The sequence below is a fragment of the Scomber scombrus genome, chromosome 11, assembly GCF_963691925.1.
Source record: "Scomber scombrus chromosome 11, fScoSco1.1, whole genome shotgun sequence".
Taxonomy (NCBI): Eukaryota; Metazoa; Chordata; class Actinopteri; order Scombriformes; family Scombridae; genus Scomber; species Scomber scombrus.
In genome coordinates this window covers 3,978,697-4,122,875 of record NC_084980.1, presented here as the reverse complement: position 1 = coordinate 4,122,875, position 144,179 = coordinate 3,978,697, and the positions used below count along the sequence as shown (strand labels likewise).

At 42.0% G+C, this 144,179-nt stretch overlaps 3 protein-coding genes across 3 annotated transcripts; 2 read left to right on the top strand and 1 right to left on the bottom strand.

The window, feature by feature from the left end:
• Window positions 1-5,632: 5,632 nt before the first annotated feature.
• On the bottom strand, window positions 5,633-24,998 carry ca8 (carbonic anhydrase VIII). The gene is made up of 9 exons (XM_062428537.1): window positions 24,702-24,998; window positions 19,063-19,254; window positions 18,511-18,635; window positions 16,605-16,700; window positions 15,422-15,484; window positions 15,236-15,284; window positions 14,974-15,086; window positions 11,207-11,400; window positions 5,633-6,031 (listed from the first exon to the last, which is right to left on the bottom strand). Exons 1-8 carry the CDS (start codon window positions 24,772-24,774, stop codon window positions 11,266-11,268), a joined length of 846 nt encoding a protein of 281 aa, XP_062284521.1. The 5' UTR covers window positions 24,775-24,998; the 3' UTR covers window positions 5,633-6,031; window positions 11,207-11,265.
• Window positions 24,999-29,661: 4,663 nt separating this feature from the next.
• On the top strand, window positions 29,662-60,156 carry rab2a (RAB2A, member RAS oncogene family). Its single transcript, XM_062428536.1, has 8 exons — window positions 29,662-29,834; window positions 42,355-42,426; window positions 44,205-44,272; window positions 47,618-47,700; window positions 48,867-48,959; window positions 50,580-50,691; window positions 55,848-55,916; window positions 58,978-60,156. Exons 1-8 carry the CDS (start codon window positions 29,789-29,791, stop codon window positions 59,071-59,073), a joined length of 639 nt encoding a protein of 212 aa, XP_062284520.1. The 5' UTR covers window positions 29,662-29,788; the 3' UTR covers window positions 59,074-60,156.
• A 5,531-nt stretch (window positions 60,157-65,687) lies between these two features.
• Window positions 65,688-139,206, top strand: chd7 (chromodomain helicase DNA binding protein 7). Its single transcript, XM_062428440.1, has 41 exons — window positions 65,688-65,946; window positions 86,493-88,103; window positions 88,625-88,947; window positions 95,650-96,131; window positions 104,023-104,167; window positions 105,084-105,215; window positions 106,778-106,843; window positions 108,001-108,056; window positions 109,109-109,223; window positions 109,518-109,601; window positions 109,707-109,844; window positions 111,911-112,032; window positions 112,720-112,963; window positions 114,775-114,951; window positions 115,271-115,414; window positions 115,563-115,661; window positions 116,025-116,214; window positions 116,316-116,532; window positions 116,901-117,096; window positions 117,304-117,471; window positions 117,683-117,865; window positions 117,977-118,087; window positions 119,332-119,543; window positions 121,755-121,954; window positions 122,372-122,531; window positions 124,904-124,996; window positions 127,911-128,014; window positions 129,934-130,063; window positions 130,395-130,510; window positions 131,186-131,606; window positions 131,740-131,948; window positions 132,112-133,146; window positions 133,380-133,546; window positions 133,639-133,893; window positions 134,111-134,281; window positions 134,399-134,626; window positions 134,738-134,953; window positions 135,047-135,184; window positions 135,300-135,404; window positions 135,578-135,758; window positions 135,910-139,206. Exons 2-41 carry the CDS (start codon window positions 86,615-86,617, stop codon window positions 136,926-136,928), a joined length of 10,041 nt encoding a protein of 3,346 aa, XP_062284424.1. The 5' UTR covers window positions 65,688-65,946; window positions 86,493-86,614; the 3' UTR covers window positions 136,929-139,206.
• Window positions 139,207-144,179: the final 4,973 nt, after the last annotated feature.

The following is a 144,179-nucleotide window of genomic DNA, read 5'->3' as shown; positions in this document are numbered from 1 at the left end:
TAACCTTAACCTAACCTTAATTTACCCCATACCCTTAACCTTAACCTCAAAAATGACATTTTGCCTCATTAGGACCAGGCTTTGGCCCCCATGAGGACCACTGGTCCCGACAATGTCTGTTTTCATACCAGAAAAGGTCTTAAAGCGGTAACAATAACACACATACGCACACAAACACACACGCACAAAAGGTCAATTGAAGGGGTCAGACAGATGGTCAAGTTAACAAACAGCAGGGGAATTCAAACCATAATGTGTGAACACCACACAATTATATTTTGTCCAATTATATTTCTATCAGAGTCCTAATCCCACCTAACTAGCCTATTTTAAACCTGATCCTGATTCAGATCTTCACCTTTAACCCCAGAACTGCAGGTTATTATTTTAATTCTATACCAGGATCTACCCAAATGTTGTCACTTAGGAGAATGGCTCTCATATTTAAACCTTTGTGAGGTCATTATGTCCCTATAGTTATAGTTTTTGACTTCTTTTCCTGCCTCCTCCCTGAACTGTTGTGCATCTGTCCATTAATCTATCAGTCAATTATTATCGAAACACACACAGACACACAACACACACAGCCAAACACACACACACATAAAATGTATGGTGGTTTACCTAATGGCACACTTTTATTTATTTATTTTTGCAACTCACTGTAATTTTCTTGTAATATTCCTAAAAACACTTTAGATTTTGTAGTGGCCTTAATTTAATCTCTCATTGTATTCCTATAGTATTTTCACTCCTGTCTAATAACACACGTGCAAATATTTGAATGTGAAATATCATTCTTGACCTTGGAAATGGGATTATGACAGAATTTTCACTCAAGGTCCACTTACTTCTAGCTTTTTTGTGGCGCTTCCAACTGCATTGATTGGCCTTCATCAGAGAGGCACTTTGTTTAATTGAAATGTTGGTCCAGTACAGTTACAGTAAGAGCTCCATACATATTGTTTTGTCTTATGTATGCATTATTTTTATGCATTAATGTATTCACGTAAAGGCAGATTACGTCATTATGTTGTTAGTGTAATGGATGCAAACTGGTGAAGCAATATATGCTAGCTCGTGATGGAAAGAGCACCAGTATGGAGGAAACATAACAATATCAATCTTAGGCAGTCCTTTATTCTAGTTTGACTCTACAATCATATTTTCTAGCATAAAAAAACCCCAACAGGATGAGTCATTTACATCCATCTATGTTCATTCAGAATACATCAGAATCACAATCAACCATGCTACAATACTAACAGCAAGAAAACAGGGACACAGCCAGGACTGTAGCAACACTGAGGTGGGGTCATGAGTCCACACATTTTATATCATGTTATCTCCCTCTCCCCTGTGCATCACTATCAGGCTTTAACTCATTTCTTTCACGTCATCACAGCTCCCCCTGCTGGTCACTAGAGGAACTGCCTCTGGATGCAAGAAGAAAAGATGTTTCTACGGACTTATTAAGTATTACAAATGTGACAATAAACTAAAACCGCAGTTCCAAGACAACACTGTACACATGTTACATCAGAATTGGCTTGATTTAGTTGAACTGGCTCCCAAAATACTCAGCTGATAGCAGGTTTTTTGTTGCATGTACTGTGCATTTATTGGATAGTATGATAGTGAAGATATGGACAGAAAACATGAGGACACACAGAAGGATATGACCTGGAACAAAGACACCTCTGAGCTCATACAGACCTAACAAATACCATAATATTAGTGGCAGGGGTGTCATACTTTATACTTATTGGACATCAACACAAATCCCATGTTCAGGTTCATTCATGGTTAAGATGTTTAAAAGTCTACATGAAATTATGGTGGCATACAACCATAAAGTTTAGTTTTATAATGTTATATTTCTAGAAATATATGAATTTGTTGCAGTGGTGTTTGTGATGCCTCTTTCTAACACCAGAGGGCAGCATAGTTACATATAGATCTTTTTATCCAATAGTCAAAATTTTGGAAGTGTTTAGTCACAGAGAACAGAATGGAAGTTGAAGGAAATCATTACTATAAAGTCACACACTTAGTTGAGTTGAAGAGGAAGAGGAACTGCTAATTATTGTTAGTTAAGGTTTAAGGGAAATTCCCCTCAACGTCTTCAGTAAGGTGAACACAGGATGAAACAGGGCATGAGGTGAACGTATGTTACAAACTCATACTAACCCACAAAGTATTTCATTTCTTTAACCAATGATTTGTCAAAAGTTTTTTTTTGTCGTTGAAGTATGACATTTCTTTACACCAATCAGATCAAACTTAAATGTGTCATTACTGACTTTGAGAAAAAGTGTCATTATTTTAAACCAATGACACAGTATCTTGGAATATCATGAGTTTCGGGCGTTTAGGAGGGAAATGTGCTGGAATTGTTTTACAGTTGAAAAGAGGACTATGGTAGATCAGGGTTAGATGGGATCAAGTGAGAGAAGACCTTGAAAACAACACGGTTTATGAGAGATTTAGTTTACTTTTTATTTGAATCCAAAGTAAACTAACTTTGGATACAATGGTAAGATAGTTTGACAGCTTGACAGATATATGGATACTTAACAATAACAAAGCTGCACCTTGTGGTTGATCCTGGTGGGTTTTGGATTCACACAAGTGTGGATACTGTCTCATGCTACATTAAGATGTGCACAATAGTGTAAAGCTGTGTCTTAAGCCCTGAGACTACTCCTATATCATTTTTTTTAGAAGCTGGACAGTAAAACAGAGCAGATATCTGATACCTCCTGTCAGTAAACCCTCCAACACTTTGTCCCAATAGATTAAACAGAGTAAACATCATCCTATGTCAAACCAAACAAACACACCTTGTTAAATCTACCAGAATCTGGCTTAAAGCATTTGAACAAGTCTGTGGTTTGGTTGATTTACATTACAGGCACAGCTGACTGAACTTGTATTGTAAACAGCTAATCCACTGTATTTACTCAAAGGATGAGGCTGGTGTTCTATATTCCTCTTTTTTTGTCAAGTAATCCCATCTAAAGACAAAAATCAACAATGTGATGTGACTTCTTCATACCCCGAGTGTGGCTCCCAGTTACTGACGATGTATTGGAAATTGTGCTTTTGTCGGGACTATTTTCAGTGGCGGATGAATCCACATTTAGTGATTTAGTGAGTATTTCTGGCAGCAGCATGGTGTGTATGGGATTGAATCAACATAGACAACAGTGTGTGTTCACGGTAATAAAGAAAGATGCAACAGTGTGACTCATTGATGTGTTTTTAATAGTTTTTACACAGTGATGAGGCTCTATGGCCCAGAGGAGTAAGATCCATCACACTCTTTGTTGGTTTTGGTTCTTTTCATGGGATTTGTGGATAATGAGTATAAAATATTGAATCGATTTACCCTTTAAAAACAATATAGTGATTAGTGTTCATTAGTGTCAGGCTACTGTTTCTCCTGGTTCAGTGTATAAAAAAAAAATCACCAGCTGAGTGTTTTAGTAAGTCAGTGTTTTAGTTTATTGTTGCTTTATAGTAACAGTCATCAGTCCTCACAGTTTATTTCAGATCAGTTTGTCAGACACAGTACCTTCAAAAGACTACACACACACACACACACACACACACACACACACACACACACACACACACACACACACACACACACACACACACACACACACAAACACACACACACACACACACACACACACGCACACACTCCTCGCCTTCTAAAACAATATAAGAGAGTGATGATGAGAGTTTTATACTGATGTTAATGGGTTCTTTGAAGGATAACAACAATACCAATCATTCTGTATTAAAGTAAACACCATCATCACATTCGACTTTTAAGTGTTCAGAATGAAAGTGTTCAGATTATGAGAGGACAATAAACTTGAATAGAGTCAGATTCATTATGATGATTATAGTGCGGCAGACTCTAATGATCATAATAGATGACTGACTCTCATCTGATTTTCATTAGCACTCTGGTGGAAGATCTGGGGGGGGGCTGGTGGGTCCAGAGGGAGACTATAATGATAAATCACAGCTTTTAAACTCTTTCCATTTAATTCTATACAGTTTGTGACAGTTTGTAGCTGTAATAAGATGTATTTAATTCAGTTTCATTGCCTTTTTTGCCTTCTGTTTATTTGTTCTTTAATAATTATGAACCTCATGCATACTTTGAGTGAAGCTAATGTCGGCAGAATGGGAAGAACAAGTCATCCTCTCTTCATTTTGACCTAAATCCTACAGTTACTATCTTTGCAGTCACATTAGATACATGGAAAATATTCCTAAATTAATAGTTTCATCATTTGCCATATTTTTAGTGTTTGTTAACAGCAACTGAAGCCAAATACAAACAAATAAGCCAATAGCTGCTTTTTTAACTAAGTGACTCCAGTGGTTTTGTTAATTTTCGAGAGTTTGCTGTCAGAAATTTCCTTCTGACATGGAAATACATTTCAGAGGCTGACATGAAAGCTTTTCCCCCTTCAGCAACTTATAATCATGGTCTGCATGATTTGACTTTAATGCAGCATAATATCTGGGTTGGTGAACAAGAAAAACATCAAAGCTGGACTTTTTTGGATAATAGCCTCGTTCGGGTTCAGCCTTGTGTTACAGTGACTGAAGAGGGCTGATTTTTTTTTTCTTTTTTCTTACAGCAGCACATATATAAAAGACGGTAGACATAAGTCAGTTTCCATCTTAATGTAATGCAAATATTACCCACATTTTCAGGAGATTGGCAAAAGAAATGTGAATTAGAGTGCATTTCCATCCACTAAAAAAAGGTTGTTGGTGGTAATTTTCCAGTTGCAGAAGCAGAGGGCTCAATGTGATGACATCATTAAAGGAGCATCAGTCAAACATTACTGTTTGAGAAAGTTTACAGTCTACTCATAGATCTGATTTTTTTAACTTCTCAGAAGAGGCTTGAGAAATGTTTAAACCATATGCTTCATCTATATCACTTGCATATTCACTTACTTTTGCTCCATTTCTACACTTGATTTGAACAAATTGAAAATGAGCCTGAAAACCAGGTTGATGGAAACACACTTATATTCACTTAGACAGCCCCAAGCAGGGAGAGATCAAAGTGACTTGTGAGGACTTCATTAACCAGAATTCATGTAATGTGAGTTTGGCAAACTGAGTCCACTCTAACACAATCACAAAGATTGTGTGTGATTTAGGCTGACATTACACATTATGCACTTTAATAGCATATAAACCCAATTTAAAACTACTTACCACACATCTCCCATTATATCTGTTGTAGCCTGAACGTTTTAGAATGTTCTGTTGTAATAAACTTACTAGTACACTTGCTGTATATGAATTTGGTTTTAGTCTCAGATGAGTTTCTTCTTTCATGTTGACTTGATTTTCAGTTTAAATTCATTCATGTCAAAATAATAAATTACAAGTATAGTTTGTAAACTGTGTGTTGAACTCGTCCAGCAGGTCGACTGCAGTACATTCACTCTATAACATTTAATGAACAACGTGTGCGTGTGAGTGTGTGTGTGTGTGTGTGTGTGTGTGTGTGTGTGTGTGTGTGTGTGTGTGTGTGTGTGTGTGTGTGTTGTGTGTGTGTGTGTGTGTGTGTGTGTATGTATGTGTGCGTACAGATACATCTGTGGTTCATATTTCCTCTTGTTTTGACAGCAAAAATGGGGCCTTTTTTAAAGTCTACTATCATCTGATCATACAAACACACACACACACAAACATTCACACACACAGCAGATTGGCACAGCAATACTAGAGAAATACCAACAGAACACACACAAACACTACAGAGCACTACACACACACACACACACACAAACAGTAAGAACGAGAGGGAGAACGAAAGTTGAAGCAGAAAAAGGAAGAACAGCACACCTGCACATATCACACATTCAAACACACACTGAATCAATAGTTTCTTTGTCCACCTTCAGTCTGCAGCTGATCTATAACCACATCAACTCTCTTTCTCTTTCCAACATTCTTCTTCTCACCTCTACTTTCTTCTCTCCTGTAAAGAAAGAAAAAAACAAGGATTGGATTAAAAGGAAGGAAAAAAAGATAAACCTGATGTTCTCCACAGAAGAGTAAAACTTTTGGAGACAGCAAAGCTGGGGGAAATGTTGAAAAGAGAGGAATTTTTATTGCTCCTCTGTTCCTGGTAGTTGAATTACAGTGTTGGGGTGTAATGCTTGGGGGGACGCTGTATTAAAGTTCTAGTTTTACAAGCTGCCAGTTACGTCAGTAACAACAACAAGTAACAAGGCTTCTCAGATGAAATACATACTAAACTAAAGTTTCTATGAAAAAAGGTGTTCAGACTCCTCTGTGACAGCTAATCATATCTGCATCTGCTGCATCATTTCATATATCATCAATCATACGACTGTGTGAGCAGGACTGGTGGGTCGGTCAAATCATCAGACCACTGAGGCTTGATGCAAAGAATTTCTATCACATTTTAATGTTTATATGAAACTGGATGCGAGTATAAAATGATTTATTTTCTCTAGGTATAATATATCAGCCTGCTCCTATAAATTGAAACTATATTTGAATTTTTCCAGAACACTGGGTGGTCAAGTTCAAACATACATACACAGTAGTTACAGCCTACATGTACAGACAAGATGCTGCTTGTATTGCACTTGTGTAGCAGTAGATGTATTGCATATGTATAATAAAAAATAAATTAGAATATTACATTTCATAGTACAGGATTTTCTATTATGCCCTAATTGCAGTGTTCTTTAGTTAAGGCATCATAGTCAATCCTGTACAATGAATAATATTCTTAATTGTTTTTATTATAAATATAAATTATTACAATTAGCCATTCTCTTCTTCTACAGATTTATCATTGTACTCATACAGTATAATGTTGTCAGACACATGATGGACACTTAAGAAAAAAGTGTCAAAATTGATGCAGCAGAACCAGAAATACTGTCTTTTTATGACATGCATTCTTCTTTTTGGTCAAAACCCAGTACCTACATTACCCACAATGCAATTTGACCATTGACAGTTCGGTCAGGGATTCAGCATGTTATGCAGAGATGAAAGTAGGCCACATAGGTTTGGTAACTGTAGTCTTCAACCTTAACCGACTAAAAAGGAATTCAGGTTTATCATGACTTGGGTCTTATTTTGATAGTTTTGGCCATCATTCCTACCAGTGTTAATAAGTTATGAGGCAACATCACTAAAAAGAAGCCTAACGAAGACTTGCGAGGTGAGGTGATCAGACAAACATAAACAAACCTCCAGGTGACCCAACATTATTGAAAAAAAAAAAATGAAGACAAACAGTAAAATAACTGCTCCAACTGTCCTTAGGCCTTTTTAACTGAAGACATTTTTGCATGTTACAATAGGAAAAACATAGGTTTAAATAATCAAATGAATGATGGCTGAATTCCATGTAGCTGCTTCAGTTTCAGGGTCCTGCTGTTTTGTTCGGCTGTCACACTGTGATGACTTACTGGGACACTTGAATACTGTGATAGCTGTGATTTTCCTGCTAAGATAAGTCAACATGGCTTTGTGGTTCAACTTTGACCTTTTGACCTGGAAATCAGATCAGAGTTGAATAGCATAGACGAAATCTAAGTACATTTACTCATGTATTGTACTCACAAAAATGTAACATTCTTCTGCAATACTTAAACATTTTCATTTGATGCCACCTTATACTTTTTAATCCACTACATTTATTAAAAGATTTTACATAGACAAAAATACAGTGTGATCATAAAATGTATAAAAACTACTAAACAGAATAAACATAGTTAAAGTTATATTTACCTCAAACAACTACAATAGTAAAATGCTGCTTACACATTAATGTACCAGCAATAATTATCTGATCATATGATGGAGTATACAATTCAAATGACAACAACAGGTGTTTTTCTGTATTGAGTACTTTTACTTTTGATGCTTTAATGCTGCTTCAATGCACAGTTAAGTAGTTGTAATGTAATATACCAATACTAATACAAACTAAATATATTTATTACGGTTTTTAAAAACAATTAGGAACCAAATTATAACGAGTTTGTACTGCCCTTTTAGTCAAATTAGCTAAAAACTGCTCATTAACCTGCAAATTACATCATACATTTTCAGGAATTTGTCATCAAATTAAAGGACCTGTAGAATAAAACATTACTGAACTCTCTGAGAGGATGTGCTACCTTAACTGTTTGTCTAGGTGTAGCTAAATTTGAGATGAATTAAAGGGTCTTTATTTCCATAACAATATTTGCTCTTTTCAGCTGTTTATTTCCATGCTGGTCATTCATGCAGGTCACAGCACATTCATGCAGGTAGGCAGGAGGCACTGCCTTAGATTCTGTGTATTCTGTGGAAAGAATACTACATGTATTGTATTTGGTAGAGTCAACCAGCTCTTTACATGGAATGAAACTCTACTTTTTCTTAATTACCTTAAGCCACTTTATAGGTACTCTTTTACAATGTTGAGTCTTTTTGTGAGCTCTGTAACCACTCCACATTGAAAAACATATAAAAAGTGTGGGCAGCGTGTGAAAAAATCGAAAGAGCAGGAATATTTTTGACTTTTACCTCAACTTAAATGTCGGTATTACACTTTTAAATGCTAGTTTTCTGACCTCTACCTCCTCCGCTCCCCTCTACCTCTCACCTACATCCTCTCTCCTTCACAGGTCTTGTCTCAGGTGGGTTTGTGCTGGTGGGACTAGATCAGTATCCATTTACACTATAAACAATAGTCCTCTGTTCTATCCCTCCCTTTTCCCCCAATGCCCTCCCTCTGTCTCCTCCACTTTCATCCCTCTGGCATTCTCACCTCCCTTCCACCACAGTACCCCTCTATCTCCTTCCTCTCAACACACCTCTCCCCTCACTCTGTTTTGCCTCTTCAGTCCAGTCCTTCTTTCTTTGCCCCCTTGAATAGGAATTAAGCTGACATCTTCACATCTTCACCGGCAAGAAGAACTCTAAGGGTTGCATTGTAAAATAACTCCTGTTCTGCACCTCCTTCAGACGGTAAACACTATTTGGGAGTTCACAGTTTGGTGTTTGGTGTTTTGGTACTGCCAAAAAAAACATAGCTGCATTCATTGAAATGAAACTGAATCATTTCAAACGACTGCATTAGTCATAATGTGATCACAACTGCTAAAAGACTGCGACTGAGTGGAAACACCCACTTGCAGGATTTTTCCTCTATGGTTGACATCGTAAAGTTTGTAATGGGGTTACCAGTCTTCTTTACATTCCGCTTGTTTTATCGTGATCTCCTCTCTTTGGCTCTAGAGGGAGCTTTATCTAATATGATAGAGAAAAAATCTTTAAAAAATACTTTAATTTTCTTTTTCTATCTTTTTTTTTAAGACCACGATCACATAGCTTGTTAGCATGTTAGGCTAATAGAGGTGATTTTTCAACGATACACTTTTGCTGCTCAAAACTAGCTTCTTGTTGGAGTTGAAAGTTCAGCCCCTTCTCAACAGTTACAAGACACCGAAGTATCTCAGGTATATTTCACTTGCTGACCCTTCCATACATGAAAAGCAGAACACTGGCTGAGCTGCTCTGAATACAACAGTCGTCATGGTAACTAATACCAATATATTGACTATATAAAAGCTAAGGAGAACCAATACCAGCAGTGCACCTGGCCAGAGGTTCAAACTAGTAAAGATCAGGGCTCAGTATCATTGGGCAAAGGGAAAGGGGACTGTAGTGGAGACAGTCACAGGTCTGATACTTCCATAGCAAAAGCACCTGTTTCTTTGTCCCCCAACACTCACATACTATGTTGCCAAGCCTGCATAAAACTGTTGGACCTTTTACAGAAAGCACATTGGCTTGGACGTTGAAAGATGTTTGAAAGATGCTCTTGAGTTCTGTGAAATGTAGGATCCAGTGTTTTTGGAACAACCCATACTTGTGGAACTGAAACTTTAACTAAACACCCAACTGAAAATGGTTTTGCTGATGCACAGAAGGAGGACTGTGGATTTTCTCCCCCATCACTTCCATTGTACTGTAAGTGCATTATGAAGGATCTTCTAATGGTCAGTATGAACAGGAGGAATGATTACAGCAAGAAAAACTGCTTTCAATGTTCATCTGGGCTCCAGATTGTTTTAAGACCTTTAAGTCATTTAACTTCTCACCTTGCTACAGTGATGCACAGGAACATGTGACATCACTGTTGGATGACTGCACTCATGAGTGGTGCTCATTGTGGTCAGAGGGGTAACAGACTTGAAACTGTCAACTAGTCAAGGGCGGGAAAATACGGCTTTTCAGCGTGGCGTTACTATTTAAAGTCAGAACGTCTGTCTCTCGCATCTGTCTCTCTCCAAACATTCTGGAAAAACAATACTAAAATGTCGGAGTACTCCTTAAAGACAGAAGATCTAAAACTGAATGTGGAAATGATTTGGTGAAGTCAGCTGCTGCATCTCACGCCAAAAAATGACGTATACATTTCCACACCAGGGTCAGATTAGATCATTTTCCCTTTAACTTCTCCTGTTCCTGACATTGTCTTGTGAACAAAGGCTAGCTGATAATGATGTGACTCAGTCTAGTTTTAATACCACTAAAATTCAGTATTTCTTGCCTCATGATCCAAAAGTTCCACCCTGCCTCCCTACTGCCATCCTGCTGAACTAAATCCAGGATCCCTCCATACTCCACATACTGTATATAGGCTAGACCCAGATTAGTAACTGAACTGGGTTAGTTCTTCCAGGGTTTGAACCATTATACTGTGGTTTCAGAGGACCTGAATACCTCAGGGACAGCATGCCTACATCCATTAAAAGTCTGTCCCTTGGGATGAAATGTGCTGAACTAACTAAAAATATAGTGTTTGATGAAAGTGGAGCAAGTGCTGGTCAGTGGTGCCATTATCTGCTTGTAGTGATACATCTGTAGAGAATTATCACCCGACTCTGCAGTTTCTCTCATCTCTACTGAGCATTGTTGGCTTCTTTCAGCCAACTGTTTCTGTTTTAAGGCCCATAAATGTACTGCTTTGGTTCAGTCTATTAACTCTCATCAACCTGGTTTCCAGCAGCAGAAGGTGGCTAATGAAGTTTGATGCTTCATTGATCCCTTAACTCACAGTTAATGTACTTTATATTAAAACAGGACAGAACAGAGCTCACTAACACCCTCTTACCTTCAACACTTGTATCTGTAAGTCCATCGTTTTTCCGAGTCGGCGGTGGAAAGTGAGAGTCACTGGAAGGCGGCACAGACCGTCCGGTCACTGAGCGGCTGGGTGGGACGGAAATTGTCCCCCAACAACCCATCGTTTCCTTCTAGCAGCTCTGCACCTTTGATATGAGAACGCAGCCTCCGAAACTCCTCAATCTGCAGTGACAGAAAGAGAAAGCTGAATATTTCAAGTGGTCTGAAATGTGTACAGAGCTTTATACAGTCTGGTCCCTATATGAAAAACAACATACATACAGCTTTTTCTCTTTGACTTTCTGAACACCACATGATCATTCAAGTACATTATACGACTGCAAATATTTGCACTACACTCATGTTTTCCTCAGGATGTTTGGCCCTAAGGTAATAAAGCTTTTACAGCTGAGTTTTCATATGGGGATGCTGAGAGAAACTTGGCTGGGACCCATGTGGAATCCCTAATGACAGAGGAAGAGCCCTTACTATATCATGTGAGAACAAGGTTTGAACAAATGTAGTGCAGTATTTTTTGTCTTGCTTAGATCAGAACTGTGAAGCTAAAGATCCAAAAAACTGACTTCCTGTTCATACAGGCGGCCAATGCAGATATGATCACTACCGGTGATACACACGAATAGCAGCTGGCGACATCGACCAAAACAAACACGACAAGAGTCCTGATGTTGCCATGCAGTGGGCTTACAGAAGGAGGATTTATAGCCCATTGTTAAAGTGCAAGATTAGTCGGCATAGCAACAGTTGTATGACACATACACACACACATACATGGATGTAAATATGCACTGTGCATACACACTCTTGGTCCATTATCAGTCAGTAATAGCTGAATGTTTGATGTGTGTATTTTAGGATAGCAGGACCTGCTGTTTTAAAGCATTTCTGCTGTTGTCCATCTTCACTCTGCGGTGGGAACATGGTCATTGCCAGTCTATGATGTTTAATGTATTGCAGTTATTTCTTCTTCATAACCCACCTTTTACGTCTGTTTTATTTTGAAGTGTAATTTAATATGTTGATTCTTGATGTGTTGATGAGGAAGGAAACCACCGCTGACATTCTCACTTGTATATTTTAAAGGTTTTATTACAAAAGAGAAAAGTGTCAAACGTCCAATCTTGAGAGAGCTCCTGGTGTCGATCTGAATCTCTCTCTCTTCTTCAGCTGACAAACAAACACCTCCTAAATAACTGGTCAGTCAGAAAAATACAGCCCCTGACCTGACTTTTCACCTTTAACCTAAGCACAGCATCTGTTTCAAATCCATCAGGACACCAAGAGATGGCCCCAGATTTCACATACCAAAGGACAAAGACAGGTTAGATACCACAATTTCAATACTTTTACTCTTTTACTCCTAACATCTCTGGGTTTACCCACTTTATTCTATAGTGACTTTATTTCATTCTTTCCTTTTATGTATTTTTAATATTTTTTAAATCTTTTATTAGCTATTTGTTGTATTTTATTAATTAATTTTTTTTTTTTTTTTTTTACATTTTGAACCTGCCTCTGGAGTTTGGTGTTTCAGATTCTTAAGAGTTATGATAGCGTTTCCTTTCCATTTATAATGAACTTATTTTTAATGATTGTTTTTCTTTGTTTGTTTGCTAAGATATATTTTACTGCACATAAATAATTTTCAGATTAAAAAGTGATTCAAGCAAAAAGGTTGGGAACCACTGCTGACTCCAAACTGTTGTAGTTATCAGTTTCTCCCCCATTCCATGACTCAAACCATAACCTTTCCCTAAAACTATAATCAAACCCTGATCACTGTGTTGTCACATCATAAAACATACTTATTTTCCAACTGTAACCTATAAAAGGCACAGACAAAAAAGGTATTTTTTTTCTTTGGTCTAAGGACTAAGACAAAGATACCATGTGAGGTGAAACAACAGGTGCCATGCCAGCTTTGTGAAAAAATTGGAAGTCATTTATTGTAGTTTGACCCTTTAATTTATCTAGTCTCATTGCACAAATACAAAAAAGCAAATTGATCAAAAGTGATCTATCTATCTATCTATCTATCTATCTATCTATCTATCTATCTATCTATCTATCTATCTATCTATCTATCTATCTATCTATCTATCTATCTATCTATCTATCTATCTATCTATCTATCTATCTATCTATCTATCTATAGTCGGTAGTCGGTATTGCATGCTTGGCCATTTTAAAACAGTTATAACAGAGAGTTTTCTATACTAAGGCCAAGCAGAGCACCCAGCTGTGTTTATAAAAATGATTTAACTGCTGTTTTAGTCATCCAGATTAGTACAGGAATGGCCTGAGGCAGGAGGACATTCAGGAGTCAGTCTCTCTGTTAGCATTTCAAAGGGCCAACGGGCCAGAGGGCAGCTCCGATGAAAGACTGAAACAAATGTCAGGGGTTTGCCATCATTGTCCTTTCCAACTATCTGCTCGAAGAGAGCCACGAGTCAGGCAAAGGCTGAACTAAAGTTTAGATCTATTAAAGGCATGATGACAGGCTCATTGATTGGCAGTGGGTGTAAAGGCTTCCTGGGCTGAGGTCAATGCATGTGTGGTATGAAACGTATTGATTATGTATGATGTAGAGAAAGAGAGAGTCGAGTTGAAACAGGGACAGTAGAGGTGTTGACAGTGGATACTTCAATCTGGACACATGGATTGCGATAGACCTGTACTCAGTAGACTTTCCAAGGGGTGTCCCAGAGTTTGACTGATATGATTGCCATGATCCACGAGAAGAAATGGCCAGATGTGGTGGATTCATAGAGACATACTTGTATGAACTGCAGTGTTCAGAAGAGGAAATAAAAGGAGGATGTGCTGAGCAGGAAAGACTGAAGACAACACTGATGTTACCTTTGTCTTGGTCATAAGCACTGGTATAACTCTGGGCTCAAAAGGTGGATTCTTTATTGCCTCCAGCAAAAAACAAAGATTCCAAAGTGGAAAAGTAAAATTCCTGTTGCTTTTATAACCTCAACCAGGGGCAGGGCACTTGATTTTCTAATACTAACTTCATACGAGTTTTAAAAGCCATGGAAAAATATCAGCTATTTACAAAAAGAACTACTCTCCAGAGACTGAAAACATGATCGCTGTTATTACTCTTTGGAGCTGTTCCTGAACAAACTAATCTCTTCATAATGAATGCTTCCCAGTGCAGCTGTGTGGCTCATTGACATGTTTTTGATCATTTTTTGGACAACAATGAAAGTCTGCAGCACAGAGGAGTATGACATATCAGGCTTTTTGCATGCACACACAATACTTGCTAGAAGGGTTGATTCATGGTTGGTTTAGCCCTGCACATGAAATTTGCTGACAATAAAAAAATAATAGAAAACCGCAGGCCTTGGGAAGTCTAATGAGTACAGAAAACCCTCTTTCACTTGAGGACTAAGGCTGTTAAATGAGTTCTGTATCTGACCCTGACCTCTGACCTCCCTGGAAAATAGGGGAGCATCAGAGATTGCACCTTGTTTAGCACCAGATAAATTGACAATAATTATAAAAGTCTTTATTCTCTGTGTGTCACTATGAGCAACATCTTTCACATTACAGTCACTTTTATCAACTGATAGTATAAATACATTGCTTTAAATATCGCAAGGCAGGAATGGAAGAAGAATGGGATCACAAGTGTCCATTTTTCTGTTAAAGAGCAGGTTGGTTAAATATTCTTAACATAGAACGAGGAGCCTGAACTGCAGCATGTTTTAATTGATTTGTTACCTGTAGCTGTGAGATGGTGAGAGGGTAGCGGTAGAGGATCCAGGTCACCTTCTCACTGCAAGGTGGTGTGGTAAGGGATCCTTCATACACCCAGTAGTCTCTCAACAATGGATCTGAGTGGCAGATTTAACATTTAATATAATTTCTACTATTCTACAGTTGGCTTTCTCTTACTGAAGAAGTTTATAGTTTATATATAAACCAATTCAAAGGGGTTAACATACAATATAAAGCTATATTTATCAGATTCCATGCAGCTCACCTGGTAACAGAGTGTTGGGGTTGAAGCAGGGGATTATCTTGCTCTTCCCCTGATGGAAATACAACAGAAAATACAATAATTGTCATCATGTGTTCAGATTGTTATTCACGTTACATCTAACATTTATTCATCTGATACAACAGAATATCATCTAATCTGCTCTGATCTTCTCAGTTTTGGCCTCACCTTGTACTGCAGGTCCTGCAGAACTTCAGTGATGGCCTTCAGACCCAGATGCTCCTTACCAATCTGATAAAAACACAACAAAGCATTTCAGGTTTTTGTAAGCGATCAGCTGGTGGTCTGAAGACTAATATCTTCAAAAGACGACGTTGTCGGCGATTGTCTCAAAAATGTCAACAAAGTTTTAGGTAGAATTTAGTTTCTATCTACCGTATCCTTGCAGGATGTAAACAGGAAGTAGAAACTAAAGGAGCTGTCAAAAACAGGACGTACGAGGTTGACGGTGTTGAGATCGTGGCCTTTAGGAGGGGTGTGTTTTCCTCAGCTGGCACAACATTCTCTCTTATTGGTTTCATTAAAATGAGATGGTTCCCAAAGGTTTTTAGACTTTTTTTCACATTTAAACCCTGGATCATTTCCCCGGTTGATGAAGTCACGAAGCAGGGGAATTTCACAAGAATGTAGCAATTTCCAGCTTAGGTCATTTCCAGCTTGTGTTATACTTTTAATAAAATGATGATTCAAGCTAATCTGAAGCGAAAGCCTGTTTGCTCCTTAAGGAAAAAACAGAATAGGTACAATCCAAGGAAGGAAAAACACTAGACGGCCAATGACAGAATCAAAAGGTCAATATTTTGAAAAAAGGGCCATGAAGGGGAAAACATACTCATACTTTCGATATGATTCAAAAAACTTTTACAGTGGATGTTTACCACATCGGTAGAGAAATTCATGTTTCAAATTGTGTATGAGTTGATACATTTCTCTTCTAAACTTTTCACATGGTTTCACATAAATACGTGTTTGAGAGCTAAGAGGTGAAATTCAATGCGCAATACTGCACAAAAAAGCAAGAATTAGAGAAAAGCTCTAAAAAAAATCTTTCAATTATATAACATCATTTTGTGACCCTTAAAAAAGCTTAAAAACTAGCTCCACCTCGACCAGCTACAACAGTGATATTTGGCTTATGCATCGTTAGGTTAGGTTAGGTTAGGTTAGGTTAGGGTTAGGTTAGGGTATGGGTTAGGTCATATCTTTATATTGTGATATTTATTGTGTACTTTCCAATCTGAGTTCATCTTCCACCACTGTTGTAAGGCCACCCAGCCTGAGAACCGTAGTGGAAGTAAATCTTCACCCTCATGAAGCCTTTGAGCTACTTTGTCCTGACATGGATATTTACCTGCACAAAAAGAGCAATGGTGAGGACTCCATTCTTCTTCCCCAGAGCGTCCTCCAGAGTGTTAAACAGTGTGCTGTTCCAGTGAATCAGATGGAGCTGCACAGAGACACAACAAAACACAACCTGTATTTGAGAGGCGATTGTTGTGAACAGGTGTGAGGAACAGTACTAAGTGACAGTGTGAGAAGTAATCAGCTGGTAGTGACTGAGGGCTCATCTGAACAGAGGGGAAAACTGATTTGTAGCTCTTTTAGCATTACACCAACATAAAGCTCCCTCACCCTTTGTTTCAGCTATTATATAAAATGACCAAACCCCTAAGAGTGTTTCAATTTAGGGTATATTTTTTGAAAGAGGTCGATGGTTTTATTTCTTCTTTTCTTAAGCTTTATAATCTTGCTTTGAAGTGAGGAACTACATGGTAGACATGTTAGGCTAAATTAAACCACTTACTAAACTGAAGAACCTGACACATTGACCCATGAATTACGTAATGAAAAATGAAGCAAACAAAACAGGCATCAGATATCATCAGTGTATTCAGTGTGGTGGTATGGCAGTTGTGGCATTTCCAAAGTTTCGGTTTTGACCTTAAACTCTAACTAAATGCCAGATGTTAGTAGCAGAGCATGCAGTCTGGGAGACTAAACCTGAGTTCAAAACTTTGACCTTTACAGGAATAGTTTTGAGAAATGCAATTGTTCCCTTTTCGTCTGAGAAAGAGAGTTAGATGAGAAGATCGATACCACTTTCATGAAAGCCGAATGGCTATGTAAGCAATTAACCTAGCTAAGCATAAGGACTGGAGGCAGGGGGGGCCACTTTCAAAATTCACCAACCAACACCTTTAAAGCTCACCAATTAATGACAATCTCTTTTGTTTAATTTGGACATAAACAGAAATGTGAATACAACAATTACATATTTTTAGGGTGTGATGTAGATGGAACTATTTATTGGCAAACAGCAGCTTGGTGCAGTGTCCTCACAGTGATGGTGCCAGGTTTAGTTGTTCTTTAAGAAACTGTTCCAGCACCCAAATTCATTGCATCATGTTAATCAGTGATCTTAAGAGTTGTTAGGGGGAATAATTATGAAGTTTGGACAGAGCCAGGCTAACTGTTTCCCTGTGCTTCTAGTCTTTATGCTAAGCTAAGCTAATCGCTTCCCATCTTCAATGCAGTACTTAAATCATAAATGAAAGTGGTATTGATCTTCTCATCTAACTATAATGTATACAATTTATACAAGAATTTTTTTTATATTATACATGCATATATATATATATATATATATATATATATATATATATATATATATATATATATATATACTTTTTTAAACCAAATATCATCTATTCATCTTCTTTCCAAACTGTTTTGGCTACTCTGTCAGGCCATCTGTGTAAAGTTTAGAGATACAGATGGACACAACCCAATCTAAAGGCTCCTTAGAGACATTTTACAACATTTGTCCAGCTCTGCCCACACCAGATGTCAAAAGTGTTACTTGTCAGAAATGAAAACATTTTGTGTTCAAGGACTGTGGTGTTATCTGAAGGATACATGTCAGTGCCACAACTAGTCTGGTTATATTAACACAGTCTTTCTTTCGTTTTTTTGGAGGTTGTTGATCTGGCTCCACGGTCATGGCCTTGTGTGCCCTGTGTGTGTATGTGTGTGTGTGTGTGTGTGTGTGTGTGTGTGTGGTGGGGGGGTGTTGGCTCACCCGATCTTTTTCCTCTCTCTTCATGAAAATAAACTTTTAAATCTGTTAACTTTAATGATTTTCTCTTTCAATTACATTATTTATGTTGCTTGGCTGTAGGTTAATGTGAATGTGCTTTTATTTTAACGTTCTGTGCTGTTTTGGGAACCCCATACTGTGTGTGTGTGTGTGTATGTACCTCCATTGGGAAAGCCTTGAAGTTGACAGTGTGCTCTGATCCTCTCTGGTTCTCTTTGCCCCAGTGGAATCGAACCTCATGAAGCTCATACTCATGATCACTAGGCAACGGACCACCAGTAACCACTGGAAACAGCACCGAAAAACACCCAACATTGTGGGTAAGCACACACAGGAAGTACAGGACAGATCAAAGCAGACATTGTTGAAAGTGAAACACAGGCTTTATTTAAAGTAGGTTATGGTTGACACATTGCATAGTAACAGTATATGCATACACACTGACATATCATTAGAGACTCACCAGAGAGCAATAACTAAAGCGTGTGGTCAAAAGACTAGAAAAGCACATCCCCAAAATCTGCTCTCTCAACTCTTCATTAAAAAAGTAGTTGTAGTACTTTGTATGTGTGTGTGTGTGTTTCTTGACATGGGACTACTTTGGGGGACTAGAGACCAGTTAACATGGGACGACTTATCCAATTGGTGACAAAAGCTGTGTGTGTGTGTGCGTGTGTGTGTGTGTGTATGTGTAATGTCTCTTGACAGTCACCTGACTTGGACTTGAGAATGATGCGAACAGTGTGTCCATCATTGATGACCTCACAGTCTCGACACACCACGTAGTTTGGGGATAGGCCAACATCCAGGAGGGTCGGGTCATACTGGGCCTCCCTGGAGTTCAAGTTGATGGGAGACTGGTACTCGCCGTTGGCTGCTGGGAAATGGAGTCCCCACTCTACACCTATAACGGTACAGGCAAACATACACATAAAAAAAAAGCCTTTGTTAAAAATGTTTCTACTGTCATCTCCAAAAAATGCTCTCTGGGTTCTGAGATTGCTCCATATGGAGAAAGAAGAGAGGGAGAACCAGCCATGGAGATTTTATTACATTTACAGATAGACTGGTATAATCTACCAAGTTTTTTTGGTTTCTTTTAAAGATTCATTTTAAATATGATAATTAATTAAATATAAAAACTTAACTGATAACACAGACAAAGAGGTGATAAAAGAAATCTCTCAGGGAGCATTAGAGATATTTGTTGTTGTTATGATGATGAAACACAGCAACACCTCCTGATGGACTGTAACAGAGCTCAGGAGGTCTTGTTGATACTGCAAATGCTTTGGACTGGTTTTTAATTGAAACTATAACTCTTATCATGTTTGGTCTACTGCAGGAAAAGCTGCTTATCAAAAAATAAAATAGCTGTTCCAATTGATCATCAGTATAGTGTGTGTTAAACTAAGGTAAACCAGATGTGCCATGCTCATCAAAAAGACTGTGATTGACAGCGCCATGTTCATTAATCATGCTTGCTGATGTCAGAAAGAGGAACACTTTGGATAGGGGGTCACAACCTTCCTTGACCCGTGCTCAATCTTTGTTCTGAGAGACCTTCATGCTGTCAAGGAGGCACTTTCACACCGACCTGAATAGTCACTGAACTCTCTGCATCTCACTGTATGTATATGTGCATTACTTCATTGTGGAGCTCTACATTCTACATGCTGAGATGTTAAATATAATGTGTTTAAGCTTTTCCCACATGCAATATGTAACCACGATCAAACCCTTATCACAGTCCTAAGCAAAATATGTTCCTTAACCCATTACCAAAATCATCATTCTATAATTATTTACATTATTTTAACTGGAAAACATTCACATTATAAGCTGGAAACAATACACAGTTACATTTTCCCTTTTGTAATGATACAATACATGTACATGGTTTTGTGTCATTGCGAAAATACATTACTGTAATAAACAGCGGCTTATCCATTAACCTGCCGCTCAAACTTAGCTAGCATTTAGCTAAATAAGGCTAACCCAGTCCCAGAGAAGGAACATGCAGCAATACATGCAAAAGGTAGCCTGTGGAGTTTTTGCTAGCTCCTGTGGCGCTATGGACCAAGAGATGCAGTAATGTGCAAATACAGGCAGAAGAATAGAGTTTTGCAAGCTAGTAAACATAGCCTAGATGTAAATAATGCAAGAAAAAAAATCTTTAAGAAAAAAATTGCTTTGCTAATGTTTTAATAGAAAAGAAATGCCTTCATCAGGGTATGTTAGGTTTCAATTAGTTGCACTCAATAACAAGAAAACTCCACAGGGCTCCTTTAAAGAGGTGTTCAGAAGTACTAATGCATACATACAAAAAACAGGAAAAAAGATTGAATAGTTTAAAAGGGTATGGTGTTAGAAAACAGTGAGGTTAGCAGACCTCTGTAGGCCCTCATCTCTGCTGGAGGCTAACTCCAGGATACATTAGCTGCTACTAGCGTAGCATACCCCAATCTCTGACCATTCTTTCAGCAGTTAAGTTGCATTGTGGATAATGTAGGTGCCAGGATTTGATCAGGAAGAATGCATGTAATAAAAAAAATACAACGACTCTTGTTCTGTTGCATCAGTTTTTACACTTTTTTTCCATTTGCAAAGCTGCTAACTCACTTAGCCTTAGCTGGACTTCTGAGATGTTGTATAAGGCCACTGGGCCTACCTGTTGCTCTTCTAACTGTAGTTTACTGCTCTTTAAATCGCTATGTCTCATTATTAATTTCTACATGTGTTAAATACACATATACAAGTGTTTGTCCAGCTACTGCAAATGCCCATTCCTGCTCAAGTTCTTGCTCTCTTCAAATGTAGCGGACATTTACTTTTGCATTTACTGTCTGTGCAGTTTACATGAACTGGATATAGATTGAGTAAACTGTAATTGAATTTTATTGACACTATATGAAATCTATGGTCACACTGATAATCAGCGTAACTTTGAAAAAGTAGTTTGATATGTGCACCGTACTTCTCTTTCTGCCTTCTGCAGAGGTGGAGAGGACATCAAGAAACTACCTATCTGAGTTATTATGTCTCAATCTATTTAAGTGGCTTCCTTTTTAACCAGTCAGTTTGGTTTTGTGTTTTGTTTGCAGGTATCACTCACTACACTCAATCATACGCTGCTAAGCTGAGGTACAATATTATATTAGTTTGTCTTAACTTTACAATAAATGTCATTTTAGAAACTTTATTTATGTGCGATTCCCTTTTTTGTCACTGACTCTGGGCCAGTTCTTTACAAATGACAACCATAAAGATTGTGAGAGCTCTATAAAAGTGGACCTTGAGTGCATGATGTTTGTCTTTTCAGTCACTTGGTGCATAACCCTTCTTTTCCTCCTTTTCCCTGCTATTTTCATCATCCTCCCTAGGAACAAATGACACAGAATACTATCGAGGCCAGTTCCTCTGTGTATGTGTAGAACACTTTCCAGAGCCTCCGAGCACCCTTTGCTTTCCTTTCTCTACCCCTCCGCTCATCCCCTCTCTTCTTCCTCTATCTAGTGTGTGAACAGGATTTCTTGCTGGGACTGTGACAATGAGAGTACTGCTGCAAGTAGGGGGTAAAGAGCCAATGTGAAAGAGAGATGAGAAGGAAGTTTCAGTGCATAGAAATACATTTAAGTGGGTTGTGGTTACAGAAAGAGGGTCAGCCTGTTAGCCTATGTAGGACAGATGACAAGGAAAATTGTGCACACTGACTTTGATTAACAGAGTAACACTGTTAAACAGCCAGTTTACCACCAAATGAAGTTTTCTTGCTGTGTCAGAGAATGAAGACCAAGTGAAACACTGTCGAGAAAGTGACACTAAGTGATACCACAGGTACACTCTGGCCTAGATTCAGTTCAGCTTTATGCTGACCACATCTCTCACAATGAGGACATTGTAAGATGTGTGGTCCCTGTGTGTTTTTTTTAAAGGAGGAAATGAAAACATTTGGTGAGTATCATATTCTGGAGAGCCTAGTAGACTGCTACAGAGCCTAGCTTTCTGCCTCAACTACAGCTGAGGCAGACACTTCACACTGACTGACTATTCACTCTGTAGCAAAGTGGTGGGGGGGACCAGTCACATTCTCTCTTTCCTCAGCAACTAAAGCCTTGACAACAGTTTAGTAAAAGCACAGAGAGTTTCACTGAAGATACAATAATGCAGCTAAAGAAACTGTGCAGAATTCTGTGTGTGCTTGTCGGGCCGAAGCTGGTTTCAATTGTGACAACCTGCAGACTAATTGTATTCAAACAGCTATGTTGTTATTCGAACAACATGCTAAGCTAAGTTAACTGCTTGTAGCTTCATATTTACCATACAGACATGAGAGTGGTATTGATCTTATATTCTCTGGACAAAAAAAAAAAGGTGAATTTCCAAAAATGTCAAACTATTCCTTTAATGTATTTTTATGCAATGTGTTGTATTTTTAACGCGGATTACTTTTGACACGCTTCGTTTAAAGTTGAAACATGATACTGGTTTTTATATTCTTTAGGAAATGAAAACCTAATGCAGTCCAAAACAGTCATATTTTAGAAGTCTGTAGTCTGTCTCGCAAGTCCAATAACCAACTTGGTTCTCTGGAAGAATAATCAATGTTTTCATAAAATATTGACCATTCCTCCTCAGTCATTCATTTACTTTGGCTATCTGCTTTTATTAACAGTTTGGAAACATCTTACAGTTAGTGTGTATTAGTGCTCGTCCAGGGAGCGAGTGTCATTGTTTTGGTTTGGTTGGGTGGGTTTAGAGAGTAGCTCAGCTTTGGTGAGGGTGTGTCCTGTTAAAATGCTTTAGTTGTATTTAATAATTCATATCTTTTTCACTGTGTAGAGTTTTTATCAAGAGACTATTGCCTCAGGCTTGTTATTATTTCATAAATAGTCTATAAGGTCTTTTGGAGGAATCATAAAATATTCTTGCTTCAATTAAAGCTTTCAGTTTTTTTTGTTGTTTCTCACATTGTAAATCCTCTAAATTGTCCATTTTAATAAAGACCTTATAAACATCCTATGTCACAAGTGTCCTGAAGAGACTTTAAACTAACATGCACAATATTTCTTTGTGCCAGCAGTAACTTAAATATTAAAAAGTTTCAATATTCTGTTTGTGTCTATTCAAGCATGCTTCTGTGCTTCAGACGCAAAGTTTCCACAGGACACTGGTGGCATATGCAAGCCATACGTTAGTGTCTAGGTTATGTGTGTAAAGTGTGACATATCAGTCAGTATACTTACAGTAAGAATTTCACAGATTAATATCACAGTGCATCCCACGGTGCTCAGTAAAGGCAGCAACAAAAGGAAGAGAGAGAGTGAGATAACACAAACCAGCTGAGCTCATCACATCATAACTGCATCAAATACTGTGACTATAACAATGAGTTTGACACTCTTAAACAACCCGAAAAGTTGGTGTTAGTATTGAATATTAGGCCGTGCAAAGTACGCTGCAAAAAAATGAGATTCTCCGTCCCTCAGTGGAAAAGTTGTATTGGAGTAGCTCCAGGTAAGTCTGTCCACAGTTGCTGTAAAGTGTCACATTTCACTCTGATCTTGTTCAGTCCGAACATGGCCTAACTGACCTGACACTGAACAAATATGTTTATGATAGTTAAAGGGGTAGTCCACCCATTTTTTTTTTTTATAAACATGAAAACTGTGAAACTGTGAAAACAAGTATATGATGTAGTGATGTCTCATCTTGGTCTTGAGACTTCAAATCTTGACAGAAAGCTCACAGTACAACTTGGGAGTGTGGAGTTTGAAAGACAGAGGCGTTTCCCAAACACAGCCACTATGGGAATTGTAGGATCCAACTTTTTTTTTTTTTTTTGTCTCTAAAAAAGGGGCTAAAAGTCAGAAAAACCCATTTTCTTGATTATTGTTCCCCAATTTTATTTAATCCAATACAAACTGCAGTAATGAATTGCTGGAATACCCCTTTAATTCCATCTCATATCAACGTGTTTCAAAGATCTTGAATGTAAAATCCTTCAATCTTCTTCAAACTGCCCTTTTAAAATAATATATGAACTATTGAGGGGTAGACAAATATTTGTTTAAGAAGACAGATTCAGAATCAGCTGTTCATTGTCTTGTAACGGACATCTTTCAGATGTGCAAACATTAAACCAGGATCTAGAGAGCATATGACCACAGTGCAAAAATTCCACCTAAATATGAACAGGTGGACACAATAAGTAAAGATTTCAAAGTGCTTCAAGTTTTGGATTCAGACCTCTTTAAAACACATCTGGAACATCTGCTTTTTAAACCAGCTATAAGCATCATATACTACATTTCTCAGCATCCCTTCACATGCCGATGAAGACCATCCTACCTTCCTCATAGCCCCAGTCCAGCTCATCTTTCCCCGGGATATAATTCGACTCCTCGTTCACGTTGTCAGCCATGGTGTTTGACAGTCTGCTCACTGCTAGTGGAAACCAGTCTGTCCTCCCAGTACACTCCCAGTCACACTGGTTTTATCCAAATCTTATAGTCTCTGCAGTCCCACTGGATGGATGCCCAGCTCACCCTGTCACCGTCTTCTTTATGTCTTTTCTTTACTTTCTTCTTTTCTTTTCTAACTCTCCTTCTCCCTCTTTCTTTTCTTTCCCTCCTTTCTCCTCTCTTGCTCTCTTCTTCCACGATCCACTGACTGATCTGTGTGAATCTCTCGGCCTCTCTCTATTTTTCTTTACACTTTTTGCTCCTCCTCTTTCTCTCTCTCTCTCTCTCTCTCTACTTTGCTGTTATCTCACCCCCCCCTCTCCCTCTCTCTCTTCCTCTTTGTCTTCCTTTCTTTCTCGCTCTCTTTCTCTGCAGGTGTGTTAACTCACCCGATCTTTCTCCTCTCTCTTCATGAAAATAAACTTTTAAATCTGTTAACTTTAATGAGTTTCTCTTTCAATCACATTATTTATGTTGCTTGGCTGTAGGTTAACGTGCATGTGCTTTTATTTTAACCTTCTGTGCTGTTTTGGGAACCCCATACTTGTATTGTGTGTGTGTGTGTGTGTGTGTGTGTGTGTGTGTGTGTGTGTGTATGTTGCTGTTGGAATGCTGGCAGGAAGGTCATGCTGGTGTTTCTGTTGGAGACCGCACACCCACCCTTGGGTGAAGGAAACGGCGGTGGTTGAGAAAACAGGCAGAACACTGCAGGATGGAGAGAGTGAAAAGCCAAATTGTTCTAAAAACCTTGATGACTTCAAGATGGACAGAGAGGCTAAGTCTGACACACGGGATTCTGAAACTATTCACTACGCCCACAATTTTTTGCACATTTTCTCTTGAAATCACTCCCTGAAGTTTTTAACTGAACTTTAAATGTAGGCACTGACTATTCTATGAAACTTCATCTGTGATTAATGAAAAGATGGCTAGACTAGAGTAGTATGTTGTAAAGTGTGTTTGTTGCCAGAGATGTCAACAGCAAGAAACAAAGTGTACAAAAAGTCAACAGGGACAAATATCTCATAGTCTCACATTTTTCTCCCTTTCTTAACTTCTGTCTTTCTTAATCCATATCCTCCAGGCTGCTGATGTTAATTGCCCTACATTCCCTATCAGGAAACTGTCCTCTGAGTCATCTGAATGCAGGCGAGCTCCCTTGTTTCCACACTGTGGATCTAAAAGCAGGACGTGTACTGTACTCTCTCCGCCTGTGATCCACATCTAAACTTACACGTGCCGCACGGAGAGCAGAAACAGGCCTTCAGCATCGACGACGCTAAAGGCGACAATGGTAATTTAGCTGAGATGGTTTATTTGAATCATTTATGCACACATATAAATTGGATATTTTATATTACAATAGCAAAACAAATGAGATAGATGTAATATGTAATATAATGATTTGACACCGCAAATGTAGTTACGTGCCTGTGGTTTCATCTGAGAGGTATTCAATGCACAGTTGATGGAATTCATTTGCCTTTAACATGATTACACACACTACATCCCTGCTGCTGCTGCACTGAGCACGCTTTATTTATAGTAGCATCATTTTATTTATATATCAGGTAGAGACAAGCTGAGAAAACCAGTTAAAAGTGATGATGTGGGACTTTCACACTGTTTTAAAAAAAATAATTTAAGCTGTGAATTATGAGAATGAGTGATTCACAGTGTGCGCTCTATAAAAAGTTACAAAAAAGAGATGGGATGAGAATCCCTTACTGTATTGTTTTATTCATTAGGATATTTTTCTGTTATGTTGTATTAACAGTGAAACAATATTTTACTACTTCCAGTTGCTTATAATAATATTTTCAGTGATTATTACTAAAGATTTGTAAAAAAAATTTAAGCATTATACTTTGTTAAATCAACAAAATAATAAGATATAATTTGATCTGAGATTGTGTTTAATTATTAGAGAACTTTTCAAGCAATAAGCACAAAGTGAAACATTTAGGACAATTGAAAGAGGTAAATAATGAAACATATACATACATACATACATACATACATACATACATACATACATACATACATACATACATACATACATACATACATACATACATACATACATACATACACCAATGATACCATACTACAACCAACCAACCAACCACCCACCCACCCACCCACACACACACACACACACACACACACACACACACACACACACACACACACACACACACACACACACACACACACACACACACACACACACACACACACACACACACACACACACACACACACACACACAAATCTATCACTTCCAGAAAATGGCACTTTGCTCCTCTCTGCAGGAAATAGTGATTCATTGCAGCTCAATAACAGCAGCAACCACAAACTCTTCATAATAACGTCAACAACAGCAGGTCTGACTCAGTTCATATTTTTACCATCAGTAACACTGAGCTGGGAATCTAAGATTCCAAGAGTCAGATTCCAAGAGTCAGACTAATGATGTCTTTTTAGACTGTATTAGTGCCTAGAGTCTTCTTCTTTTTTTTTTTTTTTTTAGAAATACTTACTTATACATTTCTCCATGTGCAAAAAAAGATTTAGTCATATTTTGACTTGTTGGATCTACAGGAATCATTTATGTTGTAATGTTAACTTTATTAAAAATATAATTCAAGTTTTAAGAAAGACTGTTTGAAAATGTATTATCAAAACCAAAATGATGGACATTTGTGTATATCAAACAAAAGTTTGGACTTGGTTCATATGATGTATCTCATTTATATATTTGTATCTTTTGTTCCCAGCTGAGAGATTTGTTTTCTTCATATTGCTACTGCAGTTATATTCAGGAGAAAAAGTGACTGTGTGAGCTGTGTGATTTAGATCACATGGTAAGTTCTTACTTTTTTGTACTTTATACATATGATGATTTCATTTTGATGTGTTTAAGTTTGCTTTCATTGTTTAAAAAGCCTGAAAAAGAAGGAAAGATGGAATATTTCATTAGTATTTAATCTGATTTCTCCAGTACTATATAGTAAATATTTGTATCTCTGTTTGATGAATTTTGTTGTGTACAATGATGGTCTGGAGATGTAATTGTGACTGATTTTGAAATTGTTTTTTTCTATGTCTGGTCTTTCTCTGTTTGGAAACATGTATGCATCACTCTGGATCTGACCTGTATGTGTTTGTGATGTCTTATGGGTCATATAATTATATACATGACACAGTAATATAAAATGTCACTCATACATACAGAGCAAAGACACCACTAATCCAAGTTTATACATAAATAAACTACAATTCATGCATTTAAAAATAGATATGGAAGGGCACTCAGCTGACTATTATCACTAACTTGGCTGTATCAAAGCTATGGTTATATATTTTTAACTGTGTCACAGGAGCTTTGACATTTCTGTTCAGGTATGCACAGTGTGTGCGTAACACTCTTCCCTAATGTCACATTTTGGCTCCAAGCCTGAGAGAATGGAAGTCAGTTGTTGCTGTTAGTCAGGCTTTACACCATTCAAGAAAGCATTGTCGTCATTAGTGAAGCTGTTTCGATGCGGGATCAATAAACGTAATGGATGGAAGGTGTCCAGTTTGTCCTCTCTTGTAACCATGGCAACATGCCAGAGAGGATGAAAGACCCTCCTGTTGATGGAAATATCAGCAAGAGAAGCCTGTACATGTTTCAACCACCAACTCTGATGGAATCATACCATATGTTAAGCCTTTAGTTATTTTGAGTATGTGTCTAATCAATCTGTGTACCATCTGCTTTGTCCATATGTTTGGATTGTATTTTACTATATAATGAAATGAAAAAAGAATGAAAATGACGTGTGTGTGTTCGGTGTGTGTGTGTGTGTGTGTGTGTGTGTGTGTGTGTGTGTGTGTGTGTGTGTGTGTGTGTGTGTGTGTGTGTGTGTGTGTAGATTGCAGTGGGCAGGTTAAGCTGAAGAAGGACTTTAAAGGTTTTCTTTGACAGCAGTCTCATGGTGAGTCATTTACATATTGTGCTGTAAATACTACATAGCAACACATTGTAAAGCAAAGCACCTGGCAGCAGTTCTAATACTGTAAGTGCAATCTCCAGCAGGTTGTTCTCCCACTCAGCTCTGATTTTATGTATTTATTTTTTATTGCTGGATTCTGTGCTTGATATGAGATTGTGTAGTATGTGTTTAACATGGAGGAAATACATGGTTTAAATATGAATAAAGTGGCACTTTTATGCAAGGTGTACTTAATGATGCAGAATATCAGCTAACAGTGAAAAAAGCACTGCGGTTCTCCTAATGTGTGCACCTATGAGTTTATTATCTCATGTACTTCACAACGCACATCACCATGACCATATGATTCATGATATTCATGAGGTGTTCTCTGTGTATATGTGTGTATGTGTGTGTAAGTTGCTAATGCCAGAGCTGATAATAAATGCAGGGAAGAGTCTGGTAAACACCCTGTATAGATGATGAATCCTTAAAATCCAACAGAAAAGGGATATTTAATCATAAAAAAATATGACTTTTGCCATTTCAGTTCTGTCAATAGACTATATTATATGGCTCTGCCCATCAGATTTGAATTGTGTGTAATAGACATTGCAGCCTCTAGGAGCTGCCAGAGTGACTTTGGCGTTGTAACAATTTTATGATTTGTCTTATATTTTCTGTCTACTGCACTACAGGAGTGATGCTGGATTCAAATGTGTGCTTAGCTGTATGTCTTATTTAGGAAAAAGAACACACTTTAACTCAATAAAGAGCTGAGTGATAAACACTTCTTTAATTTCCGAGGAGACCGTGAAGACATCACGCTGCAGCGTGGCGAGGGCGGGTCGTGTGACGTAGAGCCGGGGCTCTGGCTGTTTATTGTTCCTTCCTCAGCGGCGACAGAGAAAAACAGGCTAACAAGCTGTCAGCTACCTTTTTTCCTGCACGGTTTACTGTCGGTTAAACGAAAGGTGTCGACACAGCAGGGGCCATGGCGTACGCGTACCTCTTCAAATACATCATCATCGGAGACACGGGTAAGCTGTAGCAAGAACCAGCGAGAGCTGCCAGTTAGCATTAAGCTAGCGCTCTATTTCCGCAGTGTTGGACAGTCTCAATGACGTGGTCAAAGCAGAGACGCGAGGGGTGGGATGACAGCTCCAAATCTACACTGTTTAACATACTGGTATAATATTTTAAACATTAGACAGTTCCACAAAATGTCACGTCACATTCAGTACGTACAGTACCTCAGCTTGGCAGATATATGTTAGGCCTTTTGTCCGTTTGCGTCGAGGGTGGGGGGTGTTAGCCACCGCTAGCTAGCTTAGCAGTAGCCTTGTAATGAAAAAAATAAAGCAAACAGTTGTCACGGCTGTAAATTAGCAGTGTATTACATTAGGTTACATGAAACAGACACTCAAAACACCTATTTCCTTTTGTTGTGGGCGCACTATCAAATAAGACAGTTTTCATTAACTTACCTGCTTCTTGTCAGAGAAGGCCAAAACGTCGAGCTACAGCCTTCAATATTCCCCTGAAATGGCGTAACGTTAGACCAGCTGATATTACTGACCACTTTTCTGTTGAACGGATTGGACTCGTTGGCTTTCCTGGCCTGTAATTAATTTGTTTTACATTTTAGAAGATTGTGAGGTTTTCCATCACGTAGCTCACTGTGTGAAAAAAAAAAACAACCCAGTGGAGCAATAGTTCATGTTGTCATCTGTTTACTGTGAGCTGGCTGTCTTGATGAAGGGCCTGCACAGTTAGCTTGCAGGGTGGCAGCAGGTGCATTTGCAATTCTTCATTACTACAATGATGTTACGTTAGCGTTAGTAAAACAGACAAGGTTAAACAAAAAAAACAGTCATCTGAGGTTGGGTTAAATGTGATTATTACAAACCGGGAGCCAAACCGAAGACTTGGCCCAAATATACACAGTCAGGGCCCAAAACAAGTGTTTCCAGTTTAAAAGCACCAATTAATAATCATTAAAGACTATTTTCGTGTAGTTATTTGTTTACATTGTTATTAGGACTGAAGCAAAAATCACATAATATACTGGAAGTTATAAGCATACTGAGAAAGATTCAATATATCCATATTGGTAAATTAATTTTAGATGATCATTGTGCTGACTACATGTTTACTACAACTTCATTACGAAACAGGTTCATGTTTAGACTGTTGTTTATCTCTACTAACGAGTTCTGGAAAGAGCTGCAGCCAAGGTCCTGGCTCGATTACATGCCCCTACTCCAGAAATACTCCTGAAGAGACGCATCTAAAGCAGGCTTGATTTTTTCTAATTATGTCGAACATCGTCCGCACTTTACTTTGAAGGGGTACAAGGCACCCCCAGCAAAGTGAGAGAGTACAAATAGTCATCAACAACTCCAAAACTAAACGTTTTCTTAATCAAATTTGATCATTTTCAGAACTAGTTTGTATTGAAGTATTTGTTGTGTATGAGTACATGTTAACATATATGTATACTCAGGGGAGAAGTAGGGATTGCAGGGCCTAAATGTAATAAATCACTGATGTGTTGAATTGTATTAGAGCGTACAGGTGTGCACATTAGTCTGGGCACCTCGGATAGATACACACTGTGACATTTCCTTTGCACAGGATGTTCAGGGTGGTCAGAGTGTGTGTGTGTGTGTGATCAGTTGCATTTCTCCTAAATGTCACTGCAGGTTGCCAGAAAATCTGAAGCTCTTCCAGGAGTAACAGTAGTAGCACAGACTCCCTTTTAAACAGCACAAACATTATGTTGTAATTTTTCTGAAGTTGGAATGCAGTTGACAAAAACATGTTTACCTTTGACATCCTAAGTCCTGTTATCGGTGTTGGAAGTCATAAGAAAGGAAGAAGAGAAGGATGGAAAGACAGAAATTTGTTGTCAGCTTTGACTCATTATATATTTCAGTAAAAAACATGGTTTTAGTTGTAGTTTTGTTTACTTCAACTAAACCCACACTCTTTGGCTTAGTATTGGACCAAGAGACACATCAGCACACACTTGAGATATACTAGAAGAATAAACCTTTGGAAAGAAGCACACACAAGATGAAGACATTTTTTCATAGCAATAACAGAATCTTTCCAGTTTTGTTCCAGATCAGATCATCTGTCCTCCTTACATGAGCGGTACACAGTCCATGTCTCAACAAATCAGATTTCAATTTTTAAAAAAGAAACTATGGGGTCTTTCCCAACTCCCAATTCCTTAATATGTTAATAATAAAGCCACGAGGTCAGCAGCTGCTTTAAATAGATGAGCTTCAGAACTGCAGGCCTGCAAATATGCGAAGGAGTCGTCGGTTTTGTTTGAGGATGTTTGCTAACGCCGGATCATGTGATTTCTGTCAACAATGAGATCAACTGGCTGAAAATGCACATGTATAGCACACAAAACACACAAATGATATCATGCAGGAAATGAGCCTTTAGAGTGTATGTATGTGCATTATTTTGTGTTCTGATTGTAGATAATGAGTATTGGTTTTGACGATGGGCTGTTTTAGTGATATTACCTAACTGTTTACTAAGAGCATTATTAGCCTGAACAAGCAGTCAGTCAGGTTCTGTTATTGGACTAATACTATTATTTGATAAGTTATTCCAAATACCTCCTCAGACTGACGCACCAGATGGTTTTTTACACAGAATTAACTGAGAAGTCATCCATGGAAACTGTTTGGGAAAAGGCAGGCGCTTTCTAAATATACTTGACAGATGATTGGATGAACCATTTGTCAATCATCATCTATCGCCGTCTTCCCTTGCGAGGCAGCTGGATTCACACGATCATGTGAGAATCCTCATAGAACTACCACTGGTTTGGACACAAGAGCATCACTTGAAGCCTGAAGTGAAGGATTCATACGTGAAGTCTTTATGTCATGATCTCACGAATCCAGCCGACCCGCAAAGGTAAACTATACATCCCGACAACAGTAAGATAGAAAGAGGCACATCATTTGTAAGAGTTTGGAACCACATTGACGGCAACAAAATAAGCTGTTGAGGTTATTTACGCCGGAGTAACTTAACTATTTGCTAGTATATTGTTAACAATTTTCGAACATTTTTAACTTATAGTAAAGCAATTCTAATAGTACACGTAGTTAACACTTTACTAAAACTGAATAGTTTCAGCGTCATCCGGCTGTAAATATTATCATTGATAAAAAGAATAAAATTTATATGGAAAGCTCCTTTTTTTCAGGAAAAGTACAAATGACAAAATAAAAAGACTTAGTCATAGTTGTCAACAAAATTGTCTTTTATCACCTTGTCTTCAGAGGTGTGACTGAAGTTTTTTTTTTATCAGATTATTCTTTCTTTAACAGATTTCATTCTTACTGATTATTATAATGAGGTAGCCATCATTTTGCCACGTTGCATTATAATGTAATCAGGTCTTTATCTTTAGACTAATGCAGATTCACTGCTTGTTACTTTGGACCAGATGTTATCTGTCCTTTATTATCCGAGGCTGGTCATGGACTACAGTAGTTTGACATGTTTCAGTTGGGTGTGTCTGTTTGTACCCTGGTAACGGCCACGGTGAGTCATGATACACCAAAGCAAATAAACGTATATACTATATCCCCCATTTACAAGACCAGCAGCTTTGTCCAGTAATGCTCTGGTCTCCACACTGCTCCAGCTGTACGGCAGCAGTAAAGCCTCATCATCCTCCTGGCCACAGTTTAACTCTTACCTGTGTCAAACCACCTGTGACACACACACACACCACGTTTCCGTGTGATATGCTGTACAGATAGCCTTTATGATTTTTGGTCAGTTTAGGACCAGGTAGCTGGAAGTGCAGCGATAAAATGCCATCATTTGACTCATCCAGTCAGCGTAGACCTGTGATAATCATGGCAAACGGTGGTCAGGTTATTTAGCTGAACTTTTTAAAGGTTTGATGTGCAGGCGACATTTGAGACAGTAAGAACTTGTGGACTAACACATCTCTCTTCATATGTATTCACATGTATCTAGCATTCTTTTTATTCTAAGCGGTTATCGCTGACTTTCCTGAACCGTTTCTTTTGCCACATAATATTACACTTTAAAACATAAAGTCAGGCAAATATTTTAGGAGGTCCTTACACTGAACTGGAGACATAGACTGAAATTCCTTCTCATATAATTGTTTTTCTGGTCATTTGATAACAGAACTTGAATATTAAACGTATTATTTTAAAACAGCAGGAACCTAAAGTAATGCTTTGTTTTCCGCAGTGTTGCCAACATTCAGTCTGAATGTGTCACTTGTGCATTGTGATGTCATTATGTAATCATTTTTGTTCCTGGGTGTAAATGTTATTTCCCAATGACTTAAAAAGCATAGAAAATTACTGTTATTCCCTTCAAACTTTGTATTTGTGACCTGGACAATGATATTTTTGATACCTAAAAAAAAAAAAAGTACCAATTTCTAATGGGAAAACAGACAGTTTGCACATTTTCCGTTTATGGTCAGAAAGTCAGAAAAAACAACATATGAATCAAAATGAATATGTATTCATACTAAAGTCATACAAAAGTGACCACAAAAGATTTAGAAGTGAGTAGTTTTTGAGACATTTGACACATGAGACATTTATACTGTTAGGGTTTGGTTTCACTTTGATGAATCAGCCCTCAAATATAGTTTCACATCATCGTATCCAATGATTCATGTTGTTTTTCTGACTTTATGTGAATGGAAATGTGCAAATTAGCTGGTTTTCACTTTGCAAATAAGTACATTTGAAAATATATCACTGTCCTGGTCTTAGAAGAAACGTTTGAAGAGAATAATAGCCGTTTCCATACTTTTTAGGAAAATAAACAAGTAGGAAGTAACACTTTCTTCCCAGGAACAAAAAAAAAGTTACATTTTTTACATAGTAGATTCAGGATTCGGCCCTCTAATCAGTTTTGGTGGAGCAGTTTGACATGAGGACAGACTTTGTAATATGTTATTGTTAATAGGGGGGGAAAAAGTTATGAATTCTGTTTAAGGTTGGATTTTCTCTCTAGCCGATGGCCTCCAGCCAGCCCGTCATCCACAGATCTGGTTGGCAGAGAAAAACAGATTGACTCTGAAAAGAAAATTATAGTCTCTGTACATGTTTAAATCTCCAAAAATAGACAGTGTGCTATGGAACACAGCCTGTAGGTCTGCACTTGTTCCACTGACTTTTTAACCACTTTATGAAAAGAGTTTTAACCCCGTTTTCTGAATTTTGAGGTGCAGTGTGGATCACTGGTAGCTCTGGTAGACACACAGTCAACTATATGAGGGAATCAGAGTTCATTGGAACATTTTACAAGAAATGTAAAAGTTAATATAGTGTCAAACTTAAACTTCATTAAACTGAATATTCAACATGGGTAAATCCCCAATTTGGTCACTTTATAAAGATGATCCTGGGTCAGTTGTACAGTATAGGTTATATATCTGCCCTTATTAAACTTTACAATAGGGGCCCTCAGGAGCCTCTAGTCCAGTGCTTATGTGATCATTGCACATTTTCACATTCAGTTTAATATCTTGCTAGCATGTGCTTACATAGTGCTCAAATAGTCAGTGCTTTTTAAGAAGGCAAACAATCCATTTTGTCTGTATAATAACTTGAAAAACAAACTGAAATTGACATCTTGTTATCATCGTGTTTAGTCATGATAGTGGCGGGTCAGTCAGTGAATACACCACTTTGATCCAGACTGAAATATCTTAGCAACTATTAGATGGATTTCTATGAAATCTTGTATTCATGGTTCTCCGAAGTCGATAACAATCAGCAATCGTTTGACAATTAAGCCGATCTGAATATTTCTTGGTTTGGGTTGTAGTCAGCACATATCCAGATAACGTATATTCGGGCCAAGACTTCCTCTTTTGTGCGCCGGTCATTGATGACAGCCTGATTAGCATCTTCAGGCACAAGAATGTTGCCGGTGTTTTGAGACGACATCTATGAGTGAATCGCTTCACAATCGTCCAGTTTAAAGCCAACAGTTAACAGTTTGAAACCAAACAAACTATCTCTTTTACTCCCCATCCAGACTCACTCCCCATCTTCCACAGCCTCACGATTCCATTGGATTACGTCTAACCAAGTCTCACTCAAGAAGAAGTGTCCCATGACTTTGCCCCTGTTGGTACTCCAACATAAACTCTTCCCAGCACTACCCTCTCCGTTGCTTACTCACTTTTTCCACCGCTGTCTTCCTTCAACAACTCAACTCGCAAGATTTCAGAGCCAGACTTTTTCTTGAGCAAGACTTGGTTAGACACAATAACAAACAGATCGGATTAGGGCCGGGTATCGTTTAAAAAATTACGACAGCACCAATCCAAGTACCCTTAAAGTGATACTGATACCAACTGAGTACTTCATCATGTGAATAGAAGCATTAAATTACACAAAATGCCAGCACTCCTCCACATCTAGATGATTAGATTTTTACACAAATGCATCTTCAGATCATCAAGACTTTCATTCAATCACCTGTCTCATTAAATCAAAGAAGGCTTGCATTGATTGGCTGGGAGCAAGTCCATACACATAGTCATATTTTCCAGCTCTGGGTGCAAAAAGGATTGATTGCAGGTATTGTTTGACGGGAGACGTTGCAATACTACTTGGTATCGATTTATTTAGGTGGATACCTTAAAGGTATCGAGAACCGATACCCAGCCCTAGATTTGGATAAAGTGACAAGATGTAGTGGAGGTACATTGACGGTGCACAATTAAGTCGGGCGGGTGTTTGCGGTCTGTCCAAATGGTGTTGCCATACCTAGCTGTCCAAGATGGTGGACACGCCTGCGCCTATGCCACTCACAACCCCGGATGACTCAGATCCTGTACTGACAGACGGAATCTAGTTCTCACGCTGGGTTTGTTCCGTAGCTGCTTACAGATTTTAGATGATTGAAATCAAGTCAATTTTCCACTATTTAATTCATTACAGCATTTCTTCCTCTCTTATGGAGGATGTAGCTGCATTATCCAGTGTGTTAATCATTAGTCTGAGTAATTTGTGGTTAGCTGAGCTCTCTATACTCCAGCATGTGGTGTGGTGTGTTCAGCCCTGCTGTCACATGAACTAACTTACACAGATCAACTCTCCTGACTGCCTCACATACAAGGCGGTATTCTGACTGCTGCGATTTAAACTGTGATTTTAGGGTCAACACAGTGATACTGCGCCTTTCAACAAGGCCACTTTAATTTGTACAGTGTTACTAATGGCTTCTCCTGCCTGTACCGTATTTTGATTTGGCTCATGTACAACAGGGTTTGGTGATACCATGACAACGATAATTATCTCAAGATCATTTTCCTTAAGGGAAATACAACAAATATTAGATATAATTAAACTGAGAGGGAGAGAGAAAAGCTATTACAGGAGCTATGCTTGGTGGGCTTGTACAGGCTACTGGGTGCTGGCTAACTATAGCAGCTAGTGATTGGTTTTCCATGGTGCAGAGTCACTATCACAGCAAATCAACTACATTTATTACATATACTATAAGGGTTAAGGAGGCAGAGGAATAGTTTAAACCCACAATTAACTCTTTGGTTTCTTAACCTTTCACTCACGAGCAAAAACCTGCCTTTAAACTGAAAAGAAATAATAATTTGACATTTATTGTGGTAATTATCAATATGGGCTTGACATTTTAATGGTGATAACCCTTTTTGCTGTATCGTCCAGTCCTAACAGACACTACCGTCCAAGACTGACTGTCTGCTGGAGATGGTTGTTGGATGTAAGACTATTACCATAAGGTTTATAGTGGTTCTTTGTATTTCACTGACATTCCCAGTGACCAGAGAAAAATTACAGTGCTCAAGGGGACCTCCGTAGTACTTACTCAGATTTCCCAGCAGGGATTGCAGTGCAATCTGCCGACCTTGCTAAGCTTCAGGTTACGGCTGTAAGCGAGCAGAGCAGCATCTCATTGACCTGCTGAACACTCAGACAGTTCAGCAGCACGAACCACGTTGTTGATGAACTTAAAGGATGTAAAAACCATCAGTAACACCTGGCTAAATGAGCTTGTTAACGATGCCGTATTCATTTCATTCAAAAGATAAAAGACAATGTACCTGGGGTAGAGTCACCAGCAGGTCAACATTAAACATTTGGCTGAGTCTTGACCATATATCTGCAAAATGAATATGACTATTAGCATCAGCTGTTGTTTGTATTCAGTTCAGCTAATTAGCAAATGGTAGCATGATAACAATCCAAACTAAACATTGTGAGCATACTAGCACGTTGACATAAAGCATAGTTGTGCCTAATTGCAACCTCAAAGTTTCTTTATTGTGAAAATGAAAAAATAAATATTTCAGCTAATCTTGTGTCCTATGTATAGCTGTAACTCAATGATCCCCTTAAGACATGTGTTAAGATGTATAAAATACTCTGCTTGGAACAGCTTTCTAGTGTCAAACTGCACATCCATCATTCTGCACAGGCAAGTTCAAACAGCCAAATGTAGGACCAAGAAGAAAAACACATTTTTGAGTGGAGGGGGACTTAAAAGTAGCAGACATATGAAAAAGGCACCATGCATGAGAAATTGAGAAAAGGCTCAGTCATGATCCAGCTACCCTTGAGAAAACTGGCACTTTCACTGGGTTAAACTAAAGGAATTGTTGCTGTGACAACAGCTACAGCCAACATTCAAGAACAGAAACAGTCACATTAACCACGTTTCCTCTTATGAAGAACAACATTCTGCTTTATGTTTGGATAGTCTCTTATTGCCAGAGCTTTCTCCTTATGTTTGTTCTATGCCTGTGCATAGTATTGCTCTCAGATCATCAAGGGCATGTTAAAACTCAACTTAGCTGTTCATAAATACAAAATGATGTTGAAAAACACTCACAACATGAGGCAATATTATTCCCCGTGATAACGATATATGTCAACAAAGACGATTATGAGATACACAATATATCACAATAAAGGCGATTGTGCAATGGACGATATATCACAATAAAGGCGATTCTGTGATACACGATATATCACAATAAAGATGATTCTGTGATACACAATATATTGCAATACAAGTGATTCTGCAATACACAATCCACAAAGAAATAATCAACAATATATCACAATATCTTTAACTAAAGAAGAAAGACAAAGAAATATTTCAGAGAGCAGGAAGTAGTCAGATAATGTACAATGTTTATTGACCGTATATTAGTTTATGTAAATTCATCTTAAATATACTGTATTTTTCACACTTCTGCTATGATTCTAATTGCTTTTCATTGGCAGGCGGGTATAATGATCTGTCACATCCCTTTGTATCTGTGGGCTGCTTTTAAAACACATGCTGCTCTCACACTGCTGGAAGCTATAAGCAGCCCAGCTGTTAGGCCAGGTCAGCCCACCTCCTCCAGTTTGTCTTTGGCGTCCAGCCGGGTGGACGGCAGGATCGGAGACCCAGCCTTTGTGTGAGAAGAGTAGAAGGTCAAATGCTGCTTCAGTTGGTTCTCATAAAATGTAACCGGTTTAAGCTTGAACAACGGACTGGACTGGCAAAACCAGAAACTAACCCAACCCTAATTATAACCATGATTGTAGCATCTCTTCCCACTAACACTCATATTCTCTACCACAGACGCCATGCTGATACCTCTTGACTAGATAGATAGATACTTTACCAGCACACGTAAGACAATAAAGGGTACTATACAAAAAATAATAATATAATGCAGTACATTACATAAAAATACACACTAAGACATCTGTTAAGGTTTGTACTTGGACAGATCAGTACAGCCAGAACGGAAACGGCTAATCACCTAAAGTCAACAAACAGCAATGAATTGTCGCTTACCATTGCCTAACCTCTACTTATTTTAAGCTATTACTTAATATTCCAACTGATAAAGGAACAAAAGAGGTTTTAAAACGATTAATAAAACTTCAACCTCTGAGCTCCTTATCTTTATGCCTGATGGTAACAGCTCATACAGAAAATGTGCTGGATCACAGATTATATACTCTTTGCCTGTTTGAGTGCACACTGGTTAAAGAGAGACTGGAGATTGAAATGATCTTTCTGCCCAGTGATTTTCATCGCAGTCTGAACCAGACCTGACAACTTTGATTTTGATGAGACAGGAAGGTTTTCCCAACGCTTTATCCGATGACACTCTCTAGAAGCAACTGATACAATAAATACATCGTTTTCTGACTCCGAACAGCTTTAGTCTACCTAAGAAATACTAGACTATACTAGAAATAGGAAGTTGCGTTACGTGAGAACGGTCTGTTAATTGTATCAACTAATTCATCTCATTTGAAAAACACAGTAAGCTAAATAATTCATATGGATGGTAGCTAGAAAGAACCAGTGTGTTTAGAAGCAGGTGTCTGCTGACTGACGGAGGTGACAATTGCATGATTGTTACACCTCTATATAGCTGCCCTCCCTGTGATCCCTCCATCCCTTATTATTATCATCATCATCATCATCATCATCATCATCATCATCATCATCATCATCATCATCATCACACCATCTCTGTCTAGCAACACCACTGCCTGGCAATGGTAACCCTTGGAAACCACATCCCTCCCCTCTGTCACCCTCCTTGAATCTTTGTCAATTTCTGGACATGTCATTAGCATCCTCCTCTCCTTCTCCCCTCCTCCTCTCTTTTTCTCTTGTTGACACTAAGAGGGCTGTTTTCTCTCTCTCTCTCTCTCTTTCTCACACACACACTCACACTTAAATACGCTCACTAACCTCAAACCTCTGATTGCTCATCCTACCATGAACCTAAGTCTGAAAAATAATCATCACATTACAGCTCTCTTAAATCTACATGACACTCTTGGCCTTTCTTAAAAGCTGCACATTCAAAATTGAAGAACCTTTTTTTCTATTAGATTGGTGTCAAAATGATTCATTTCAGTTTTTCACACACAAAAATGCATCTCGTCTCAACCGGACCTTGTAACATTCTTCCTCAAGCTGTCTCACAGGACCGTCAGTGATAGGCTGGATTCATCACTAGTGGATGTTTTTTTTTTTTTTCATCTAGTTAAAGCAGCCTTTCTTCCTTTTCGGTGAAATGAATGCTTGAGTTATTTTTTATGTAATGTAATACCCACATAGCAGGAGATGGATGACAAAATTTACTATAGCTAATGTGTTATAATCCCCCCCAACTGCAACTCAGCAAGGAAACACTGTCCAGGGAAGCAATAAAAGCACATTTTATACATAAAAACAGTAACAGCCATTGGATTTTTTTTAACAAGTCAGACTGTTAAAGCTTCATATTGGTTGTAACTGATCTGTTAAATGCATAACAATGGCTTCCATTTGTTCCACTGGAATCATATTGAAGGACTCTTTTTTTTTTTAATTTGTATTGGTAGCCGGAGGTTTTACAATACAATTATGTACAGTTATACATCACAGCACTAACAGTTGACTAAGGCAAAGAAAAAGGAAAAAAAGAATACATTTAAAGATAAATAAATAAATTTAAAAAAAAAACCTACACAGACCAGAAGTAGATAGCACCCACACAGCATTCATCATCAACCGGGCATCCATTACCAAGAACAGAGTCTCTTTATCCACTTGGATTGCAAATAAAAAGGAGAAATAAAACAATAAATAAAGGAAATAAAAACAATGGATGATATAAAATATATCCCTCCCTGTGTTGTATTGCGAAACATTAGAAACTCTGTTAAAGTACATGCAGGCGTACTATAGAGATCTGAGCACATCTTTTAGCTGCGCAGCCAATTTCTAAAAGCTTAATTCAGATGTCAGTAATCTTATTATATTCACTGAGCTGCTACTGGAAATGTTTTGGTTTTTTCCAGCTGCTCTGGATATAATTTGCACTGCACACACATCGCCTAAGGCTCACCGCTAAGGTTGAAACCAGTCTGGTGTCTTTCCAATGCTTCAAAGTTTTAGTTTATTAGCACGAGAAGAGAAAATAACAAGTCACAGCTGTTGGATCTGCTGATCTGTTGATTTCACGATGTTATGAAAAGCTTTGAAATGTATTTTTTTGATATCATGATTCAATCTGCGAGCGTCTTCGTCCGACTGAATAATTTATTTATCCGCCGCACTGTTATTTTGGTTTTTTTGGGCTTAAAGAAACCGACTCAGAGCTGCTCATTGATAGTAAAAGAAACGAATGTTCACACATATACAGTAGCCAGCTGGTTGGTTAGCTCATTAGAAGTGTGCACGCTCCCTGCTGTGGTTTTGCACTGGGTGATGACTCCAATATTCCCATATTCCATTTAAATGATTTCTATTTACACAACTCAATTATTTCTTGCACACTTGCAGCTTCCAGCCGCGTGTGGGAGTTCAGAGCGAGCAAACATGATCAATGTAATTTTCAGTACGTGACAACTTTGAGAATGAGTGTGGAATATGTTCACGTGTATCTGTATGTGTCACTATCGCTGAAGCAACCCAGTTATATTTAGAGCCTCTTTTAATGTTGTGTTTTTTTGTTTTTTACAGGTGTGGGCAAGTCATGTCTATTACTACAGTTCACAGACAAGAGGTTTCAGCCGGTTCACGACCTCACCATCGGTAAGAGAGTCTGCACTGCACCTGCCTCCAGCACTACAGCAACACCATTACTAGAAAATACACTCATTTCAAATCGTATAAAAGATTCATCATTGTAGATACAGAGGCCCGCAGGTTGAAAGCAATAAATGTTAATGTTTATCAGCATTGCAAATCAGTGCAGCTGGAGCTAATTAAAAGTAATTAGCTGTCCAGTCTATAATATACTGATATGTGAACCTTAATCGCAGCTTAAAGATAATGTTCAATCGGATGAGCAGTTCAAAATCCCCACAGTCAAGTTGACACTTAGATCAAATCACATTTAACTGAGGCTACATACTCAAAGAGCCAACTCTCCTACAGCTTTCAAATAGCATGTGGATCTATGTACAGTGGATGGATGAGCTGTTACCACATCAGTTACATACCCATCACTATAACCCCTAAACCAGGCATGTCCAAACTATTCCATAAAGGGCCGTGTGCCTGCAGGTCTTTGTTCCAACCAATCAAGAGCACACATGATTCAACCAATCAGCTGTCTGAAGACTGAGATCAGTTGATTCAGTGAGTCAAACCTGGTGTGCTCCTGCTTGGTTGGAATGAAAACTTGCAGCCACATGAACCTTTATGGAACAGTTTGGACACCTCTGCCCTAAAGTAATGAGATAACTTGTTAGTACCTGTGAGCTGGATAGTCATCGAGCAGTTAACCCCAGTTTACCACCATCATACTGTGGAGCTGAATGAATAGATGTAATAGGATTACAGTACATACAAGATGTTTATCAGTCAGTCTACTGCTTTTGTCACACTGAAATATCTCTACATCTATTGGTTTGTGGCAGCCATGTGATCATAGGGTATAGGTCAGGTGATAAATGAAAAATTTAGTGTTTGATTGCCATGAATTTTCATACTGACAGTCCTGCTTTTCGGAGGATGAATCCTTATGATTTTGTTTGGTTTTTCTGTATCTAGCACCACCATGAGGTTAATGTTTATAGTTCAGAGTGTCTAATAAATAGTCATAAAGTTTGCCAGATATTCAGAGTGGTTCTTTCAATTTTCCTCAATCGCCAGTGAAATATCTCAACCTCTACTTGATGGTTGGGCACCGAATTCAGTATAGATATTCATGCTTCCCAGACAATGTATTCTAATAACTTGATACAAAACGTGGTTAACACATTCAAGTAGCAGCATCAGTAGTCCAACGCTTTGATTCATGACCAAATACTGACATTCCCATCCGTCTCAACTTTGTGTTAGTGCTGCTTGGCATATGTAAGCATGCTAATATGCTTACCCAAGATTGCAACCATGATACCTGGTTATCAGCGTGCTCGTGTTGTCATTGTGAGTAAATCAGGTCATTTAGGCTCCAATTTACTGCATTTAAAAGTGACATGTAGTTTTTGCAATTATGGACTTCCCTCTTTAATTTCCCCGGCTGTTCCAAACATCATGTGGTAAAGAGTTTATTCACACAGACATAATAAGCGAGGGCCTCCAGTTAATGCTTTTCATGTGAGATCAGCCAGTATATATATATAATCAGCATATTTCAAAACACATGCGCACACCAGTTCCCTCCAGTGCACTTTGGCCAAATACACTTCAGCTACTTTCCACTTTCAACCAGATGATTACACGCAACTGTACAAATCTACTCAGCTGGGACATACATGACAGAACTTTGCTAGATGAGTAATTGGTTAATTCCATATTAATCCTGCACTGACTCAGTTGGGATTCTTTAACTCATTATTTTGTGTGTGTGTGTGTGTGTGTAGGTGTGGAGTTCGGAGCGAGGATGATCACTATAGATGGCAAACAGATCAAACTGCAGATCTGGGATACGGTAATATATCTATTGTATACATTTCAACATATTCATGCCTATGTGAAAAAGACATGATAAAAATATACCGCCTTAAGGGCCTTAAATATGTCTTAAAAAAAAAAGACTGAACCAATGAACCAGTGTTGCCAACTTAGTGACTTTTTCTCTAGATTTGAAGAAAGTCAAAGCTCCAGGAACACTTGTAGTATAGGACAACTTCAAGCAGACAACACATTACAAGCAGAATTTTTTAAAAGCAAAAAAACAATTCAAAAAAGTAAAACAAAATACCAACATGGTGCATTCAGATATGCACCAGGATTTTGGTATATGGTCATGTGACTTCAGGCCAATCATTGTCCCATACAGGCAAGGAGGCAGGGGTAGTATCCAATAAAAGACATGGCACCATCCAGTCTCTCACCGCAAGCAATGATGCATCATCCTTTCTCTAGATTTTGCAGCTTTTAAGACCCCTTTAGTGACCCTTTGTTTTCCAAAAGAAGCACACTGTGAAAAATCTTGAAACTTGTTGGGCAGACCTTAACTTAACTCTCCTTTGAGGCAGTTGCCAAAATGTCTCAATGAATAAGCATTAATGTCTCTGGACTGTTCGTGGTGCAGAAAATCCGTACATTCAGTCTGCCAATCATCAAGCAGGCAGAGATGTGAATAAAGTATGAATGTGCATACCTAACAACCAATCACTCATCCACAGTGTTCGACCAGGGAACTCCTCCTCCTTTGTTTTATTCTAAATTATTTAACTTGACTATTTTTAAGTTTTAGTTGTTTGTCAAAATTCAGTGTACAAGAGTGAGTTTATTCTCTACTGGTGATACTTATTCCACAGTTTAGCTTATGGATATTTAAGGTAGATTTAGATGTCTATTGATTCAACAATAGCAGCAGAACAAATTATAGCTATTGTAATGTTATAAAACAATGAATATGCAAGTTACATCTAGTGTGTTTTCCACTGAAAATAGTTGGCAACACTGAAGTGACCAGAAAGTGTCTCAACAGGCAGATGTGATGAAAGCAGCTGCAATTCTTCATAACTCCGAATTCTTCAGACATATTGCACCTTTTCTGGTTTCCTGTTATTATCACACATTCGCAATGTTGTATATCTATACCAGTGATCTCCTACCCCGCTCCTGAAGAGCTACTGACCTGCACGTTTTATGTATCCCCCCACTCTAACACACCTGATTCTCATAATTAACTCATTATCAAGCAGCTGAAGCTTGTGAAAGGGCTTGATAACGAGTTCATTATTAGCATCAGATGTGTCAGAGAGGGGAGATAACTAAAACATTCAGGGCAGTAGCTCTCCAGGTGCAGGGTTGGAGAGCGTTCATCTATGCTCAACGTGGTCAAAGTTCAAAGGAAGCTGACCAATCAGAAACAGAGTGGTCTCCTCAGGAAGGGGACCTTTAAAGAGACGGGAGTTAAAACGACCTGTTTCAGACAGAAGCTGAACTTAGGTGCTGTATAAAGGCCAATTATAAAGTAAACCATGTAAAGATATTCCAATAGAGCCCCACTTTAAAAAATAGATGTGTATAATACAACCTGCCTTAGTGCCTCTCTTCCTGTCTCCCTCAGCATAGAAAACACACCAATCCTTTAATACCTGACTCACAATGTAGGCATTTCAGATGACTTGTAATATAAAGATTTGAGCTTGACAATAAAACATGTCATCACACGCTCTGCTGAACAGCAGATCTGGAGTAAGTCTAAGAGTTAAGAGTTGGATTCTAAAAACATTACACTCAGAGCCGTGTCTTACCACCTAAATGGTTCACTTATTTTGCCAACATTATTATGTCCTGGTTTAAAAAAAAAAAAAAAAAAAAAAAAGCTTTCCTGGAGAGTTAAAGCTTTAGACAGATCCCTCAAAGAAAACCAACAACATGGAAATGTTTAAAAAAGATTAAATGTTTCAGCTGTGAGGATTAGTCTGGGTGCCCCTGTACATGCAGTTAAACAAGTTGACCAGCAGGTGGAGCCAGAGCTCTATTATAAGTGCTGGATGAGGAGAAGCCCAGAAGAGTGATGTCAGTCCTGCCTCTCATTACTCAGACTGCTGTAGGCTTTCTCTCCGGCCAGCCACTAAATTACCAGGTGTTATATAACCCCTGGGTAGATGGTCAAAATGAAAACCAGTACGGCTATCGTCGCTTACTGGACTCGCATAATACAAAACCAGCAGCAAATGTCTGGAGAAACCAGTCAGATCATTTGTGTAGGCTGCACATGCCGCACATGCTCAATGAATAAGTGTGTGTTTGTGCACACAGGGATGTAGGCCAGATGGCAGACAGACACAGTGTTCCCTCTCTTTCACCCTTATTTATCATTTATTCACTAATAGCATTACCGGCTGCTCGACTGCTCACTGACTGAATGACTGACTGACTGACTGAATGACTGACTGAATGACTGACTGTTTGAGTGACCAGCTTACTTGCATGCTGACTAGTTCTCTGACTCAGTGACTGACTGCTTCATTGACCAGAGGACTAGGTGACAAACTGGCTGCCTGCTCCTCTGACTTGACTTGCTGTATGATTCACCGACCGACTGACTTGACTGACTGGCTGTCTGGTTTTTCAGATGAGGTCAGAGCAGTGCAGGGCTGCAGCTGCTAGGATAGAGCACCGTTTTGTTTTCTTCTCCGACCCCGGACGAAACACAGACAACATTGTTACTGTACATGGGACAGAGACAGAGGATGAATAGACGTGGCGGGGAGAGGGGGAGGAGGAGGGGGTGGTGAAAGGAGTGATGGAAAGAGGGGAGGCCCGGAGAACGAATAAAAAAAAAAAAGATGAGAGATGCGAGGAAGGAGAAGGTGAGACAATAAGGGGAGGGAACACAACAAGGTGACCCGGTACGCTCCGAATTGACGTAAACGCGGCAGGTTTGATCTATCAGAGCTAATGTGACCTTCCATATTGTTCATAAATAGAGAAACAAGGAGGTTAGACACACGAGAGGAGAGAAAGAAAGGGATTGTGACAGATGGAGAAAGAAAGAGAGGACTCCATTGTATCCAATTACAGGCGCTGCTCTGTCCTGTCCTCTCCCCAGCTCACTGAAAACCTGGAGCTGGACTCTGCTAGAGAATCAGGACCAGAAGAAGAGAGATATACGATATAGATGTAGAGAATCTAGTCCACATGAACTGAGAGATAACCAAGACTGATGCATGGATCGGTGTGAAAAATGAGGCTGCAGTAGGAAATGCAAAGAATCAGCATTTGTGTGTGTGTATATGTGTGTGAGTGTGTGGTCATTTCAATTATTCAGAATTCAATTTCTCTTTATTAATATATGTATGTGTTTCTCCAGGCTGGTCAGGAGTCATTCCGGTCCATCACCAGGTCTTACTACAGAGGAGCAGCAGGAGCACTGCTAGTCTATGACATCACAAGGTAACACAGCCAATCAGAATGACCCCTATAAGGATGCGTTAAAGACTTGGATTGTAAAGCAATTCGGATATAGCAGCAGTACAGAAATGTTCATATTCGAGGGGGTCAAAGATGAGAAATCTAGAAATGTGAGTGTTAAAATCATATTAGAGGCTCTGAAAAGCATCTGCACCAGTGGTTTATGCCTCACACTCTTGCTTAGCATTATGTCCAGTCAGCACCACGCTCTAAAGGAAAAAATATTGACATTTAATGGCCAGATCGACAGGAAATGTGTTATTGATGACCACGGTCCCCAGAGGTTCATTCTTTAATGATTATTATGACCCTCTGACCTTTAGTCCAGCATCACCTTTAGGTCAAATTCCCCCCTCGACCAGCGTCCTCTTGGTTTAAAAACCGATGACGACGTTCTCCAGAGGAAGAATCCCAGGGTTCATTACAACATGGCTTTGGGCATTATGCCTCGAGCTAGAACAAGAGGCCAGTGCTAATTTTAATGTGCGTTTAGCATCAATTGAGACTCTGCTGATTGGAATATATATTAAATCTTATGAAAATCCACATGTAGGTGTTGTGGTGTGATGGTGGTGTAGGAGTTAAAAGCTGCAACGTCCCCATTTAGAATCTGGCCACCGACCTTTTGTTGCATGTCATCTCTTCTTGTGCGTTTCCGCTCTCATTTCCTGTCATCTCCACAGAATAAAGTTGACTCTCTAATAGTGACAGAATAAAATGACAGAAGGTCTACTTAAAGTTAAGAAAATTGAACTGAACTGCATTTGCAGATACGTGATAAGTGAAGGCCTACAAACATAATCACATCCACATTTGTCCATATTAAAACCATTCAAAACAGTTGTCTTTGAGGAATGTACATTTAATAATTACACAAGCTGAAGCACATTTCTCTGTTTTTATTTACCCATAGCTCATTCCAATAAAAACAGCTGCCTGGTCACTCAGAATTGTCAAATTGTTTAAACCGTTATAAACATTGTGAGAGGAAGTGCTAAGGACATCATGTCCTATTTTATAAGTGAAAGTAAAGTGAAATCATTGTGTTTACTGTAAAGCTCTTTGATGGAAAATGTTACAACTGCTTTATCTCTGAACTTCCTTGTTTTTCATCAGTGTGGTTTTGTTTGTTTGCTTGTTTTAAACAGAAGGGACACCTTCAACCACTTGACGACCTGGTTAGAGGACGCTCGCCAACATTCCAACTCCAATATGGTCATCATGCTCATTGGCAACAAGAGGTAAAGTCCTTTTTGCTGCTAGGTACATGACACAATCATGGTTGGACCACACTAGTTCAAGTTAGATTTGTATTTAAAGGAGCAGTGTTTGACTTTTAACAACATCTAGCAGAACGGACTTGGTGGAAATGGAATGTAGGCCTGTCACAATAATTACGTTATTGACTTATCATACAATAACATAATTATCGACATCATCATGTCTATATATGGACTTATCATATGATACATGAATATGACATTGATCATTTTTTGACCTCAGTATTGTCACACTTCACATTAGCAGCTAAGAGGCTATTCATGTCACATTGGCTAAACCAGTAGTGTCCTCCATTCCTCACTGTGTACGTCCTGAGTGGAGACTGTAGAAGAGTTAAAGGTAAATAACTCTGTCCCCAAACATAATGACAGCGCCCACTCTCCAATCCCACCCCCGCCCCCCTTGGATTATTATGCTATTACATTATCATTATATCGGTGGTGTAAAATGATCTTCAAATGACGATAATATCGTTTATTGTGATTATTTCTGAGACAATATATCGTCCAACAAAAGTAGTTATCATGAAAGGAATAATGGAATTTAGTATTAATAAGTATGTTTTAATCAGGGTATAATTGCCTGAAGATAAGAATCATAGTGTTTTTGTTACCTTAGAATGAGCCCTTTTTATCTACATAGAGTCCTCTTTCTCAGAAGCTGCCATGTTTCACCACCATGTTTCTACAGTAGCCCAAAGTGGCCAAACCAAACACTGGCTCTAGAGAGGACCTTTTTCCATTTTTCACCCTCGTAGGTTCTCTTACACGCTAGGAGGCGGAGGAGAGGTGTTATCAGTCTGCAACCGCTAGATGACATTAAATCCTATACACTGCTCCTTTAAATGAGGAACTGACTGGTGCAGCAAACATCCGCTGATTATTCACACTTTCTCTGTACCTGAAGGTTACATAACATAACGTTGTGTAAGATAAGGTTATGTCAAAGGACGGAATTGCAGACAGACAAACCACAAACTAATTCTGCATTACTAAATACATTCTCCTGTTGAATTTAAATGAGGAAGTTAACATCGTGCAACAAACCTCAGCTGCTTGTTGACAAAACGGATGGCTGTACCTGAAGTTACGTAACAGTGTTTCATAAGAAAAACGATACAAGTTATGTCAAAACTAGTGCTGCTATACAATGATATATTAAAACTGTCAGGGTGGTTAATAACTCCTGTATTACAGTTCAGGTGAAACTGATTAAAAAAAAATGAGAAACATAAGCATTAAATGAGATTGGTAGCCAGCTAGCAGCAGGTGGCATAGCTCAATAAAAAGGGGATTTTCAGTCAAAACTACAAAGTCATCTTTATCAGCTGCTGTCAGTGATATTTTATCAGGGACTTGAGCTCAGATCCTGTTTTAATATTTTCGGGGGAAAAAAACCTGACAAATTATAGAAGAATTTCAGAGGTCCTGACTTGAGCTTAAAATGAGCTAAAATATCAGTTTCCTGCTGCATACAGTGGACTGAGTTGTATCATCTTTCTCCTATTGGCTGACAGGCTATTTCCTCAATTAAAATCTGTTATGTCATTGTGTGTGTGTGTGTGTGTGTGTTTTTTTTAGTGACCTGGAGTCACGGAGAGAGGTAAAGAAAGAAGAAGGTGAAGCCTTTGCCAGAGAACACGGCCTCATATTCATGGAGACCTCAGCCAAGACTGCCTCTAATGTAGAGGAGGTAATCAGACACACACACACACACACACACACACACACACACACACACACACACACACACACACACACACACACATAGTTAGATACACTAACACACACAAGAATGTACACTACATATAGGCTGCATACAGTAGATAAGATAATAATCATGATTTACTTGTGCTCTGTGCAGGTCAGCTCTGCTCTCCCCCACATATAAATCTTGTCTTGTTAGAAAAGGCCACAGCATGATTTCACACATATTGTCTGCAGTTTCACAGATATCAGTGCTGCCTGTTGATTTCTGCAGCTGAAGTTAGTCCTCTGTTTGTTTGGAACCCAACATGCCCGTCACTGAAGACTGTAATAAATCTTTGTCATCATGTATGTCAGGATGTGTTGAAGCCTTCTGGAGACTGTTTTCAGGGTGTGTGTCACAGCAGCTGTAACTAGTAAAAGAAGGGCAGAGCAATTTCAAACTTTGTGTGCTTTACATTAAAATGCACATTGCAACAAGAAAGTAAGGTACAAGGCTAATGCATTAGCATTAGCCAGGACCTGAACCTTTTAACTACCAAACAAGTATTGAAAATGATCCGCTTTTAGTTATGTAATAATTTCATTAAATCACTCAGTCATGCTTCCTGTAAATATCCTTGCATAAAGGTTGAAATGCTGTTTGAAAGCCTCACACATCCTGCTATGAATATCATTATTTAGAAAAATATGAATTGCTTTTATTGTGTTAAAAATGTCATGTTGATGAACTGACAAGTTTTAAAATACATGTAGTCCAAAATAACAGCAGAGTTACAGAATGTCTAATTGTAAATTTGAAACATCTCCAATTGTTAAAGCCCCCAAATTTACACAAAAACAACACAGAAGACAAGAGCTTTGTGTCCTCAATGGTAGCTACCCTACCTTCCTCATCACCACGACAACAGTGCACACTAACATCAGCTAGTTGACAACAGTGGTGTTAATTAAAATCAGAAAAGTGAGTCTTGATCAATCGGCCAGTGCACATTAAATAATGAATCAAGCCTGTTGGTTATTTTATTTACAGCAGATCTAAAGGAGGGGTTTGTGACTTCCTGTGTACCTGTAGCACTCTGGATCTGACCGTGTTTGAGCCGCGCACATTAGCAACACGTCACCGCCCCTCATAGAGACACACCCCTGCTGCTGTTGTGTGTGTGTGTGTGTGTGTGTGTGTGTGTGTGTGTGTGTGTGTGTGTGTGTGTGTGTGTGTGTGTGTGTGTGTGTGTGTGTGTGTGTGTGTGTGTGTGTGTGTGTGTGTGTGTGTGTGTGTGTGTGTGTGTGTGTGTGTGTGTGTGTGTGTGTGTGTGTGTGTGTGTGTGTGTGTGTAATGAATGCATGGCGTTGTCCTCAGGGACCCCTTTCTCACTTATCCAATCACATAAATAATCCCATCCTACACAGCGCAGCATGCCAGCCCTGGGCACCACAGAGAGAGAGAGAGAGAGAGAGAGAGAGAGAAAATATGTGTGTGTGTGTGTGTGTGTGTGTGTGTGTGTGTGTTTACATTGATTTTTTTTTTTCTACCGTCTCTCTCCTGGCCTATATCATGCAAACACACACACCCACACTGCCGTCGAGTAGAGCCCTCTCCAGGGTTAAGATGAGGGGGGAGGGGTGTGTGTGTGTGTGTGTGTGTGTGTGGTATGATTAATTTGTCTCATTAGTGTCCTCTGAATCCTCCTGATACCTCTCTCCTCCCTTCCCTTCATCTCTCCTCGCTCCATCCCTCCTCATCCCTCGACGTCCATCATTTGCTCTTTACCCCACCACCACTCCCCTCCTCCTCCTTCCCTCTCTCCATCCTCCTTCACCACCTCCTCCCCCCTCTTCCTCTCCGGCGTGTCCCCTACACATCTTCCTCTCTCCCTCCCCCTCCTCCCATCTTCTCCATCATCTCTCTCTCTCTCTGTCTTCAGCAGTATATCAACCAGTTATAGTTCATACATATTCATAACCCTCCACCCTGCCTCCCCCTCAGCGACACCCGGCAGCCAATCAGTGCGCAGGGTTTGTCGTCAGGGTCTGTGGGTGGACACCGGGGCTGAAGGGATGGTCCTTAGAGAGAGGGAGAGATTCCTGTAAGCATCTTCTCATCTTCTTTCCCCACATCCTTCCTTCCTCGAGCAGTTTTGCCTCTACAATTTCTGCTTGTTTTTTTTAAGCCCTTTTCTCTCATGTCTTATCTTTTCATTAACTCATCTTTTTTTTCCTTTTTTCCCCCTCAAATCCTATCTCTACCCTTTTTTCCTCCTCAGTTTTCCGTCTCCTCCTTTTTCATTTCCTCCCCATTTTTCAACATCAACATCAATCCATGAGCTTCTATAATATTTCCATCAGCTGAACTCAAAGCAAAGGAAGGGTAGAGACAGAGAGAGACGTGAAAGAGTGGAAAGAGGACAGGAGCGAACAGGACCCAGTGCGCCGGGGAGCACCCTTGGGCTCCTCCATTCTATTTCTGACAGGGTGTCAAGATAGCAGTTCAGGACATATTTTCAGTTCTTTAAAGACTACTTATGAAACACCCTTTTTTTTTTTTTTTTTTTTTTTTAGGTCTGGAAAAGTTGTGTGTGGCAGCAGTTTGATTGTTCCTTCATAGATTGTGTGTTTGTGTGTGTGTGTGTGAGTGATCTGAGTTGATGTCAGATCCTTCTGCTTGTTTTCTAGTTTAGACCCCGGAGACACAAACACTAAGAGACTGTCCCTGGAGACAACAGAGCATCGACGCCAAAGTCATAAGCACGTCTCTCAGGGAGCTTAATTCCACTTTATTCTAACATCTTTGATCCTTTCTCTCTGTGTGTTTATGTGTGTGTGTTTGTGTGTGTGTGTATATGTCGCTCAGATCTTCCTAATATCGTAGCTGTTGACTAGAAAGAGCCAAAGTTTTCTGAAGAAGGGTTTCTGCATCTTCTAACGAGAGGACTTCAATCACGCCACCTAAACATCAGCTTTGAAAGGGGCTCAGATAGTGTTCACTTAAGGCTTATGTTCCTCAAAATAGTCTGCATGTTTAGTTTTTTGCTTTAGCTCTATGAGTCCTAACAAGAAAAACATTCCTCGATGTGTTTCCTGTTCTGTTGAAACAAAACGGATGCAGAATAAAATAGACCAATGTGACATCAATGAGGGAGAGAGAGGCAGTTTTTATTGCATCAGACGGGTATAGGAATGAGCAGTTTTTTTGAGAATCAGCATTTTTTTTTAGACTGAGTTTGAACTTGCAGCCACACAATAAGTGAAAGGTTGATTTCCAAGAAGAAGAAATGTTTTTCTCAGTTTCCGGCATGTGAAAAATAACACACACTTCGCTGTATATTCCTACATGAGGAAATAGGTTTAGTTATTGCTCCACATTTCATGCAATACATTTATTTGCATTCTTTTCAAGAGTAAGATGAGAAATTCAGTGTCATGTCTGTGTTAGCCTTAGCTTAGCCTAAAGACAGGAGAAAGGAGGAAATGGCTAACCAGTTTGTGGTTTAATGGGAACTATTTCCTCATGAATAACGGTTTATTCATCCACCCAGTACTTGTGTGTAATGTCTTATTTTATAAGTGGTTTCTGGAACCTTTTTTTGTTGGTTTTTTTTATGTGTTTGGCCTGAGCATGTGACAACTAGCTTCACACAGTCACCTTCTCCAGTCATTTCAGAACAAAAAAAATCTCCCTCTAAAACCACAACTTGTCATTTTTTGCAAGACACGTTCATTTGTCATCTTCAGATGGGCTGATATGTTTAAGGCAGGGTTTTTTTTCCACTTTAAACAAAGGCCTACTAGCTATTTCATCCTGCTTCCACTCGCTAATCTAAGCAAAACTAACAGCGTTAGTTAAAGGCTGTTCATCTCCGTTTTTTTAAGAATTAAATCCTGCAAGCATGTTTTGAACTATTCTGTCAAAAGCTTTTATAATTTTCAAGCTTTAAACATGTTAGCTTGTTAGCATACAAAATCGTATCCAATGAGCACAGCTAAGCAGGCCTGTGTGTTGCATGTGCATATGCCAACTAGCTTCACACAGTCCCCTTATCCAGTCATTTCAGAACAAAAAACCTTCCTCTAAACCACAACTTGTCATTTTTTTACAAGACACAATGTTAATTTGTCATCTTTAGATGCAATGATAGGCATGTTGTTTTTTTTCTTTTCACTTTATCTGCTTTAGACAGAACCTGACTAGCTATTTCCTCCTGCTTCCAGTCTTAAAGCTAAGCTAGCTAAACTAGCAGCGCTCTGTTTTCTGCTTAGTCACTGCACATTCATGATTTTCATACTGTTCTTCTCTTTTTTTTTTCTCCAGAATTAGCGAGTGCGAGAGTGTGTCCAAAAATGTTGAACTATTCCATTAAAAGCTTTTATAATTTTGCCGTTTTAAACATGTTAGCTTTGTTTTTGTTTTTTTTTGTGTGTTTTTTGCACATTTACTAAACATCCCAGATACTTCACATTACTACCAAACAGCTTCTATCTACTTCAGAACACAATAAAATGAAATAACTTGACATTGCTTGAAGGTCAGTAATCCATCACAGTGAACAACACGCTCATTTTTATTTATATTTTTTTTTTCACGGTGCGTTCAAGTGCTGGTGGGAAGCTTGGCCGTCACGTACTTGACAGTAGAGGTCTGTCAGGTATGGCTGACAAATTCATACACACACTTTCACACATGCGCTCGCACGTTTCATGACGTAGATGTTGGGTTGTTGTCTGTCTGCAGGGTGTGTTTATTCATTGACATAACCGGCGAAGGTGAAGCTGAGCGGCGGCCAACTTTCACATGAGGAATGTCTGAGTTTCTCATCAGCATTTGACACACCCTGCACGGAAAATTTAACATATCACTTCACATTTCCAGACGCACTCAAGCGATTTTCAACATTTCTTAAAGATTATTTCCAGAGCATATTGACATGAATGGTAACCAAGAGGTGTCTTGCAGGCAGGAAAATGCATATTGTAGCTCATTAACAAGAGTTTTAGACTGAAAAGTCATATTTTAAAGAGAATATTTAGCAGTCAAAGCCTGGGTGTGTCCTTTCCTAACAAATGAAACTTGTTAAATGCATATATTTGTCTCTCTTAATAACCAGAGTCCTCTTCTCTTTTCCTCTCCTCTTGTCTCTATATAAGGCTTTCATCAACACAGCCAAGGAGATCTACGAGAAGATCCAGGAGGGAGTGTTTGATATCAACAATGAGGTGAGACACACTGTTCCCTCTCTATATCCTTCCTTCCCGACCCTTTCTCTCTCTTCTTTGTTTTTTTGTTTTTTCCTCTCTTCCAGTCTTTGTTCTCCTCTTCTCCTCTCTTTCCTCCTCCTCGGTGTGGTTTTCCAGCAGCGTGTGGGGTTTGCCATGCTGCCTCCTCTCCTCCTAAAAGAGAGAGGGGGGAAGTGAGAGGGGGGGGGGAAAAACCCTCTTCTCTTGCTTCCTTTCACTCCAGCCAAGCAAAACTCGCCCGCGTTCCTCCTTTCTCCTGCTCTATTTTCCACTCACTCTCTCTTCACTCCTCGGCTCTCTCTCTCTTTCTCTCGGCAACTTGCCAGCTCATAAATTCCTCACATCCCACAAGGTCTCAGTCATTCGGCAAGAAAACAAACACTCATCCAGCCAGCCAGTCAGTCAGTCTGTAAGCTGGCCTATGCAGCCAGTCGGTAAGTTTGTTATCCAGTCAAGCAGATGGTTATCTTTTTAGCGGAGCAGCTATCCAGGCAGGAATGTCCACACAGCCAGCCTGTCAGCATGTATGAGTGGAGCTCAGTCCACATTAAAGCAGCTAAATCTGAAAAAGGCTGTCAACATGTGAAAATGACCCAGCTCCATGCTAGTATGTTAAGATTTTTTTTTGTGCAAGTCTTAGCTGGTAAAATCAGCACTGTGCTCCCTGCTTGTCTCTCATACTGAACACATGATATAGCCGTTCTCATTCCCGTTGTTCCTGTTTTCTGCTGCAGACAGAACATAGGGATTTGATTGCAGGTCTTGACTATGACCTGTTTTATTAACCAGGCAAACAGTGATTCACACACCGCTGCGGCGACACCATCAAATCACTATTTGATGATCGTAATGTTGTTTAACAGTGTAATTTATTTCACAACCGCAGCATTGTGTGATCGGCTATATTGACTTTTAAAGCGATTGCCACACAGAGGAGGTCAGAGGAGGCAGAACGTTAACTTCTTAACTTAACAGTGATTTTTTTTCTATCAGTTTTGGCAGATTTAATACATGATAATCAGACTAATTTATCATGTTTCACTTCATTCATCAGCCTGACCTTGTGTTCATGTTGAAAAAATTCATGCTTGTTTCATTTTCCCCTAAACAATCAGTAGCAAGTGGCCTATCTATCATACACACATCATTATCAATCAGCACAGAAGCTGGTGTAGTTGTTGTTAGGAAGAGTTAACGAAAGAAAAAAGTGTTGATTTAAAAAAAAATTGAATTTACTATGTGCAGCTTCATCAGTCTCATCCTCACCAGCTATGAATTGCGATTCCAAAGCCCTGATTGGCTGACTGTTTCACAAGCCGGTCAGAGAGCACAACACCTGTTTGAATCACTTATCAAATCTGCCATGTGAGCTGCATTTTTGGAGGTCTGAAACTAACGTGAGTTTCGGTGTCTCTTTATTAGACACACATGTGCAATCTAATTCAATCCAATACAACAGCTCTGCTTTAAATTCTACATTTATGAAGTTTATACATTTTCAGTTTTTGTTAACATTGTCAAGAAGGTGATAATTCTACTTTATGTTTATAACACCAGTCAATATAATGCACCTCAGTACGCCACCACCACTTAGTATGACCTCAGTAATAATAAACATAAAGTACAATTATCACTTTTTTTTTTATATGGTTACAAAAACTGAAAATGTATAAACTTCATAAATGTAGAATTTAAAGCAGAGCTCTATTGGATTGGATTAGATTGCACAGTTGTAACTTATAAAGAGGGTGGTGAGTGTGTTTGCATGCTCTAAGTCATGCGGATGATTACCTTTTTTATTAATAAAACGGTTAGAGCTGTCCACACAGCCAGCTTATTAAGCATAAACACACTGTGTCCCTGTAGAGTCGTGCCATGCACTGCACATACTGTCTGCACGCAGCCCAGAAAATGAGGCCTGTACACATGGAACATATGCACTAACAAACATGTGTGAACACGTCGCTGCAACAGCCAATATAGTATATAAACAGAACCGTGTGTGTGTGTGTGTGTGTGTGTGTATATGTATGTGGTCCTCTCAGGCAGCCAGGCAGCCAACCAGCAGCTACAAGCATTAGTCAGACAGGACTGGAGTTCCACAGCCACTGAGTGTTTTTGTTATTAGTAACAGTAAGACGGAGTGAAGGCAGCCGGCCGGCCAAACCACATCAGCTGACTGGCTGAGAGAGAGCGAGAGAAAGAGAGAGAGAGAGAGAGGGAAGCCCCACCAGAAATGTTGGCAGCCACTATGAGAACACACTCACACACACACACACACACACACATGGCCTTAGCTCAATAAATGTGATTTAAAGGCATACAGTGTTTCCCAGAGGCACTACTGCTACTGAGTGTAGGAGGGGGAGTTACACTGAGATAAATATATACAGAAGGAGGGAGAGAGAGAGAGAGGGAGAGAGAGCAAGGCTGAGTGCTCCAGCCACACAGAGAAAGAGAGAAAGAGAGAGAGAAAGAGGGGGAGAGAGATGATGAAATACAGAGAGGGAAAGTGAGCACTACAGTTCACAGAGAGAGAGATGAAAGAGCTGTGTCTCTCTACCACCCACCTGCCTGCCTCTCTCCCTCTCTCTCTCTCTCTCTCTCTCTCTCTATTCCTCTCTTTCTCTCTCTGTTCCTCTCCTTGTCTTTTTTTATACGTGCCTTTCTTTTTCTGCTTGCATCCTTGAGTGCTGCTGGTGTTTCGTTTGCCTTTGTGCGGCGCAGCAGCACCTGTTGCTCCCTCTGATGTGATCTAATAGGAGCCCCTGCAGGCGCCGTGCGCTGTTAATCTGGCCATGAAAGCAATGACACACTCATTCTGCAGAGCTTTTTAATGTAGACACTAATTATAATCGCTTTTGTTTGTTTGCAATATCTGTCAATCTTTTCATCATGATAGATGCTCTGAATTGTACTGTTGATTTATTTGGAAGTTCAAATCAAACAAAAATAAATGATCACTTTTTTACTAACTACACAAAGATCTTCTATTATTTTGTGCAGTTTTTTTCTAAATGTTTTCTCTTTTTCTATGCAGGCTAATGGTATTAAGATTGGACCCCAGCACCCTACCACCAACTCCACACTGTCCGGTAGCCAGGGAGGCCAACAGGCTGGAGGGGGCTGCTGCTGAAGCCCCGGAACACACCTCCTCTTCTTCTTCCTCCTACTCCTCCATCCCCCCGACCCACCTCTCTTCTTCTTCTCCTCCTCCGCCTCCTCTCCGCCCTGTCTCCGACACCCTCCCTTGCGTTTCTACAGAACTGTCCAGGCCCAGTAACAGTTTGTTAACCCCTCTCTCTCTCTCTCTCTCTCTCTCTCTCTCTCTCTCTCTCTCTCTCTCTCTCTCTCTCTCTCTCTCTCTCTCTCTCTCTCTCTCTTTCTTTTCATTCTTTCATCCATCCCTCCTTCTATTGTGTCTTTCTCTCCTCAGCTCTGTCTCTCAACCATGCATACATAAGGGTCTGGGGGACTCCAATCCCCATAATTTCCCCCACAGTCTTACGAGGACAGCGTCCGCTTCACCTACACGTTTACCCGCCAAATTAAGAGTTTTCAACTTCAGTTTTTTTTCAGTTTTTTTTTCGGTAAGATAAATTGATTTTAATCGTTTTATTTAAATAAATAAAAAATCACATCCCTCTTAATTCATGAGGAGGTTGTTGGGATATTACAGTATCTCAGAATCATTCAAATAAAATGTCTGGTTAAAGGTGAAGCTGACTTCCAGATAAAGAGAAGACTGTGGGTGGAGAATAAACACGCTCTTAACAACTGACTGTATGGAATAAAGTGTGTGTTGTGTCTATACACACATCTGTACATGTTTGTAGAGAAAACGACGCAGCACATTGATAGCGCGACATGTTTCTACATGTTCAGTCTTTTTTTTTTTCATGCTGTGCCTGCGTGTATAGGGACGATATAGGTATTCCAGTATGTCAGTCTTTAAGGTGTAGGAGGCATTCTGTACCGTCATGTTCATAAAAAAAACAAAAAACACACAACTTTGTGCAAATTATTTTGTGCTTCCTTCCCCTTTTTTTTCTTTTTGTCATGTTTTTTTTTTTGTTCTCTTTGTCTTTGTGTCCTTTTTTTTTTTGTTTTTGACTTACAGATGATTTGTATTTAATGAACACTACAAAACTGGTTGTGGCTTATTAAAAAAAAAAAATGTTTTAAATTGTCCTGGGAGAGAATAAAAGACCAAACTGTTGAGTGTGCAAGTCCTTTCAGAAGCAGGAAAAAGTGAAAAGAAACGTTAAGGGATGTCGAGAGCAAGCGGTCGCCATTATGAAGTTAAGTTAAAAAAAAAAAAAAAAAAAGGCATTTAGATTGGAACTTGGGACTTTTTTTTGTTGTTAACTGTATTTATCGGGCGCATTTCTGTGTATATATGGCTCTTTAGGTTTCTGTAGCTTTTTAATGGCTGTGTAAGGTGAGACTTGGCATGTCGCGGCCTCCGTATATTCCTTCACCAGGGCTTGAAATGAAAAGATGAAAAGACTCAGTTGTATGGTTTTATTTTTTTGGAAACCTGAAAGCAGCTTCCTTTTTTTTTTTTTTTTTTTGAATTTTTTTGTTTAAACAACTCCTCATTTAAACCCAAAGGCACCGATCTGCCCTGCTACATCAGGCTCTGTGGTGCCCTTTCTTTTAAATGACAAGTATGAATGATAACAGGCTGTTAACAGGACCGTGTAGAGGCATTCAGAGTCCCTGGTGGAGAACAGACTCCAACTGAAAATGTCAAAGCATCTCCCTTCTTTTTAAGCAGGCTATCATTTCCACCATGCATTAGCTGGCAGATATATAATGTATACTGTTATAGAGCTTCATCAATGACTGCTGCAATGTTTTGTTTATTTTTTTTTTGTTCATTTGCTTCGATATCCCCAATGTAACGGGCACCGTTTTACTGTTATCATATTTTACTACTTCAGTTACTTATCATTCACCCCCCTCCTCCCACCTCCTCCTCCCTTCTTCTTCTCCTTCTTTCTCAAACTGTGTGGTAACATTAGCTCTGTATTTTTAATGCCAAAATATTGTGTTTACCTGTTTTGTCAATACACAAAATTAACTGGGGGGGATATAAAAAAAAAAAAGAATTAAAAAAAAACCTTAAACCCCCCCTTGCGATGTGACCTGAGATCAGCTGTCTGCCTTAACTCCACCCCCCCCCTCCTCCCCCCTTTACACACAGAGATTTGGACAGCTGCTAAAAAAAAATCAAACGGACCCTTTATCTGCAAAAATAGGCATTTTACCACTATAAGTAGCTAGATGATGATACATGACACACATTGTATAGATGCACACTTAAAGAGAGTCATGGTAGGAATCGGGAGGGGAGGGGGGGGGGGGGGTGAGATGATTCATAAACCCAACATCATGTTAGAACTGATTTTCTTCCCATCATCCCCTCCATGCACACACACACCCAGCCTCTGTACAGTATATGCATGCATATGTAGATGATGCATACATATATTTAGTGTCCATCTAACCCAGCTGTGTTTCTCTCCAGGCTAACTGTATAACTGTAGGGAGGATTTTTTCTTTTCTTTTTTTTGGGTTGCACAGCAGCGCAAGTGAATATGTTCTCAGCAGTGTATCTTTCTTTTTTTTTCTTTTTTTAAAAAAAAAAAATTCCTAGATATATTCTGACAGTTATTAATCTTATTCTGATGACAATTATTCTTTGTAAAGCAACATGTAGTGTGTGTGTGTGTGTGGACCCCCAGAGGGGTTTACAGGGGGAGGATCAAGCCAATACCTGACGCATCTTATCTATCTATCTATCTATCTATCTATGGATTGATCTATCTTATCTATGTGGCCCTTCTCCTTTCTCTCTCTCTCTTTCGCTTCCTTCTCTCTCGCTCTTCTCCCTTTGCCTCCTCCTCCTCCTCCCCCTCCCTCGACGTTATTTGCTGTGTTTGTTCTTTGGAAAAAATAAAACTTAAAAAAAAGAAAAAATGAAAATGCTATCACAATAAACTATAATAAAACATTCTAAACTCTAAACATGTCATTTTGATGGTTATGTGGAGATGGAAAAAAAATACAGTGTTTGAAAAAAAAAAACAACAACACCTGCAGTCTTTTTTTCTGTCCTTTTTTTCCCTGTTGTTTTATTCCGCTTTAGACCTGGCTGGTGACTTTTTCAGCGTATGAGTGGATCAATCATAATGGGTCCACATGCTGCTTAAGTGTACCTGATTTATCCGTTAAAATGAGCAGGGAGGGACCGGTGGTGCTCGACCTTCAGCAGTCATGGAGATGGTATTCACTGATGAAGGTCAGCCTCACAGAGAGCATGCTTAATGAATGAAACATTGAACTGGTGTGTAGTTGGGGGAGGTTTGCATGTTCACTGTATGTGCATAATCTTTTTTAGCGATGCTCTGTGTGGATTTCCTACGTTTGCAGGGATACCTGGTGTTTTTTGAGGAGATCTGTGTATGTAATAGTGTGAGCATGGAGGCTACCATCAGTCAGTATGAAGCACTGTGGCCTCTTGAATATAGGATTAATTTGCTCCCGCTTTTTAATAAGGCGCCCTTGTCAAATTCAGAGCCTTATTAATAGTTAAATCATTTCCCAATGATTTATAGATCAGTAATGAGCCATCAATATGAATAACTGGTAGTGGAAAAGCTACTTAATGCTCCTCCACTATGTCACCTCCAATGGACAGGTGAACCATTTTCAACAGATGTGCTAGCACCTCTGCAAGGCTGTACACAAATTCCATGTTCACCACCTTCCTATATTGTTTGAGGCATGCTAACACTTGCTATTTAACACTAAACGGAGCAACTGAAGAAATGAATGTTTTGACCTGATTATGGCCCCTAAATGAGAAGTTGAGGGATCGTCACAGTCATTACAATTAATCCTGAGGGGGAACATGAATGTAGTAGTTCATGGTACTTTACCCAAAGCCACAAGTTTGAGGAAAAGACCATTCATTACTTACGAGCAAAATATTAAAACTTCTGGGTTAAAATGCCCCGTAGTGGTTTGGGCCAGTAACACCCAGGGGCATCTTCCCCCACCCTTATATTTTTCAGTGTAGTCTGATTTTTGTTGAAGTGTAAAAATGAAAAAAAGAAAAAAAAAGATAGTATGTTCAAAAGTTAGTGTAGACACCTAAAATCTAAATTAGAAGAAGGGGCTTACCCCTCCACCATGTTAACACTATGTATCATAGAGTATATGTCAGATTATATAGAGGATTGTAATAAGAGAGGAAATAAGACAATATCAGTATGTCTCCACACTGATGACAGCTGTTATCAGACGCATTACTGTACAGTATGTTATCAGGTTGCTCATCCATACGCATGTCTGTACGTCCCATTCTTGAGAACCTCGACATCTCAGAAACGGCTCGGGTAAATTTCTTCAACTGCAAAAAAAAAAACGTCCACTCAGACTCGAGGATGAAGTGATTAGATTTTGGTGATCAAGGGTCAAGGTCACATTGATCTCCCATCCATCCACTTCTCAAAAAAAAAAACGCGTGGAGGGAATTTCATTACATCTGCCGCAAAACGTCCACTCGGACTCAAAGATGATTGCTGATTAAACTCGCTCAAATGTTGCGCTCGAAGGTCGAGGTCACCGTGACCGAACACGACATGTCTGTGGCCATAAACTCCAAAAATTCATACGATTCATACAAATGTCTAACGGGATAAAAAATGGTTAAAAAGGTCAAAGGTCAGCTTGACTGTGATATCATAATGTTCTGGAAAAAAACACTTTTCTGGCTATTAGTCAACACCATAAAGATCTTCTGTGCTGCAGGGTTGAAGATGTGTGTGAAGCATCCATGTTTGTAGTTTTTTTTGCAGGAACATCCACATTTGAAGCATTCTCTACTGTCATGGTCACAACTTTGTGTTCATTGGTCAAACTCATACTCATGTGAACTCATACAATGGAAATACACCTGATACCTTTCTTCTCTACAAATATGATGTAAGTCTTGACAGATGCGCATGTAAACAGCAGCTCGATTGGCTGGCGGAAGCATACAAATGCGAGTTGTTATTTCTAGTTTCAGCTGCATAATCAACACTACAAAAACACATCTTTGACTCCAGTTCATGGTGATGGATTACCGACCGCAGCAAGTTTCAAGTCTCTGCTTGTCGATTTCCAAAACATACAGAAATCAGCCAAAAAGCAGGAGGTGTGCGAATGCTATGGAGATATAAGAATCTGTAGTACGGTTTGGAAATTTAAAATGAGCATAATATGTAGCAGAATGTAGAAAGAATGTGTTTAAATATCACGTTGGGAAGTGAATTACGAGCGTGTTGTGTTCATTGCAGAAAGAAGGAGGAAGTCAAAGAGCAGACAAAGGGATCGGAGGATTAGGAGACAGAAAGTATATTTCTATGAGGGAGAGATAGTGTGTGTGTGTGTGTGTATCTTTAAAGGCCTCCCTCCTGAGGGCCAGATTGTTATGATAAGCAAATTACTGCTCGTGTCAGGGACATCCGCATTCTGCCATTCTCTCATATTCCTTCAATATGCATGTTTTCATCTGCGCCTCGGGGCAATTTCATCATCTTTAGTCTGTCCATTCGGATAAATAAAACCTCACCATAAGTGGATTGAAACAGTGTTACTATACTGATGATATCCTGCTTTATGGTACTCTTTTAATCTCATTTGGTATTGTGTCAGCATTAAATTTCTATGGGAGTTGTAATGTGTTTCTGCTACTCGAGACCTCCTGGTTATTATTATAGAGTGTATTATGGAATGATTTGAGAGCTAATATAAAATCAATTCCTGACTAAGTAATTAAGAAATAAATCAAGAGACTATAACTACTATAACATTTTCCATCCATCCATCCAGTTGAGCATTCACCAGATCTTAAACTCATGTCAGTCATATTCAGCATTTCCTCTTTTTCTTCAGTTTTCCTCCAGTTGTTAAAACTCTTTAACCCAGAGCTCACACAATCCCTGAAGATGTTCTGTAGGGTCTGTAGAACAATATTAAAGGTATGATAGTGATGTTTTATCATTCATTTTGCTCTTTCATCCATAAACATAAACTTTTAAGGCAAGAAATATCACAATCTAGAGTTTTAGAGACAAACTCTTACCCACTGGATGATTGTATTAGGAGGGAAATCAGAAATATCACAAAACCTTTCTGTTCCATCCTCAAAATTATAAATTAAAGCATAACGACAAAAACATCTGGTTAAAACAACACCCACATTTGCTTATGTATTTATTCATGTATTTGATTTTAAAAATACAATACGTATATATAAAATAAATAAAAGGGCAATTTTATAACTTTTTTGTCATAATAATTTTGTAGATACATGTCACCTAATCATTTTCTCCAGCTAACAACAGAGTTCACTTGATAAATGTTTTAATTGACTTGAAAACAGACTCCTGGCATCAGTTTTATAACACCCCCTGTTAAAACTATTGCATTAGTTACCGTTCTAACAGATTAGGTCTCCTGCTTCAACCACCATGCTTTACTCAATTTCACATCCATCCATATTTTTTTTTCTCCATGCCTCAATGAAGAACCCTAGCAGAGCGCGTCACACGGGCACGGCGGGGTCAGTGACCGCGCACGCCGCCTGTTTATCTGTATGAGAGGTCCTCGGGAGCGCGCCCCCCCTGGCCGAGGAAGGTGAGCGAGTGTCTGGAGGGGAGGACTCGGGAGCGCGACCAGCCGAGGGATCGATCGGATTAAACTCGATTTGAGTGAAATTAACACAAAGGAGCGAAGAGCAACGCACACTAGTCGGCGAGGTCGCGGATGCGAGACACGCCGGAGAAATATTTCATGAAAAACATAAAACTTGAACTTTTTTTCTCCTCTGTTTATTTATATTTTGAAGGAAAAAGGACCACGGTGGATTTTTTTTTTCAAGCCAGCGGAGATACTAGCCCTACTAACGAGGAGTTGATCTGAGAAAAAAGCCCGAAGTGACCGAGCTTGTTGGGTAAGCTAACAAATGCCCTTTTGAATGAGTGCTTTTTAAAATGTTGTCGATAGCACACGACGGCTTCATTGTAATGACTGCTCCTGAATTAAAACCATCTACATTATTTCTAAATAGTAAGTTTTCCGGACTTTTTCCAACGCCATCGGACCCTTTAATCCGCCGTGCGAGTTTTGGTGTTTTCATTTCATTCAGGGGCTAACTCACTGGAAGGGTTTTTATCCAGGACGGATGCTTTATTTCGCTTCTGTTTTTATTCTTTTCAATTCATCAAGAAAGTCATTGAAGGTCCGTGTAGCTGCCATGCCGACATGCTAACAATAGCAAGTTTAGCTTTGCCACCCGCTGCATCGCTCACACACACATATAACGTTACACACACACACATATACACACACACACACACATACACACAACAGTCCCATTAGTAAGTTGAAAAGTGGAAAGAAACATTTTCAGCAGCACACGGTGAGGCTCTCTGTTTTCCGAGTCTGTTTACTTGACTACTTGTTGATTTTTCTAATAATATGAAACATTGAGTTGATTCAGTGTTTAAGTGTGAGTGTTAGCCCTGTTAGCTAATTGTGTTGGAGCCTGTCGGAGACACGAGGTGGCCCGAGCCGAGAGGTGAGTCACCGGCCGACTGAATGAGAGGAGCACTGGGGAGATTCCCAGCGGAGAATACTTGGCACATATCGGCAAAAAACACATCATTTTGTTTTATTTCTTGCTTTTTCTACGTAACACTGTGAGCGTGAGTTGTATTTCTACTGAATAGTAGTGTTTTGCCGTAAGGGGACAGTGTGAAGTGTCCGTAGTAGTAGTTGTATTGGACGGAGCCGCGGAGCGCAGGAGGAGGAGGAGGGGGGATGTATGAGGCCAGGCGGTCATTACTCCATTCAGCCGTGTTTCTACTACACTTTACATGGCCAAAACAATTTAAAATGTAGGAAAAAACACTTTGTCGCAGTGTACGTGTTTGGAGTAGAGAGTACACTGTCTTGACGAGAATTAAACACCGAAACGAGCGAGTCGTCCGTCTGTCCGGAGCGACGTGCGAAAACACCGCTGAGAGGCTAATTAGCCGTGCTAGCCGCTGGAGGTTAGCCCAGTGCTAGGACACACAGGTTCAGCTAGCCTGTTAGCCTGCTCTCATCCTCATTGTGTGTACGGACGAAGACCACTTATTACCCCCCCTCGCTCTCTCGCTTTCCCGAGCCCCGAGCTAGCTACTACCCTGCTCGGGGCGGTTATCAGATACCTTCTCGGGCAAAGGAAATTAACTTCTCACTATTTTACCCCGAGGTTAAATAAAAAAACAAAACAAACATGCCAACTCTCGTCCGGGCTTTTCCGCGTTGTATCTTTTGTTCACGGAGCTTGTTTGTGGCGTTGCTTTTGTATCCGGCGACCGAAGTTTGGTAACCGCTAACAGTTCCAGCTACACTTGTTACTCGGTGTGGACGGAGCCCAGAAACACCTGCCGGTGCCGTTTCCTCGCTGGTTTCGGCAACACATCTCAACAGTGTATTTTTTATACAGTCGCGTTTATTGAACAGCTGTACTTTTACTGTGTGTATTTCTTGCACTATCCTGCCCTCTTTCCCCATTATGTGTTCTGTAATCGGTCAACTTGCATAATGGTCACCCTGCCGCTCTCACGCAACTTTGGAAACGTTAAAATCTCTGAAAAAAAAACCCCACACACAATAAAAACTTAAGAGTGTATCTTCCACACTACTAATTCTCACACGGTGATATTATTCACAAAGTGTGACACATGCAGTGTAAATGTGCTGGTTTGTTATTTGTCGTCCTCCTGCCTGCCTGCCATGGAGCCAGGAGCTGCTACCCCCACCACCTTGTGTCTGTGAGCCAAGATGGCAGCTAGTCATGTTTAGCGGGCCACAGAGGGAAAGATAAGAGGCCCCGACCACACGCACACAACAGATGTTCAACGCTGTTTGGTCTCTCTCCCGTTTGTCGCTCTGTCTTTTCTTGTGGGTAAAGTTGAGGCACTGACTTGGTTTGTTAAGGCGGCAGCTGGTCTGGAAGAAGCTGAAACTTGGACACAAAGTTAACCTCATCCTAGATTTGCATGTTATGAGACTGCTCTAATCAATTTTTGAGTTTCAGCCACATTTAAATCGCTTCATTAAGGCCGATTAATGGTAGTTTTATTCCTTTTTACTTAGAGTGGGAGTGTTTTCTTAAAGTTGTGTGTGTGTGTGACCTTGGAGGTGTTTGTCTTAACTTTCGTCGGTAGGCCTTGAGCTTAAGAAAACACCCTGACACACAGGCATTTTTCACATCAGAGGACATGTCTTAAAAATCTGTATATTAAAGAAGTTTCTGGAACAATTGCTCAATGTTAAATTGTTGCTTGGGTTGTCAGCCCCATTTAACTTCCTAAAGAATCTGCTCCCTCAACTTGAGAAATCAGTGTTTATTCTGTATGCTCCATACTGAAAAATGTAGTTTCTAGCCTTGCTGGCAGTGTGAGTGACTGGGCTTCTCACCCAGTTAGGGAAACCCCTGCCACCTTACACTGTAAGTGAAGATACAGGGGGACACCACATGCAGCAGAGCGACACACACCCTCCAAAATCCCACATTAAGATTAGCCACTTAATTGAGATTTCACACACAGATGCAATTACATTTCCAGAGTAATATCCATGCGCTGATGCTTGTTCTCCACACCATTATCTCAGCACATTTAAACTCACATTTCTAATTAGCATCACGATTTAACCACGCTACTGTACGCCACAGCTCTCTCATTCAGTCATTCCAGCTTTTAGATGACTGTGTGTCCACCTGTCATGTTTTTGAATAAGAGGTTTCCTGTTATTTTGACCTATGAATCATTAGCACGATCGGCTTTTGGTTATCTAAACCTTTCACTCAAGATGGGCCGCCTTCTTATTGACCTTTTTTAAAGCAACTCTCGCTGTCTTCAGGGTGATTTAGGACGGCTCGGAGCCAGAGGTCTAAACTTCTGAAGTGCAGGAAAGAGGGTCAGATTAGGAGTAGCCAAAGGCACAATAGGTGTGTCTTATTAGCAGTACCCCTACCGGCATGCAGAGAGCACTCTAACTTGTGCCTGACAACACTGATGTTGTTGTCCTCTGTTAGAGAAAATGGCCATTAAAGTCTTTGTCCATCCCATCTCATTTCACTCTCCTCATGAGTTACCCATTAAAGTCCCCCTCCGTCCCACATATTCGACCACTCTATATATCCCGACTTATGATTTCAGAAGGTAGTTTTTTTTACCACTTAACCACTCCATTTATATGAGCCATCAAGTCCAGTCTGCTCTAGTTTTGTGTCAAGTCTTTGATTTCTTAAGTAGAGAGTACAATTGTTTTCTCTCTGTGTCCCTTCATTTCAGTACTTTCTCACACTATTCTGATTGGCCACTCTGACTTGTAGCTGTGGCGCTAATCCTGTCTCATCCTCAGTCTCTGACCCTCACACACACACGTGCCAAGACCAAGATGTGAGTCCTGTTGCACCCACAAAAAACCCAACTGAAAATCAGATAACGGTGACCGTTTCTCTTATTAAATTAGCAGTTTTGACAGCAGCGTGTTTATGTTAACAGACTTATCTGAATGAAAGCTGTGGGTTGTGATTGTGACAGATTTATATTCTCCGTAGGCTGAGAGGAAGTTTATATCAAGCATCATGCACACATTTTCACTTTCTACGTGACATATCAGGCTGCATAGGGTTTTTTTTTTTTTTAAACTTAAAGCATTAGCACCCTGTAACAAACTTAATGAATTTAGGTGCTAAAGTCGGCTTAGATTTAAATTTATTTGCCACATCCAACAGAAATATTGCACTTCCTCCTTTTGCGGTCAGCATTTTTTGCAGTGTAACTCTTCTTGGTGTGAAGTAAAGCTAATAGGCTCGATGTGTTAAACACAATGGTCAAATGTGGTTTCCCCCCTTAGTGGCCCCTAGAATATTTCTGCGAAGTTCGTGAAAAATCTGTTAAGGTGTGAGAACTGCGCTAACCTTAAATCACCGCCAAAAATGACTGTTGACAGTATTCGGAATAACTAGAAGAATAAAAATGAAACCTCATTACCTCTAAAGTAATCATATTTTCCAAGATATTCACCCAGCAGGTATAGAAAGCAGATAGTGAAATCCTGCTGTTCATATATGGTGTCCTCAAAACTCATTGCAATCTCAGTGTTAGCCACCCCCCCCCTTTCTCCCTCTCTGCTTTTACACTTCCAGCGAATCGTTTCAATCAGAAACCCGTGCTCAAAGCGAAAGCTCCGTTAGCAGCAGCTACTCCTTAGGGGACTTCTTTTGCAAATTTCTCTCCCTGCTTACTGAAAAACATACAAATCCAACAATTTGATTCATATTTTTCAGTGTTTACGTTCAGTTTCAGGTGACAAAACAAGCTTCCGGTATAGAATCCGTTATTGATTTCAGCCTTTAAGTAATTAAAGTTGCAGATACATTCAGTATAAGCCTCAGGGTTCTATCATTAAAACTGCAGGTTACAATAAGATGTAAGGGTTTTATTTGACTGGCTGCAGGTGCCACGACTGGAATATTTACTTAATTGCTTCAAGTTTTTTGGTGATGCAGCTTTCTGATTCATAGTTATATATTCATGAGGTCACTGCAGGCTGTCCCAACTCGATGAGAAGTATCCACAAACATTCCCGGAGAGGAACTCCTTTTGGAGGTGGATGATGCTGACTATTGAGCAATGGTGACCCTTTTTTTTAAATAGAGAGCTGGTAACAGGAAACAAGCAGAAAGAAAGAGACTGAGAGGAGGGAAAGGGGTATGATGTGTAACAAAAGTCCCAAGCCAGAGTTTGAAGCAGGGATGTTAGCAGTTAACGTGTCAGCAGCTTGTAACCTTTCGGCTCTCGGTGCTCCAGGGGTGGCCATTTTGTGTCTCTTATCATCACTCGCATCGTGGCCGGCGAGCCCTGTATTTTTTGTTTTTGTTTTTTAAGCCGAGATGAGAAAGTGGTGCTGTTGTTTGTCTCAATCTCTTTCATCTCGCCATCTATCGCTCCACCTCCACCACCTCCTCCTTCTCCTCCCCCCACTATCTCCACACCCACCCACTCCCCTCTCCCTCTCTCTCTCAGCCTGCCTGCCTGCGCATGAGCTCCCTCCTCTTCATTCTCACCCTTTCCATCTCTCTCTCTCTTTTGCTCTCCATCTTTGCCCGCCCGTGTGTGTTTCCTCCACCCTCTCCTCCCTCCTCCTCCCCGTCCCTATCATTTCCAGCCAAAAGGTTAGCGGGGGTCTTTAGCACCGTGGTGACATTCAGAACTGAGTGTCATCACTGTCTCTCGCACCCTCTCTCTCTCTCTCTCCCATCCCTCCCTCTCACCTGTCTCTCCCTCTACCTCTCCCCCTCTCCTCCTCCTCCCCATCCTCCTCCTGCAGGGAAGGCCTTCTGGACCAAGTGCTCTGCCTAGAAGAGAGGCTGGCGTTAACACAGCTCTCAAGTGTTAGTGTGTGGGCTGTATTGGTTGTGTGTGTTTGTGTGTGTGTGATAGAGGAGACGGCCTGTCAAGTACATCTCTGACCCAATATGCGCGCACGCCTTTTTAATCTATCCTTGACCCCTCTCGGTGTTGACTGTCCCGGTGTCACATCCTGTTTTTCCTTCCTTCAGCTTTCACACACCATCTCAAACACTGACCGGAAGCAAATAATCAAAAGCAACACAAAAAAAGGACTCCTCTGGAAAAAATGTGCACGTTTTTATGTCCTCTGCCTCCTTTTTATATCCCGGCGTCAACACATCGCATCCTTTCCATCCTCTAACCCCTCTCCCTCTCCCCCCTTCGTTCTCTATCACCACTTCTCTCCTCCGAGCGATTCACACGGCTGATGAAAGGTTAAGTGCTGCCCGCTCGTTGCATCAACGTCCAGTTATGAAGATGGAGATGGATACAAGGTCAGAGAGGGGAGAGATGGATTTTTTTTTTTTTAAAGAAAAAGGAATAATGTGAAGCACACGCCAGAGAGAGAAGATGAACGTATTTTCTTTTAGAAACGTTATCTTTTTAAATGAAGCCACTGCTTGTTTTGTACAGTATTGCTAGCTAATGTCGGCCATTAATTATAGAGCTCACATGACCCAAAAATGCACGCATCCTGATAAAAAAGTAACACTCAGTTGTAGTTGTTAAAAAAAGGTGTTTAATAGAGCTCGAGTTGGTTTCTAACTCCCTATTGAAGCAATTTTGATCCTGTGGAGTGCATCGACTCTTGAAAAGAGGTGTGTGTGTGTTGTGTAGGGGTGTGTGAATCCCAGGGGAGAAGTTCCCCCCACAGCTCTATTGGAAGGACTCTAGAAGTTAATTGGTTGTTAGCAGGCAGGCAGGCGGGACAGAAAAGGGGAACCAGCCAGTCTCCGGGGACGCGGTCCAGACCTTCCCCGTCCCATTGGTCTAAAAGGGCATGTCAATATCAGTGATTGATTAGAGGAGGTGTGAAGGAGGGAGGGGGTAGCACGCTTGAGAGCCCATTGCATGTGTGTGTCTTCCTGTTGCATTCAAAAAAAAAAAGCAGTGCTTCAGTGTTTTCAGCTTCAAGGGAAATTCACGATGAAAGGCGGCGTTTCTTTGCAACCTGTTCACATTCGTTATAAAAATGAAAACCTCCACCGAGAATCAGTACTGCCTTGTGATGTTTGTCTTACTCACAAGTGTTTCCCAAATCTCACTTTAACTTTTCTCTACAAGGAGTGACAAATGTGTCAACAGCCCAAAAAAACCACTGGTGGTTTGACAAGAAGCCCCGACTCCCAGGTACTGACAAATCCTGTAGTTTCAAAGGCTCCCCACTTTTATTTTGAAAGTTAACCAAGTTAGCTGGGTTTTCCCCATAAGCACCGTGGCAACTCATTTGCATCACAGAGCGAACCATTTCTCCCCCCTCCTTCATTTTTTGGTTAATACCCTCGCACTCATCTTGAATTAGAAAATGTAATTTAATAAAACAGCAGTGTTGGAATATTAACACATAAAGACAATGATGGAATCCAGAGGGGATGGTGGTAGTGGTGGGGGGGAGACCATGACTGAACGGGTTGGAGGAAGTAGAATGTGTAGTCCAGTCGCAATGCTCCGTCAGCCACACCGCCATGGGTTAAACCCTGATTCGCTGTCGGCATACGTCATATGACCCCCCCCCCCCCCCCCCCCCCCCTCCCTTACTGACCCGAGCTGAATGTGGGTCACACATCGCAACCGTCTCATAAATGAGTCAATGGTAGGTTTAAAGTATCTCCTGTACTAATAGAGTTTAAGTATATATTTAGGTCGGATCACAAACCTATAATCTGTCCCCACCGCTGCAAAACCGTCTGTGCTCAGTTAGATGATAAAAAAAATCCAGCTGTAAAAATGAATACAGAAGGAATTTTAGCTGCTGATAAAATCCACAAAAAAAACAGTCAAGTGCACCTTTTTAAGAGAGTCAAGTGCAGCCAGAATTGGAGCTGCATCACTGTCTCAAGTATACATGTGAGACACAGGCTTTATAGGATTAACAATGATTCCATTGACCTCATCACCTCTGAAGACCTTCATCAGAATGTGAGTCAGTGTCTCTCACATACCACTCATCAGCCCATTGCAGCTAAGTAACAAGAGGCAGTTTCTCTCTCTCTTTCACACACACACACACACACACACACACACACACACACACACACACACACACACACACACACACACACACACACACACACACACACACACACACACACACACATACACACACATACACATTTATTGTTCAATTTAGAGAGGTTGAATTCCATCCTTTATCTTATGTGTCACTTTGTTTAAACTTTACATACTGTTCATATTCTGATGTATAATTAGTCTCTACACCAATTCACATTCATAAATTCCCCATCAGTCATTAATAAATGTCTGATTTATCTTGTGGAAAAATCACTATTTTATAGTACAAGTGAACATTTTATAGAATATGATGAATGCAACATTGAATTTGTTTAATAAACACAGGTCAAATTTGTACATTTGCATGTATAAAATGTGTATCAGCTGCACAAAAATTCAATTTTTGTGAACTATCACTGTCACATTAGGAAAAGTCTGGTTTAAAAGAAACATGTTAGTGTTTTTACAGCTCTCAAATGTAAAAAAAGGGTCACATTTGACCCTGAACAGTATGCAAGGGTTACATATTGGGGAGAATCTTGAGTCAGTTTGTGATGTTGACTGAAGTTAAACTAGGTTCTTAGGATGCTGTAGAGTTTAAGTCAGATATGTTTAAATGTGTGCATTTTTTAATATCTACTACAGCAGTGTTTGTCAAACTCATGACAGAGTACATCATCCTGTCAGATCAGCACCATCCAGACATTACTCACCTCATCATCACCATGTGTGCTGTCAACGCAGTCATTTTATGGACATAAATAATCCGTTCATTGGCAAAACAACCGACAGATAATCAGTTAATGAAAAACAATGTTAGTTGCAGCCAAACTTCACAACAGACAACTAAAACACACTCCTACTGTCTCGTCCACACACTCAATATTCACTGCTATTCCTCAAAGCAACTACACTACTTAAATAACACATTTTATTTTGAATTGGGATTTTGCATTGGAAAGCATCTTCAACACATTTTAAGAGAAACCTCCCCAGTGGTTAAGCCCGGAAGGGGAGGGGGGGGGGTCAACTCAGGCCTGGTGGACCACCGGCCTCGCAATACACTGGTGGACATCCTGTCCGTCTGATACCCAGCTGCGGACAACATCAGCTGTTTTTCTTGGTGGCTAAGCTAAAATTATAAAGTGGACTATCTGACTGGTTTTTACTGTGTAAATATAGAAGCCAGAGTGAAGACAATTCACATAATAAATGATAGTGTAAAGATGGTTTTTTCCTCTTTCTGTATTGTATTTGTTTGTTTTCTATCCCTTCATTCTCATATATACACACCTGCCTCCCTCACCTCTTTTAAAACACATATACAAGAGTGATTTTCACTGATCGGACAGTCAGTTTCAAAGACCGTATAACAGGTTCTTTAGCTCAGTGAGCACATGCACACACACACACACTGTTCACTAGCAGGTTCCTTGGCCTACTTCTCTCTCTCGCTCTCTCTCACTCGCGCTCTCTCTCTCCCTCTCTCTCTCTCTCTCTCTCTCCCCCCCTCTCCTGCTGTCCTGTGCCTGTCTCTCAGCCTGTGTGTCCTCTGGGATCAGACTGAGAGCCGGCCAGTGGTTTTTCCTACCACATGGTAAAGGCAGGGAACAGATTGGATAAACACAGCCCTTTCCTGCTGACCCCCCCCTCCCCCTCCCCTCCTTCCCACCACCCCCTCCCCCAAACACACACACACACACACTCCCCGACATGCACGCCGCACACACACACACACACTGTCCATTAACGAAGCAGCCGTGCGTAAAATAACCAGATTTTCTCTAGCTTCACTGCTTCTCTCTTTCTTCTCTCGCTCTCTTGATCTCCCCTCCCTCCCTCCCTCTCTCTCCTCCTCCTCTTCTCCCCCCCCTTCTCCTCCACCCTCCTCTCCTCTCTCTTCCTTCCTTCCGGGCCTCAAATCCCAGCCCCAAACACACGGCCCCGCATCCCCTCACTTGAGCGTAATTACACACACAGCTAGCCAGCTCCTGCACGCTGTCCTCCATTTGGGAACAAAGGTATAAATTATAGCGACTTAGATCCCAGTGGTAACTGGGGGTGGTGGTGGGTGGGTTTCTGCACACGTGTTTCTCCAGAGGAAAAAGGGGGAGATCACTCACTTGTTCAGGTGTCTGGTTAGGTTTGCGTCTGCCGAACTCACCGTGCAGTTTGTTTCTTTCGCTCTTTTTTTATTTATCTTTTCTCTTTTTTTTTGTTTGTCTGTGTGCGTCTGTCTGTCTGCGTCTCAGAGGAAACATGGTGTTGTTGACATGGCAGAGATTTCCTGTAGTAGAACCTGGAGGCTACAGACAGTTTAGCTGCCAAACTGTCGAAAGCACACAGGCCTGTACGTAGACTGTTTGTTTTTTTGCACGTAGCGCCGGTACTACAGAGGTCCTTTAATACAGGACATGAGACAGTAGCACAAGTATAAAAAGTCTCTCCACAAGTTGTGCTGTGTAATTTCTTAGACCAGGTATGCGACTGGAAAAGGACATCTAAAGCTTTGAATAAAACCACGTGCAAGCAGTTGACAGGACCCAAGCACAACGTACAGTGACAGAGAAGATGAGTGGGCGAGGACTTGAGAACAGCGAGGTGACACTGAGGACACTTTGTCATGAGCATTCTCACATTCTGAAGGAACAAACAGGAGCATTTAAACCCGTTTAAACTTACGTGTAGTCTATTGAACTGTTTTGGATACAAATCTGAAAGAAATCACCCATCAATCTGCTTTTTCCAGGTGTGATTTTGGTGAATTGGTTAAAAAATTGGATGAATTAGAAAGTACAAACTGCAGTAAGACACAGAATATCACTGACTCACCATTTGACACATTTGAGCAGCAGTTGAAACTTGTGGTGTAATATTTAAAAAATGTCTGCTGGTTAGTCTAAAGTTTTACATAACTTTAGATTGAGGCATTTCAAAATTGACCACAGGCTGCAGTGAGGCAAACTTTTGTCACACATCAGTGAATGTGTTCAAAACATAGCTCTTTATGATCTACAGTGAATTTTAAAATCCCCTCTTCATTAATCATGATCCAACTTTATACAACCAATTGAACATAACCGTAGAACATGTGGAAGAAGTTTCTTTCAAATCTGTACTACTAATTATGAGATATAAACTTTTCGCATTTGCAGCACCACCTAGAGGCAGAATATAACAGGGCTGTGCAGTAAAGCTCGGACCTAGCATCCCAACACCTGCACCAAGTTTAGTTACAGTAGCTTCAGCCAATTTTGATTTCTGAGCGTTCATGTAAAATTGAAGTTAAACACAAAGGTTTAAATGTATAATGTAAGTACGCCTTAATTTCATTTGGCAATGTTTGTTTTTGTTTTTTTTCCTTTTGGTTGAGCACTTGAAAATACTGCTTCATTTTTCTCGTCATCTAACATGCTGAGGAAACGGTGTACAGACGTGGAAAAGGAATTATGGGATTGTTCCTTAGGAATTGAGGGAATCGGTGTTGGATGTATGGATTCTACACAGCTGGATACATGACTTTTATTCTCACGGTAGACTACAACATCTCACTTCACACTAACAGTTTCTCTCACACACACGGAAAACTGTGTAACACCATACCTCTGTGGTAAATTCATGCATCGCAAACTTTTCTTTTTTTTCCCTATAGTGTGTGCAGCATTTATCACACTACTGTATAGCTCCTGCACAGACCGCACTGAATTGAGCCTCTCTCTTTCTTCCTTTCCCACACACTATCTTTGTGTACACGGAGCGATTCAGAGCCGTGTTGCTAATTGCGACGAGTCAAATTACCAAGGACAAATAAAACTTCCACATTATCTAAACATTACAGAACGTTTAGAGTGGGGAAAAAAAGCCACGAAACGCTTCCAGAAACTGATATTTAGCGACCAGAGTTTACAGAATTGACCACGGCATGTTCTCAGACCTTAGAAATGATATTTGACACAATCTTTATAAATGTTTACAGCAGGGTAAGGAGCTGTTTGCTGCTGTGTGGTAACTCCAGCGCCTGCAGGTTTTCACTCCAACCAAAGTTTATACTGGCTGACGTCACCAACTTAACACACCTTGAGTCAGACTTGGAGGAACGTATCAGTTACATCACCTGATGGAGGGGTTGGCTGCACAGAAAATTTAGAGCAGTCCGGGTCTCAGGCATTCTTCATAATGTTAAAGAAGGAAGCTGATATATCAGAACTTAAGTGTTGATTTCAGCATTTCTTGACTTTTTGTTAAATGAAGGACTGTCTGAGTCGTACTAACTTGGCAGCGACAGTCCGTGGTTCGGGTCTGGCTCGAGCCGACGGCCTCGATAATTGCTCTTTCGACAGAGCCGCACAGGCGGTCAGTGTGAAATTCTCGAGCCCCGGCCACTGATTGCTAGTTCACTTATCAAACCGTTAGAGCCGGCGGTTTTCAGGTGAGATGGAACTCGCAGAGCTGTTAATTATGTCGTTGGGACTCGCAGGCTCACGCGCCCGCCTCCAGCTGTGACCCAACCAAAGCCTTTTTATATTTCTCCTCACTTTGTTAAAGCCGTGTAATAAAACTGTCAGCCAGTTAGAGGTCGAAGTCCTCATACTTTGTTTGCTTTCTTTGGAATTACCAGTAGTAGTTAGCAGGCTCCATTTATGACCTGATGTCAACATACTGCACAGCATGGCTGCATAATTACTGTCTATACATTTAGTTTAAATCAACTCAAAAGATAAATATATTGGGTTATTTTTCATTCTCAAGAATAAAACCGTCATCTTGTAGCATCTGTCCAGCATTCAGTGTTTTTTGACCTTTTGTTTTGATTCAGGCAAACTTTTGACATTTTCATCTAAACACCTTCAACTCGATCCAGCTCTGATATCGCGGCACGTTTTCAAACACTTAAGAGGCGAACATATAATTTCAGATGTCTGACACATGGGACTTTCCCGCCTCACCACACAGCCTCTTTCTATCTTTCTATATTATATGTCATTATTTCAGGTAGACAGGCAAGCCACATATTACAATCGTGTGTGTGAATGCATTCGTTTGTAGGAGTGTAATTGTATAATGTCTCATCACAGGAATTTACACCTATGTCAGTTTGTCATTTCATGACAACAGTACGAATGACTCAGCATTGTTTGATCCACTTAATGATGGATTGACTTGTGAAGAAGTAGCATTGGTTCACCACTAATGATGGAGAGTAGGAATATCTTTATCATAGGTGTGATGGAGGATTGAGGTGGGGTTTTTTTTTCTTCTGTGTGTCATGTCTCTTTCCACTGACCCTGTTGTTTGTGTGCTGGATTTTCACAGATTGCCACCTCTGAAATCACTGATAGACATCAGTGTGGTCTTGTGAAGCCACATAAGTGAACGCAGCTTCTCAGTTGTGTTACTATCTCTTTCTTTCTTTGTCACCCGATAGTTGAGTGAACGCGTAGAGGACTGAACGATGCTCTGCTGCTGATAACACACACACACAAGCCTGTGTTAAGGATCTGTTATTGAAGCCCATGGTGGAGATGAAAGAGGGATGCCAATTGGTGGTAGTGTTGTGGTTGTAGGGCTGCAGCCAGGTCTGTGGCGGTGGAGGAGTTTCCACTGCTGTGATTCAAATTGGCTCAACCGTGTGGTGTGTGGTCTTACTGCCAGCTTTTTAAGAAAATCAAGATATGTTAGTGTGATTATGAATCAGGCGAATGGAGCAGCAGGTACCTAAAGAACACAAATAACAATTTAAATCATATTGTGACAGGAGACAATGCTGGCCTACAGCAGAGTGCCTTTAAACGTGGGATTTTATGAATGGAGTCTGGTTGGACACGCCTTTTTATATTGTATGATTGATGGAATACTACTTCACCTCGCAGATTAAATGGCAGTGTGCTCTAGCTGTGTGACCTGGGAAAGTTTAAACGTATAACTTATAGCCAATATTCATACAGCTTTCCAAGCTGTGTTTTCTGTGCTCAATATTTATGTCCAAAATTAGTAATTACAGCAGTAGAAAATTGGCAGTTTTTTAGTAGTTGTGTCGGAGTGCACATTCTGCGTGGCTGTGCTGTCAACGTGTCGGGACTGAGTGAACAAACAAGGTGTGTTGCTACAGGTAGCTGTGAGAAATTCAAACAGGAGCCATGAAGTCCAGTGTGGGGTCTTATCAGATGCTAAGACACCGCAGCAGCTTTCTGCAGAATTTTCTAAAGGTATGAGGGCAGAAGCCGTTTCGCTCCTTCATCTCCATCTCCATGCTCGCGTGACGAACACTTCCTGGCATTGAGTGCATTTGATTGGCCGGTACTTTCTGTTCCCAGATGAGCTGACAGCAAAGCTCTATGGACAAAAGTTAAACCAGAATTCTTTTTTTCCCCGGTCTTCTCAAGACGAGGAGGCTGCACGCATGATGTCAGATTCATGAGTACAGTCTCACCTCCTCCACTCATCACCACATGTGTGTTATGGCAGTGGGGGGAGGGGAGGAGGAGAGCGCAGTGGGCTAAATGCCTCATCCTTTGACAAGATTTGGCGTCTAAAGCGGCACACTGACCGTTCACCTAATTCCCTCTGCAGTGACAGCTGGGCCTATATGCCAAACTCTGTGTGTGTGTATTAGGGTGTGCGATGACTGCTGAAGTGGCATATGATGATGCCCACAGTGAAATGATGATGGATGATGATATCATTGTTGGGAAGGGGGGCTAATCTGGCAAAGGTATCATTTTTTAAAACATACTTTTAATATATATGTATGATGGCTAATCAATTCATTACTATTTGTATTTTTTTCATGGCTGAGCTCATTCTCACCTCCTCACTCAGTCTTTCCTTACTTTACCTCCCTCTAGCTTAAGCTTAAGCTCCCTCATTAAGCAGATCATCTGATTATAAAAAATATTTATATACTAGTCATAGTGATGGGACTTCAGAATATACCAGTGACTAAAAGAAACAGCAGATGTGAGCAGATGTTGATCAGTGCTACTTTGGGTTTTGGTGTATTGAAAGAGGAGAAGACACACTTTGTGGTGAAGAAGTAGTGTAGGATTTATACAGGAAATACATGTTTCTAAGTGTCTGCGGCTGTCGTCAGTCTCCACTTGGTCTAGCTTACTGTGTGGCATGCAGATTTGATCGGGGCCTGGCTATGTCAAATCGGTGTGTCTGTGTGTGTGGTGTGTGTGGCAGGGTGTGGAGACTGGGGGGGGGTCATTTAAATCACGATGGTACGATAGTAGAGGGCTCAGCAGTTGATGACTGTCAGCCTTATCGTCCATCAGCCCTTACCTAACCCAGTGTGTATGTTGTGTGATGCAAGAAAGTGACTGAAATGGCAGAGGAAGTGGCACAGAAAGTTTAAAAAAAGAAAGGGGGGGGCTGAGTAGAAGGGATTGACTCTTCCGTGACTATTACACTGAAGGAGGTTTCACTCAGGAATAGAGGGATGAACAGGATAGAAAAAGGTAAGAGCAAAGAGGTGAAGTGTAGAGGAAATGTATCCAGCAGTGTCCGGGCTGCGAGTGTTATCTTACGGGAGGCTAACGTCTTAACTTGTAAAGCCCAGACAAAAAACAGTAAGAAGACGAGCGGAGGAAAGAATTTTCTTGCTTCCCTACTTTTAACCGGAGCTGTGATCTGACGAAAAGCCCTGAGGCTGCCACACTCACACACCTACACACACGCTCTTACACACACACACATGCAATGCAGCCAGCAAGTGCTTATACAGCTCCATTTATTCTGTATTGTAGAATTTCTAATTTAATGTGCGTCTGACAGAGTTGACAGGAAATCAGTTGCCTTCGTAGTAGCTCGCTGCAAAGGATGTGAAATTACAGTCATTACTCTAACCTACCCCCCACCGCCCCGTGCACCCACCCCCTCGCTCCACACACACACACGCACGCTCAAATGCCGAAACTTTTTTTTTCTTCCTGTAGTGATGGAAGTGATGTAACTACAGTGTTTCATAGCTGCTTTTCACACTACTGTGATCTGGTAGCTGAACACTTGTTTTTTTCTGATGCCAGCAGCTGCAGTGCTTTAACTGTGCAGACGCTGTTGAAGGCTTTGATGAGAGCTGTACAGAGAAAAATGTAAAAGCTGCCCAACACTTACTGATTCCTGCTTCTTAGATGTGAGGGTTTGACGCTTTGTTTCAGATTCAGACAACAGCAGTTTTAAGATGTTGCCTTAGGAAATCATGACAGGCATTTGTCATGATTTTATGTTCTGTGATTTCCTAAAAATGAATCTGTAGATTTATAGGGAAAAAATTAGGGCTTAAAAGGAGTGAAGATTCTTTGAATCTTATGGCTCATTGGCTGATGAACACATCGTTTGAACCTCCTGAGCTTCCATCCACATTGCAGTTATGTCAATGCACCGGTAACAATATAGGGAACTGGAACAGATAACTTTAAAGGACCGCAGTGATCTACTGAAACGGTGTGTTTACTCCTTTTTATATACAAACTGTAGTGATAGGCACATATCTTATTCAGAGTTTAAAAAATGCAATATTACACTTATCAAACTGTGTCAGGTGAAAAATGATGTTGCAGATTAAACTTATATTTTAAACAGTTCTGGTAGTAAAATGAGCGGTTTGTGTACATTGATACCCTCAGAATTGTCATACTTTTATTATTGTTTCAGCGAAGGAAATAAAAGTTGTACCTGTGATTCAAAGCTATAATCCAGGTGTGGTAGAATGTCTCATAAATGTAATTGTTATATGCTGCCACTTGAAATGAGTGGTGTATTCATGCTCAGACTATGATTCAACGGTGATTTGAACCTGCCACTGTGGAGAATGCATTTTGCTTTCACGCTGTCGAGGAGTTCATAAAAACAAAGAAACGTACAGATGAGTGTCTCAGCATGCCTCACATGTCCTCGCCCGTCTCTGTCCATACTGTAGTAAAAAGTTAGGCAGCACCTGTCTTCCTGTCTTTGTGTTGGCAGCCTGTTTATGGTACAGAGGCAGAGGAAAGGGCTTGTTAACTGCTATTTACACAACAAGAGCAGATGCTGCCATGAGGCTTTGTGGAGGCTCCCGGCAGAAGGCCTAAAGTAGCCTGAAAAGAAGGCTGCTGCACTGTAGTCCTGTGTCATGCTAATGTTGACTGCTGGCTTACTGCTCACTGCATTTCCAGGTGACTTTGTTGTCACTTGGAAATGAGACTTTGAACAGTAGATATGATGGCGATTATTTCAAACCTCAGAAGGGACCATTTGGGTTAATAGTGACTAGTTTTACCAGTGTTAAATGACTTTAAATCTATTCAGAAATAACATCCTTCTCAGTGGTTGTTCATTATGTTCAAGAAAAGCACTTTAATTAGCCTTTTCTGTGATTTTTACCAATGAGATTTTTATAAATGTGTCCACTACTCTAAAGTTTGTTTTCTAGGTTACCTAAGAAAGCAAGGTAGATATTAAAGCTAACAATTTCAGTGTCTGGCAGTAGCAGGTGCTGGAAGGAATGAAAGGCTGATGGTCAAGTCATTTCCAACATTTTTATCCAGTTGAGTAAAGCTAAAGAGAAAACATCTGCCTTTTGTGACAGGATGCAGCAGGGTTTGTGTCAAATATGCTCATAAAGCTGACAAAAACAAGCAGCGACAACACTGCTGTACTTCCAACGCACTATCTACCAGTTATCTCTTCGATGGTCTGTTACTTTTTAAGCCTTCTCCCTAAACGTTGATGATCCAGCTTCATTTTGTCAGTGGAATCACTACCTGACTGCTTGATGAATTGGATTGGAAAATAGGGGTTGAATCAGGTACAGCCATGGGTATTTACTGCATTATGAAACCGTTGATATGACCGTGAAATACTCCCAAACTGTCCAGGATGTACCCCACCTCTCCTCTCACCAAAATGCATGCTAGAGGAGGTCAAAACAACCTGTTTCTTAAGTTCCTGCTGCCACAGTGTCACAACATTGTTGACCTCATTTGGATGGATGAATTGAAGACATTTTTGGGAGGCCCACAATCTAGTTACTTCACTCCTGAATCCTGCTTTTTTTTGGGGGGGGGGCACAATCTAGTTACTTCACTCTTGAATCCTTGTGTGTGTGTGTGTGTTTTGCCCCTCATTACCTGCTGGGCTCACCAACAAGTGGATGGGGAAAATCAGTGGGAGGGGAAACGGAGCGTGGAGGAGGTAAGAAGTGAGGTGAATGGGGGAGGGGAACTCTCTGTAGTGGTAGAAGTTGGCTTGGGTGTTTTTTTGTGTGCACCGCATGGGAGCAACAAGCAAACCTCCCCCACCTCCTCCCTGTCCCATCCTCCGATACAGCCTACACACACTCATTCATGCATGCTTAGATCCACCCACCTTCACCCTCTCTCTCTCTCTCTCCCTCTCTCAGGCAGATCGTGGTGTTTGGTTTGCCACCTCATCCCTCGAATTTTTCTGTTCACACACCTCTGGATTTCCTCCATTTTTATTTTTATGTTAAGATTTTTTTCACACGCACATAAATCGAGCTTGTTATATATGTGTTTTCTTAGATTTTTATGGGGTCAACACACACACAGAGGTTCAAAAGGTAGCAGGTGGTTAACTCCTCATCTCAGCACATCTGCCAGGCTCGAGCGAGCAGTTCAAACTGTTCAGCGAGTGACCGACTGGTGTTCAGTAAAGCCTCTCTTGCCTGTTGGCTGGCTGATTTCTGGCTGGCTGGATGGCAGCTGCTGCCGTTCAAACAGAGTTGCATCTGCTGGGCCCTTTTGTTCTAACACACACTCATTCATATACACACACACACACACACACACACTCAATGACTCCGAGTGCGTGTTGGAAAAGAAAGAAGTTCTTTTGTTTGGTAGTAAAATGGAGTTGGGGGAGGGGTTTTGTATTTGGGGGGTTGCTAATGTGAAGTGTGTTTCTGGGTGTTGTTTCTTTTTCAATGGGTGCATTTTTTTTTTTGGGCTGGTTACAACTGATTAACTTTCTAAACAGGCAAGTTAATCCGTTGCTAATAAAGCTGCTGAGATGTTTGTGAGTAGTTTGAAGCACCATCTGATCAGCGCTCCGTTGCTTTGGGGAACCTATATGCTCGTGCTGTTGCTGACTGATACTGTGATTCAAACTGTGATAATTTCCTGTGAAGGCCTGTATTGGTGGTGTTTCTTCATTATTACTAAGCGTAACCACAAACCTATAGAGTGGATGTATCTACATACAATTGAGCCCTACCAGGGAGATACAGTGCTGCATTGTCGTGTTGTGTGCTGCTAATATCCTTTAAAAACTTTTTAACCACTTGGTTGGAGAAAACTCAACTTTTAAGTAACCATTTGTTCATAAAATAAGTTATTTCATAAGGCATAGACAGTGTAATAAGTTTGATATACAACTTTTGAACCCTTAAAATTGTATTATTGACTTAGAGCTGTTAACTTCAACTTAAAGGGGACGTGTCAAATTGTGAAATAATGAGATAAACATATTGTATGTAGGAATAGTTCTGTGATAGAAACCACTGGCTTCAAATTGCTCTGAACACTCAGTTTCCAATGGTTTTTCTACTTTAATCCGTCAACTCGTGGCAGGTTTCTTTATATGGTTTGTTTGCTCCACGCACAGCACGCAAGTTCACTGCTCCACTCCGTTAACATTAGGGCATTTTTCCATTGTTTTGGGTGTAGTCATGCAAGCCAAGATTCGAGTCAAGCTGGCATGCCATGAGTGTTTTTGTTTCTTTTCCATTACACAGCAGGGCAAAGTAAAATAAGTAGTTTACTTGTTAGAGGTGTGCTGGTGCTCCACAGCTCTTCATCAAACATCACCACTGTGGCTGTTACTGCTTGTACTATCCCTCCCTGCTTTATTTCTAACTGATCCACCCATCAAAGTCTCTTATTATTTAGTCATTGAAAAGCTTTTAATATGAAGCAGTAAAGCAGGGAATGTTGGGTTTGCATCAGCTGTTACTTAACACAGGGGGCCTTAAGGAGACTGGAGCCAAAACTGCCCGTTAAGAGACATTGGCTGAACTGAAGGGCTACACAAAGAGCCAGTATAAGATAAACATGGAGGTTTTTTTTAACTGTGAACCATGCAATGCTACTCTAGTGGAGTCTCAGAATAAAAATATAGAGCTGGGAATGAATACAAGTCCCTTTTTAAGCTTATTGTCATCTAAATGTATGAAAACACTGTCGGAATTCAAACATCACCACCAATACTGACAACATTCATGTGCATCCATGTTGGTCTTTATACATTGTGGCACTGCGTACGCCAGCATCAGTAAATCACACACTTTCTGCTCAAACAATATGTCAGTAGGTAAACTTAGCAGGTTGCTACGTTTTCAGCAGGTGATTTGCTGTGACACATTTACCACAATTACCTTTTTCAGCCTCTTACTGACACAAGAAGTTTAAAATGTGGTTAAATGAAGGCCCCATTTAGGTCAGGATGAAGAGAGAGGGAGAGAGAACGAGAAATGAATGAATTAAACCTCACATTGTTCTGGAGATTCAAACTAAGCTTTTTGCCCATTGATATCCAAACACACATCTCTTCCTATCTACCGCTCTGCTGGTCGCTACAACCCACACACAGTGATATGACCGGTGTGGCCGGCTATACGCCCAAAGTCACATTTGTTTGGATGAACTTTAGTAAACGCCCCTGAGCGCAGGATGAATCATCAAACATTTCAAACTGTTCCAGGAAGAGAAAAGACAGATTTAGTTGTAAAAAATACTCTGATACAGATTTTTTTGACATATTCACTGCTCATATCTCATTGGTAACCCTTTGCTCTTATGTGAACCCGCACTTATTCCAGTGTTTCTCTTTCTTCCTCCCTCTGTCTCTCCAGGGACTTGAACGAGGACCATGGAGTAACAAGCTTCAAACTAGCAGCTAGCTGATTAGCTTCTCACTGCACAGCACACCTCCCCTCCATCCAGTCCCCTCCATCTGTGGGCCCTCCACCCAGCCATGGCGGACCCAGGGATGTTGAGTTTATTCGGGGACGATGCAGGGCTGTTCTCAGATGGATTAGATGGTTTAGGAGACTGCTTTCCTCAGCAGCCTGCCCCGGGCCAGCCCAACCCTCTACCCCAGCAGACTAATCCCTCCCTTAACCACGAGCACCAGGGGAACAGGGGTTACCACCAGGGGATGCTCCACGGCGCCGGATCGGGCCCGGCGCAGCCCAAACTGGGGCAAATGTACGACCACGGCCCCTACGCAGGCTACGAGCAACCTGGTGCCGCTGGAGGACGAATGATGGCCCAGAACGGCCCCAGTCAGGGCCCACCGAACGTTACAGCGGCCATGAATGGCATGGCTTCCCACTACCATAATAACCCAGCTAACTCTAGTAACCCCCACCACGGGTATCCGGGTGATGCTGGGGGAGGAGCAGGCGGGGGTGGCGTTTGGGGCCAGCAGCAGCAGCAGCAGCCGCAGCCGCCACAGCAGCAGCAGAACAGACCGGCTTATCAGCAGCCTCCAACACAACCAGGGGGAGCCCCCACCCAGATGGGGGGCTACCAGATGTCTCAAGGCAACTATGGCGGGATGCAAGGCACACCGACACCCAACGCAGCTCGCATGAACCAACACTACCCTCCACAGAGCATGGCACCCCCTACCGCTCAGGACCCATCTCACTACCTGGGACATGTCGGGATGGGGGGAGCCCAAATGAGAAACCCTCAGCCCCAGCCACAACCCCAGGGCTACCCCAACATGGGCCACACACCCCGATACCCACACTCCCCCTCCCGACAGCCTCCGCAACCCCACCAGCACCAACAGGGCATGGCAGGGTTCGGGGCTGGCCAGTATCCCGGCTATCAGGCCCAGTACGGAGCCATGGGGTCCGGGATGGGCCAGGGCGCTAACGCTAACGTCAGCGCTAACATCAGCCAGGCCATGGGACCGGGGCAGCTCGGCCAGAGGTTTAACCAGGGATCAGGCCCAGCCGCTGGGCAACAGGGGCAGCGCTATCCAGCCGCACCACCTCACCAACCCCTTCAGACCCGTGCCCCCATGCAGCAGCAGCAGGCAGGGCAGCAGGGCCAGCCTATGCACCCCCTCAACCACCCCCAGAATCTGCCCCAGCCCCAAAACCAGCCCCAGTCCCACCTCGCCCCCCCAGCTCAGGGATCCTACCCCTCCCCTTCATCCATGTCGCCCATGCGGGGTTTGGGAACCCCAACCCCTCCTCCCCAGCAGGGCAGACCCCCTAGCGCAGGGCTAGCAGGGCCCACAGAGGTTGCTGGGTACACAGCCCTGCAGACTCCACCCAATACTATCACCCTTCCTCAGAGAACTCCCCAAACCCCTCTTACAGCCCCACACCCCCAACACCAGCAGGCCCACAACATGCCCCCCAATGCAGGGCAGATGTACCCCGGCATGGGGCCGCAGCGTGGTCCACAAATAGGGCCAAACAGGCCTCAGCTCCAGCCACAGCAAGGTAAGCTCAGGACAGTTGGTTACTATTTCTTTTTCACCCATTCAGGCTTTTCTTTTTTAACTCCTCCATATCCTACATGAAGTGTGTAAACAAACAGAACAGTTAGTCACTGTGAATTAGACAGATGTTCGTGTACATGACACCTGCATGTCACATCAGGTGTGTGTTCATAACAGTGGAAATAAGGATGGAGAATATTTAACATGTAGCACATATTGGAAGGAAATGTGTCAGTCCTTTTGTGTCTCTTGTTTATTGCTATTTTTATTCTCTCTGTACAGAATGGGTTTCAATGGCACATTAGTTTAACTTTGTTTGAACTGAACTAGCTGCCGTTAGTTACTGTGTCCACTGTTGGATTGGATTTCTCTTCTTTGATAGTTCTGGGCATTGAAACACTGAAAAACATTTTTTTTTAAATTTAAAAATTGGCCTCAGTTTTTAGAGGCTTGTTGATGAAAACACATGGCTGCTGGCATCATCCACTCAAACAATAACCATCCTGTTGTCTCTGCTCCCAGGATCTCATGAAGGCCCGGTCGGCCAGGGGGGAGACCAGCGTCTGCTCCAGGCCCAGCAGCAGGCCCCTCGGAACGGGCAGCCCGCCCCCATGGGTTTCCAGGGCCAGCCGGTCAGTCAGCACGGAGGCCCTTCTCCGAACCAGGGACTGGTGCCGCCCGCGCCCAACGCTCAGACGCAGCACGCACACCTGCCCCCGCACCCCCACCACCTGCAGAGCACGCCCCCTCCTCCCCCCAACCAGGCCTCCCACCCATGGGCGCCTCCTGCCTCCCACTCGCTATCCTCACCCCCTCTCACCCCACAGAAAGTGCCTCATGTTCAGGTGAGTCTCCGTCAAACAGACACTTTGATGTGGCGGCAGCGCTCTGTGTGTGTGAGAAAGATCAAGACTATATGCATTTGTTTTCATGTGAATGTTTATTTTCATGTGGGCGGGGGGATGTGTGTCTGTGTGTGTGTGTGTAGTGTAAGGGAAGTGTGTGTGTGCATAAATGTGTGTGTACATGACATTTGAGAACACAGCGGCACATTGGGCACTGCTTCAGTGGGGTGTTGTGCGTGCGTGTGTTTGTTCATATCAGTGTGTGTTTCTTGCCTTTTGTGTCTTCTGCTGTCGGCCTCGTGTGTGTGGTTGTGTTTCTCTATGTGTGTGTGTGGGGAAATGGATTTTTGCAGCTGTTTGTTTCCTGTGAGCTGCATATCCTGAGACACGTGCGCAACACACACACACACACTCACATACACACACACACAGAAACGCGCGCACACACACACAGAGGCGCCACCAGCATAATCTCTCCTCCCTCTTGCTCCCACAGCACCCCCTCCTCTTTAGAGGAAACCTCCCTTCCTGTCTCTCCCTCCTCCCCGTCTCCTCTCTTTCCGCTCTCTCTCTCTGCCTGTCTCTCTCTCTCTCTGCCTGTCTCTCTCTCTCTGTTTGTCTTATCCATTTCGGGGGGTGTCATCTCTTAGCTAACGTTGTGTAGCCGGATGTTCTGAGAGAGACAGACAGTTTTTGGAAAAGAAGAGGGAGACAGTGAGGAAGAGGAGGGGGGGAAAGAAGCTGGGTGGGTGATTAAGAGATTGGGGGGAGGGGGGACAACTCTTAAGAGGAAAGAAGTGGGAAAACAAGCAAAGATCTCAAGAGAGGGAGTCCAGGATCTGTAGCAGAGGAGATGAGGAGGAGGTGGAGGGCTGGTGGGAAGAGGTTAGCAGTTCTCAATGTCAACCTCCATATTTGTGTGTGTGAGCGTGCACGGTCGCCGCTGCTTGCGTCACGTGCCCCCCCCATCTCTCTCTCCTGCTTCCATTAGCTTGTTTGGTTGCTCAAAGCCCCCTTTCTCCACTGACCCATTCACACACAATAGCAGCCCTGTGGCCACACACACACACACACACACACACACACACACAGAAATCCCGTCCCCCTTTTCTCTTCCATTCTCGTTCACACTACTCTCCTATCCTCGCTTAACACCCCACCCATCCTCCACCCCCACCACCCCCCAAGCCTGCATGGCTGCGTTTTGTGGTTGACATTTCAGCCGTCACACTTAATTTATCCAGCACTCCTGACCTAGATGCCAGGTTGACTGGTGAGCCCTGCTCCTCGCCTGGGCGCTCTGCATGCGCCATCCCAACTCTAGCTGCAGGCCCGGTAGCCCCCATCGTTTCACACAAAACACACACACACACTCCAGCAGCAGTGTGGGTTGGTATAGTGTCTAGAATGGGATGGCAAATGGGATAGTCTAGTTAGTGGAGTACTTGGAGTAGTGTGTGTGTGTGCGTGCAGGAAGGGACTTCTTTCCGTGCTTATAATGCACTTGTTAGAAACATGCGCACACACACACACACACACACACACACCCCAAGCCGGTCAGTCACTCATGATGACTGTATGTCTGGTACTCTAAGCTCCATCTGTTCAGTAAGCATGGTTATTACACACGCACGCACACACACACACAAACTCGCACACACACACACACATGCATGCCTTCGTCAGCAGCTCAAGGTCACAGCTCCGGCAGAGTGCTGCGCCTGTGACCTTTATTCTACATCTCACGCACACACACACAGTGTTGCGTGCAGCACTCCAGTTGACATATAACATGCCTGTCTCGCCCCTCCCCCCGCTCATGCACACGCTGTCAGGGAGCTGCTATACCATCCAGCTCGCCGCGGGTCTGCAGCTTCTAGGAAATGGCTCTCTAATGTTTAGCCGTAGCCTCCTCGATCGCGCAGGGTTCAGCAAACGGTGAATGTATCTTTAAACATTCGACATTCACAGCGTGCAGTAATAGCGACATGTTTAAAACACACGGCCTTAAACATATTCTACGTACTAGAGCAACTTGTTCTCCTCCTCCTTTCCCTGCTTCTTTCACTCAGATTTAGCCATGTTAATCTATCCGTCCAATCAGTGGATAGAAGTGACGTGCCTTCATGTTCCAGTGGAAATAGAAAAAAAGTGAAAATCACCACAGCAGAAGCTCCGAAAGACGACACGCCATCATCCTTCCACGGCAATAATAACACAGGCACTAATGTGGTCACCTTGCCATGCTAGTTTTCAGTAAGCTGATTCATCTCGGTTTTGGTGGTTGAGTGATTTTTTTTATTGGAAACCCACCTCACCTGCCTGAAGAGCTGAGGCATGCAACTGCTGCGTTGCAACTGCTACGTTTCCTTCCGTGCACACATCCCCCGAATCATTCTTTTATGTTTTATCATTGAGACATGACACGATTTACTCTTACTTCAACTTTATACGTGAGAGATCTGAGCTTTCTTATATGTAGTAGCAACCTGCACACGCTCTAAACTATCCATTGATGAACTATTGACCTTCTCTCAGACTTTTAAATGGAGATTTTCTCATGCTACAGGGATAATGTGTCAAAGTAAAACTTGTGTAGCTATAGTGAACTCGTGGAGTGCTTGTTAGGCCTAGGAGAGTGATGGAATGACAAAATGAAAGCAATAAATTAAATGCACGATCGTGGACTTTTTTTAAAGTTAAGGGACAGCTAGGAAAACATCAGAGGTGTAGAGAGTACTGAAATATCCCACTCACACTGGAATACTGGAATGCTGCTTTTGGCAGTGCCAGCAGCTTTGTTTTGTAATGATTGATCTGACTGAACTGTTTTTAATGCGATGCATTTGATTTGTCTTTTTTTTTTAGCTCACAATATACGCACATATAACTAATAAATTCAGTAACAGATCAATATACAAATTAGGGCTGGGTATCATTAAAAAATGCTAGTACCAATCCAAGTACCCTTAAAGTGTCAGTAAGATACTGATACCAATTAAGCACTTCATTTGATATCCATTCCACATTTTATGCACTCTTTTATCCGGTGTAACAGGCGTGTAGTGTAGACACACTTTAGAGTGTTTAGGTGGCATCTTGGCTGATGAACCGCTTCGTGCACTGACTCAAATTCACCGTGACTTCACCACCACAGACGGGTTGTAGCTACTGTGGCAGTGGGCCAATCACATGTCGCATTAAGCTTGCATTGATTGGCTGTGAGCAAGCCCATACAAATAGTCATATTTTCTAGCTCTGGGTGCAAAAAGGATTGATTGCAGGTATATTTTTGACGGGAAACGTTTGGAAACTACTCAATTTATTTCTGTCAAAAGTACCAATACCCAGCCCTAGTACTAATGTAACTACTTCACTTCATTTCAACCATACTTGCGTAAAAGTAAAATGACTGACTTGAAAAGTACAAGTAAACAAAATAGCTACTCCATTACAGTAATGTGAGTACTTGTTATTCAATACTTCTACCTCCGGAAAACATTATGCTAGAATGCCACTGTGTCTCTGTGATGTTCTTTAATTCCACTGTTGTTATGTATGTTATATTCACGTCCTAAACCAGTGATGGATATTATGAAATCATGGATTTATTAAGAAACAAGCTCTAAAGTTAAAATGGTGTTTGAGCCTTCTAGTGTCCAAACTCCTCAGTATCCATCAACCTGTGACTAATCAAAGAATGATGTCATGCATTGGAAGAAGTCCATCTAAGATTATTACAAAGTATTTACTGGCAGCAAAGTCATAATTAAACTTTGACCTTTTACGTGGCAACATGGAGTATTTATACTTTGACTTTCTAAACATAAGAATCACAGCATAACTGTTTATGGCAGCCAGAGCTCCAAATAAAGGTGTTTTTTTTTCTGCTTTCAGTTCAGTTTAGTTTGTCATGTTAAAAACATGAAGGAATGAAATGTGTCACCCAGGTCCAGCAGCAGGCATGCAGCATAAACAACATAAAAAATAAGATAGACCCCAAAATATATAATGAAAAAAACCCGTAAAAACCTTTCAACACACAATAAATAATATGACCAGAACCAGATGATCAAATGAGATCATGGATGAGTATCGTGGGTCTTGCATCAGGGTGTGTGCACAGCAGGAAGCAGCAAAACAAACAGAGGTCAGAAAGCAAAGTGAAAGCAAAACGGGTCAAACAGGAGGCAGCGGGCAGCCGTCAGCGTCGGGATAGGTGGAGGAATGGATGCCCGGAGCGAAGGAGAGGAGCTTGAACGATGACAACAGGATTTCCTTTCGCACCATCCTTAGGGGGAGGGGGGGGGGGGGGGGGGTCTTAAGTGTTTCCGCCCGGTGGATTTAACCCTCCAACTCCTCCTCCGCTCCTCTTCCTCCTCCATCCTCCGAGAGATGAAACTCAATACCCTTCATCTCCTCCGAGTCTGTCACATGACCCCCGTGCAGCCATTCTGATAGATCTTTATGTATCTTTCTATTAAATTCACTTATTGGTGAGATTATGAACCTGTTTAGATAGAGGAATGATGATATTTGTCCATTTTTAAACAAGAGGGCTGCACCCTGAAGAACAGACCTGATGCAGGACTCAAACGTGTGTGTGATTGTTTGTGTAGACACTGTGTGTGTGTGTGTGTGTGTGTGTGTGTGTGTCTCTCCATTGTCATTCGTGTGATTGATTATCTGGGAAGCTTGGCAGGAGGACAGATTTATCTCTTGGCACCGTGTCCCCCATCTCTCTCTCTCTCTCTCCCTCTCCCTCTCTCTCTCCCTCTCTCTGTGTGTGTGTGTGTGAGATTGTCTCTCTCCCTCTCTCCATCTCTATCTCCACTAGCTGTCTCCCTCTTCTCCCTCCCCCTCTATTTGTGTGTCTAAATGGCTCAGTTTACGTGTGTGTCAGCAGGTGTTTGTGTGCATGCGTGCAGAGGTTTGTGTGATGCATGACCTTGCAGCAGTTTGTGTGTGTGTGTGCGTGCGTGCATTAGCATTCTCCTGACGCAAGTGGACTTTAAGTGATAGCACCCCAACTCTTTCTCCCTACGCCACATGAACACAAGCATGCTATACTAACTCTGTGTGTGTGTGTGTTAGTGTGTGTACACAGAGGGGAGCTGCTGCCGTGGCATTTTGCTATAAACTTGCTGATGCTCAAACACACCTTGTTGACACACACACACACACACACAGAAGCGCACATGTGCGTTACACATGCACATGCACACACTCTGTCAAAAGGCTTGCTCTCTACCTCTTTCATACAACACACACACACTCTCACTCACTCCCTCGCTGCGCCTTTTTGAAGTATGGAGATAATTTATTCGTGTCATGATGCCTGATTTCCCATCTGCTACTGGGACCCTGAGCAGCTGGAGAGAGAGAGAGAACGAGGGAGGGAGGGAGGGATGGAAGAGAGGGGGGAGAAGGAGGAGAGGCAGCTGGAGAGGCTCCCAACAGCTGGTAACCAGTTTCCTGTCACAGAAAAGCTTACTTGGGAGCAATGAAGAAGAAGAGGAGGAGGTGGTGGTGATGGTGGTGGTGGTGGAGGGAGAAGGAGAGAGGAGGATTAAGGATCTGCAGGAGAGCAAAGGAGGAGGAAAAATGAGGTGTCAGCCCGTTTGTTTACTAAGGTTAGCAGCAGGCAGGAGGGGGGGAGGAAACTGTAGCAACAGGGAGTCCTGGAGAGAAGTGGAGGTGGCAGCTTATGTGCATGCATGGATGGATGGATGGATGGGCGGATGGATGGATCCCCTCTTCCCACTCTGCTCTGTAGTCCGCCATTACTGGCACATTCATCCCCCACCCTGCAGAGAGTGTAGCAGTACTGACAGGTTGGCACGGCTGAAGCAGAAACAGTAGCCGACAAGTTTCATGGCAAATATGTGCACAATGATCTGTTTCTGAGTCTACAGCTGAAACTATTGATTGAAAATGAATCAGTTTGATTGGAGAATGAACTTTGTTTTTTGGCATTTTTGCTTCAAAAACCCCTAAACAGTGTGGTTTCAGCTTTTTATTTGCTTTTCTTTGACAATAAATTGGATATCTTTAGCTTTTGGGTTCTTGGTCAGACAAAACATTTTTCTGACACTTTGTTGACCAGTTTATGAATTGATCAATCAAAAAATTATTATATTAAATTGAGAAAGATAATTGTTAGTTGCAGCCCTAATATAGTTGTTTGTTTTGTTTACAAACCAAAATATAGGACTGCAAAATGATGATGGTTTTCACTGTTGATCAGTGTGTGTTGGTTGATTATGTGATTAGTAGTTTAGTTTATGAAAGCTCATAAGCTCAATGAAAAATGCCCATCGTGAAGGTGACATCTCCAGACTTCTTGCTTCACTGTGATTCACTTTATAATGAAATAAAATGCAGCTCTTAGATTTAAGAAGCAGTAATTAGAGTGTGTTTAACATTCTTACTGGACCGGTGATTTATTGTATTCGATTAAAAAGTTTTTCTCAGTTACGTTTCTGTCCGGTGACTAATGGTTTCAGTAGAAATCTGAGATGACTGTTTGCTTTCATGCTTTCTGCACTCTGGCCACACACACTTTGATGTGGTTTACAGTGTTAGAGTCAAACCTCATTTAATTTTCATTATTCATTGTACAAAGAAACAGTTTCTGTTTTAAATTTGCTGAATAACTGAAATTAACGGATGTGTTTCTCCCTCCCTCGCTCTTCCCTCCAGCATTCCCCCACGGACTCGTCAGGCGACGCCTCAATGATGGTTCCTGACAGGCCGGCGGTTGGAGCCGGTGCCCCCGGCCAGCCTATCAGCACAGAGCAGCCCAGCGACCAGGAGACCAAGCCAAAAAAGAAGAAAAAGAAGAAAGCAAAAGTGGCGGACGGAGAGGAAGAGGGAGGGAGGAAGAAGGCGAGAGACGGAGTAGACGAAGACGTCAAGTCGGAATTTCCCGGCACAGGAAGTGATGCGGGCGAACAGGCGACCGGCACAGGAACTGTAGAGGGAAGTTCGCCACCGGCGGAGGAGAAGAAGAAGCGGAAAAAGAAACCAAAGGAGAAGGCAGAGGGCAAGGAGCCCAAAGAGCCCAAGACCCCGAAGACGCCCAAAACACCCAAAACACCCAAGACCCCCAAAGAGGCCAAGGAGCCCAAGGAGAAGAAAGCCAAGAGCTCCACACCCAAGACCAAGACCCCCAAGAAAACCAGGTAGGAAGCAGCGCTTACTCACATGAAACACCACAGCACGTGTCACAAAACAAGGTGAAAGGTAAACTTTCACATCAGCTGGTGTTCACATTGATGCCCACACTATTTTAAAGTCCTGAAGACACATCGGGCCCCAAAGCCACTAAGTGGAAGTGTGATGTTTTCAGTTCCACATGTAAGCACGTCAAACAAAGGATCAAACAGCAGGCAGCTATCTCACCTATCCAACTCTCACTACTTTTTATACTAGGTTATAAGAGGTAGACGATGTTTGATACAACAAACACAATCTTTAAAATCATACCCATCAATGTCAGTGACTGAGAGACTTCAGTAAACACACACACCAGCTTGTACAAAAAAAACAAAAAAAAAACAGACACACACAGGATCCATCAATCATGTGACCAACCAGGGGGAACAGAAAAGGTCACAACCTCTGAGCTGTGACACACCCGACTGCCACTGACTGTGTGTGTGCGTGTGCGCGCGTGTGTGTGAGAGTTAGTTAGTGATCACAGGGCTTAGTGAAGCATTGAGCTCGGGGTGCTAGACGGACGGATCTGAGCATCAGTCACATTTACTTGTGTAGATACTGATCAGCAGGGTTAACACTGCTGTCAGCTTAGATTTGAAGGTCAGGTGGAAAGTTACATGTTGAGAATTGACAACATCGACATTACAAATAACACATCACCTCCAATTTACAGTTTGCAGATTGTCCAAATGAATCAGGGCTGCCGTTGCCTTTCGGCGCCATCCCTCACCACGACGAGTAAAGATTTTATATAATGACATAATGCTGTCGGGGGCCCATCCTCCAGTTTTCAGCTGTGGTCTTGTTGTCTACCCAGAAATCCCCCATCAATCAGTGCGCCCACTACTATGATTGCCCCTACTTGCGGACGCTCGCTCCTGAATCCTGCGGTTCCTGCAGAAAATGTAAATCTTTCAAACAGCTCGCACAATTTATAGTTTCACTTCCCTAATAAATTTTAAAAAAAAAGAAATTCAGAAATTTCCTATAACAGTTGGTCACTGCAGTTTTTAGTAAATGTCCCTCAAACAGGAGCAAAGAATGCTTTTTCCAGGGACTATTTTCAGCTGCGGATGAATCCACATTTGGTGCTCTAGTGAGTTTTTCTTGTAGCAGGTTGGTGTACGTGTTGAACTAGTGTGTGTTCACGGTAATCAATTTTAATGTTGTTTTTTTTGGCTTTTTATGCGATTCGTTGCCTATTAAGAATATTTCCACTATCACTTGAAATATATTTTGTCATTTTTATTACATTCACTCATATTTATTTACACTCTGTATCAAGCATGTAACAAAGCAAGGAGAGTGATCAGATGAGTTTAATCTTCCTGAGCGTGCTATAACAGGCGTATTGAGCTTCTAACACTTATCTCTGTGTGTGTGTGTGTGTGTGTGTGTGTGTGTGTGTATGTGTGTGTGTGTGTGTGTGGATATTGACTTTGGTTGACTTTGTTTACACGGAGCTCTCCAGTGTTATCGCCCTGTTCTTCTTTCACTCTCCTCTGCCGCTTTATCACTTCTCCCTCTCTCTCTCTCTCTCTTTTTTGTGTGTGTGACTTTTCGGGGGCAGCACGTGTCCGAGTCCTGGAGTATTTTCCAGGTGTGTGTGTGTGTGTGTGTGTGTGTGGGCCAGAGCTTTCTCACTTCCCCTCTACACACAGTGCGTCAGATCAGAGGCAAAGAGATGGCAGCGTTTGAGAGATCTCAGAGGCGCTTTCATTGTGAAGGTGGAAACTTGATCGGACGGAGGAATGTGTCAGGACGGCCCCCATCTCTCTCTCTTTCTTTCTCTCTCTCTCTCTCTCTCTCACCCAACCCTTAGCCCCCACCACCCCCCATTCCACCTCGACCCATCCACCCACCCCCACCTCCTCTCTCTCTCTCTCTCTTTCCTCTCGGCCCCTTTTATCCCGAGGAAGAGGGAGGGCCAAAGCAGCAGGCAGGGGTCAGCGCTGGGGGAGGTGTGTGTGTGTGTGTGTGTGTGTGTATGTATGTATGCATCGGCCACTGGAAAAGAGACGGGGGCGGGGAATTGGGGGTAGCGGTGGTGGGGACCTGGAGTGAGTGTGTGAGGCAGTGAGGGGGCAGGCGTTTGTGTGTGTGTGTGTGTGTGAGTGTGTATATATATGTGTGTGTGTTGGGGGAGGGGTCGTTGGTAATCTTTGTGGCAGAAAATGGCGTCTAATGATAATGAAGGCCATGCTGCTGACCACTCCACAGCCTCAACTCTCTCTCTCACTCTGTGTGTGAGTGTGAGAGAGAGAGAGGGCAGAGGAAATGTTGGGGGTGGGTGAGTCCATCCTCAGCCCTGCGTGTGTGTGTGTGTGTGTGTGTGTGTGTGTGTGTTGGTAAACTAGCTCTTATCTGTTGTCAGGCTTTCCTCCATCTTGAGTGGCGGCCTGCAGCAGCTCCCAGGTTAATTTAGCATAATAATGGCTGCCGGCCATTCAACTGCTCCTCTAAAATGGTGGACCGCCGCAATCACCCAACTATCTTCTCTTTTTATTCTTTCTTCTCGCTCTCTCCCCTCCCTCCCCAGTTCCACCTCTTCCTGCTGAAGAGGAGCGTATCTTTTCATCTTTTCATCTCCCCCCCCCCTCTCCACCGCCCTCTCCAGCTTTTACTCAAGTTTTTTTTTTTTTTTCTTTCTCATGTTGTCTTTTGCAACACGAAGGGGGGAAAAAGATAACGTTGAATTAGTATATTTTTGAATGCAGTCTGGCTCGGCTCTCGTGACGTTTAGCTCTTTTATTAATCATGGTTCATTCCCATCAGAAAGTGATTCAGAGAGTCTTTATGAGTCTGTGGAGACTTTATTTTGAATGACATATCATATCAAAGCTCCCCCCACCCCCCCCTTTAGTGCTTTTATTTAAAACTCACGCTTGATTTTAATGCGTCGAAGCTTTTAAAAAACCGACTCGCCCAAAAACTTCTCTCCCTCTCAGTGGTGCAGAGAAAATCCTCTTCAAGGGCCACTTGCACACGTTCCATTGCATTTTTGAGGATTTGTGCAAGATTTCCACTAGTGGGTGGAGAAATGAGGCCCAAAGCTCGAGAGTTTTTTTTTTTTTTTTTTTTCTTCATGTGGGCCCATACTGCGCTTACACTGTGTTTTCTTTCTGCTCACTCAGTCTATTTGCATCTCCGTATGAACAAATAAACCAGCTCAGGCCAGAACGAAGCCTTCATTTAATTGGTTGTTAGCAGAATTTGGTTAACCCTTTCAATGCCATCGATTTGCACACTAGCAGAACTAAACTTGACTTATTTTTCTAGAAGTTTCCAACACCTATCAAATATCTGCACATGAATGAATAGAGCATATGAACCATGAGCCTCAGTACTTTCAAAATATATGAATATTTTCATTTTGGGTGAACATATTCTCATTTTTTGCCACCTAAGCCAGCTTTTATTAGCCTGTAATTCTTTACATGTAGCTGAATCTGCACCAGAATGCTACACTCAATTAGCCAGTAGCATTTCCTGTTTGCACCTTAACCTCAATATGATGACTTTTACTACTGAAGACATGTCATATAGTTAACATGTGCAGGCCATCTTTTTTTTTTTCTTCTTTTTTTTATACGATAAACAGGCAGTAAATAGAAACCTCACAGCTTGTAGTTTCAGTTATCCAGGGAGGTGTGTGTGTGTGTGTGTGTGTGTGTGTGTGTGTGTGTGTGTGTGTGGGTGAGACAGAGGGAATCAGGTGGTTTGCTTGTCCAGTCAGCTCACTCCTCTCCTTTGACCTTGCTTTCTTCCTCCATCGCTCTGGCTCACACTCCCTCTCTCTCTTCCTCTCTCTCTCTTCCTCTCTCTCTCTGTGTGTGTCTACCTCTCTCTGATGAAGTACATCTATAAATAACCCAGTTCTCAGCTGCCACACCCTTCCCTCACTCTGTGTGTGTGTGTGTGTGTGAGGGTGATTTGTTTGCAGTACACACAAAGAAGTCAGACATGCATGCAGGCACCTTGTTTTGTGTGTGTGTGTGTGTGTGTGTGTGTGCGCGTGTGTGCAAATACGACACTTTCTGAACACGTACAGGTGATGCCAGCGTGCGTGTTGCCTTCAGGCTGCTGTTGTTGGTTTTTGTTACCATGGGTGGAGTGTGTGTGTGTGTGTTCAGTAGTATGACTTATCACGGCAGCAGGTGTCTCTTACACCCCACCATTACTCAGTCTTTGTCTTCCTCACCACTCCAGGCTCCATATTCTGCTCCTCTCTCTTCCCCTTTACCCCCCCCCCCCCCCCCCCCCCCCCCCCCCCCCATCCTCCTGTGACCTGAAAGGAGCATCTCGACTCCTCTCGCACACATGCACACATACACACACACACACACACACAGCGCCCCACAGCTGGCCAGCATGTGTAAATGCCAAGAGTATAGAGCAGAGATGTTGAGGGGAGAAGGGAGGGGGGGGGGGGGGAGGGAGGGAGGGGGAGGAGCTTCAGTGTACACCTGGACAGGAGCAGATTCACGTGGAGACGTCCACAACAATATCAGTGTGTTTGTAAAGAAGCTTTGATTAAAAAATTCCACCTGACACATTTTCTTTATTTGTGTAGCAATACACAATGGTTTTGATAGTATAAAAATGTATATATATATATATAAATAATGAATATCATAAACATGCTACAACTAGTCAACTCATGTCTTGAGCTAATGACTGTTACTTGACTAGAAGAATGTTGTTGGTAGGCACCATCACTTCCTGTTAAGCAATCAGATTACAGACAAGTGTTATTAACCCTTACATACTGTTCATATTCTACACCCTCATAGTTCGTTCTGTGTCCATTTTGACCCGGTACCTCATAAAAAGTGTCTATACCAAATTTTGAACCACAGATGCAATAATAACAATAATCGATCTGACTGATCAAAAATGTGTGATTTAACCTTGATTCATGTTTCAGAGAAGAAAAAAACATCTATCACACAATATCATGTCCTATTTTACCAAAGACATGAAAATATAACATAGTAATAATGATGGAAATGTATTTTATGTAAAGTGAAAATGACAAGAACTTTATGGAAGTGTGGGGTTTATTGTATAACCTTTAGAGCCATCAGTCTTCACTGCTACATCATAAAAAGTAATCCTCATAACTACTATCTTATTAAAACTATGAACTATTTATTTAACTAAAAGCCATGTCAACAGGTACGGGTCAAATTCGGACAACATTTTTAGCACCTGTTTTTACAGTTGTCTGAGGGAACAGTATGTAAGGGTGAAGGGTGTTGCAGGGTTTCAGTTTGTAAAGGCTGAGCAGGTTTAGGTCTATGAGGAGTTTGTTTATAATACGGCAAAGCATGACAATGAAACACATAATTTTGCCTCCATTAACCGATACACCACAACATCAAATTTCAATCCATCTTAGACACAAAAATTCAAATTGACATCATGTACTGATGGATTCATGCAAATCGAAAGTCTCTGCACGCTTTGGAAAACTAAAACCAATGTTGTGCTCAGCATCTGAATAAAAGGTTGGCCAAGCAAGTGTGGCACTGATGGCTTTAGCTTCCAGCTGCTGAAAAAGCATTGATCCTTATTAGTTATGCAGATATTCAAAGTAACTATGCTCCAATATGGCTGGAATCAGTGTTGGACAGTCTAGCGATGAAGTCCTGGAGGAAATATCAAAGCAGAAATGAAAAGATAAAGTTATAGCATCATTTATCAATAGTTGTTCAATTCAGGACATTAAGATGTCTGTTTTTTCATAAACTGCCAGTGGACTCAGGATTACAGGGTAGGTATGTGTATGGAAAGCAGGGTGAGACACAAATGAATCATGTAATGAAAGCTTAAATTTAAACAGTCATGCCAATCAGTGTTCAGAATTGATCACAAGTTAAGACTCAGTGGAGAAAGTGTGTTTTAAATGCCTGTGTGTTTTTGTAGTAAATGGTTAAAAAGTTGAAGCAGTGAACTTTGTGGTCTAAGCAGATTGATTCAAACAGCTGCTGCATTTAGAGCTGGATGTGGCGTGTTGGAAACCAGAGTTGTAGAGACAAGACAGCAGAGGAAGAAGAGTAAAGAGCCGGAGAGGTGATGGAGGGATTGAGAGGAGAGAAATAGAGAGATAGAGAGAGAGAGAGAGAGAGAGGCCAACGAAGAAGCAAGGAGGAAGAGAGGGGAGAAGGCAGCCAAGTGGAGAAGTGTGTGCATGTGCGTGTGTGTGTGTGTATGCGTGTGTGTGTGTGGCCAGATGGCTCCAGCGTGTGGCGACCAGCCAGAGGAACAGGTGCAGGTCACATGACCAGCCGTTACCACGGAGATGGTGATTGCTCTTGGCGTGAGGATGAAAGGAGAAGGGCCCCAGGGACAGAGAGGGGGTGAGCGAGCAGGAGGGAAGGAGGGAGAGAGAGGCACAGAGCAGGAGAGGGAGAGATACAGGCATACTGTACCGCAGAGGACAACACACACACTCACTCACTCTCACACACACTCACACAACTACAAACACATTTTATCCTTTCAGTTTCATAGCAAGTTATTAGAACACATGATTCTCTCCTAACAGCCTAAATGTATAGATTATATATTGGTATATTCTTTTATAAAGTAAAGACTACAGGTTGTTTTGGGTGACTCGCTCCATTTTGGATCCGGTGCCACATTTGCAAACCAGCCACTAAGCTCCAATACTAACGAACCTCTTATGAAACCTTTTATCTCTCCTGCTTTTTAAAAAAAATGATTATTATTATTAGCAATGTACAAAACATCCAGGTCGCAGGCTTGCTCGGTTTTGGCCAATTATGAGCATCCTTTTAGTGTGTGTCATAGTGACACACACATCACTCCTGCTGGAGCTCATTAATGTGAACTCTACGAGTAAGTTTAGTTAACAAACAAGCTTTACTGGTGTCTGGTTAATGTGCTTCCTGTAAGCAGGTGTGTGTGTGTGTTCATGGGTGAAGATCCACTGTCGACTCTGTAGGAAATAACACGCAATACTTCACCTGGAGGCCTCTTATAGTTCCGTAACCCAAACTCTTACCCCAAAGCTTCAGCATAAGGTGTCTTCTTTAGCTTTTTTACTGTATTTTTGACCAGAGAGACCATTCAGATGTGCCATTTAAAAGTTTCTTTTTATAACTCATTATTACTTGTTACTTGATATTTGGAGATGTTGAAAGCTAAACCTGAATGGATTCAAGTGGCTGTAAGTGGATTCTATGTTGTCAAACCTCAACATGTATCATAGCTGTAATATATAAGCTGGATGTCTGTGTTTGAAAATACTACCCTCAAAATATTTCCGAATAATTACGACGGCAAAGTAACAGAGTACTGAAAAGAGGCTGTGTGTGTGTGAGCGAGAGAGGAGGGGTGCAGAGTACCCTCTTGTCTTCCTCTGTAGTGTGTATACACACACTCACAGATAGAGCCAGCTCCTCTTTCTTTCCATGCCAGAGATTAGAGGAAGCCTGGGGGCCTCTCAACCCTCCTCTCCCTCCCTCCCTCCTCCTCTCTCTGGGGCCTCTCTCTCTCTCTCTGTTGCTCTCTCTCTGTCTGTGTATCTCTCTATCTCGCTCCCTCGTTCCCTCCGCCTCCTCGCAGTCTTTCATCATATTAACCCCCTGTGTGCTGGAGCCCGAGGCACACTAATGATTTCTAAATGGGTAAATCAAACATGGCGACTGCCCTGGGACAGACAGGCACACGCACACGCACACACACACACATGCCTTTTCGTCCATGTCTCTCAAACTGTAAAAAGAGGGGAACATTTTGAGGAATGGTCTCATGTTGTTTCTGCACACTTTTTTTTTTTTCCCTGCAGAGATTGAAAGTTGTTGTTTTTTCTCTCTCTCCCTGCAGCAGTAAGAAGGTGGAGCCGGAGGGCGGGGCCAGTGCTGCTAAGAAGGATTCCAAGAGGAAGAGAGAGCCGTCAGTCAGCGACGAAGTGGAGATGAAGTCTCCGCCTCCCTCGCCTCCTGAAGAGGAGGATGACGATGGTGTACAGGTAGAGGAAGGAAGCACACACACACACATCCAGAAAGTGTTCAAAGTCGCAGCACAGTTCCTCAACTCCCTCGTTCCCCTCCCATAACGCATAACGCTCTCAAACATTTTGCAGATCTGCGCCCCGGCCTGCACAGATAGAAGGCGCTGAGCCAGCATGCGTGTGTTTGTGTTGTAAACCAGCCTTGTTGACAGACCAAGCAGACAGGCTTCACTGCCAAATTCACATGACGCACCATCGGCAACTTTTCAACACAATACATTTTATTCTGCTTTTCTTTTCTTTTTTTTGCATGTCAAATACAATTTTAAATATATTTTCCCTGCCTCTCCACTTCAGTTCCAAAAAGCACCTGCATTAAAAAAAACACACTTTTTTAGCTGGAGTTTAGTGTGGCAGAACTCCACTTCCCTGCATCCCCTTCTCTTTTTTTTTTAATGTGTAAATGTAATTATGTGGTTCATGTAAACAGAGCAGCATCTGGTTATTAGCTGCATAAAGAGCAGCAGCTCTCATTCAGACAGGAAAAGCACCTTAACCAGCAGTCTGTCTCCTGCCGCCTGCCTCAGCACTTCCTTCCACACCCGTATCATCGGGCAATGGTTCGAGCCCGGAGAATTTGGGCGATGTTTTCTTCAAAGTCAATATGGCAAACGCGGCCGACCATATGGAACTGAATAATGAATAATGAAGATGAAGGGTGTTTGAATGGCCCGGTGAATGATAAGCACAAACAGCTCTGATTTAATATAGTGTAATCTTCCACGTTTCTACATGGCTTTTCTTCTTTATTTGGAGTCTTTTTAGTAGCTTTTACTGTTCATGAGCATTTTTTAATGAGTGACGTGAACCAAATGCTACAAAAGCCAGAGCTGATGAACTTCTTCCATCTCTTCTCTTCTTCTTCCCACATCAGAAGCGTCGCTCTAGTCGTCAGGTGAAGAGGAAGAGGTACACAGAGGATCTGGAGTTCAGGATCTCGGATGAAGATAACAGCGGAGACGACTCACCAGCACCAAAATCCCCATCGTCGTCAGCTCAACAGCAGGTACAGCTCGGGGGAAATCTAAACTGTACATTTTAAGTATATATTTCTACCAATGGACTACCAAAGTCATTTGCAAATAGACTTTCCATCCATAAAAATGGACTGTATCGCAACATATAATCAATATTGCAATATAAAATGGTCCGAGTGCTTTTATTTTGTTTATTGTAATTACCACATTACAGGACATTAAAAAGTAAAATGCGTATAGTGCTGGTGGAGTGTCAAATTTAGGGCTGCACTATATGTTGTTTCAGCACTGATTCTATGATGTGCACATGTGCAATAGTCACACTGCAGGATGCACAATGTCAAGTAAGGCAAATTAAGTCACATGCTCCAACTTTTTTCGCTGATTGATGCAAAAGGAAAACTTGCAAGGTGACTAAACTACATCCACAAGAAAAATCCAGCTGATATTTCATAATTGGGAACTGATCAAACCCTTAAATCAGGCTCAATGTGCTTTGCTGAACTTGTGTACTTCTATCAGTCTTATCAAACAACCAGAGCAGGCTTCACTACTCACACAACCTGAAAATGAGTTTCCTGTTTAGGCTGTTCAACTCATGAAACATTGACCCCTGTGCATGCAATCTGTAAACAAGCACACGATGCAGCTACTGTCATATATGATGTCACCTAGATGCTAAAAGCAGTTTTTGAGTGTGAGTGTGTGTGTGTGTTCCTGTTACCAGCTGCAGCTCATCCTGCAGCTGGTTAAGCGTGAACGTAAGTGTGGTAGAAGTGGAAAGGAGGGTTTGTTTTGTTAGAAGAGGAGAGACTTTTAAAGTAACCAGTTGTTAGTGGTTTATCTGTATATGAATAACACCCTGCAAGCATCTGGTGAAATTTACTGTATTTTTTTCAGAGGAAAAAAGATATCACAATGTCACGTTTTTCCAGTATTGTGCAGCTTTAGTCAAGTTTGTTCCTTCCTCCAGCTGTCTCTACTTTTTAAAGCTTTAAAGCTTGTCTGGCGGCACCTTTTTACTATACATCAGGGTTTTTTTTAGTTTCTGTATCACTGAGTATCAAACGATTAACTACAGAAATATGATGTTGAATTTCTTGCCAGATTCAGTCTTATTTACTTGTTCTTTCATCTCATGTTTAGATCAAAACTGTGCCAGTGTAAGACTAGCAAACAGCAGCTAAGATGACATTAAACATTCAACACTTTTGTTGTCTTTTGTTTAAAAGGGGAAAAAAGTGTTATGTGGAAATGATTCCTTAAAGTAAAGTTTTGGAAACATATTACCTCTACTCGTATTGAGAAGTTTCACCTTATCCAGCTCTAGTGACTTCCACTGACTGCAAATAAAAGGCACAACAACTAATGAAGTTGAATCTACTTTACATTTAATCCTCCTCTACATCTATAATCGGTACATGTGTATGAGTGTGTCAGGTGTTCTTAGAGACACAGGAAGTGTCCCTGTGGTTCAGGTGCACTGAACGCAGCATTGTTGTAGGTTCGGGTTCAAAAAATGTTTAACATCATCAGAATGTATGACAGGCCGGATGAATCTCCAACACGACTGATGTTTGTTTGTTTCCAGGATGTGGCCGAGGTTGAGGGGCCGGTTGTGGAGAAGATTATGGGCAAGCGCAACACCAAGAAACAGGTGAGAGATGTAAACACACACACACACACACAATACACAGAGGCACGCACGCACACACACAGACACACTGGCCCGAGTCATGGTTTACGTCATCTGATTAGCTGCTCCACAGCTGGCCTAAGCAGATTACACACACACACACACACACACACACACACACACACACACACAGAGAGAGCTCAGACAGCGTGTATTCACTTAGTAAGCGGAGACAAGAGTTCTTGTATTTCAGTACGTGTGTGCATAAAGCCAGAGGGTGTGTGCATCTGATTGACTGTGCGCGTATGTGAGACTTTGTGTGTGTGTACAAGACTTTTTTTTTATTTTAGACAACTCGTTCTAAAGAAAGCTCATCCCTGAGCCAACACATGCACGCACATACAGTCACCAGCCAACTTTCCTTTGCTAGCCAGCTGCCAATGGGTTACCCCCCCACCTATACACACACATACACACACATGCACGTACACACGCACTCACACACTCTCACAGCTCCATTCATTCAGAGCTGACCCCGGGCTTGGCACACTGCCAAAACCACAATGCTAGCTACGCCAGACGCCAAGCTAGCGTTTCCTCAGGCTGTGTGTGTGTGTGTGTGTGAGATTGATGATTCATGGCATTACAGTAGTAGTAGCATGGCGGAGGGGGGTGTGTGTGAACAGTAGTAATGGTGAATGGAAGTGGATGGCTACACTTGAAAGAGCTCCTGTTTCTGTATTTCCCCCTTTCTCACACACACACACTACATATATGGACACACATATAGACACATACATATAAAGAGCTGCTTAACCATTTTTTTAACATTTATTGGCAGCCAGGTATTTCTGAATGTATTTTATTTAAATAGATGAATCTGTTTGTAGATTTGAAGTTGAATTAGTTAATTTTTTATGATTTTCATTTTTTTATTTAACTCAAAAGTTGAAAAGATGGACGCACTGTGAATGAAACAATCCTTTTTCTCAGAGTGATACTCTGTGTTGACTGACATATCAGTGTGAAACCATTACCCAGGCTCCTCCTGCGCCTCTTCACCAACACAGTCACATGTTGTATAACAATGATATGCCACTTCTTGCTCTCTCTAACCATACAGTCCTTATATTTCGATTTTTAACCCCCCCCCCCCCCCTTTTTCTTTTTCCTTTCAGCTGGAGTCGGGGGAGGAAGTAGAGGTGGAGGAGTTTTACGTGAAGTTCAAGGGCTTGTGAGTAATCTCTCTTTCTCTCTCTCTACCTCTCTGTCTCTCTACCTCTCTCTCTCTCTCTCTCTCTACCTCTTTTGTCTTTCACAGCATGGCTTCCTCTTACTTTAGATCTATTTTTAACACATCCGCAGGTCCATATGTATGAAAAGCCCAGTGTATTGAACCTGAAAGCCTCTTTCAGTTTGTTTTTTTTAACCTCAGATCCACTCTCACATTTAACACATTTGGTTACTTTCATTCAGTTTATAGTAGCAGTCATTCATTCAGACTGGCAGATAATGTTTTATGTCTTTAGACTCCAGTCAGGTGCTGTCTGGACAGCAGGAAAATAAAAGTAAAAAGGATTTTGTAAATTAGATTTAAGCTGTGTGTTGAATACACAAACCTAACCCAATGTCTTGCAAATAAGTTTGGGCTTCCTCTAAAATCAGATTTTTAAATTGGCTTAGCTTGATGTCGGTACACTGTTAAAAGGCTCTTTTACTAAGTATTTGCTTCCCCGTCTGTTTTCTTTCCTGTTTTTTGGAACAAATGCAACAAAATGAAATCACAAATAACATTCTACAGCTGTTCCACACATGCCTGTCATGATAACTACTTTCATTGTGTGATATATTGTTGATAAACAATATTATTGTCATTTGAAGATCATTTTATACGACTGATATTATGGTAATAATATAATGGCATAATAAAACAAGGGGGATGGGATTGGAGTGGGCGCTGCCATTATGGATTAGAGGACACTATTTGCTTACATGAATAGTCTCTTAGCTGCTAATGTGAAGTGTGACAATACTGAGGTCAAACAAAATGATCAAAGTCATATCCATGTATCATATGATAAGTCCATACATAGACATGATGATGTTGATAATTATGTTATTGTAAGATAAGTTGATAACATAATTATTGTGACAGGACTAACTCCAAAAATCTCTGTAAATCAACCTGTTGAATCTTTATTTACTACAAACACTGCTGCTTTCTCTGGCTTTGATACCAGCGATACTAATCACTGTTTGTTTTGTGCGTCTCTCTCTCTCTCTCAGTTCGTACCTCCACTGTCGCTGGGCTGACCTGGAGGAACTGGAGAAGGACAAGAGAATACACCAGAAGGTCAAGAGGTTTAGGGCCAAGCAGCAACTCAACAGTTTTATAACTGAGGTAAGAACTGAGATCTAGTTCAACTCATCTCTACTAACTCTCCATTGTATAATGGTCAATTGAAAAGCAGATCATTTCACTTGTGTGCTATTGGTTACCTGTGATAATACATCAGAGGCGTTCAGCGCTGTCTTATCCATCTTTTGGATCTGTAAAATGTACTGTTGGAAAATTCAGAACACATTAAATTTCATCTGCCGTAAATCATCCGGCCTCACCCTCACACACACGCTGCACGCTAACTATCGTAAAACCATCTCTGCGCTTCTTTAATGGTAAAAACTCTCTCCGCAGATGGACGACGAGCCTTTTAACCCGGACTATGTGGAGGTGGACCGTGTCCTGGACATTTCAGAAAGCACAGATGAAAACGGAGAGGTGCTTTGATCTCTTCCTGTCATCTTTTTTTGAAGTTCTCACTCCACACACACACACTCACCAAAACCTTCCTGTTTCTGTTCCCCTGTGTGTGTGTGTGTGCAGTTGGTGACCTTATATCTGGTGAAGTGGTGCAGTCTGCCTTACGAAGACTCCACCTGGGAGCTGAAGGCTGATATCGACCAATCCAAGATAGACGAATATGAACACATCGCTGCACGCACACCCAACACTAAGAGAGTGGTAAGTAGTTCAGCGCGTGTGTGTCCGTGTTCGTGTGTGTCCACAGATGATTTTTGGGTGCTCTGTCTTCCAGCCTACTCCCAGACACTTTAAGAAGGACGGTAGTAGGCGTGCGAGTGTGTGTGTTTGTGTGTGTTGGCCTGCTGCCTGCTCCTTCCTCCTCTAGATTTACAGCGCCCTTAACTGCTCTCCACAGGCCCACGTTCTTGTGGTCTTACACAGACACACACACACACACACACACACACACATACACACACACACACACTTATATACACGCCCTGCTCTTGTGGCCAGGCCAAACCACTAACAGTGTGTTTAATGCTGAACAGAAGCAGCTGACTGGCTGTGGTCTTTTTCTCTCCATCACTCCTTTCTCTCTCCCAGTGTCCATCTATTTAACTACTGCCCACTGAATCTCCGTAAGGACCGTGTTAGCAATGCTCCATCATACACTCATACTGTTTGGAGGCCTTTTTTAATTTATTTCTTTGCCGAGCCAGAAGTGTGGTCAGTTACACTAAAGGCTCAGTCATAGCACAAAGAAATACAACTAAATGAATGATCTCAGCTTTGTGAATTATTTGATTGGAGAAGCTTTGTGACATAGTTACACAAAGGCGCAGGGGTGGTTGGCTGCTGTAGCTGCAAACCGACTTAATTTAAGGGGCCGCTTGTAGCTCAAGATGTAGAAAGGGTCACCCACTTACCAGGAGGTCCTCCAGTTCACATGTCAAAATGTCCTTGAGCAAGAACTTCAAATTGCTCATGAAAGATGTGCCATCAGTGTGTGTGTGTGTGTGCGTGTGTGTGTGTAAAAATCATTAGAAACTCCTCCTGGCACCTTGCATGGCAGCCTCTGTCATCAGTGCATGAATGAGTGTGTATGTGTGAATTAGGCATTTTTCTTACCGCAGTAAAAAAGCAGTGTGTCCTCACAGTTTGCCGGTAATGAACACCCCACCCCCCCCACAGCCCACCCCTCCACAGTAGTTACCTTATAATAAAGCAATCTAGGCTAGATGGATAGCTCTCGTGCAGTCCCGTCTCAGTGAAGATGAGGGCACCACAGTTTGTCATTGCTCTCCAGGAGGTCAGAAAGCAGACTTGGGTAGTTTATTGTCAGTGGAGACGAGCCTAAGCTCACTTTCCACACTTCCACTTCCTCACACACTGCTTCAGTTTCCCTTTGGCCAGCCATTCTCATGGGGCAATGCCAAAGTCTTGTAGCCGCCTGGCGCCCTGAGCAAGCTGAGGCAAGGCAGGTTCTCCAACCTATCACACAGCCTCCTACGTCTCCACTGCATTACCATATATCACACAGTATATGCACATGCACATTAGACTACTATAAATGACAGTTGTGGTTGACGTTTTTTGAGCTCCACCCTGCGGCAGGCATCACATGACCCCAGTATTACCATAATGGAGTTATGATCACAACCCTAATGTGAATGGGTGAATGTTGCCATATATAGTGTAAAGTGCTATAGACTATAAAGACACTAAAAAAATGCAGTCCATTTACCATTAACTAGCCCAGCCAGCTAGTCAGTTACAGTTGCTTTTTAAAACATTCTGTACTGTTCTGATGGACTGTTTGTATCAGACGTTCATCTTTCCCACAGGATGATTCCTAATGACGTTGTTGGTCACATCAGCTGGTTTTAGAGCCTGACAATATTCCTCCAAAAGTAGACTACAGTGTGAGAAAATAGTTGCCTGACTGAAGTCTGTGGAGCAAACATGTGGGCTCAGGCTTTCTATTCTAAGCCATCCTCACCCTAAAGGAACCATGTTTACAGTAAACTACAGTGAACTGTGTGCCTTGTTGTAGAAAACAGCTGTAAATCACCACATTTGAAATGGTTTAACAAGGGAATCTGTGGCATTTTTGCCTGAAAAGAGATGGAAACCACCAACTTATTGATGGACTGTTTCAGCTCTACGTGCCACCATTTAAACCCACTTTAAACCTATCTACACCACGATGAGCATCCTTACATTGTTTATTTGATAGAGATGATCCTGATTGTCCTTTTAAATAACCCCTAAATCATTTTTAGGAACGGCCTCCTGCAGCCGACTGGAAACAGCTGGAGGGCTCCAGGGAATACAGGAACGGCAACGCACTCAGGGAATACCAGCTTGAAGGCCTCAACTGGCTAACCTTCAACTGGTACAACTCGTAAGTCACCATAAACTTCATTTTGTTAACATTATTATTAGTCCCTGACTGCTACTGTCAGCCAGTACATGCGATGGCACCTCATTTAATAGTCCTAAGTGGACATTAAGTGGCTCTGCAAATCCATGCTGTTAGAGTTTTCCCACTGGCGCCATCCTTGCTTCAAATGTATCTCCTGATTGAACCAGAAGACTCCACTTAAGATCTCCACTCTGTAGCACACATAGCAGATTGCAGTTGAACTCATGTGCTCCTAATCTTAATATTTGAGGGAGAATTCTAGTCTTGGAGTATTATGGAAGTATCAGATGTGTATTCCCGGTGTAGAAATTGAAGGAATTCAGTCAAATCTCAGAGGATGACCAAAAAAAAGGGCCACTTTTCCAGTATTTAGTGTCACAGGTTTTTTGCATTAGATCACTGGAGTGGAAAACAGACAGCCTCTCTCCTCTTTGGAAAAGCAGCATTAATAAACCACGAGGGAAAATCTTTTTAGATCATGGAAGCGCATTAACTTTGTCATGTAGAAGTGAAGGAAACTTCGCTGACGGTCGCAGTGGAAAATCTTGAGAATGTGTTCAGTGTCATAAGCAGTTAAATGACGCCGAAGTCCTCGTAAAATCTAGAATGCAGATGCGTCCATCTGTTATAAAGCCTATCACTCACATCCTGCCTGTCCGTCCACAGACGTAACTGTATCTTGGCTGATGAGATGGGTCTAGGAAAGACCATCCAATCCATTACATTCCTCTACGAGATTTACATGAAGAGCATTGAGGGGCCGTTCCTGGTCATCGCCCCGCTCTCCACCATCCCTAACTGGGAGAGAGAGTTCAGGACCTGGACTGAGCTCAACGCGGTGGTCTACCACGGAAGCCAGGCCAGCCGCAAGACCATCCAGGCCTACGAGATGTACTACAGAGACGCACAGGTAAACAGACGAGAGACAGACCTGCATAACTGTCCTTTTTATAACACTACTCAAGGAGATAATAGATTGAAGAAAAAAAAACAGCCTTTCACTATTAAAGAAAGGTTAATTAAAGTGGGAGCAGGTACATTCATCAGTGGCTCTTGAGGGAAGGATATCACTGAAAAGGGGAATGTTAAAGTATGATACACATACATCCACAAGCAGTAATTGGTGCTTCAAACCTTTTTTGTGCTCAGTAGAAGGAAGCAGCTCAATCTGCCAAAATTAAAGCTGTAAGTAGCATTGAGTGGGTTTCAGGTTTGACTAAAGCCAAGTAAAGTCACTCAAGCTAGTTTAATTCTGCGCAAATGTATCAATACCTGCTATCAGATGTGAATGAAACTCTGTGTTTATGTTCGGGAAACAGCGCAGTGGGTCTACAGTGACTTATATCAAGATTGCTCAAAGGTATCTTGAGTTATGAGCAAATATGTAATAGGCCACGCCCACTTGCGTCAATCAATATGGTACCTCAGATTTTGGTTAATACTCACTATCAGAGCATTTGCACCAATTTTGGTGAAATTTTGTCCACCGGGTTTTCAGACACAGGCTTTTTCTATATGTGGCGCCCCCTATGGGTCAGGCTCCAAATGCTTTGGTTGGCCTGTTCCCAATGACGGACTGAAGCTACGCTAAGATTTATGATGATTGGACAAATGGTTAATGAGTTATGGGCATTATCTAATAAAGTTCTATTCATTTTATTGTTTTTCAGTTTATGCAAATTGGCAAAAAAACATCATGGCAGACTTTTATGGTCCAAGAGGCTTTTTTGTAGAGAACATGAAGCTGGACTTGTGTGTCAAATTTCAAGTCAATTGGACTTACCATATAAGGGGCGTGGCCTTTCCAAAATTTAATTTTTGGACCTTTTATAATCTAAATGACCCAAATCTTAACTAGCCTCTAAAGAATACAAGTTTCAGTACAGTTTAAATAGTTATTTCTATATCAAATGTCTTTCTGTTATCTAAATACTCAGATAATAAATGTGTAGTCAGAGGTGTAATCCAATTAAAATATGAGTAGGAGTCATTTCAGTAGACTGTAGCTCAACATAAATCCAGATTGCAAAGTGTAAATTAGAAATGGACAAAGGAGCAAGAGGGACTCTTCGGAGCTCTCATTAAAGAAGGATCACAGCAGGTCTACATCCTCTCAGCAGCTCCGTGAGGAATAACTCAGACGAGGATCATATGGATGGAAGAATCAGATAGAGTGTGAGACAGTCAGCAGATCTGAACAAGTCTCTGACCAAGCTGAGGACGGACTGTGCTCCTACTCTATAAGCTCTTTAAAGTCTTCTAGCTGTAAGCCACATATTGTAAGCTGTTATTGCACAATGCTACTAACATCTCTTAGTGTAACCTCTGCCACACTGAGCCCGTTGAAGAACATAAGCTGTAGTAGCGCTGTCCTTGAACGCTGCCTGTTCCTAATCCAGGTTGAGGTAATCCTCAAGGTCGCAATTGAAGAACGTCGTGTTCTGTTCTCTAGCCCGGCCATATTACACTTTTTAATGATATGAGGAGGTGTTAAGTTGTGTTCGACCCTCAAAACAAGACCAAAAAGCTCCTACTGTGTCACAAATGGTGAAACCAGCCAGTTAATAAACACAGGACACACTAAAGACGGTACAAATGGATATCAAACTTCTATTTCAAAGCTTTTCCTCACTAATTTAAGGAACTGCTGTGCCTAAAAATAAAATCACATTTTAAATAGTTCTTACTGACCTTCATTCTTTTCTTTCTCCGTCCCTCCAGGGTAAGATAATAAAGGGAGCATATCGGTTTCATGCGTTGATCACAACCTTCGAGATGATTCTGACCGACTGTCCGGAGCTGCGCAGTATCCCGTGGCGCTGCGTGGTGATAGACGAAGCCCACCGACTCAAAAACAGAAACTGCAAACTACTGGAAGGACTCAAAATGATGGACATGGTGAGATACAGACCTTGCTGTTTTGAAAGTAGTGGCAAGATGATGTTTGTTGCAATCAAATATTATAGTTATTAGTGTATCGTATCATGCTTTACAAGTCTTGTCTTAGATGTAATAGTACTAGGCGATAGAAAGCGTGTGTTTAGTTCCTTGGCACCTTGTTTTGCACATGTTTTCAAAGGTCTTCAGTTGGACAAATTAGCCAAGTCTCTGTTCCAGGTTTAATTTAACTCTCTCCTGTCCTGCAGACATCCTGCTTTCCATTATAGAGGATCTAAATATCTCTTTCCTGTCTCTCTCTCTCTCTGTTGTCTTCCAGGAGCACAAAGTTCTGTTGACAGGAACTCCCCTCCAGAACACAGTGGAAGAGCTCTTCAGCTTACTCAACTTCCTGGAGCCAGAGAGATTCCCGTCTGAACAGACATTCATGACTGAATTTGGAGACCTTAAGACTGAAGAACAGGTAAATTGACAGCTCAGTCTGTACTGTGAAGGGAGGGAGACGGTGTTGGTGTTGTTGTTGTTTTTAACCCCTCACTGCTTTAAAATTCTACATTTTGAGCTCTCAGTTCCACTAAATCATCATGTTTGTGTGTGTGTGTGTGTGTTAGGTTCAAAAGCTGCAGGCCATTCTGAAGCCCATGATGTTGAGAAGACTGAAGGAGGATGTGGAGAAGAACCTGGCGCCTAAGGAGGAGACCATCATCGAGGTAGAGCTGAAGTGTCATCATAACTGAGGGATAATCAGTCTACATCTAGTATCAGTCAGGTTACATTATGCTTTACCAGTATCACATCGTCCTAGAAGTAATTAATAATAATTACTAGGTGATAGAAAGTCTATAATAGTTTAAGGTAGGGGTCTGCAGTTTCTTGGCATGTCTTAAAGGGTCTTAAGTCAGACAAATTAACCCTGTCCCTGTGCCAGGTTAATATAAATCTCCTCAACATCAAACCTCACTTAATCCACATCTATAGTGTGTGTCAGGATTAGTTCATCCCCTGCTACATTGTTTTAAAGTGTTGGTAATGGAGGCAAAGTGAATTTGATCAACTGTTGTTGTTATTGTCAGGTTGAGCTGACCAACATCCAGAAGAAATACTACCGCGCCATCCTGGAAAAGAACTTCAGCTTCCTGTCTAAAGGAGGTCCAGGAGGAGGAGGAGGCGGTAGCAGCGGCGGCGGAGGATCCGCAGTCCCCAACCTCCTTAACACCATGATGGAGCTGAGGAAATGCTGCAACCACCCCTACCTCATTAACGGTATATATACACATACACACACAAGCTCTTCTAGAAAAAGCATGACCGACCATCTCAGCACAACCAGATCATTATTAATTCAACGTGTTTCTCTCATGCAGGAGCGGAAGAGAAGATCATCGAGGAGTACAGGGACTCCCACGGTGGCAGGGTTGACATTCCGGAAATGGCTCTCCAGGCCATGATCCAGGCCGCCGGCAAACTGGTGCTCATCGACAAGCTGCTGCCCAAACTGAAGGCCGGCGGCCACAGAGTGTTGGTGTTCAGTCAGATGGTGCGCTGTCTAGATATCCTGGAGGATTACCTCATTCAGAGACGGTGAGGAATGAGCATTTTCCTTTTAATAGGTGTAAAGTTTAATATGATAGTAATGATCACTACAGTGTAAGTTGTTGTTTTTGGCTCTGAAACCGTCCGATCTGATACTTGTATTTACCTAAAAGACACAAGATACAACCTGAAAATGACACATTATTCATACAGAAATACATTTTTTAACCAGTTATAGTCAGTATACACAGTAAAAGTAAGTCAAGATGCATCCATTAAAACATACCCGGATCAGCCTTGATTACAATGTTTAGTATGGCTTGTGATGTATCTCTAGTGTCAACTTTTCTGGAATTAGTGGTAACTTGATAATCACTGTAATAATAATAATTGAGGTCTTTCCCCTCTCCGTGCAGTTATCCGTACGAGCGTATAGACGGCAGAGTTCGTGGTAACCTGCGGCAGGCGGCCATCGACCGTTTCTCCAGACCAGACTCCGACCGCTTTGTCTTCCTGCTGTGTACGAGAGCCGGAGGACTGGGCATCAACCTGACCGCAGCAGATACCTGCATCATCTTTGACTCGGACTGGAACCCTCAGAACGACCTGCAGGTACGCAAACCCAGCAGCACGTTTGACCTGCGCCGGCTCTGCTCTGCCGCATTTAGCTCTGCTTCAGCGGACCGAATCATTAGTCCTCAGCTCTAACCGCACATGTACAGTAGAATATACTCCTGCTAACCCAACTGAGAAGTCAGAGCGAATGAAACCAGCTGTTTAGAGTCATGTTTCTGAATTTGTGAATCCGTCCTCCACCAGGCCCAGGCCAGGTGTCACCGTATCGGCCAGTCCAAGGCGGTCAAAATCTACCGCTTGATCACCAGGAACAGCTACGAGAGGGAAATGTTCGACAAGGCCAGCCTGAAGCTGGGGCTCGACAAGGCCGTGCTCCAGAGCATGAGCGGGAGAGAGAACGCCAACAGCGGGGTGAGACACTACACACACACCCAATATCTACATAAATACCTTGTGTTATAAGGCCTGCACACTCACCTACTCAGTGTTTTCAAAGCCATATTGTATAGGTATATACCTCTGCCCTTTTAATAGACCACTCAAAGAGGCTCCCAAATTTCCTTCGAGCTTCAAAAATCTAATACTTTCACACAGATGTTAATGTTTTCGGTCTGTTATTCAGCAGGTACAGCAGTTGTCCAAGAAGGAGATTGAAGACCTGCTGAGGAAGGGAGCGTACGGAGCTCTAATGGAAGAGGAAGACGAAGGTTCCAAATTCTGCGAGGAAGACATCGACCAGATCCTCCAGAGACGAACCCACACCATAACCATAGAGTCTGAGGGCAAGGGCTCCACTTTCGCTAAGGTAAGAACTTCACATGGCAAAATATTAAAAAGTGTGCGACGCGTGTGAGTGTCTGTAGTGGGAAAAAAAGTGATTATTCAGCATTGACCAACATGCGCTCCTCTCCTGCAGGCCAGTTTTGTTGCAACGGGTAACCGAACAGACATTTCTCTGGAGGATCCAGACTTCTGGCAGAAATGGGCCAAGAAGGCTGAGCTGGACCTGGACGCCATCAACGGACGGGTAAGCGCACACACACACACACACACACACACACACACACACACGTATATACGAGCACATGCATTGCAAAGTGCATCTAATGACACACTTGAGTAACTGTAAAGCCACAGAGAGAGAGAACAATCAACCCTGTGCATCCAAATACTCACACACACCTTATGGAACAGGGGGACTAGCAGTAGTAATTACTCGCTGGTATCACCACAAGCTAGGACGAGGAAAGTGAGACAGATTGAGAGAGGGAGAGATAGAGACAGAACAGGAGGGAAGCAGTGAGAGAGAGAGAGATTAATATTGACAGTTGGGAATCTCCTCTCTTCCTTAATTACCCATGTTTCCCTGCTCTTGTGTGTGTGTTTGAGCGAGAGAGAGTAAGCTGCTTAGCTCCACTTAACAGAGCGCAGATGCCTGGAGGGTACAGAGATATCACTTAGGCTAGCGCTCACACACACACACACACACACATACACACACACACAGAGAGAGAGAGAGAGAGAGAGACACTCAGTTATTGGTATTGTGCACATTCTTACACACACACATTGAGCTATTTGCTAACAGGCAGCTTTATATTCCTGCTCTCCTTTCCCTCTCTATATTTCTCCACTTTTTTTCCCCATTATTTGCGTATTTGTCCCTCCTGATTTGTTCTTCTCTGCGCTCCCTCGCCGCCTCTCTTTTTGAGGGCCCTCCACCGGAACACTTAATCCAGCTCTATGAGCCTCTGAATACGCTCCACTTGGGCTGCTCTCTCCCCCCCCCGGGATTTCTTATTGTGTGATGTTAAAATGGAAATGACTGCATCTGTGATAATTGTGGAACTAACTACTGCCCTGTTTGCGCATATTAATGGGTATTGTAGGAGTGGAGGGGGTGAGAAAAATCAAATTAATTGAACAAAAATGTAATTCATTAGACAACATAATTAATGCCAGTTTATGTTTGAGCTGGGCAGCAATTTTCCCAGCATCAGGAATGAAACAAGGGGGCCAAATACCCAATTAATCATATTCAGTACAGAAGATGTCATGTACTGTATTCACAGGGTTCACACCAGTCAAAGGCAGAATATTCCAGAAATTTACATAGGCCTCTGCACAGGAATAAAGCAGAAGGTGCTTTGCATATTATTGGTGGATTTCAGGCTATCTATAATTAATACCAGCTTCCTAGCCAGGAAAAAATTATAATATATAGGCTGTAAAAGTACGCCGAATTAACGCAGACTTTGAATTTGTTTCTAGAACACGCTCGTGATCGACACACCGAGAGTGAGGAAGCAGACGCGGCACTACAGCAGCGTCAAAGAAGACGAAATGATGGAGTTCTCTGAGCTGGAGAGCGACGAGGACGAACCGAGCAAACCCTCAACTAAACCTCGGAGACCCCAAGACAAAGCCCAGGGGTACCCCAGATCTGAGTGCTTCAGAGTGGAGAAGAACCTGCTGGTCTACGGGTGTGTATATATATGGATCCACTACTGATTTATATAAAAAATCACTAGAATTAAGGCATGAGATTGGCTATATGAATGCATTTTAAACTAAAGGAAAGAGCCTCACCAGGGAATGGATATTAATTGTCGTACAACTACAAAATAAAAGCACTGCGGTGCAACGAAACGTCACTAAAGTGGACCATCGAGTAGGAAAGGAGAAGAAATCCTAATTTTAAGGTCTGGGATGCGGAGTCACGCAGGTGGGCGGAGTTCCTCACTCTAATGTGTGCGTTTGTGTGTAAAAGCACACCAGTTAATGGATGCAGGGCCTGCATACGGAGTGATTTAGTAGACAGAAATCTTTGCACTCAAGGCCATCAGCACACACAAACGCACACTAATCAGAGCTGCCTGTAAACACCTATAAACACACACACACACACACACATACTCCCAAGATGAATTTATATGCACAGGAATAGGTTTGGTTTTTTGCCCACATAAACTGGAATAATGCTCAGCCACAAACACACACACACACACACACACACACACACGCACGCACGCACGCATACATAAACATATTTCAAAATAAAAGTCACTTCTAGGCATATGATGAATAAGAAGTTTAGCTACATCCAATTCCTCTTCAGTAAATTCCTATAAATGAGACACTGATGTAAATTCAATCGTCTAGAATTGACAGAAAATTGTAAAGGATGAGTTTTTATAATCCAAAGCATTAACAAAAGTAACTCAGAGCTCTTACTTGAACACAATACCAGCCTTTAAATTCACACATAGACTCCAGTAATACAGCACGCACGCAGGCAAATTGACACACTTACCACAGATAGTGATTATCGGGCGAGCCCCGTCCTTTTTCACGGCTGACTTGGCGTGACTGTGTGTGTGTGTGCGTCCGTGCATGTGTGTGTGCGTAAGAAAGAACAGTGGTGCTAGTGAGATGTCAGCGTTGTTATTGTTACAGTCTAGTCTCGTGGCCCGAGGCTGTAGGACACAAAAACACACTGTCTGACTGGGCCCGTCCTCTCCGCTCAGCGCTCTGTTGTCTTTTCCCATCATCCATCTCACTCACTCACTCACTCACTCACTCTCTCTCTCTCTCTCTCTCTCTCTCGTCCACCATTTTACCCTTTCTAAAATCATTCAGAGTAAGGCTGCTTCACATGGTTCAGTGAATATTGGGAAGCAGCAGCAGAGGAATTTTTTTTTTTTGGTTGAGAATGAGACAAGTCTGAAGGGGAACCGTCCACTCCATCAGCCTTTAGGGTCACTCACTCTCTTGGTGTGTGTGTGTGAGTGGGTGGGTGGGTGGGTGGGGGGGTCGGGCCGTGATCCATGAACACAAACACACAGAATGATGACTGGATGGCACTAGCCGGGGTGCCAGTAACGGTTAAAGTCAACAGACTGGTGAAATGTATAATAGGGGCCCCGGCACTCTGTGTGTGTAAATGGGTGTGTGTGATGTCTGGGCTGCAAGACGGCATGATGTGGACTTGTGTATACATTCATGAAAGATCAGGGTCACGTTAAGCATGAAAGTAGCACAGAATTACAAACTGTCTGAATGATTTAGTAAAATTATTAACTTTCACAGAGGTCAGTTTAGTGGCAAAGCTTCAATTCAACATCACATTTTAGTGAAGAAAATCAGTCCAGTAATCACTCTAATAGCTTTATCAGCTATCCGTAACAATGAACTGATCTGGTATAGCATTATTTTAGTTAATAACAATTCAATACATTTATATTTATGTATTTATTTGTTACATTTTGTTTTACAAAGTCAGGAAAGCAATGTTTAACCCTCCTGTTGCAACTTGGTTGGACTGTTTATAAAGCATAAGGTATAAATTACCATCCAATTCTGTGTTAGACCTTTTTAGCCAACTTCATTCCAACTTCTCACCACAGGTTTTACACATATTATTTGGAAATGATGCTCAATGGGCCTCATTTAAATGAAACTATACCTCATTTTTGAGTTATTGCCTATTCAAAATTGACCAGAGAACAACAGGAGGGATATGTCGAGCCTGATTTTGTTTTACACACAAAGGAATGATCCCAGCCAATATTTATCTAATCGTAGAGGCTTTAACCAGGTTTGTTTTGTAGAACATTTTGAGCTTATATTTATCAGTTTTATTGATCAGTTTAAGCCGACCTCTCCGTAAACTTGACTTCCTTTCTTGTCTATAGGTGGGGTAGGTGGAGCGAGATCCTGGCTCACGGTCGCTTCAAGCGCCCCCTGAAGGAGGCCGACGTGGAAACCATCTGCCGGGCCCTCCTGGCCTACTGCCTGCTGCATTACCGCGGCGACGAGAACATCAAAAGCTTCATCTGGGACCTGATCACCCCGACCGCAGACGGGACGACCAAGACGTTGACCAATCACTCTGGTAAACACAGACATATATAACTCAATAAGAAACTACAATACTGTGAATGAACTCCAATGTGGCTGCATGTCTGATTTAGGAAGAAATCTGAAAAATATGACTGTCCTCAGTTTAGAAGGTGGAAAAAGATGGCAGTGCAAATTGATTTGTGGCGAAAAAAGCTGCTGTATCTGAATGACCGAACCCTAAAACGTATTAGATTCCACATCTTTAGTCATGATAGCAGCATGGCTCTAGGGACAGCAATGTCAATCCACCACTTTGGTCCACACTGAAATATCTCAACTATTGGATGTATTACAATGAAATCTTGTAGAGACACTCGTGCTCCCCAGAGGATGAACCTTTGCTTTTTGTAGAGACACCTGACCATAACCTCACCCCTCTCTCTCTCTCGCTCTCTCTCTTCCTCATCAGGTCTCTCTACACCAGTACCTCGAGGCAGAAAGGGCAAGAAGGGGAAGCCCTCTGTCCCGCCTCCACAAACTCCGAGAGCCGATTGGCTGGCCAGCTGCAATCCTGACCACTTACTGCAAGAGGACAGCTACAAGAGACACTTGAAACATCACTGCAATAAGTACGTTTTGGAGGGTTTTTTTTAATGGGTTTTTGTTTTTTCTCCAGCCAAAAACACACACCCACACACACACAAGAGGACAAGAATGTGATGTGGAGTTTATGTCAGAGGATGTCAAACCAGTGCTGGACAGGCCTGGAGATTTAGAACCATCACCACTGAGCACAACTTTAACAGGCCCAGCAGTCTGTCTTCCTTTACACACACACTCACACACACAAACACTCACACACACACACACACACACACACACACACACACACACACACACACACACACACACACACTCTCTTTACTCTTTGGTCAGCTCTCTCTCCTGTTGTCAGGGAGATATGCTTCCTTGCCCTCCAGATTCAATTCCAAGATTTTTTTTCCCCCCTTCTTTCTTCTTGAGGTCTAAGTTTGTGTGTGTGTGTTTGTGTTGGTGGCTGGGTGCCAGGCCAGGTGCTAGGCAGGCAGACCTGTTGGAAGTGGGTGAAAGACACACACACAAACACACACACACACACTTGGGGGTGATTATGTGGTGCCATCTGCTAGGCTGGAGCACAGCGTTGTGTGGCTAATCAGGCCTGGCACATTGATGGATGAGCACACACAGCCTGCCAACAAACACACACACACACACACACACACTGCAACTTGTGATGCCATTGATGCACAAACACACACACACACACACACACACTGCAGAACGAGTTGCAAATGACTGCCTTTATACCCTTCCCCCCCTTTCCTCCTCCTCTCTCTCTTCGCTGCCTCTCCAAACTTTGCGTTCCCTCCCTTGGAGCACAGCCCCTCTGTCCTTTTCAATTCTTCTCTCCCTGCTCCTCCCACTCATCTCCTCCTCCTCCCCAACCCCCCACCTCTCTTCTGCCTCCCGCTCCTCATGCAGGCATAATTATTGGCCTTAAATCCCAGTTACAAATGTTTACAGTTAGGCAGGTCTCCCAGATAGCAGCGATCCCTGTGTCAGGAGATCAAATCTGACTCTCCTCCTCAATCCCCCCCGCCCCCTCCCCCCCCGACTCAAGTGATTCATTCTGAGAGAAAGAAGCGCTCTCAACGGGAACATCTGTAACGTGGACTCAGAGAAACCGGCCGTCTATTTGACAGCGAGCTATTAGCAGCAGATAACGCCGAAACACGAGAATGAATTATAGCTTCTTTTTTTTTAACCAGTATTACAACAGAAGAAAACCTCAGGACATTTTCCATCTGAGCGGTTTTGGATTTTAAAAAATTCCCTCCCGTTCACACCAGCACACTGCAGCCGAGCTGGACTTTTTACAGCTGTCCTCCAGTAAAATCAGTGCAGTGTGAAGACTATTAGCAGGGTCATGAAACCTCTGATGTCACACGGCCTTATGAGACTTAATTCAAGGAGGAAAAAAGTCAAGACAACATGAGGGAATGTAGCAACTTTAAAAGGAGATGTTTTACAAATGAATTGCATCAGAATTACTGTAGAGGAACTGATCAATTTAAATCATCAATTTAATGGTTTATTTCTCAAGAAAAAGTACCAAATATTCTCTGGTTTCAACTTCTAAACTGAGCTTTTGCTGCTACTCTTTTAATTTGTAGAGCCTGACCGATATATCAGCCAACTGATATTATCGGCCGATATTGGCCCATCACAGATAAATCAGTATAGGAGTCTATGCTGTGTGATATATGCCGGTTTATTTAGTTTAAAGATATATAGGCTGTATTTTATGTATGTTTGATCCTTTTTCTTAATTCCAGTTTAACATAGACATATTAAATTCCAAGTGTGGTTTACTGTTTCAGAGCAATGATGCAATCATTTATTCTTAACTCTTTATAGAGCAGTCATTGAAATACTAGGAAATTCAAATTTTCAACCTTAGAGAGACTGACTTTTTTTGCTTTTATGACTTTTTTTCAAAATGTTTCATTTTTACGTTGCAAATTAAGATCAATGAAGTTACCATATATGGTTCCTCACCGGTCTAGGGTTAAACATTTTCCAAAAAGTCTCCACATGGTTCTACAAGCTCACAGAGAGGCATGGGGCTATTTGGGATGTTTACAGAAGTTACCTAATAGTTATTCACCAGATAAAGAGTTAAACTGTAAAACATCATTCCTCCATTACATATCTTTGTCAAAAGTGTTTGGTGAACAAATTTGAGGGACCGTTACAATAAACGTGTGTTTATGTACTTATTTTTTATATATAAGATTATCAGCCCATATATCTATGTTGGAATGTTTTTCCTCCCTAATATCAGTATCGGCATCGAACCCAAAACTCCAGTATCGATCAGGCACTATTTACTTCTGTTCTACGTCGTAATTGGTTGATTGAAAACTGAACTAACTAACCTTTTGTCTCTGTTTATCAGGGTGTTGCTAAGGGTGAGAATGCTGTACTATCTGAGACAGGAAGTCATCGGCGACCAGGCTGAGCGCATCCTGGAAGGAACCTCCGACTCCAGGTCAGTAGATCCTCCACACTGCTCTCTTTCTCTTCTTTTTTTCATCCAGTTTCCCCTCTATTCAACCAGTGAGCCATTCACTTCCACACCTTTCTGTTTCCACACACTGCTCTGGTGTTGTCTCATTTAATGTCTGCAGAACAGGACGTTACTCATCCCCGGTTGCAGATCTGTTTTATTGTTGAAATAACCGCTCTAAAAATACATCCGCACAACCGGAAAGCATTCCTCATCCCAACATTTACTGTAGCTATGTTGGATTGAGTCCATGAGGGCAACCTGAAGCAAACACAGCATCCATCCATCCTGTGCAGCCTGCTGTTTTTCTTACAATAAGACATCCTAGGTGTTTATAACACTTAGCGGAAAGGCTGTCATGTATCCGATGCATCATAAAAGTGAGCTGAGAAGTGGATATTTATACGAATGTGTCATGAATTATTACTTTGGTGTATTTTCGTCTGTTCTACTGGCCTCTTTGGCAGAGTTTCTCCCTATTCTGACAGATACAACACGCAGCCCTCGTTAAATGATCAGGGGAAAAATGAGCTTTTTATCTCCGCTTTGACCCATTTTGAAGTTTTTTTTCAATATAAAATTCATCGGTAATCATTTGTCAGGATGTGGCGATTCTTTCTCACCTTGACTGTCGCCCTCATCTCATCCCTGACAACTTCTTCCCTGCATCCTCCATCTTTTTCCTCAGTCGCTCTCCACTTTTTTCACCATCTGTCCATCTCTCCTCTCTCTTTCTTCTCTCTGCAGTGCACTTGAGTCTGTCACCATCTCCCCACCACCCCCCCCTTCTAGTCACCCTTTCACCCAGATGTGAACGCATTTATAATGTAGAGCACGTGCACTTCATGCTGATCTCTCCCACTGCCTCCCTTTCTCTTCTCTTCTCTTTCCTCCCCCCTCCACTCCATGGCTACTGTGACAGACCCGTGTGTGTGTGTGTGTATGTGTCTGTGCGTGCCAGACGTGAGCATACGGGGTGCCATCGTGCCAACATATGCCAGGGGGATTTAGCATGCCAGTGTGCCATGCTGCTGTTTGCAGAGATAAGGGACTGTTTCCCTGGTTTCTTCTCTCCTCCTGTCACCCTCTGTCTTTCAGCTTCCATTGTGTATTGTTACCCTTTTCTCTCCACAACTAGCTGGAAAACACAATTTTCTACCACCTCCTTTCCATAATGGACCGCTTTATTTGATTTTTTTCCCTTTTTTTTTTTTTTGGTGCCACACCAAATCTATCCAGCAGGCAGATTACATTTTAAAACTATTCTCAGTTATTTATTGACATGCATTAAAAATCCTGTTCTTGAGCAGATATTCAGTTTTGGTTGGACTCTTTTTATTAAAAAAAAAAAAAGGTCCAAGTTTTGGTGCTATGATTCAGCATCACATCAATATATTGTTGCCAAAGTTACAGTCAGTGTCATTGCATCCCATCCCAGAGTCACTGTTCATTTCAGTGATTTTCAGTTTCAGGGCCGGGGGACAAAATTAGCTCTTAATAGGTATTTATTTTTACTGTTTGTTGTTTTTGTTTTTTTTATTATTATGACAATGTCATTACTTAATGGATGATAACACTCACAAAGTTTAAAAAGGTTGAAAGTTAGGAGAGGCAAAAATGAGAAGCACTGTAATATTAGAATTCTAAACCTAAAGGATCAGTGTGTAGGATTTAGTCTCGATACACCTCCCCTTCCAAGAGTGTAGAAGAACCTGCAGTGACCATGAAATTCGTACAAAATGACACTCTGACAGCCAGGGTTTAGTTTGTGCATTCTGGGCTACTGTAGAAACATGGCAGTCCAACATGACAGGCTTCTTGGACAACGTTTCACTGCCTATGTAGATTTAAAAGGCTCACTCTAAGTTAACGGATACCATTAAATTATACACACTGCACCTTTAAATAAATGGTTTATAATTTCCTCGAGTGAAAACCAGCAACACTATAGCCATGTGTAACCTCTGATCATGTGGAGAAAATATTAATATCATATCATATGTGTAGCTCAGCCTGTGTTGGATATGGTATGAAAAAAATGTATTAAAAGTATTATAAAAATGGGTGTTGGCATTCTAATGAAGTCATTAGCTCTGGAGGAACAGCGCCCTCTTTCTGCCACGTGCTGCCACACTCCTCACTGATTGTTTGTTATTCTCAAAATGAATGTATTACACTGGCTTACTGTGTCACATAAGGTTGGATATTATTTATACTGATCAATTCTAACTCCAATTCTGCTAATTGATTCAGTTTATCGGTTTCGATTCCTGCCAGATTCACGCTGCCGTCAACGTCGATTTATGATCGGAGGTGTTGAGTCATTGTTTTTACTTAAAATGAAAGGAAACAATCAGTTGGCAGTGTGTGCTGGTTAGACTCTTTTAGCTGAGCACTAGCAGTGACTGTTCAGAGACTTTCTGGCTGTAAACTGTAGAAAACAAAGAGGCTTTGTCATTTATATGGTGGCACCCAGTACTTCCTGTTCAGCTCATCAGTCCTTTGTCCTGTGCTCTGTGTAACTTCGCTCTGTTAAAAACACAAGAGGGAATATTTAAGTGTGTTCACAACATTTGGACACAGTTTCTGGATAGCTGCTCAACTTCACTGAAGACTTTCACTCAGATTTGACCAGAGTGAACCGAGCTGTTTGCTTGCATGTTAATATTTAGACTGTTAGTTTTTATCTGTGGTTGGCAGCTGACAGCTTTCACAGTCTGGTTATTACACAAATGGCTCACAATCTGATTTCCTCCCTTCTCTTTTTTTCTTTCTTCTTCTTCCCCATTCTGATATGAAATGTAAGACTGATGCCTCACTGAAAACAATTTGAATCCACACACACATTTGAGTTTGATGATCAGTGATGTCATGTGGTTCTGGTCTTCTCCCACAGCGAGCTGGATATCTGGATCCCCCAGCCGTTCCATGCAGAGGTCCCGGCCGACTGGTGGGACAGCGAGGCTGACAAATCCCTGCTCGTCGGAGTCTTCAAACACGGTAGGTAACACACATACACACACACACACACACACATACACATACATATAACTTCCAACATGGCAGCTAGAACACACACATACACGGAATACAAAATGCGCATGCGCGCACACACACACACACACACACACACACACACACACACACACACAGTGATAATGTCAGCACCTTCAGACACACTCCAGCGCCTTCCAACCTAGTGAGCATCACACAAACACACACACACACACATCCCACCCGCTTTTGCTGCCACCAGTTGATAGGCGTTGCTATGGCGACAGCGGTACGCAGCTGGTAGGCTTGGTGTGATTGATGGCTGGTGTTCACCACTGGTGTGGTGTGTATGTGTGTTACAGGTGTTAATGTTGTAAATGAAGCTAATTTAAGTTACAATAACAATCTTTCTCTAGAACCGTTAAACTGGTTGTTTGGAAATGTGTGTGAGTGGTGTTAATCTCCCAGTGACCCACCTTTGGGTGCTGAATGGATGTGTCTCCCAGTGACAGCGCAATGAGGTCTTGTGTGTGTGTGTGTGTGTGCTGTGGATGGAGACCCTCATTCATATTAATTTGGCATAATTGTCATAATTTTTCCATCATTGCCACCCTCTATGATTCAATTAGGACACACACACACACATACTCACTCACTCACTCACTCACTCACTCATTCACTCACACACATACACACACATACTCACTCACACATACACATATACACACACAGGAATACAAAAGGGCTCACCCATAGTTAATCATAATCCTCATTCACTAGGGAGGCCCTTGGGGGGACTAACACACACACACACACAGTGAGCTTTGTATGCACACACACACACACACACACACACACGGACGTACTAAACAATGCACACACAGAAGAGTGATGGCCTATAAAGGCCTGATGATTAACGTTTGGCTGCAGGCGCAGAGCTGTGTGTGTGTGCGTGCGTTCGTGCGTGCGTGTGTGTGACAGAGACGGTTAGGAACAATGCGTCACATCTCTCCTAATTGAAATGTGACGGAGAAAAAGATGAAGACGAGGCGGCGCGTTTCTGTCATGGTGGTGCCCTCCTTGCTCTTCCCTCTTCCTCCCCCCTGTCCTGTCCTCTCCACTCTTCTCATTTCTTCCTCCACTCCTTCTTTTCTCCTCTTTTTTTCTTCTTACTCTTCCACCATCTCACCTGCCTCCCTGGTATTTTCTCCTTCATTCCCTCCATCCCCCCCCCATCTCTCTCTTCTCATCTCCTTCCCGATGTGTCTCAGTAGGATCTGCACATTCTAATCTGTTCTGCCTGAATGCCCCTAACGGACAAACACACACACACACACACACACACTCACACACTCACTAGCTCACTTTCACAGACGCCATGACACACACACTTTTTCTTCCTCATCCTCTCTCTGTCTCTCTCTGTCTCTCTCTCTCTCTCTCTCTCTCTCTCTCTCTCTCTCTCTCTCTCTCTCTCTCTCTCTCTCTCTCTCTCTCTCTCACTGACACAAATGAGCACCTGCAGGCTCACTTGGATAAGCACACACACACGTGCAGAACGGAGGCAAGTGTACACGCACACACACACACACACAGGCTGTCTGTCTTGTCAGCAGCTGGCTCCTGGGGTCTGCCCTTCTGCTGCTGTTTTTGTCTATCCTTCATTTAATATGGATGCTGTGTGTGCGTGCTCATGTCTCTGGCTGTGTGTGTGTGTATTAAAAAGAATGTGTGTGTATCTAGGAGTGAACTAGAAAGCCCAACTTTTTTCACCCTTCTTTCTAGGACTTTTCTTTGATCTCAGTGTGGTTTTACCACTAATCTGTTAGTGTAAAGTAAAACTAGTTAACTTCACAGCTTCTGACAAGCATTCCTAGCTTTTTATTTCCATCTCAACCCTCCTCTCTCTTCCTCTTCCTTTCCAGGCTATGAGAAGTACAACTCTATGCGAGCAGACCCCAACCTGTGCTTCTTGGAGAGGGTGGGCATGCCCGACGCCAAGGCCATCGCCGCCGAGCAGAGGGGCTCCGACATGATGACAGATGGCGTCGAGGGGTAAGAGAGCAGGCATCGCTGACCACAAAGCAGCTCCCCCCCCCAGTCTCTTCATCTGTGCTTTTCTAACTCATCATCATTCTGCACTAACACTTAAGCTCAAGTAGTGTTCAGAATGTCTGCTGCTTGTTACAAACAGACAGAAAGGACTCAGATTTAAAGCAGATGAAAGCAAATGGCATCGATACTCCTTCAACATCTTCAGCTAGCTCCCTTTCCTCTTTTCTTGGTCTTCAACTTTTAAAATGGTCAGTTTGTGAAATGTAGCAATCTGTGTGTCCATGAAATAAAAATCCTAAATTCCTCGCCCTGTCCCTCTGACACTCTACAGCGAGGATGAGGATCCAGAGTACAAGCCGCTGCGGATGCCTTTCAAAGATGAAATGGACGACTTCACCAACTCTCCACTGGACGACAAAGATGAGAATGCAGAGGGAGAAGCAGAAGGTAAACTTTAAATTCAACCAGAGGGAGAGTGAGAGGTGTTTTTAAAGCAGATTCATTTAAAGTCATTTAATAGTATTTCAACTTTTTGTAGGGAGAAAAGAGGCAAGTTCCAAAATGTTTCAGGACATTAAACAGTGCATATGTCTATAAACATGATCCAAAACAATAACCCAATATGTCCTTTAGTATCTACAAAAATGACAAGTGTTTAAAAATGGCAAAAAAAAAACCTTTAAAAAAGGGTCTGTTTTATATCTTTTCATCAATGACTATACTGAAAATATATCAGCCTCTTTGCCACACAAGCACATGCAGATGTTTGACGGGCAAAACCTCAAACTTTTACTAAAAGATAAAATAAGACGGCCTTATTGTCACTGTATTCATAATACAGTTTTATTTAAACATACTACTACATACATACATACGACCCATCATAAAACTATGAGTCATAAAAAAAAACAATAAAGGCAGCTAAACATTAAGACAAGCCAGGTTAAGTAAAAATAATGAATGATGAATAAATAATGAAGTGCTGTGAGTGCAGGTGTCTAGTAAATGAATGCACTAGTAATATATTTCACAAATATATGAATAGAGTTGTTTTGTTTTTTTAAATGTATGTAAATAAAATAGTATAGAACAATGAATAAGATGATGCTCTCTCCTCTGAAGGTAAATCAGCTGAGAACGGTCAGAGCGCTCCTTCCGCCGGCGGAGCCGCAGGTTCCAACGAGCGTCTCTATTGGCCGGCGGCCTCGGCTCTGACGGCCCGCCTGCGCCGCCTCATCACGGCCTACCAGCGCTCCAACCGCAGAGAGCAACTCCGCCAGGAGGCGCTCAACCGCCCCGACGGTCGCCGGCGACGACGCAGGGACTTCATGCCTTCCATTGCCATGGTGACCGAGGCAGGAGGAGGGGCGGCGTACATCCAGGATGGCGCCGGAGTGTTCATGGCTGAAGGAAGCCAGTACCTGACTAAGGGAGGGGCTTACTTTGCCAAAGGTGGGCAGTTCATGTCAGAGGGGTCTCCAGTGATGACCGCCAACTCTCTGATGACTGATGGAGCCATGTACTTCAAGGAGAGGAGACAAAGGTAGGCTGAACATGTTGAGTGTTTGCACTTGGACACTAAAGATGATATGTAAGACTATATGTAATGCAGCAGCACCTAAAAGTACCAAAGAGTCAAATCCACAATTTAAACTCTGTCTTTTTCACTCTATCAGATGGACTCGTCGTGAGGAGGCCGACTTCTACCGTGTCGTGTCCACCTTCGGAGTCGTCTTCGACACCCAGCGTCAGAAGTTTGATTGGACACAATTCAGAGCCTTCGCCAGATTGGACAAGAAGACAGACGAGAGCTTGGAGAAATATTACTACTCATTCATTGCCATGTGTAAACGAGTCTGCCGCATGCAGGTCAAGACTGACACAGGTGAGAGGAGAAGACCTTGTTAGAGAGGAAGTCTTTCATTTGATGTTCATTCTCTAGAAAATTAGTTTGATGATTGATGACACCACCGCTGAAAATCCAATCACAGAAAAATGTGTTAGATTTTCTTCTGAAGGTCTATCTTTCTCCCCGTTTCCTCACTCAGAACTTCCAGACCCGACCCTGATCATCGACCCCATCACAGAGGAGCGCGCCTCTCGCACGCTGTACCGCATTGAGCTGCTCCGCCGCATCAGAGAGCAGGTCCTCCCTCATCCACAGCTGTCTGAGCGCCTCAAACTCTGTCAGCCCTCCTTAGACCTCCCCGAGTGGTGGGAGTGCGGCCGCCACGACAGGGACCTCCTCCTGGGCGCCTCCAAACACGGAGTGAGCCGGACAGATTACCACATCCTAAACGACCCTACATTGGCCTTCCTGGAGGCCCACCAGCGCTTCACCAGCCAGCCAGGGCCCGGCATCGCCATGGGAACCCAGGGAGAGCTCACCAAAGCCGGGGTGGGAGAGGCAGAAAGTGCCTCCGCACCCATCCTCACCCCCGCCGAGCTTGCGAGCGCGACGGCCGCAGCCAAAATTGCCGTCGACGCGGCTAAAGAAGAGGAGGGAGAAGGGAAGGAGGTGAAAACTGAGGAAGGGAAAGAAGAGACGGAGGTAAAGATGGAGGTAGAGGAAGGAGACGCCAGCACCATTCCATGCACCAAGACTGAAACTCCTGAAGAACAGAAGGACGATGAGGGAGAGGTCGGAGAAGGAAAAGAAGAGGCCGCCGCTTCACCGGGCAAGGAGGTCAAGAAAGAAGAGGAGGAGGCGGCACAGCCAAAAGTAGAAAAGGAGGATCAGGAAGAGCTGAAAGAGGAGCAGAGCAAAGAAGGAGAGAAAAGCTCCATGCCGGAAGACGACCAAGACAAAAACCCAGGAGAGGAGACGAAGAGTCCCGCTCCTGCCGACACCGATGGGGACCAGAAGGAGACGGTGGCCGAGCCCCCAGAACTTCCCGACTCCTCTCCTAAAGCACAAGCAGGACACAAGACTGCAGAGGAAGAGGAGGAGGGGGGAGAGGAGAGGGCCAACCCTGAGTCTCCTAAATCTCCAAAGTCGGCCGAAACAGAGAAAAGCCCAGAGGAGGAAGAGGAGGAGAGGATGGATGAAGATGACAAATCAGAGAAATCCTCTCAAGCTGAAGGTAGGAGGAAGTTAAATGATCTCAGTGATGATAAACTGTACTTTGGCTTTGCTTCTACACAGCATAGATGTCTCTCCCCTCGTGACTCGGCAGACTTTTAATGAGTCCAAGTTCCAGGGGGCGAGACAATAAAATGAGTTTAGATCCCTTGATGATAACAATCTGGAAACCTTTTTAAAATGATGAGCAGCAATGTGACTTTCCTTCTCTTTTTTTTCATTTTGTCTGCACAGCGAGCGCTGCGTCAGAGCAGAAGAACTTTGACGAGGAGAGCATCGCCTCTCTCAGCACGTCAGCCCGAGACGAAACCAGAGACGGGTTCTGCCCCGACGACCTGCCGGAAACTTCTGCTCTCCAGGCCTCACAGGACAGAGCCTACGCCTTCTCATTCTGGCCTAAGGTGTGTAACAGATAACAGCCTGCAGGTTAAAGAAGAGGTGGGGTAATTAACACAGAGTCCTAACATCATCTGCCCTCTCTCCACCCTCACAGGACCGAGTGATGATCAACAGGATGGATAACATCTGCGAGGCCGTCCTGAAGGGCAAGTGGCCCGTCAACAGGCGCCACATCTTTGACTTCCCCAGCAACCTGTTGCCGGGGCACGGCTCGGCAGTGACCGCGGCGGCCGTAGCCACTGTGACCGAGAGCCCACTGCAGAGGCGGAGCTTGGCCGAGCTGACGATGGCCGGCATCCACACGCCTTACAGCGGGAGTGAAGATAAAACACTATCCCCACAGGTTCATGTGAGTACACACACACACACACACATACGCACACACACACACACACACAGAGACATACACACAGAGATGCACACACACACGTCATACCTTTTTTTCACCTTCAAATATAAAAGCAGTTTTACTCCATCAGTAGTTTAATATTCTTTTTTGGAGAAATTTTACCATCTACTATCATTACTACCAAGATACACTTCTAACAGCTGATTGGGTGTTGCAGGATGATGCTCTGAGCCTGACGGCGCCCCGACAGAGAAGGAGGAGGAGGAGGAAGATCGAGATCGAGGCGGAGAGAGCGGCCAAGAGGCGCAATCTGATGGAGATGGTGGCTCAGCTGAGAGAGAGCCACGCTTCCGTTGACACTCAGAGCCAGGCTATAGACCTCACCAAGGTACTGACATGGACTTACACTATTAAGTAGAGACTGTGCATCCAAACAGGAAATATTTAACAAATTTTATATACAAAAAAAAAAGTGGAGTTCACTAACTGGTTTTTCTGTGTTCAGGGTATGCACCATCACCACAAGGCCTCTCCCTCGTTGAGCGGTTTCCCCAGCGCCCTGGTGACAAACCCCTCCCTTAAGGCCCAGATGGAGCTGCTGACCCCGCCCTCTGGACACAGAGCCAATGGCTCACTAGAGGCTGACCTGCCCATCATGAGAAGGAGGCGAGGCCGCAGGAAAAATGTGGAGGGCCTGGAGCTGCTGTTCATGGGCAACAAGAGAGGAGGAGGGGTACGTGTGTGTATGTTAAAGCTGTAGAGTTAGTGTTTCAAACAGAGTACAGTGAATGAACATCTGAATTAAATGCCCTCCATTCTCTCTCTGTCCCTCTTGTACATTCAGGATGATGCAGAAGGGACGAAGGTTTCAGGTGTGGAGGGGGGTCGGGACGCTGCTCGTGCCCACAGACCCATCTCAGTCCCCGAGCAGAGCCCCAGTGCCAGATCTCTAGCATCCGGAAGTCTGGATGAGGAGGAGGCAGCAGTTTCCAACAAAGAGCTGGGAGAGTGGCTGAGGCAGCACCCCACATACACCATGGACATGGCTGCATTTACACCAGTACGTCATCTCTTCATCCACTCACTCTCTTTATCATGAATGTCTGTAATGAACATGTTACTCACACACTTTCTGTTCTTGTCTCTGCTACAGAAGAGCGAGGACATGCTGTCTCAGTTCTCTAAGCCCAAGCAGAAGCGCCATCGCTGTCGAAACCCCAACAAGATCGACATCAACACCCTCACAGGAGAGGAGAGAGTGCCTGTGGTGAACAGACGCAACGGACGCAAGGTGAGCCCACACTAAGCAGCATGTGTGTAGTGTGAAGGAGATGCTATGTAAGGACAAGTGGCTCGTCAAGTGTTTGATTTGTCATTTGAAACTAATTTAATTTCCTGTTCTTCAGATGGGCGGGGCCATGGCTCCACCAATGAAGGAGCTCCCCAGATGGTTATTGGAGAACCCTGAGTTTTCTATCGCCCCTGATTGGACAGACATCGTCAAACAGTCGGTGAGTAGCCAAGACTGACCACATCAATTCTCACTGATTTCTCTGCTCCTGTATAAAATGTCCCAAATGAAAGTGATTATTAACCCCCCCCCCCCCACACACACACACACACACAGCTTACACTTCCTTGTGAATTGAAGTTGTTGTTTTAACTGAACTCCTTCGCTCTGCAGGGATTCCTCCCAGAAGCTATGTTTGACCGCCTTCTGACAGGCCCTGTAGTCAGGGAGGAGGGTGTCCGCCGCCGGGGGCGACGACCCAAATCTGAGATCGCCAAGGCAGCAGCTGCAGCCCAGGCAGCAGCCGCAGCTCAGGCTGCACAGGCTTCACTGGCTTCTGCTGCTTCATCTGCAGGTACTAAACCACTATATGACTTCATAACTGTGATATGAACTTGTTTGTATTTTTCAGCACCTGCCAATTTAGTCTATATAGAGTTATTGTGAGATGAAGGATTGACTTAAAGAGCTGGATTTTAACCGTGCATATGTGTGTATGTCTGCAGGAGGCATCAACCCTCTGCTGCTGAACAGTCTGTTTGGAGGGATGGACCTGTCCTCCCTCCAGAGCCTGCAGTCTCTCCAGTTGGCTGCTGGTCTGATGGCCTTCCCCTCCCCCGCTGATCCCAAGCAGGCCTCCATGCTGCCCCTCATGCTGCCTGGCATGGGAGGCCTGCCCAACATGGCCGCCATCCCCAATATGTTCAGCCTAGGCGGGCTGTTCGGCGGTAACCTGGCCGCAGCCGCAGCCGCCGCATCCAGCTCCGCCCTCGCCGCTGCATCGGGGAACACCAACGGCGCGATGGAGGGAGAGAGCAACGACGGCACCAAGACGAGGAGAGAGGCAGATGAGAAAGAAGACGGAGAGGACGGTGACGAGTTCGGAGAGGAGGAGGACGAAGAGGCGGAGGGGAGCGAGGACGGCGCGAAGAAGGCTAAGAAGAAGAAGAAGAAGAAGAAGGAGAGATCACAGAACAACGTCAGCGCAGCTCATCAGAGCGCAGCGGCCGATTCGCCCGCCGACTCCTCCTCCATAAACGGAGACGCCACCGCTCTGCTGGCTGCTGCCGGCATGTCTGCCAACTCCCTGGCATTCAACCCCTTCCTCCTCTCCACCATGGCCCCCGGCCTCCTCTACCCCTCCATGTTCCTACCTCCAGGCCTGGCCGGCCTCAGCCTGCCCGGCTTCCCCACTGCCTCCACCCTGGCCGAGCTCCAGAGCGCCATGGCCGGAGCGCTGGGGGGCAACGCCATGAACGCCATCCCCCCGAGAGACGAGGAGAAGGCGGGGCCGAAAGCTACAGCGGCAGCAGCAGGAGAGGAGGAGGACGAGGAGGAGGATGATGAAGAGGAGGAGGCGCTGGGAGGAGAGAGTGACTTGGCGGAGGACAAAGAAGGAGAAGCGGAGGAGACGAAAGGCGACGCTGAGGATTCAGCTCTGGAGGACGGAGGGATGGGAGGAGAGGAGGAGGAGGAGGATGAGGAGGAGGGGGACACATCTCCACAGAAGGACAAGAGTGACTGAAATAAAACAAAACTGACTGGCCTTGGACATTTCTTCCCCCTCTGACCTCTCCTCCCTCCTCCGCGTTTACACACCTCCACCTTCACAAATATCCAAATTATTATGAATCCTGTTTTTTTTTTTTCTTTACGTTGTTGTTGATGATTTCTCTCACTCTTTGTGTTTATTTTTTTGGCCAGGTATATTAACTATGCGTCAGAGAGGACTGGGTGTGTGTGTGTTAAGTTAAATCTCTCTGATCAATAGTGTAGTCAGGGAAAATCCTCACAGCCGCTCACTCACAGCTCGGCTCCTGTTCAAAGACTGTATCTCTGTGAGCGGTGCATCTCCACTTCTCTCTCTCACATAGGACTTTACAAAGTTCCAATAGTACTATTATTATTATTATTGCTGCTTTCAGCTCTCAAGTTTTTGTTTTGTTTTTTTATTATTATTATTTCTTGCTTCCTTCCTCTCTTCCTCGTCTGGACTGTTTAGTTGTTTGGTTGTCAGCAGCGTCTCATCACAAGAAAAGAAATGCCCGCTTGGTTCTCAAAAAACAAACAAAACAACAAAAAAAAACAGCATTACAGCTAAACCCAGCTGTCTGTCTGACAAAGCTGCTGCAAAGAGGAATTGTGGGTAATGGAGTTGATGGAGCTGTTCTGTCTCAGAGCAGAGTTTTATTTTTAAGTTCTCACATATCAGACCAGGTAGACTCTGAGGAGGAGGGAAAAAAACCCAGACTGGCCTAAACCTCAGTCTCACACACTGACTACCACAACACACACACACACACACACATATTCCCAACACATACCATGAGTCGCACACACGCACACATTCAGATGTCCACCACTACACACACTAACCCCCTTAAACCCTCTTTGTCATGTGACTGTTTCTTGGAGGACTCGCAGCTGTTTTCCCTATTTTTTTTTTTCTCTTTCTTCTTTTTTAATGAGTGTATGTGTGTGTGTGCATGCACACTGAACCAATACTGTTAACCCAGTCCCACACTGTTTAAATACCAGTCTTGAGTCTTTCCACTGCCAGTCTCTGAATCCTGTCTTCTCAATGGGAGGGGGGGGGCTGGTTTTCCAGGCGCGGGAGTGGCAGGCGGGCTGGGTCTGCCGCCAGTCAGGCCCTCTGATTGGTCCGCTCCATGCCGCCCAAACCAGCCGTCTTCGCTCTGAGGTCTTCTGTGAAAGGATTTGGAGCGGTGGACCACACAGGGATGTGATGTTTCAGGTTTATTCTTTAAAGGAGGGGGGGGGGCACATGAGATGGTTGAATTTTTTTTTTTTTTTTCGGTCGCTGCCACATGAAAATCATGAAAGTTTGTTTTGTTTTTATTTTTCCTTTCACATCCCGGTAGTTTCAGACCGAGCGCTGCTCCCTAGTAACCTTCTCCTTATGACTGTTGCTCTAGTCACACACACTGACACCAGGCCTGGCCAAAACAGGACTGAGACACATTTTCAACAGAGTTGGAAATTCACAAGTTTCTACGTCTACATATGAAGTTCAACTCTGGTCGCCGAGTCCAATCTTTTGAAATACTTGAAAAGCGCGAGGGCTGCTTGATTTGTTTCCATTCCAGAGGGCCAGTTCACATGTCTGAGATGAATCAAGCACAGCAAGCAGTTCAAATATTTGAAAGTACATTCAAACACGAACACAGTGGCCAGGTCTTATTAACATTTGCTATCACAGCCAGCCCAGCAGACGCAGAGACAGGGCCGGGACGGGGGAGGGGACGAGAGATCACCTCTGACTCTCTGAAGACACCTTCCCTGTCAGAGACCCTCGTTCTCGTCTCTAATGCTGAGACAGCAATAACCAAGGCAGCTTTTGAATGTTCCAACATCACTCTCCCAATACACACACACACACACACACACGATATGAATAACCACAAGTGTCGTATGAATAGAAAACAAAACTGTAAATGATGACAAATAAGTACTGCAATCAATTTTGTCTCACTCTGTTCCTGTTGATGCACTGGTGTTAAAGAGTTAAAATAATCAGGTACCTTTATTACTTAGCTACTTTTTCTTGAAAAAATTGACTTTTTGTTACTTTTAGCCAGCAAGCTGAAGAGCATTACCTCAAAATTCTTATCTAGCCTTGAAGTTTACAGACATACCGTGTAAATGTTTTTTTTCCCTTTTTTTTTTGTTTTTTTTCTTTTTGGTGTGTGTCTTTTTTGTTTTTTTTTGTTTTTTTGAGACATCATGTATGATGAATTGTAGCTATGATGCTTTTAATAAAAGTGAATCATGATATTCGCCTAGGAAACCAAACCTGAGCCTCTGATCTTGTTTGTTCTTTGTGTGACTTCTGGTTAAAGTTTGTTATCCAGGACGAGACCAGGCGGCCGCTTTCTGAACCACAGTATTTCACAAGTGATGGCAGTCACAGAGCTGTATGTATGAAAACGCAAAATAACAGCAAATAACTTTAAACTGTCACATAATAATCCACCCAGATCATTTCTTTAGTGAGCAGAAGCTTTTTTATCAGTATGATTATATCGTTGTGTTTGTTTAAATGACCGATCAGCTTCTATATGGTGAAAATACCTTCAGGTCGACTGCCTGACACACTCTTATTTTGAAATCCTAATCTGCCTATGTGAATGTTTTTCAGTGCAGGACTGTCAGGTGTTGATGAACATTAACATATTATTTTTACTTTTATTATTTTTCCCTTTTGCTTTTATTACAGTTTTTAATGGAGATGAAGAACAAGGACATGATTGACTTTATTAATACATGTGTATTTGAGTTTAATCACCAAAATAAACTACACTAAAACAGGTTTTTGCTTTATGTGACAGGAGATTAAAAAAAATATCACTTCAGATGATACAGTAAGTTCCACTCAGTGTCTGATCCAGTTCACTTCCAACACTAAAGACAATTGCTGACATATTCTCTTACATTGAAAGTGATAATAGTATCCACAGGGTCTGATCTCAATGACCCTGTTAAACACATATCACATCATTACAACTGTAGCCTGTAACTGTTCATCACAATGTGTCAACAGTCACATTTCATGAATAAGAGGTGAAAAGCAAGAAGGACGTTTTCTAATATGAGTGGAACCGCAGCTTGTCATGAAGGCCCGTTAGCGGCCCCTACAGGCCACAGCGCTCACTACGCATAGCAGGAGCGGACTGGTGTGAGAGCAGGACCGCCATGAATACACTCAAATGTTTGGTTTCATGTGGATGTTGTGGTCATATAACGGTGTGCAGGGTGTGTCAGCATTAAGAAGTAAAACAGCCAGAGTGCTGCTAACCTTTCAGGTCAAATGGAGGTGAAATAAGAAAAAAGGAAAACTGAGTGTGAGTCCGTGTGTGTGTGTGTGTGTGTGTATGTGTGTTTGTGCACCACTCCAGCCAGCCGTCAGAAATGGCTTCTCTCCCACTGGAGCTGCTGACAAAACACAAACTGACAGCCAAACCCCACTGCCCACTGTGTGTGTGTGTGTGTGTGTCAGTGACAGATGAGAATAGACAATATGTGTGAGATTTTGGCTGTTCTTTTCTTGTACCATGACTCCGCCAGCTAAAATCTAACATACTCAATGTTAAATAATGTATGTTTTTTTTCTATCGTGTGTAAGTTCTCACACCAACGACCCAAAAAACAGAGGCGGAGTCGACACAAACTGTACGTCCATGTTGGTGTTTGACAAAAGAAACACGTGCGTGTTCTGGCTTTGGTGCTGACCAAAGAAGAGTCAGTCAGCTTCTTCTGTCATACACCATTGGTAGGTTCAGGTCATGTGCTCTCCAGGAATCATTGTTCCTAACTGAGATATGTCAATTCTCCACTAAGTGAAAGCTCTGTTCTCTTGTTGTTCACTATCAACCTAAAACATGCTACAAATATTATGTTTAAGCTGCAATCATTTATTTTTGGCTACTTGGGGGCAGCAGAAACAAGTCGTGAACATAATATAATAATATTATAATATACGCAAATATGTTAGCAGTTACGGAGCAACATTGTCATTCATTTGGAGTCATATCTTTCCACTGTGTGAATGGAAGTCCAATATTCACTCTCTTTTAGCTCTGTTTTTGGTCTCCACCAGCTCCTAAAGGAAATATCTGTCTCTTTAGCTGTTAAATGCTACACCATGTTCACCAGCTAGTCTACAGCTAACCGTGTGTGTTAGCTGCTTAGTTGTTTAGTACTGAGCAGGTAGTGAACAGTGGCTTTTTTTCCACAGCTTTTTCTGTGAAGACGCCGCTATGAGAGCGCTAAGAGTCAACCGAAACGGTTCAGCTGCGGTCGGACGGCTAAACAACGAGCTTAACTCGCTATAAATCTCCGTAAAGCCGAGGAGAGCTACAGAGTTGCTAATAATTCTCTGTAGGTTCGTCACTCCGAGCCACGCACATTATATGTCCTAATTTTATTTGATTGTTTTTCATAAAAAATATTGCCTATAGCTGCTTTAATATCCAGACAATAAAGCAGCGCGAATGAGGAGCCGATTGCAAAATCTGTAGCTTACAGCTGTGCTACCTAAATAAGATGAAGCTATCCTCGAGGTCAACGGTCATAGCAGAATAAAAGTTTTAGTGAAAGATATTTATAGTATAGTGTGCATTGTGATAGAGGGTTGAATACACAGCCTAACTGTTCATGACTAACTACTAGTTTACTAATTAGTGATGTGCATATAGAGAGTCAATGGAATGTCCTCACATGAATAGTAATACAAGCACAAGTGTGTGTGAGAGGGTGTGTTTACTCTAGCAGACAGTAGAGTGGTGGAGTGTGTGTGTGTGTATGTGCGCATGTGCGTGTGTGTGTGTGTGTGTGTGTGTGTGTGTGTGTGTGTGTGTGTGTGTGTGTGTGTGTGTGTGTGTGTGTGTGTGTGTGTGTGTGTGTGTGTGTGTGTGTGACAGACGTCTGGCCTAATCGCCTTGCTGGAGGAAGTGGGACGTGAAATCCACCAGCCGCCCCATACCACACGCACAGACACACATGCGCGCACACACACACACACAAACTCACACAGACACACACACTGAACTAGCAACCCAGCATGTAGTCTTGTCTTCTACCCTCATTTCTCCTTCCAGGAATTTAAAAAAAAAACAACAGATTTGTGTCCATGTATTGAAGGTCCCTGTGAACACGTAGAACTGACACAATTAGAAATCCCATTAAACATACAGTATTACATGTCATACATTATATATATATACACTAATTATATAGATCATTTGTAGCTGTGAGGAAATAATTATATTGACTTGTTTCAAAGCAGGAATTCAGTCATTTAAAAGCCACATGTGTATCAATGTTTACTAAAAATGCTCTTTTAAATGATTTGAATATGAAGATAAGCAGAAGTCCATATTGAACAGTGATACAGTGAGACACGGCCTGGCTTTGTTTTCTGAAGCATTGTCAGTCTGAAGCGGCTCTGCTGGCATCATGGCTCTGTCTGTATCTATATCACTGCTGGCTGGCTTGCCAGGCTGTGCTCTGCCAGCTAACTTGTAATGAATTTGCCCAGATTAGTGAATATCCAGCCTTATTGTCCGACATACTGCACATCCTGTTGATGATAATCCAGATCTTCCAAATCCAAACATCAAATAGGAAAAATCTACAATAAAGGGACGCCAATTTTACACTGAAATCTACCGTAAGGATGTGCTGTTGTGTGTGTGTGTGTATGTGTGTATCCAAAGCCTGATATAGAACACATCAATGAGCCCCCCCTGTTGCACTGGATGACATGTTCTTTCATTTCCATGAACCAACACACACACTGTAATATATTTTTTACTCAATCCCCACACACACTGGATAGCTTTACATGTAAAGTAAGTATATGTAAGATTTACATTTTTAGTAGGAACCAACGTGCTCGCGGATGAATGCCACAGAGTTTTTCTGTTTTCTACCAACCATCAATCAGGGAGATGTATGGGGATGTTATTGTAGCAAAAGCACATGTGGAGAGTTAATTAACTATCTCAATCCATGTGTGTGTAATCAGATTTGTAAATGTGTAAAAGTATATCCAAATGCGTACTGAGATTTGTGAATGTGTACAGAAATCTGTAAATATGTATGAAGAAATCCTTGTGTATGTAATCTGATTTAGAAATGATTCGTAAATCTCTTAAATCTCCTTTTACTGGATGAAAAACTGAAAGTATTTTGCTCCAAGAGTTGTAATTACAGACAAGTCATAAGTTACAACTCAGATACTTTAGATACTTGCTGTCAGGCTCCAGAGACAACTGAGTAACTAAAACAAGCCAGGTTCTGTTCTTCACAACTTTAACAACAAACTGTGACTGGTCACTCCTCAGCATCTCTAACAGTATAACCAGATGACCCGGAATGTTATAAATACTGCTAGCACAGGCTAACATTAGCTAGCAGACGGATGCTGCAGTGTTCCTCCCAACACAACACTCTTTATGTATAAGATATTCTGTTGTGACATATCTATTATGTTTTCTGTCTATATCATTTGAATATGAAGCTGAATAAAAATGTCATGTAGACTATAGCCTTATACACAGTAAGGTTACATCACTTTATGATCCATTAAGGAAATTCAAGTCTGATAAATATTAAATTGACAGATAAAACTTTCTCTGCTCTGACTCAGGTTGTGTTACTGCTACCTGTGACGGTTAATACACACCAAAATCAAAGATGTGTCATCTACAGGACATTTACAATACAGCTGATCATTATGTTATAAATCAATCAAGGATTCATTATTGGAATATAGTGTGCATTTCTTCAGTGTAATAATGTAACACACTTTCAAATCTGATTACGCAAACACACATTGAGATACAGTGACACAAATCACCACACACATTTGCAAAATCATTTCCCTACAATAACATCGCCATACAAATCTATTAGCAAAGAAGCACAGAGTCCAATCTGTACACCTACAGCAGCAGGAAAGAAACCAGAATGCAGTTAGCAGGTTTAAGTTTAAGTTAGAACTTTCTTTGTTAATAAAGTACATCCAGCAGCTGTGGAGGCACTTCAACAAACCATGAAATAAACTATAGTAGTAGGATCACTACTTTTTCTTGTTCTTCATTAGAACGGCTCACTTCTCAAATCCATCCATACATGGAAAAACCTTAGCAACCAAGGCTATGTAATGGACAGTCATTAATGGCACGTGTGATATACCATTATCAACTCGTCACCACCGTCACTTGCAAATCAAGTGTTCAGGAAGATAAACCTC

What these genes read in the sequence shown, in the direction of transcription:
- ca8 (XM_062428537.1), bottom strand. Translation starts at nt 24,774, where the DNA reads ATGGCTGACAACGTGAACGAGGAGTCGAATTATATCCCGGGGAAAGAT. An exon ending in GGACTGGGGCTATGAGGAAG is followed by an intron (nt 19,255 to 24,701) that starts GTAGGATGGTCT and finishes GTACCGTTATAG; the next exon opens with GTGTAGAGTGGGGACTCCAT. An exon ending in TCACCATCTCACAGCTACAG is followed by an intron (nt 11,401 to 14,973) that starts GTAACAAATCAA and finishes CTGTCACTGCAG; the next exon opens with ATTGAGGAGTTTCGGAGGCT.
- rab2a (XM_062428536.1), top strand. Translation starts at nt 29,789, where the DNA reads ATGGCGTACGCGTACCTCTTCAAATACATCATCATCGGAGACACGG. An exon ending in AACTGCAGATCTGGGATACG is followed by an intron (nt 44,273 to 47,617) that starts GTAATATATCTA and finishes GTGTTTCTCCAG; the next exon opens with GCTGGTCAGGAGTCATTCCG. An exon ending in CTAGTCTATGACATCACAAG is followed by an intron (nt 47,701 to 48,866) that starts GTAACACAGCCA and finishes TGTTTTAAACAG; the next exon opens with AAGGGACACCTTCAACCACT.
- chd7 (XM_062428440.1), top strand. Translation starts at nt 86,615, where the DNA reads ATGGCGGACCCAGGGATGTTGAGTTTATTCGGGGACGATGCAGGGCTG. An exon ending in TCAACAGTTTTATAACTGAG is followed by an intron (nt 109,224 to 109,517) that starts GTAAGAACTGAG and finishes CTCTCTCCGCAG; the next exon opens with ATGGACGACGAGCCTTTTAA. An exon ending in ACATGGCTGCATTTACACCA is followed by an intron (nt 134,954 to 135,046) that starts GTACGTCATCTC and finishes TCTCTGCTACAG; the next exon opens with AAGAGCGAGGACATGCTGTC.